Here is a 143241-nt window from a genome sequence, read left to right as displayed (position 1 = left end):
TAGTTTTTGCTTTCCTCAGGGAGCCTTCTTTAATCAGGAGAGAGACCACATCCACGTAGATGTGTAGACAAAATAAATGCATTGTAACTTTGACGGAGGAGTCTGGTTCCTTGGTGGAAATGGGGATTAGGATAGGCTTCTTGTAGCAGGGGGAGGGCTTGAGCTAAGTCCTGAAGGAGACTAGGGATTCTTAGATGTGGAGGCAAGAAGGGAAAGATGTTCCAGGCATGGGGACAGACTATGTGAGAGAGGCCAGCGTAGCTGGAAAGTGAGGTCTGAAGGGAATAATAGGTGTTACGGTTGGAAAGATCGAATGGATCCACTTGGAAATGTCTTTAAATGACAAACCAGAGTTTATATTTGATCTTGGGGAAGGAGCTACTGTAGTGAATTGAGCAGGGGAGTGACAGGGTCAGATCTGTGCATTAGGAACATGACAGCTGTGGAAGGTGTATGTACTGGAGAGGGGAGAACTTTGAGTAGGACTGTTGTAATAGTCCAGGTGAGAGATTAGGGACTGAATGAACGTTTTGGCTGAGTGAATGCAGAGAGAACTTTAGTGGGAGTTGAATTGACAAATTCGAGTTAACAGTTTAGGTTTGCAATGTGAAGAGAGAGCAAGGAGTGGAAGGAAATAGGGAAGTTTAGAAGAGGGATGAGTTTGGGGAGAAGAGAATGAATTCTGTGCCTGGCAGTAATAGATGCTGGACTAGAGCTCAAGAGAAAGACTAAGGATGGATACTTAGATCTGGAGTCACCTGAATATAAAGGATAACTGAATCCATTAAGCCCATGGAAGTGGATGAGGTAATTTAGATAGAGTGTAGTTAGTCAAAGAACCAAAGAGGGCCTAGGGCAGAGCCTTTGGGGTTACCTAATATGTGGTGTTGGACAGAAATGCAGCAAAAGAGACAGATGAAGGGGCTGGACAAATAGGAGAACCAAGGGAACAGCGGTACAATCTCCAGGAAATTAGAGTGGTCAATAGTCTTACGTGCTGCAGAGATGCCCAGAAAGATAGGGATTAAGTGAAGGCCTTCAGATTCAAAAGTCATTGATCATTTTGGAGAAAGTAATTTAGTGACATGCTCAGAGCCAGATGGCAAGAGAGAAGTGAGAGCAGAGGGAGGACAGCATAGAGGCTTCTTCTAGGCAATCCTCTGGCAAAGGGAAGAGAAGTATAAGGGGTAGCTTTAGGGCTTGGTAAGGTCAAAAGAAGGAGTGTCAACAGAGACAGGCAACCTGTACACATTTGCGGGAAGAATAGGATGATTGTTTTGACATCTGTGGGTAAATAGATCCAAAAGAGGGACAAACTAGATACAGACCTACTAATTAGTTTATTAGACTATCCAGAAGAGAAAAAGAATCCTGGAGGTTTTAGCTGGGGGGGAGGGGGGAGGGGACAGAAAAATGAAATGTATTCCCTCCTCACCTTTTTCTCAGAATGTTTTCCCTAAGGCTCAGCTCAAATACCACCTTCAAACCTTTCTTGAGCTCCTTAGTTGCTAAATCTTTTTGTGTATATATACAGAGTTAATCTATAAACTCTTTGAGGGTCAGTCAGTCAGTCAACATTTATTAAGCACCCTCAGGCAAAAGACAGTCCCTAACCTCAGAGTCAGACAGGAAAGATAATGTGCAAACAAGCCATGTACTGGATGAATTGGAAAGAATCAGCAGAGGAAAGATGCTGAGAGTAAGAGGGATCTGGAAGGGCTTCTTATAGAATGGGAGATTTTAGTTTGGAAGCTAGGAGGTGGAGATGAAGAGGAAAAACATTCTAGGCATGGGGAAGAGCTAGTGAAAATGCCCAGAGTTGGGAGATAGAGTGTCTTGTTTGAGGGACAGCTGGGGAACAGCCACTGACCTACAGAGTGTATGGTGGTGAGAAGACGGAAAGAGAAGGGAGAAGCCAATCAGAATTTTATATTTGTTCCTGGAAGTAAGAGGGAGCTACCAGAGGTTTGTGATTGAATGGAGGTTTAGGTCAGTACATTTAGGAAGAAAATTTTGGTAGCTGAGTGAAGTCAAGAGAGCCTTTAGGCATAGCCTAGGTGTGAGGTAATGAGGGCCTGTACCAGTGGGGTGACTGTTAGAGGAGAGCAGGGTAGTAGGGAAGCAGCCAGGAGACTGGGAGAGATTGAAGATGAGTGAGAGAATAGGAATGATAGAGGAGAAGAGGCAATCAGCTGGGGCAAATGGGATGAACCAGTTGTGCTAGTAGAAGGATTGGCCTTGGCAAGGAGAAGGACCACCTTATCATGTGCGACAGTGGCAGAAGATACCTCTGGACGGTATGAGATGAAGAGAGAACTCTCAGCAAATGGCCTCAGTTTTTTCAGGAAAATAAAAGACCAGGTTCTCAACTGAAAGGGTAGGGAAACTAGAAAGTTTGAGGAGAGTTGAAGCTGTTTAGAAGAGAGGAATCAGACCAGGGGTTTCATCTATCTACAGTGTTCCTGGTGAGGAGCTTATTTCTTCTTCAGAGCAGATCTGCCTGCTCTTTTTTGACTTTTGTTTTTGTGTCCCCTCTGCGTGGCACCATTTTAGGCACTCAGTACATTTGTATTGTTTGATTGACAATTGATTAGATATAGGTGGTAAATTGTGCTCAAGGATGATTTTGAGATTGTCTATTTGGATGCCTTTGAGGCTGGTGGTACCCTTAGCTGAAACAGGGCAGTTAGGAGGAGGGGGAGTATTGAGAAGATAATGATCTTGTGGAGGTGCTGATGGCATAGTTGTCTAACTGTCAGTTTACCCTTTATTTGGTATAGATTGAATTCCATCATTTGGGATCCTAATGATTTTCTTCTGCCCTATCTAGCCAATGCTATAAGGAAGGGATGAATTTTTACTTTTTTTTATTTTTTTTATTTAGTATTTGAGACTTTTATCCAAACCTTTTGGGGTTTAAAGAAAGAACTGGAACAGGTGTTTTTGTTGTTGGGGTTTTTTTGGTAGTGATGAATTCCTGTGCTAACCAAACAGATGTTTAAGTTCAGAACTGAATAGTGCAATGGAAAGGAGAGTGCTGTGTTTGAAGTGAGAAGGACCTCAGCTAGTTTTTTTAGCTCCAATGCTTCCTACCAGTGGGGCTTGGGGCAAGTCATTTGATTTCTCTGGACCAGGCTGCTCACTTGTAGCAAGAGGAGGTGAGACTACCTGGCCACCAAGGGTCCCACACAGCTCTACTTCTGTAATTGAATGCATAGTCAGCTCCTCATTGGGAGGGGGGGGGGGGGGATCAGACTAGGGATTTCATCCCTGTACAGAGCTCCTGGTGAGGAGGAATACTTCTTGTTCAGGCCAGATCTGTACCGCTGTGATTTGTAAGTCTTAGAGTCAGCTTCTTAATCTGAGAGCTATGAACTTGTTCCTTGGGATATTTTGATGACAATATTTCAATAAAATTGGTTTCCTTTGTCATCCTCTGGGTTTGATGAACTTTATGCCTTTAAAAACATTGTTCTGGAAAAGGGTTCATAGGCTTCTCCTGCTCTGAAGCAAACTTCTAATCCATTGGGTCACCACCACACTCATTGAAGAGAAGCAGCAGGACCAACAGGGCTTCCCTAATGATGAGATTGTTTACTGACATGGTGGAATCTGTTGGTACCAGAATATCTCTTCAGTCATCTCAGATGTTTTTTAGTCTTGAAGATTTGCCAGTCTTATTTTCCTATTAAACTTGGGGAGGTATTACAATAATAATAATAATATTTTACATTTGTATAGCACCTTTTACTCTTTAAAACACTTTCACATATGTTATCTTTGCTAGACAGGGCGGGTCTTGTCTCCATTTTACAAATGAGGAAATTGAGTCTCAGAGAAAACTCAGAAAAGATTGTGGTTTGTCTGAGGATACCTACTTATGTGAGGCAGACCCTGTGTACCAGAATCAAAAGCTTTTTTAAGTATCATGACACTTGATTTGAGTCGAGTAGAAAAGCAAGCTCAGTTCTAATGGCTCCAGTTACTAAGGCACAGTTATGTAGAGGTGTAGAGGGAAGAGGCACTCCATCATCCCAGGATTAATCTGCAGAACCATCTGTGCATAGGAGCAGGGTAATAAGGTGGGAGCTGCTGCTTAGTGACTAATAAAGGCAATTAAGACTGCAGCCCCTTGCTGTGGAAGCATCTTTTTTGACTCATTTATCAGAAAGAAGGGAATTTGTTATGCTTTTCCCATTTTATTGAATACTAAACGTGTCCTGCACATTCCTTGTGCCTGATTCTCCTGTGGCATCTGATGTGTGCTTGCATTTGAACTGTCTCTGTTATTTCTGTAGTTTTCTTTGGTAGTTTTGTTTTCTTTAGTAGTCTTTCTAAGAGAGGAAACATGGCCAGAGGATGGACCTCACAGTCAGGAAGACCTGGCTTCAGGCTCAGCTTCTATCACCTGCTGTCTGTGACCTTGGGACAAGGTGCTGCCTTCTCAGGCAGAAGGAATTTTCTCCTTAGATCACAGGTCAGAGCCCTTTCTCTTCAGCTCTCCCATCTATTTTACTACCATTATTAGGATAGGATGTTTCTTAGAACCTTTTTTCATGCTGATCATGTTCTTTAAAAAAATTAACGCATTTCCCAATATATTCCTCTTCCCCTTCCCAAGGAATAAATAAGAAATTAGAAGGGGGGGGGGGGGCAGAAAAACAGATGTACATATTTTAAAAAATCTTAAATTACGTACCATGTTCCACATCCATATCATGCAAAATTGGGGGAAAGGTTTACATATGTTCCTTCTTTGGGACTACCTTTGGCAATAGAAAGGGTTTTAGATTTGAAGTCAGAAGACCTCAGTTTGAATCTTGGTTTAGATACTTAGAACCTTTGTGATTTTGGATAAATAATATTTAACTTAACTTCCTAGATCTCAGTTCCTCATCCATAAAATGAAGGAGATCTGACCTCCCTTCAAAGTCTAAATCTGTTATTCTGTAATAATGTCTTGTGTGTCAATTTACATAGTTTAGAATATAGACTTTAGGTTAATAAGGTTTCATTGTCATTTTTTTTAAACCCATACCTTCCATCTTGGAGTCAATACTATGTTTTGGCTCCAAGGCAGAAGAGAGGTAAGGGCTAGGCCATGGGGGTTAAGTGAATTGCCCAAGGTCACACAGCTGGGAAGTGTCTGAGGCTAGATTTGAACCTAGGACCTCCCATCTCTAGGCCTGGCTCTCAATTCACTGAGCTACCCTGCTGCCCCCTCATTGTCATTTTTTAAAAGGTTTCATACTTGTTAAATATTTATACAAACGGTTTTACCATCTCATTGCTTCCATAAAACTTAGTGGAGATCAGACACCTTTACTGTTATGATTTTATTTTGGAAACTAAACATTCCAAATAAAGAGAAGTCAGTTATTTAATGAATAAAGATTGAGTCAGACAAAAAGACATTTTTCAAAGATAAGGGTTTAAAGTTACATCCTCTGTAGGTGCTATGATAACATCCTCCCCTTCTTGGATGGGCTTATGTCTGGTATTTCTATTATATTTTAAAATGTTCTGTACTGTTAAGGATATAATTAAGGAACTATGAGGGAAAGTTATACTCCTCCTAGGCTACTTAATGGAAGTAGAGAGATTTGGTAACCTAAGCTAGTGAGTCCAACACTTAGTTCAGTGCCTGGCATATAGACCTTAATAAATGTTTATTGATTGAATGACATAGTTTTTATCATTAAATTAATGTTATTTCAGTACTACACATGAATCAAGAATTAGAGGGATCTTTTAGACAAAGAGAAACCCACTGGGCAACCCAGACAGGAACATATGCTCCAGAATGTCAGCTGGGAGAAACCTTAAAGAGGTCTTTTAATCCAGCCGTTTGAAACAAAGGAAATCTTTTGCTTTCTTCACCAGCCAGATGCCATCAAGATCGCATGGCCCCTAGAGAGAGGCCCAGAGGAGCGCCAGGTTAAGACAATAAACATTCCTGGTATACAGCCCACCTACAAATAATATGATGTAGAGAAACAAAACTGACAGTTAAAAGAGATGAGTGTGAAAGAATCGTGAGAATAATATGCAAAGTGATTATAGCGTAATGTTAAAAACAACACTAAGATATAATTCAGATGAAATGCAATGACCAGTATTGAAGAGAAATGACAGAATCATAGTATTTTAGACTTGAAAGGGGCTTTAAAAGCTATGTTGGGTAGTTTATACCAGAGCAAGAAGTATCACAGTGACAAGTGGTTATCTCCTGCCTGCCTCCTATCTTGCTTAGAGACTCCAAGTAAGAGGAATTGGGAAGTCTTTCTTTAAGCCATGATTTGCCTTTTTGCCTTTTCTCCTCGCTGATCCTAGTTCATCTTTCTGAGTCCTTGTCTGTCCCCAATTGATAGTGAAACCAAGGTCCTCCCTCTCAGGAGAGAGGTGGTGCACCACCATACATTCAGAATATTTCATACACTTAGCTTGATTCACTTGGTCTTACTTCTTTGTTTTTCTTCCAAAAGTGGTACTTAGATAAGAGGCATTATAAAACCCTTAGGAAGGGCTGTAAGGTCAGTGAGGGGTAAATTGAAACCTAGGAAAAGAATCTTGGGGCCTCAGAGAAGACAATGCCTTTTTTTTTTTAAATAAGGCTTGAAGGACCAGAGCAGCACAGAAGATCCAGGAGAGAGAGGGAGCCTGGGGATCCTCCCCTCAGAGATCAGTCAGATCATATTAGTAGGGACCTGAAGGCATTGGAGATCTCAGCCTTTTGGTCATGTTGTCTTGGTGTTTATAATTCCAGTCTGCTTCCAGTTAGAGGGAAGTGATGCTGATTGACATTTATCCAGCCCTTTTGCATTTGGGGGCAAAAATGACAAGACCTAGGAGTGGTCATTGTTGGATGTGCCATGGAAAGGCTGGTTCCACTCTTCAAGAAAGCAGCCAGGAATATGTGAAGACAGCAGTTAGGATGGAACAGCCCCTCTGGTCCCAGAGATCCCTCCAAGAGGCCTGTAGTCTAAGGAGGCCCAAACCAGCAAGGCTTCAGGCTGTACCAGGATTGTTGGAGGAGGGCTTTTTGTAGTGGCAAAAGCTGGGAAACAAATGGATCTTCATCAGTGGGTTTATGACTAAAGTGAGTGATCTAACAATATATAACATTTTAACAGTGATGTAACATAATATGCGGCATGTGAAGAGTTCAGAGGAGCTGTGAAAACTCCCTAAAGGAAAGCAAACCAGGAAGTCCATTCCCAGTGGGCAGGGAAAACCTAAGGTGTTCTTAGATCTGTGGGGTTGTTTGAAAACTCTGTGCAGTTAACATGCGTTTTATTTTCTCTTTGTCCTTCTCCCCTCCCCACTGAAGAAAAAAGGAAAACAGAACCCTCTTAATAAATATGCGCAGTCAAGCCAAACCCATTGCCACCTTGCCCTTGTCCCAAGATATCTGCCACCTCTCTGCCAGGCTCTGGGGAGCCTGTGTCATTGGTGCAAAGCCTCTGAGATCTTGGTCTTTTTTTTGCATTGGTCAGAGCCTTTCAGAGGCTTTTGTCTTTACACTGTTATTATTGTATAATAGATTGTGCTCATTTTACTCTATCAGTTATAAAAGTTTCTCAGAAACTCAATGCACTAATTGCATCCTGTTATATTCAGGCATCTATGTAATTACAGTGATCAAGTTTGGTCCTGAAGAAAAGGTGAGAAAATGCACGTCTTGCAGAGCTGAGGAACCAAGGCTGAAAAATCAATTAGCAAGTGTTTCCAAGCAGTCCCTGCTTGCTGTAAGCTCAAATTCATATGGGGAAAAGAAATACATATAAAAATATGTACAGCATAAAGTTAATAAATACAAATATGCACAAAGTATTTCAATGTAAGGTAATTTGGGAGAGGAGAATCAGGAGAGATGGTGCAGAAAAGATGGTCCCTGAGCTGCATTTTAAGGAAAAGAAGGACTCTAAGGGAAAGCGATGAGGGTGGGGGATGACCAGTACTAAGGTTCAGAGAATAGAGCTGGACTGTTACTTGTGAGGAACAGAGATGGCCAGTTTGACTGGATCGCCACACACCACGTTCTGAAATCGGACATGTGGACATCCTGTACACTGAAGCTCCAAAGACAGGTTGGACCTAAGTTATAAACACAGAGTTATAATAGCTAAACCAAGAGCCCAGATATAAAAGGAAGCTGCTGCAATTGGTTGAATAAGGGAGTGGTACAGATAAGCATTTAAGATAAAAGCACTTTGGCCTCCCCCTGTGAGATAGATAGTAATGGAGAAAGCCTTGAGGACTGTTGCATATGCTGTCAGACTCTGTTGATGGGTTAGTTAATTGCTTCAGAAAATGGCTTCTCAGGGAGGGAAGAAGAATGTATTTGGAAAACAAAATATAGCAATAGAATTATTGTAAAGACAACTATGAAATTTTCTTTTAGAAATGACTTAAATTTAAAAAAAAATTACCCCTCTCCATAACCTCTTCTCATTCTTTTCTAAGTTTTTGATGCTGTTATCTTTTCTATTTAGTTTGAGGATCCATTTTGCATTTATGGAACACAGTATGAGATGTTGGTCTGAGCCTCCTTTTTGCTTTCTAGTCTTCAGCAGTTCTTGCTACAGCCCTTAACCCAGTATAGTAGCTTGAGTTCTGGGTTTTATCATGCCCCGGGGTACTGGCTACTGTTTCTTCCTTGCCTAGTTCTGTTCTCACTGTTTTACTTTTCTGCTTTTTTAACTATTGTCACAAAGTTTTGTTGACTACTGCTTTAGAATACAATTTGATGTGTGGCAATGCTTGTATTTTATTCTTTGCTTCTATTTGTATCCCAGTTGCTTAGTACAGTTCTTGTATAATAATGCTGCCCCCTTCATTCATACTTTTTATCAGATTTTTGTTCTTCCAAATTAATTTTATTTTGCCTGAGTTTCCCCTTCATAATTGCTTGGTATAGCATTAAAGCTCTGCACATTGACTTAGATACTATCATTTGTATTATATTGATGTGGCCCAATCATGAGCCATGAATGTTTCCAATCATTTATCTTCCTTTATTGCTTTGAAGAGTGATTTAAAAGTTGTATTTATAAAAATGTGTTGTATGTGTTGGTAGGTTAAAAACTCAGATATTTATGCATTTTGTAATTATTTTGGATGGAATTTCTCTTACTGTTTCATTCTGCCTCTTTCAGTTTAGAAGGGAAGCCAGTATTTTCCTAGGTACCAAGTATATTAAGGACCTTGATTATTTCAGGACTGATATCTGGGGAAAATCACTAGAATTGAGAAGGCTAGAAAAAGAATTCAGGAGGTAAAATCTAGATATCTTTTTTTTTTTTAATAAACTCTTACCTTCTGTCTTAGAATCAATAATGGGTATTGCGTCTAAGACTGAAGAGTGGTAAAGGCTTAGGCAATAGGGGTTAAGTGACTTGCCCAGGGTCACAGAGCTAGGAAGTATCTGATTTCAGATTTGAACCCAGGACCTCCCATCTCTGGGCCTGACTTTCAATCCACTGAGCCACAGAGCTGCCCCCCAGATGTCCTTTTTGCCAAAGGCATTTTCTCCCATTATGGGAAGGATGGGAAAAGGTGGCTGCTACATGGTTATAGAGAAAGTTTTTTATTTTTTAATTTTAATAATAGCAGCTAGTATTTATATAGTGCCTGCTTTAAATGTTAAGTGCTATGCTGAGCACCTTACAGATATCTCTTTTGAACTTCATAACAACCTTAGGAGATAAGTAATATTAATCTCATTTTGCAGTTGAGGAAAATGAGGCATACAGAAGTTAAATAACTTGCCACAGTCCACATATCCTAATAATTATCTTGAGATCAAATTTGAACTCAAATCTTCTTGATTCCAGGCCCAGTTCTCCAACCACTGTGGTACTACCGAGATGACTTTTAAAGAAGTTATATGCAGTAATGCATTCATTGAACAGAGATGATGAAAAAAGTAGATGACTAGCAATGAAACTGACCAATGGAAAGCCACAGTAATTACCAGATCAGAGCAGGAATCTGTAAAGTAAGTTTACAGCTAAATCTCAGGTATAGGGAACTCACTTAGGAGACACAAGAGGATAGAGATAAATGGACGTTTCTCTGAATCAAACATCTCAGTTGTGGGATGCTATAAATATCAGGGCCAGGGCTTTAATTAGTCAATATTTTTGTAAATAGTCAGGAATAGGAAGCATACAGTAACCAGGCACCAGACCTTTATTGAACCCCTACTATGTGCTAGGTATTAAAGACAAAAATGAAAGTCCTGCTCTCAGAGAGCCTACATTCTAAATGAGGCAATATATATGTGTGTGTATGTATGTATGTATGTGTGTGTGTGCGCATGAGTGCATATGTTTGTATGTATGTATATAGAGATACAAATATATGTAACATAGATGTGTATTTATGTATGATGAAATAAGTACAAAGTCATTTGTTGAGAGAGATCAGGAAAAGCTTCATACTGTAAGGAATTAAAATTAAAGGTTTGATTAAATATTTGATAATTTCAAGATAATACTGTGGTTGCTGATTTTAAAATATTATAGCTCAAGCCAAAAATGACTTTTAGAAGTTTTATTTACATAAAGGTAGAAGGAATGAAAGTAGAGAAGTATAAAAAGAGGGTAGAGAAGATGTCTAGCCTATCACCCTAAATGTTGTTTTGGTCCCTGGGTCAGTCTGGGAGGGCTTGTTAATCCTCAGCAGGAGGACTGGTGAATTAAACAGGAGTTCCACCCACATAGCCTCCTCCAAGAGGGGAAGGCCTCTAGGACTAATCTCTCCAGGAGCAGTCTTAGCAGAAGCAGTCCAAGAGCCAAAGACCCAAGTCATAGCTTCAAGTTAAAGTCCCAGTCAAAGATCCTCCAAGCCCAAAATTCCGCTCAAAGACTCCTTTGGACAGGAAGTTCAGGACTTTTATAGTCCTTTTTTCTACATCATTTCCTTTTCTTTCCTCCACTTTATGGGAGCCAATTACAATCTTTAAATTTGCTTAGCACTACCCAGGGAGTGGTCAGTTGCTTCTGGAGTTGTCATCCACTTTAGTAAGTGATTTGTGACCTCCCCTACTTCATGTTAACTAGGGGTGTTTTCAGTTTTTGTTGAAAAATAGGCAAGGGGAGAGTTATTTTCACAATACAGAAAGTGCCCCTTGAGCTGAGCTTGAAGGAAACCAGCAATTCTAAGAAGTCCTCTCTCTCTCAGCAGATGACACTAATCTTTTTCAAGTACTAAACTAGGCCACAGGATAAGCTAGGAGATCTCTTAGGAAGCTGCTCTCTCTGTCAAGTAATACGCTGAAGAGAAATAATCCAGACCAGGGTTAAGGGAACCATTGGAGGGAGGGAGTACTTGGAGTGATGAGGTCACAAGTATACTGCAGTAGAATATAACCCCTATTTTTAAGATGATCATTTTACACATGGACTTCAATCCCTGCACTTCTAGCTATGTAACCTTGGTGGGATACATCCTGCAGCATTGCTGCATCTCAGTTTCCAATCTGTCATGATAGCATGAAAACTTCATTATATTATTATATATGATGGAATCAAATGAGAGAATGGCTACAAATTAATGTATAGATTAGAGAGTAATACACAAATGTCAGGTATGACTGTTATTTGATTCATTCAGGCATTTATTAAGTACCTAATATATGTGAGACATGGTTGTTCAGTGCTGGAATTACAAAGACAAAACCAAAATTAAGCCCTGCCTTCAAAGTTTTTTGGGGAAGATATAGTGGAAGAGGAAATAACCTAAACTATTTAAATATAAAATTTATTAACAGGTTCATTGTGTGCATCTAAAATTATGATGAATAATTTCTCTTTTTTTTTTTTAAACCCTTTCCTTCCATCTTGGAACCAATACTGTATTGGTTCCAAGACAGAACAGTGGTAAGGGCTAGGCAATGGGGGTTGTGGCTTGCCCGGGGTCACACAGCTGGGAAGTGTCTGAGGCCAGATTTGAACCTAAGACTTCCCATCTCTAGGCCTGACTCTCAATCTACTGAGCTACCCCCAATTTTCTAATTTTTGATTAGCCAGATTAAAGTAGCAGTGTCTGACTCAAAGTTGAAATCAGAAGGTCTTGGCAAACAGCTTGGCTAGGATGGGATGAGAGATAATGAGTGATGATGCTTATTTGGAGATTTTGAGCCTGAGAGACTGGGAAAAGTAGGAGGTGGGGGACAGGGTTTACAAAGAAAAGATAATGAGTTCTGATTTGGATATGTCAAGTTTAAAAAGATGTGACGTTGGAGGTCTGCAAGGAGTTTGGGGCAGGATACGTAGATTTGAGGATTATAAGCATAGAGAATCATAAGCATAATACACTTGGGATCACCGTGTGTATTATAGAGGAAGAAGAGAAGAGGACTCAGACTGAACCCTGAGGGATACTTACTATTTAAGGGTGTGGTCTGGAGCCACACCTTGTAAATGAGACCAAGACAGAGAGATCAGATGGGTAGGAAGAGAACCAAGAGAGAGGAGTGTCTGGATAACCTAGAAAGAAAGTATCCAGGAGGAGAGAGTAAGCCACTAAGGCTGCAGAGAAGCCAAAGAGAATGAGGATTGAAAAAAGGCTACTGGACTTGGCCACTAAAAGTTCATTGGTCACTTTGGAAAGAGCCATTTTGGTCAGAAGCCAAATCATAAGGGGTTGGGGGAGAGAGTGAGAGGAGAGAATGGGGCGCCACCCTATTGGTCTTCCTGAGACACTAGGAGATAGTCACCAACTAGCTTCTAGGCTTTAGTTTTATCTTTTGTAAAACATGAGCATTAGACTTGATTAACTCTGTCTGCTTCTTGTGTTAATTTTGTGACTTGTCCCACAAAAGCATCATACTCATGTTTTTAATCATCATAATTTCCTGTTAACAAAGATAGTTCCTGCTTTCTAACCATCTCCTCCCCATAGGAAACTTGGGTTGATGATTTTTTTTTGTCCTCCAATAGGTGAGTGATCCAGTAGTTGAGTGTCACCTGTTAGGGCTCTGGCAGCCAAGCTACTGCCCCACTGTCTCCTCCCCAGACCCCTTCAGATGCCTATTTCCGCTAACCTCCCTTTCTAGAACCCTGTTTATTAATAACTGATGCTGTGTTTTGGAGCCTGGGAGTGGTTTGGGCCTTTCTCCTGTGTTTGGCTCTGCATCTGGTGCAGAGCAAGAATGGAATAAAACAGTTTATATGTCTATCTAATGGCACACTTCATCAGAAACTCTGTCATCTCTGACTTGTCATTCACTCTATATATCCCTTTTATGGCAAATTTTACAATCTCTCTCTTATACGGTCAAGACTCCACTCACCCTTGTACAAGCTCTTACTTATTCCTTCTACTTGGATTACTGCAGCCACCTTTGGATTGGTCTTGGCCTGTCAACAAGCTAGTCCTGAGGAGCAGATATGACTCCACTCCTACCAACCCCCCCCCCCCCCCCCCCAATATTCTAGGGATCTTAATTTACAACCTTCAGGATCAGATATAAAAGCCTTTAATTGGCATTTAAAACCCCTCACAAATTGGCCCCTTCTTAACTTTCCAGTTACTCACGTACTTTAATCCCCTCCATATACTCTGTGGTCCAGTGACCAATCCTCAAACAAGACACTTCACCTCTGACCCAGGCATTTTCAAAGCCTGTCCCTAGTGCCTGGGATGAGCTACCTCCTCACATCTGACTCCTAACATCCCTGTGTTCTGTAAGACTCAGTTTAAACCTCACCTTCTTCAAGAGATCTTTCCTGCCCCTGCCCTTTCCTCTCCATTCCCTGTGCATTATCTCCCCTTACTTTCTATTTATTGTGATTCTTGCCTTGGCCTCAATGGGTAGGAGGGGTAGAGGGAAGAAGAGAATTGGAATAGAAAATAAAAATAAAATTGAATTTTAAAAAAGATTACTTCCCATTTATATACTATTATCTTGAATGTCCAGAGTTATTTGCATATTTTCTTCCCATTTGAATGAAAACTCCTTAAAAGCAGGGAGGTTTTGCTTTTCCTTGTATCCCCAGACCTTAGCAGAGGGCCTAACACATAGTAAATGCTTCAGAAATATTTGCTGAATGTGGTGACCCAGGACAATCCAGAGGAACTTATTATGAGAAAAAATGCTATCCACATCCAGAGAAAGAACTATGGAAACAAATGCAGAAGAAAAACATATGATTGAATGCATAGTTTGATAGGGATATGATTGGGGTTTTGATGTTAAAAGATCTCTCTATTGCAAATATGAATAAAATGGAAATAGGTTTTGAACATGATACATGTATAACCCAGTGGTCAGTGTTGGAAGGGGGAAGAAAGAGCGGGGGGGGGGGGGGGGTTGGATCATGAATCATGTAACTGTGAAAATTTTTAAATAAAAAAAGGGAAAAAGAAATTGCTGCCTGTCTGCCATTTAGCTCTACTCCTAGAAAGGGTCATCTAGGTTCTCATTCTCACTTCTTACTGGCAGTATGGCTTCTGACCCTGCCCCATGAACGAAATTGTTTTCTTCAAGGTTCCAAATAACCCTCTCAGCCAGTAAATCCAGTGGACTTTTTCTGTCTTTGTTTTATTTCAAAGCATCTAACATCTATTAGGCATTTGCTGTATTCCAGATGCTGGGCTAAGCACTGGGGTTGGACAGAAGGCCAAAAAACTGGGTCTGCTCTCAAGGAGCTCACAAATGGGGGAGCCAACATGCCAGCAACTATGTATAAATAAGCTAAAGACAGAATTAGTTGGAGATAATCAACAGAGAATGCCCTAGCATTAAGAGAGAGATTGGGAAAGGCTTCTTGTAGAAGATGGGATTTTATTTTATTTTTAAAAATACTTTTCCATATTTCCATGATTCATTTTCTTTCCCTCCCTTCTTCTCTCCCCCCACCCAGAACTGACAAGCAATTCCACTGGGTTATACAAATGTTATCACTTGATATTTATTTCCATATTATTCATTTTTGCAGTAGAATGATCTTTTAAAACCAAAACCCCAATCATATACCCATGTAAATGAGTGATAAATCATGTTTTTCTTCTGTGTTTCTACTCCCACAGTTCTTTCTCTCAATGTGGATAGCATCCTTTCTCATGAGTCCCTCAGGATTGTCCTGGATGATAGAAGGTGGGGTTTTAACTGATACTTGAGGGAAGCCAAAAGGTGGAGATGAGAAAGGATAGAATTCTAGGCATGGGAGAGGAACAATGAAAATTGTCAATCAGGAGATAGGAGTTTCCTGGAGGCCAGGGTCACTGGTCCAAGAGTGTGAATTTTAGATTTTCTTCGCCCTGATTAGTTTTTAAAATTCTAACAAACAGGAATGTAAACACCCCTACTTAAGGATTAAGTGTTGAGGAGGTATGGCCTATGACAGACATGTGCTAGCAAGTGACAAATAAGAAACAACTGGCAGACTCCTGGGCTGTCCTGAGTCAAGCTTAAGCTACCATTGGTACATGTGAGATGCAGGAAGTGATGTAAAAAAAAAGTCTATATATTCGTGTCACTTCCTCTTGCCCAGCTCTTTGGTGGGGGAGCCCTGAGCTCTGGGTCTTTGTGCTGGGTGGTGTTTTTGCGTTTTTGGTGTGGGTCAGGTGAGGCGTCTTCCCTGAACTCCTAGAGTTTAGGCGGATTTTCCTTTTTTCTTCCTTTACCTCCTAAAAGCACTATCCTCTTAGAAGGCCCCTCATCTCAGAATAGACCTAGTGGCTGGAAGCCAAGCTAGTTTTTATCTTTTGAGGAGGCCTTGTGCCTGAGTTCTCTGAACTCCCCTTGGTCTAGGCTAGGCCCAAGAAATCTTACACCTCTTTCCCTCTCTCTTCTTCTTAATTCTTTCTCTCTATAGTAATTAAACCACCATGAAATTCCCAAACTGACTTGAGTATTTTTATTGGGATTTGAATTAATCCCTGGTGACCATTAGTATAATATATTAGTCAAAAACCCCAAAATTTACCCCTTACAAGAGTATGTGGTAGGAAGTAATGTATGAGAAGACTGGGAAGGTAGGGAGGGACCATGAAGTTTCCTCATTTGTAAAATGGGGATAACAATAGCATGGATCATGTTTAGGCTTTTTGAGGTCAGGGGAGACTTGGGCATGTTTATAGGGGGTGAGAAGCAATTAGTAAACAGGGACAGATTGAAGATTATTCCAAGAGTGGGAATGATAAAGGAGGTTGTCTGCTCGAAGAGACAGGGTGTAATGGGATCACTTGTACATAGAAAGGGGTTTGCCTTGGTGAGAATTAACCACCTCTTCATGTGTGAGGAAGGTCTGGAAAGGTAGGTATAGGGGATGGTATCTGAGTGATATGAGAGAGGAGGAGGGAGAAAGAATAAATGCTCAATAATCTCAGTTTTTTCAGTGAAATATGAGATGTGGTTCTTAGCTAAAAGAGTGGGGGAAAGGAAACATGGAAGGATTGAGAAGAGATGGGAAAGTCTAAAAAAGCTGGGGTGAATTGAGACAGTGAGTCAATTTAAGGAAGTGTAAAAGAATTGCCTTGCTACAGTGAAAGCCCAGTTGAGATTGTGTAACAGAAATTTATAGTGGATCCAGGCTGCACTTTTGTCATTTGCTCCAGCTTCATTCTGTAGAGGGTATGTAGGAACAAAGATAGGGTGGTGGGAGTAATCCAGAGCTGAGACTTGCAAAGGGGAGAGACAGGGAAGAAGACAGTGTAGACTTCAACTGGTCCCCAAGGGGGTCAAGATGAATAGAAAGAGAATGTAGGCAATGTAGAGATGATAGCCTGGGAAAGAACCAAGACATGGAGAAATTTGAACTTGTAGTGAGAGCCAGCTGGATGATTCAGTGCAATATAGCCCTGGACCTGAGGTCAAGAAGACCAGAATTTTTTATCTAGTCTCAAAGTCTGTGACCCTAGGCAAATTATTTATCTCTTTCTCTCTTAGTTTCCTCATCTGTAAAATGGGGATAATAATAGACATTACCACCCAGGTAAAGACAAAATGAGATAATACTACAAACTTGAAGCACTTGATAAATACTAGCTATTAAAGGTCACAAGCCAGCAGAATGGATGGAATGACAACAGATTGTAATTAGATTAGAGAATTTAAAAGTTCATGACCTTGGAAGTGGAACACATATGTTATTGTGTATTATTGAGAGATCAAGGTATGAGGATCTTTGTGGAGTTGAGGTAGGGTAGAGGAGTAGGCCATGTGAAATGAGAGGTTATGATGTGTGTGTGTGTGGGGGGCGGTTATTTTGTGTGTCTAAGTCTCTTAGTATGAAGAAAAGTTATAGAGTGATGGTTTGAGAGGGAGAGCACCTGGAAATGGTGATGAGGAACAAGGAGTTTTATAGCTCCATGACCAGTGAGTAAGTTGGAGCAACCAATGCTGGAAAGTGTGGCAAGGGAATTTGTGTCATCAGGAAGGCTCCAAAGCTCAGTGAGTGCAGGAAAGGAAAAAGGTTCAGTTTGTTATTTAAGGACAAACATTCAGGAAAGAGGAGGGAGCTTTAATGGGGCATTTGGGGGCTGGAGTTGAGGAAGCAAAGGAGGCAGGGTAGAAAAGAGAGCAGAATTTGAACCATGACAAGTAGGGAATTCAGAATCATTGGAATGACAGGAAAGAGGATATTATTCACTGAAAAATGAGTAGTAAAAGGTGGGGAGAGGTACCTTGGCAAAGGGAAACGTAGGTATGTAAGTAAAGTGACATCCGAGTCAGGCTGGGCCATTCCATGTCACTCTCACCTCACCGGCAAAGTTCTCTTTATATCTAAAGAGTTTCATTCTTGAGAGCTTCCTATCCCACTTGATCTACCTTCCGCTATAAAATTTTTATATTGTGAAATCTTACTTATACTCTCTCTGAACCCTTTGAAATCTGCCCTACTAAAAGTCGGTGTGTATTCCAGGCTAAGCCCAACTTTCTCCTCCTTTGATATCACAGATTCCAAAATGGAGGGATTATTTCCCTTTTCACTTAGCCCAAGGTTCTCATCATTTCTCCTTTTGCAACCAGAAGCGATTTGAGAAACATCACAAGCCTGTCACAGAAACATGATATATTAGTAATGGGGGATACAGTAATGATCTGGGTGTCTGCTAGAGCTCTTTCTCTTTTAGAGCAAGTTACAATAATCCCAATTTCTCTTAATGATGCTCTTATCTTTTAGAAGGTAGAGGACCCAGCTTGATTCATTTCAGTTCTCTCACCAACAAAAACACATTGTTTCTGTTCTACCAATATTTATATTCATTTACACACTCACTACCAAAAGGAAGAGGCTTCTCTCTTTTTCCTTTTTGAATTTCCTCAGGAGTAAATTTTCTTAGTATAAACAATGTCATTCTCCTCTCCTCTCCCCTTTTTTCACTTATCCTGTTCCTTTTGTCTTAGATATATTTTTCCAAGTCCATATTCTAAATTTTAGTCTCTGTGATACCTGTGAAATGATCTTTGTTCTCTTTCCTCGAGCATCTCTAGTTTACCTTTTTTGGCCTTCTAAATACAGAGCTAGAGCCAGTGGTTTTATTAAATGCTGATTCCTTTTTAAAATTTTGTTTCTCCTATGAGTTTCTGAGTATCACTACTCATTCTTTTTCCTGTATTGTGGATACCGTCTGTGATCCTTTAACATTCTTTTGGCAAGATATACACGTTTATATGCAAATGCATTCCTACTAGCCCATTTTATAAATGTTTATCCATCCCAGGTTTATTATATCTTTTCTGTATTTTAAGCTGTGATTCAGACATCCAAATCCCATTCCCAGACATCTTCTTAACCAATTGTTTAATTCCCAAACCCTTTTGTATGTAAACGATTCCCTCTTATTTTATCTTTATTACTCTCTCATACACACACTAATTATACTTTTTTTATTTATTGGTGTTTCTGAAAATAAGAATGGATTTTCTGTTGATGGACTTTGAGATGCTATGGGTTTAAAATCAGAGTCAGAACTGAGTTTGAGAAGAACAAATAGAAATCCTTAAGGGTTGGGAAGAAGCCTAGGAAAAGACTTTTTTAAAAAATATAAATAGGACTTTAGCAGGTATCAGATGTTTTAAAAGTAGTGTTCTCTTTTAAAACTAGTTACAATTCCGGAGGGGTGGGGGGAGGGGGTGCCAAATGTAAAATCATTTTGACGACTCTAGATAGTAAGTTAAAGTTGCTCACTTCATGAACTTAAGGCTCAGTGCCTTATTTTCCAAATTCTAACTTCCTAGGCTGGCTAAGCAAGCAAAAATCTGACTTTTTTTGAGAGAGAACATAGTGCAATAGAAATCAGTGCTGAGCTTTTAGGCAGGTGATAATTTGATTTGTTGCATCTTAAACTTATTAATTGTGGGTTCCTAGACAAGTTACCTTACTTCACTGAACCTGTTTCCTTGTCTTTAAAATGGAGATAATATCTATAGCATTCCAGAATAAGAGAATCTGAATTGGGAGAGGATTCTCAGAAGCCCTCTACATAACTAGACAGTTTACATCTTGTATAACGTGCTCATCCAGACCTTGCTTGAAGATTTTGTTGTAAAGATAAAATTAGGTAAAATAATAACTAACATTTCTGTAGAACCAGTGTGAAAATACATTCATGAAATTTCTCCTGTGTACCAGACACCATCCTAATGAGAATTGAGGATACAAAGAATAATAATAAATAGTCTCTGCTCATAGTCTACTAGGAGAAAACACCATCTAATGGTTTTATAATAGCTATGAGCAAATAGCCTATTTGTAGGATAACTTGAAATTAATCAACAGAGGGAAGTTACTAGCATTAAGGGGGTTGGGAGCGGTTTCTTCTAAAAGATGAGATTTTACCTGATACTTGAAGTAAACCAAGAGGCAGAAAATGAGAAGGGAGAGAGTTCCAGTGAAAGTGCCTATAGTCAGGAGATGGAATAGTTCGTTGAGGGAACAGCCAAAGGCCAGTGTGACTGGAGTACAGAGTGCTTTGGGGATGGGGCGGTGATAGGAGTAAGAAGACTGGAAAGTTAGGAGGAACCAGGTTATGAAGGTCTTTGAAAGCCAAACAAGATTTTATATGTTATCTCGGAGAGATGGGGAGCAGCTGGAGTTTAGTGAGCCGTGGAGGGTGACTTCGGCAGACCAGTGCTCAAGAGGAAGATCACTTTGTTAGCCAAGTGGAGGTTATACTAGAGTGGGGGGAGACTTGAGGCAGGAACGTGAGCCAGCAAAGTATTGGCACAGTCCGTGTGTGAGGTGGTAAGGACCTATCAGGCTGTTGGCAGAGTTGCCAAGTTGACAGGATTTGTCAATTGATTAAAAAGGGGAGATGAGAGAGAGTAAAGAATCAAGGTCGGCATCTAAGTTGCAAGCCTGAGTGTGTGGGAGAATGGTGGTACCTTGGATAGCAGTGGGGAGGTTAGAAAGAGAGGACAGTTTGTGGGGGGACAGTCAGTCTGGGGCATGTCAAGTTTAAGTTGGCCTTCTTAATTCTAAATAGCCATGGAAGTTGAAGATGCAACACTAGAGGTTACAAGAGAAGTTAGGGTTGGATAAATAAATTTGGGAATTATTTGCATATAAGTGATAATTGAAACATTGGGATCTGATCAAATCAAGGGAAGAGGAAAAGGGCCCAGGACAGAACTTTGAGAGATAGCCATGGTTAAGAGGCATGAGCTGGATGAAGATCTAGCAACAGATACTGAGAAAGAGTGATCAGATAGGTAGGAGCAGAACCAGGAGAGAACAGTTTCTCTAAGAAGCTACAAAGAATGGGGGCAGCTGGGTGGCTCAGTGGATTGAGAGCCAAGGCCAGAGAAGGGAGGTCCCGGGTTCAATCAGAAACTTCCTAGCTGGGTGACCCTGGGCAAGACCCTTAACCCCCATTGCCTAGCCCTTACCACTCTTCTGCCTTAGAGCCAATACACAGAACAGTTTGGGTAAGGGTTAAAAAAAGATACAAAGAGGAAAATATTAAGGAGAAAAGGGTAACCAATAGTGTCAAAGGCTACAGAAATGTCAAGAAAATTGAAGATTGAGGAAAGGTCATTAGATTTGGCAATTAAGTGATCATCAGTAACTTTGGAAAGCAGTTTCAGTTGAATGATGAAGTCAGAAGCCAAATCTCAGAGTTAAGAGAATGAGAGGAGAAGTAGAGGCCTCAGTCGTAGACAGCCTTCTTGAGGAAGTTAGACAGAAAAGGGAGAAGAGGTAGGATAATTGCAGGCAGAGAGGGATGATGGATGGATATGGATCAAGTGAGAATTCTGTGAGGACTGGGAAGCCATGAGCATGATGGGAAACAGCCAGGAGACAGGAAGAAGTTGAAGATGGGATGATGAGGGACAAAGACAGGTTGTTGTAAAGGATTATTTTAAGTAGGATTTGCTTTTGCCTAAGAGATAGGGCCATGTGAGATAGTAGCAGAAGCCATCTTAGTGATGGGAGGTAAGGAAGAGATGAAAGGGAATTCTCAGAATGGCATCAATTTTTTTTTTCCAGTAAAATGTGAGGCCAGGTTCTCCTCTGAGAGTTAGGGGGTAAAGGGAGGCAATGGAAGGGATAAAAAGGAGATTTGGGTGTTTTATGTAAATATAAATATATGTATATATTCTCTTTTGATTCTCATCATAGACTTGTGAAGTAGATGTAATTATCATCTTTTAACAGATTAAGAAACTGTGGCTGAATCCATTGCTGGCACTTTAAGTGTAAAATATAAGAAGAAAAAAGACTACAAAATTTAAGTGCTTCATTTGTAATAGCAAACAGTTGGAGAGTGGCCAAATAATTTATGGAGTATTAGTGAAATGGGATATTTTGAGGCTGGGAATTAATGTTTTAAAATACAAAAAAATAAAATAAAATTTAAAGTGTTTTTTAAAAAGAGGATTGGCTTACTCCTGGCCATTATACCCAAAGACATGTACAAAAGGTTATTAATACAGAAGTGAACTATAAAATGTTTAATCAGCAATCTTACAGAATACTTTACGTTCCAAAAAGGTTTAAGTGTCCGTCTGCTAGCAGATTGTAATAGTAGTGAAATTACTGGATTTTGTTTTAAATTGTTCTGTTATTATATACTCTTAGTATTTTAATGTTTAGCATTTCTGTTGTGTCTAGGAAATAAATCTCTATCCCGAAAGTAAAAAATAAAATACAAAATTATTTTAATGTTTTAGGCATATTTATGAATATTTTAAAACTAGGATTTATATGTTTATCTAAAACATCTTTTACCATTTGTCTAGGTGAAGATGGAGCTGGAAAAACAAGCTTGATAGGGAGAATCCAAGGAAGACCAGAGGAATGCAAGAAAGGGAGAGGTGCTGAGTATTTGTACTTGAGCGTTCATGATGAGGACAGAGATGGTGAGTAGCAGCAGTCATACATGCCTATTAGAGTGATAGAGATCCACATTGTATTCAGTCTTCTCCTTTGGGAAACTTCAAGAGAATTCTGTTCTTTAAATATTCAAGTACACTGACTGCAGTCTTTCTTTAGAAAGGACCATAACTTTCTGGTTTCCTTTGACAGTCCTTTCTTTTTTCAGCTCAGATACTATTTAAAACTGAGCCGTGACCTGTTCTCTTTACCTTCTCTGGTCACGTATCTACTCTCTGCTACCAGCCCTGACTTAAAACAAATTCTCATCACTTTAGTGATCACGTGTGTGTGTGTGTGTGTGTGTGTGTGTGTGTGTGTGTGTGTGTGTGTGTCCAGATGTGTATACCATTAGTGTTTTGTGATTGGGAAAGATGGAGCTGAGGCAGTCAGATAGCCGGGGTGCCTAGCATCTGGCCCTTTTCAGAAAGGTCAACTTGTCAGTAATCTCATTGCTTAACGAATAAAGATTTTCTTTTACCTGTGATTCTGCCTCTCTCAGAGAATACAAAGAATGTTTAAAAAGAATGAGATAATTTTATAAAGTTTGTGTATTTCCTAACTTTTTAGGAATAACTTCTAAAGTATAACCAACATCTGTCTTTCGCTTTGATACAGATCAAACAAGATGTAATGTGTGGATTTTAGATGGAGACCTATATCACAAAGGACTCCTTAAATTTGCAATGGAAGCCAACTCTCTGAGAGACACTTTAGTTATTCTGGTTGTTGACATGTCAAAGCCTTGGACTGCTTTGGATTCTTTACAAAAATGGGCAAGTGTTGTGAGAGAACATATTGATAAGCTCAAAATTCCTCCTGAGGAAATGAAAGAAATGGAACAGAAATGTAAGTATTCTAGAACTACTAATGTAGATTGTAATTCTATGTACATTTATGCTGGCGTTTAAAGTTTAATCAGTTCTATTTGAAAACTGATTATCAAATTCCTGGTATACTTATTCTTATGAATAATTATTTAAATAAGGACTTTGTTTCATTATCCTAGGAAAATAAGCCCTCTCTTCCTGATTTCAAGGTGAAGGACTGTCGATTTGCCGATGTGCCTTCATGTGCTAAGATCATAAACTATAACTAAGGTTGTAATTCAGATTTAAATGATAATCATTGAGACCTCTATGTTTCAAGCTTAGCACATGTATTTGTTAATTTCCCAAGAATTTAATTTTAAATCCTCAACTCCATAATTACCAAATTTTATTGTTCGGTAACAGTTTAAAATTGTTTTTAATCATAGAATCACAATCACAGAACAAACCTCTAGAGATCACCTGATCCAACTCCCTTATTTTAGAGATAGTGAAGCTCAGGCCTACAGAAGTGATGGTCACCCAGCCATGCCAGGCTGCCTCTGCTGGTGGCAGGGTCTCTAGGACTGTGCCTGCTGTGTACCACTCCATTCATTCAGATGTGTCCTAGGATTTTTCAGCTAACTATAGTCACTTCATTTTATAAGCTCACTTCTATAATCTGTTACATTAATTCTTGAGGGACAATCTCAGTTATCCTAGACATTATGATTAACAAGAAACTCCCTCTTTATTCATGGGTTTGGTGGTGCAGGTGTTACTTTGATTGCTTTTTCTCTTAATCTTTTGGGCTGTAAAAGTAAGCAGGAAGAGATTGGATGGTTGTGCCTATAATACTAATTTTCTGTCCTGTATTTAGCTCCATGACTAAGTTTGTGCAGCAGGGTGGGATCAACTTCATCAGGATGAGAGAAAAGGAGATGGTAGCCCAGAACATGGAAGAACCATTAACCTTGCATATCTCTTGTCCCACATCTCTTTACAAGCTTCAAAATTCCTTTAACATTTGTTTGGGCTAATAAGGTCATTGTTAAAAATGTAAAGGCTTCCTAAGAGTTTTAAGCCTCATTACAAGTTATTATGAACAGCTTTAAATCAGATCAATACCAAACTTTGCTACACTCTAATAAATATAGTCACTCATTTATCTGACAAAGCTTTTCTCAGAATAAGATGACAGGGTAAGTAATATGTGTAGAATTTATTTGCATTTTGTGGGGCAGAAGGGGGTGATGTTTTACCACATTCGAGAAGCTCACCACTATCCTCTGCTGCATTGGGGCAGGAGAGAGAGAAGAGCAGCAAGCCTGGTGGAATTCATCCATTATGTGCCAGGTCTGGTACCATATGGGGGAAAAGGGAAGAAAGAGCCAAAGATAGACCTTTTCTATTTTTTCCCCATAGGGTTTTAGCAGCAACTGATTTTTTTTTTTAAACCCTACCTTCCATCTTATAATCAATACTGTGTATTGGTTCCAAGGCAGAAGAGTGGGAAGGGCTAGGCAATGGGGGTCACGTGACTTGCCCAGGGTCACACAAGCAACTGTTTTCTTAAAATCTTTTACTGATGTCCTTCTCTCTGCTAACACTGTCATTTCCCATCGACTCCTCTCTTTCCTCTGTTATCAAAGTTGTATAAGCAGTATAAGCAGTTGTAAGCAGTCTTTCATAGGGATTCACTGTATCCAAGGGAATCCTGTTATCTCTGCTCTACTTTTTACATTAAAATGCTCTCTTTTTGGTACTTGTTAAAATCAGAATAAAAAATAAAAAATAAACAAAAGCAAGTAAGTATAGTCAAGTAAAACAAATCCACACATCAGCCCTGTTGAGCAGCTGGCTATTTACCAGTGAAAATCACTGAGGCTGACTGTTCATGACTTAATTAAGATATTGGAACTAGTTTGGAGTCCTGAAGACTTCAACTGGATTTTTGATGGAGCTTCTACAGTTTAACTCATTGGCTCCCCTGCCAAACTTCATTGTAAGGAGGCGGGAAAGGGAGAAGACTGAGCAGCTCTTCCCCCTTTGTCTTCTCCTTTCTTTATTAGAATGATAAACTATTTCCAGAATTTGCCTTTTCTCAAGGAAATGAGGTTGTAATCAAGGATAACTGGGAACTAGATTTAATTAAAGACAATTTAATTGGTAAGCCTACTGTTTTTTAATTGAATTTAATTTTAGGTTTTATTTCACTGTAGTCTTTTATAGTAAGAATATATGACTGTATAAGAGAGAGGAAAAGAATATATTTTCCCTTGCCAAAAAGAATATGTGCTTTTCTCCTAGTTTTCTTCACCTCATAATCTTAAGCTGTTTTTGCTTCCCATGGAAAAAAACAATGGCTCAAACTCATATAGAGCTTCATGTTTGCAGAGTGATTTTCTTTAAATTAATCTTGTGAGTCAGACAGTACACTTAAGAGTATGAGAAGGGGGCAGCTGGGTGGCTCAATGGATTGAGAGTCAGGCCTAGTGACGGGAGGTCCTAGGTTCAAATCTGGCCTCAGACACTTCCCAGCTGTATGACCCTGGGCAAGTCACTTGACCCCCATTGCCTAGCCCTTACCCCTCTTCAGCCTTGGAGCCAATACACAGTATTGACTCCAAGATGGAAGGTAAGGGTTTAAAAAAAAAAAAGAGTATGAGAAAATAGGGTCAGAAAGATTGGGGCATTTACTCCTAGAATTATAGCTGGTAAAGGGAAGAACCAAGACTTGAGCCATCCGTTGTGCCCATCATAGGCAAGGAATCTCTTTTAGGATGAGTCTTAAATATATACAGTCAGTGCTTTAATCAGTTCTTCTAAGATAAATACACAAATATTTTGCTATTATTAAAATTGATATAGGCTCTTTCTCTGAAAGTGCTTATTTTTGTGCATCTTCTATTATCTCGTGAAAGTATAGTTTAGAAAAAGTATAACTTTAAAGTCGTATTTATAATTACTATAGAAAACAGCCTGGTGTAGTAGATAGAGACTTTGAAGCTAGGAAGAACTGGGTTCAGTCCCACCATCAACTAATATAATAATAATAATCCTACAGCTAGCACTTACACAATACTTTAGGATTTGCTAAGTACTTTCTGTGTTATCTCATTTGATCCTCGCAATAGCCTGGTGAGCAGCATGCTCTTATTCTGTCCATTTATAAGTAAAGAAGTTAAAGCTGAGAGAGGTACTAAACCTTGCCCAGGTATTCATGAGTAGATTGCAGCTTAGGGCTCTCTACTGTCCAAAATGATAAATTACAGAGAAGGTAACAGTCTACATTGGTAGAGGTGCTTAGTCTTCCCTGAGGATTTCCTCTCATGATGAAATTATCACAAGTCCTACAGCCCAGCTCCAATCCTTTTCCCTGTTTTAATTCTAGAGACAAAGCAGTCCCTGAACCCTGGTCCCCTCCTCACTTTTCCAGTTGGATGTCGTACTAGCCATCGTAAAAATAAATGTTGATATTATCTTTATTAAGTCATCTCTTCTATGAAGTGTATTTTAGAAAGTTAACAAATGTACCGGACCCTTCATAGGACTGAATAATATTATTATGTAGGAAACATAATTAGATGGTAATACTAAGAAAAACCTACCTGTCAAAATTGTGACTTGAACTGTGTTATTATTTGCTTTTCAGTGATTAGAGATTTCCAAGAATATGTAGAGCCAGGAGAAGATTTCCCAGCATCTCCACAGAGAAGAAGTACATTACAGGAAGACAAAGATGATAGTGTCATGTTACCTCTGGGTGCAGACACGCTCACATATAACTTAGGCGTCCCAGTGCTTGTAGTTTGCACAAAGGTTGGTGTTCATGTCAGGGCTAGTGAGGGATAGAGGATTCTTTTGCTTTGTTGGGGTTGTGCTTTTTGAGTATGAGCCTGACCTTATCTGACAAGTATTATAGGCTAGTAGGAAAACATTTCTCAAAACTGATTGATATATAATATAACATTAATCCTAGTTAATTTTATTTTAAAAGAATGTAATTTCAAGAAGAAATTTATCACTGGGAATCATTTCTGTCTTTACTTATTTTTGTAGCCAGTACCATTATCCTATCCTAGAGTGGCATAAGTGTTAAGAAGACTATACCTGTTTTTATTTTTGTTCAATAAAAATGAGCGAGAGTAAAACCTCATAAATTTAGAGCCTAGGGGGCAGCTGGGTGGCTCCGTGGATTGAGAGTTAGGCCTAGTGATGGGAGGTCCTAGGTTCAAATCTGGCCTCAGATATTTCCCAGCTGTGTGACCCTGGGCAAGTCACTTGACCCCCCATTGCCTAGCCCTTACCCCTCTTCAGCCTTGGAGCCAATACACAGTATTGACTCTAAGATGGAAGCTAAGGGTTTAAAAAAATTTTTTAGAGTCTAGTTTTTTTTTTACAATTTATGCAAATTTAGACATAACTGGATTACAATTCCCTTGTGCACTAATTTTGAGATAGGAATTTGATAAAGGAGTGATGATGTAAATAAAATTTCAGGGCATGGAGCAAATATTGCACCTGCATTAAAGAACAAATTTAAAGCATCTTAGCAGCCTTCATTGCACTCAGGTGTATTGTTTCTAAGTGATGATTCATTTAAAAAGAGGTCTGATGGACTTCTGATAAACAACACTTACTTAGCTGAGTTCACTTATTTATTGCATTAAAGAAATAAAGCTACATTTACTTTTTGAAAAATATATATTTGAAATTTCCTTCTTTCTGCTAATCTAGGTTTATGAACTTTTGTTTGAATATCAATGATAGTATGTTTAAGAATTTCAAGTCAGTGCTTTCCATTTTTAACAGAAAGACAAAAGCAAATAGCTTTGGTCTTAGGAAATTTAATTTATCATCTCAGTCATTTTTATTTCAGCCTTTTAAAATTCCATTACTAGGAAAGGTGACAAAATACTGAACTATGAGTACCAAAAGGAATAAGAATTTCTAAATGATCTTAAAAATTGCTTTTCTCTCTTTGAAGTTCTTCATAGTGTTTTTCTATGTATCTTTTTTTTTTAAGCATCCTTCAGTTTTTCCCCTACTTGTTTTTGTTAGTCTCAGTAAGCAAGCATTTCCATATTTTCCCCATGCTATGCATAGCCCTGGAAATTTTGTCCTCACTGGGTCTTATTTTCCCGTAGAATTAGTATTATAACTGGGAGTGTTACAGAGCACATACAGGCATGAAATGAATAGTGGACTCCTGGGTTTTTAGATTTTGAAGAGACCTCAAGAAAGCATCTTCCTCAAAAAATGGAAGCTGAGAACTATGGGAGGATATTCCGGACTAGCTTGTGGCAAAGTTGAGTCTAGAACCCCACTTTGGGACTTCTTTTCATTGTACCACATTGCTGGTACAATCCAAGCTGTGGATAGTATATCTTTAATCATTCAAAATTATGATAATGTTCTCGAAATACTTTTAAAATGAATAAAATGGCTATAAGGTATGTAACCAACTGTAAACTTTATAGCATATAAATTGAAATTTGATCTAAAATGAATAATGTCATAAAAACAAAAATTTAATAGTATTGCCCATCACTTCTGGGAAAAATTTGAATGGCTTGGGTTTCTTTTAAAAGGCTGTAATGAGAATTATGATTTAATCCCTTCTTTTTCCCTTGATAAACTTCTTTTCAGCAAGTCGAAGCATTCAGAATCATTTTATTGTTCTTAGAGCCATGATTTTCAGAAGTGACCTGTAGTTTCTCTTTGGCCATTAGTTGGCATGCCTGTTCTTCAGCAAACCATTGATTTTAAAAGGTGCAGAAAACTGAAACATGGAGGTCAATAATTAAGCAAAGTCATTAAAAGTCTGGCCAATTTTGAAGGGCAGTTTTGAAGGTGATTCTAGAGTGATTCTAGAGATTTCTTGTGGAAAAGTTAAGTTAGCCAATTAAATTTCGGTACCCTCTTCTAAAACCTTTATAGAGTATTTAACAGATTAAAACTTCCCCTGACGTGTTTTCCCCAACAACTTATTTTACCCCATTTGGCTCTGGGGCTTACAATTGAACCATAGGTCCATGAAACCTAGCACCATACGAGACTGTCTCGGTCATAGGATGATAACCTAGGATCACAGTTTTAGAGTATAATTCAGAAGCCATCTACTGAGGACATGACTGAAGAACCCTAAAGTGAAATGGCTTGGCCAGGCTCACACAGGGAAGGAATTATAGAACTTTAATTTGAAGGGCCATTGACTCCAAAGCCTCTACTTTTCCCTTCTTAATAATAGCTCTAAAGTCTTTACATTTTAGATGTAGTAGATGTCTTCATAGTAAACTAAAAACCTAAATGAGTTAAGAGGTAGCAGATTATCCTGACACTTGGCAGGCATAAAGGAACAAAATTACTTCCAGCACTGGCACAAGAAGTGCTGAGACCAGGCCAACCCTGGAAACTCATCTTATGTGCTTTATGCTTGATGAATAAAGCTTCTTGACACCCATGAAGGACTGATGATGGGCCCAAACAAATATTTGGGGAAGAATTTTGAAAATGTTTTCATAGAAACACTTCTTGAAAATGGAAGGTAACAGGGAAAATATTTTTTTTCCTTCTTTGTGTGTATATTCCTTACATCTTTTCACCACTCCTCTCTGCCTTCATAGGCTATCTTTACTTTCTCTGACCAATAATTCATTGTCTCTTGGTCATCTTCTTAGTGATAAGCCTTTCCAGTCTCTAGACGTTGATGAAGCATTAGCATAGTGGAGGAAGCTCATCTCTAAAATTATTTTAAGCAAACATTTATTTTGACACCTTTCCAGTAATACAGTTTATTAAATTAGGTTTATGTTTTATTTTTAAGTGAATTTTAATCTTTTTTACAATTGTTTTCAGTTATTATTCTTGTATTGTTATTTAATACATCTTTTCAGCAGTTTCATAATTATTTTAACTCAACAGTGTGATGCCATTAGTGTATTGGAAAAAGAACATGATTACAAAGACGAACACTTTGACTTTATTCAATCACATATCCGGAAGTTTTGTTTACAGTGTATCCTTTTAAAATCTGGGATTGTTTAATGATTGTACATGCACATTAATATTTGTATTTGCTTTATAGAGGGAAAGGAATTAAGTTAATAGAATTTCCCAACATTATAAACTTTGAGGAAAAAGAAGCTCATTTAATCATCTTATTTGTTATCTAATCAGCAGACCATCCATGACTTTTATCTCTCCTATCTTGCCATCATACTACTCATTTGGTTCTCTGGAAGAGGTAATATTCCCACTATTCAGTATACTGGTTAAAAATATAGAGATTGAAGCTTTGAAGATAGGAAGTCAGGTAACAGGTACTTAATTAGTGCCTGCCATGTCCATGGCACTGGTTGAGTACTATCAGGGATTAAAAGACGTATATGGCATCAAGTTGAAAGCATTGTCTTCAGAGCACTTACAGTCTACTTGGAGTATAAAACATACACATTAAAATGTAGCATATAGAAAGAGCCAAATGAGTGATGCCAACTAAAGCAGATTCCATTCATCCTGATGACCTCAGGGTTCTGTGCTTCACCACTAGTCAACAATATTAATTCTGAATTCAGTGGCCTTATTCCCATGTCACTAGTTACGCTTTAGAATCTAGAGCTCTGCACTAACTAAAATGGACTTAAAAAATTTTTTTAACCTTTATCGTCTGTCTTAGAATTGATACTAAGTATTGATTCTTAGGCAGAAATGCAGTAAGAGCTTGGCCATTGGGATTAAGTGGCTTGCCTAGCATCACACAGCTAACAAGCATCTTTGGTCAGATTCAAACCCAAGTCTTCCTAACACAGGCCTGGCTTTCTATCTACTTGAGCTACTTAGCTGGCCCGAATACAGACCATTTTTAATCTAGTGTATATTTTTTTTATCCCTTTTGGAAACTAAGTATTGTATTGAATATATCAGTTTTAAGAGATGGGAGAATGGGTTTTTATTCTAATGTTTTATTTTCAAAAGTCCAATTATTTGTTCAGGGTGAAAGAGCTGTCTGAGCTGGTGACCATGGGAAGTGGATAACACAGAGAGAAAAAGAGAATCTCAAGCACAGGGATAGTTACTTTTTGTGACTAGATTGCCAGAAACTCCTCAGTTGTAGCTTTGGAACCCTCATAGGGCTGCCCTTGTGTGATTGGATCGTGGGAGCTATATGAACCCTGAGGAAGAGTGAGGAACACAGAGAGATAGGGAGAGAGGAAGAGGTCATCAGAATTCTGGCTCAGTATGCTGATGGTATTCCTCTTCCCTTTTTTCAATCCTGTCCTATTCCTTGTGCCTGTTAATTTGCCTCCTATCCCTGTAGCAAAAAATACCATGGATTAGATTCCACGACAGACACTTATTATGTGAATATTATCGGTTGAATAGGAGAAAAGGGGAAGATGGTGTTCTGTGAGGTCATTTGTCCTCTGAAAGTCATGTGACAATTTAGGAACTCGTGTTCTTCTTCCCCCTTCCTTCCCCTTAGAAAAATTAACCACAACTACATCCCTGAGTGTGTACATGAGAAACGTGAATATAGAATGGAAGCTAGGAGGTTTGGTCTTGCCTCACCCTTCACCTCTTGCTAATTAATTTAGAAGACTCCAAATCCCATTAGATGGATAGTGTTCGAAGGATAGGTGCGTGAATGTTGAAAGTGAATGAGGTCAACCTCTGGGATAAGATTTTCCTCAATATTGAAGAAATTTATTTTAAAATAATGTTTCCTTCCTGTGCCCCCATGTTGCTGCTTCTACTGACTTTACTATTACTTTGGGGCTTGAGAAGAAACAAAGCATTTTAAAATACATGTTGCATCTATTTTATATGTCTTTAGTAGAGACTTCAGAAATCTTCAAGAATAGAAACAATTAGTAGAAAATTAAGGACATTATTGACTTTGGGTGCTCATAGGCCAGGTCCTTTGCCCAAACACACTGGTGAGTTTACAGTCTGCTCAGAAATTTCCTTAACACATTTATTTAGATGGTGCAGCACTTATTTACACTTCAGTAAAGGAAAATAAAAATATAGATTTAGTATATAAGTACATTGTTCAGAAATTATACGGATTCCCTTTTAAGATTCCTGCTGTTGTTGTGGAAAAAGATGCAGTATTTATGTAAGTATCTCCTAGATGGAAGGTGCTTTGCTATTTTTGTTTCAAAGATGAAGATATATTGATAGGGTCGTGTTAAAGACCATGGTGGAGAAAATGCAGAGACGGGGCAGGGCCTGCGGGGATTGGGGGGGGGGGGGGCAGGGTGGAGACCAACAGGACTTTGTATTAAGCATGTTAAAAACCTGTTGTTCAAGAAAGAGAATTTCCATTCCCTGCAGCTGCCTCTTGACTTCCGCTGCTTTCCATCTATCTAATTATACAATATCAAAGACTTTTGACTTATTTATATATAACATATGTGAATATTATTTGTATTAAAGTTAGGGATTGATCATGTGATTTCATTGGTATTGATATCTCTGGGGTAAGTAAATTCCTTCTACCAAATTTGGTCAGCACCCTCTGCTACTTGGAGTTAGAGGGAATTGCTTAGATTCCAGAGAGGGGAAGTGAATTGGCTGGGTGGGGTCCCCATGGCAATTGGTAAGCCCTCCATCCTTCACACCACACGGCCTCTCTTGGTTTTTATGTTGCCGGCTGTGTAAGAGGAATCTTGTGAGCCGCTGTTCCTGATGTGTACCTAGAAATGTTGTGATTTAGGATAATTGGATATTTCAGAATAAATAACTTTGAGGGTTTTAAAAATCCATTCAAGGGGGGGGGAGCTTTATTGCTTTGAAGTAGTTAAAAATATGGATCTGAATGAAATCAAAGAAGTCCAGGGGTCTGAAATACATCTGTATTATTACTCAGAATGATCACGTCTTATGTGAAGACATCTTCTGTCAGGGAAACTCTAATCCCTTTAGGAAGTGTCCCCTGTAACAGTGGTCTTGGATATTAAAGAGAGCCTCAAGTTGAATAGTCAGGCCCATGGCAGTGCACCCCAGTAGATTCCTTCTCTGTTGTGGCATTGGGTTGAAGAAGGGGATACTCGTATTGATGGTGAAGAATTCATGTAGACATAATGTTTATTTCTAGTCCAGCAGGATGGGATAATGATAAGAAAATAGGAATTTTACATGAAAATTTTCAAACGTTAAAAGCAGAAGATAGTTTTGAAGATATTATAACCAAACCACCTGTCCGAAAGGTAATTTGATTTTATTGTTTGTCTTTCTTGTGGAAATAGCCTCAAAATGAATGTATTGGTGTTTTGCACTAAGAAATGGGACTATAATCCCTATAGGAGTTTGCTTGCTTATAAGGAAAGACCTTTTCTTTTTTTGTAGCTCTGGCTAATTGTAATTACGACAAGAGTGATTTTAGCTAAAATTTAGCTATTAAATTTAGCTTTTCAATATTTTTGCTTTTAACCAGTATTTGCTAGCAAATGTGTGCACATATTTACTTTCTTACCGTAGTGGGAGAATAATGCGGGGATTATGTGTCACTATTGAAAATGGAGAGTTTCTTAAGCTTTTATATCATTTCCTGCCCAGAGAAATATTGAGAAATTTTCATCCTCCATCTCTCCACTCCCACTTTGAAGAATTAGTTGTTCATTTAGATCCTAGGATCAGATCTAATGCTCAAAGAGACCTTAAAAGTTACCTTGTCCCCATCCCTTCTTTTTTACTGATGAGGGAAGTAAGGCCTGGAGAGGTTAAAGATTTGCTTAGGGTCACACAAGCAGAAAACTGCTGAGCCTGGATTTGAACCCAGGTCCCAAATCTAGAATTTTCCCTACTGAGCCCACATAGATTTTATAAGCAATTCATTGATTAGGTAGGCAAACCTGATATGTATAACAATAATAGATAATTCTTTGGGGTCTTGAAATTTCTTTAATAAGGTTTCTTAAATAAGTGTTTATTGAGCATTAGGTAGTCCCCGTGGACCCATCCATAGCTCTTACCAGTAGGTTACAAGGTTCTTTTAGGGAAGAAACTGGTTCTGGGTTGGGAGAGAGAAACATGTCCCCTCTGTGGCCTCACTGCATTAATCAGTAGCGAATGTGACTCTGAAGCCAGGGTTGACAAAACAGGGAATTTGCTGCCTGCATTTTGTCTGAGCCGACCTTAGAACATGGAAAATTGAAAGAAATGAGGAAGGGCATGGAACCATCATGGTTTCAAACCAGATGGCCTTTTGCCTGATCCTTGTAGCTCTGGGATTCTGTGGTTCATGAAAACAAAACAGAACAAACAAAAACCTGACATTTGTTCACAGGCCTCAGTTAAAGTCTGTTTTAATGCTTGAGAGGGCAACAGTGATGGATTGGTCATGCTCACCAGGATCTGAATGTCTCCCAGGAGAATATAAATACTTTAGGAGCAGGGACTATTTCCATGTAATTTTTTGGGTCTTGGTTTCAATTTTTGGTGTTTTACATACTAGGCATCTAGAAATATGTCTTGGACCAACTCACAATGTTTATTAAATTCCCACATAATATATAGCAAATGGTTTGGGAAGTGAAGGAGAACATAAGCAGCATACATGATATGTGAAATTACTTAAAATCAATCATGTCAAACGTGTGATGATTTAAAATCCCAAGAAAGTGACTTCTGGGTAAGAAAACCAACTTATTGATTAGGCTAGCAATAGCCAATAAATTAATTGATCGGTAATCTCTCTCAGTGCTTAGAGACCCTGAAGTTCCCGCAGTGTGGATCATTACATACAGTTTATTCATCCCCTGGGCCTAGATATCCCAAAACATCTCTTATTGGTGAATAGCCAGTGAAAGGGTGGTCCATCACTCTCTCAAATCCTTCTCTTAATTCCTTGGCTGATGATGGGGGAAAAATCACATGCTTTTTCTCAGGTCCTTAGTGCCTAGAAAGGGAAAGCAGGTCCTTCCTGGTTAGGAGTGACTTTGTCCAGTGGTTCTTAGTTGGACAGAAACACCTGTCCTAAACTAGTTCCTGTTTGCCAAAACAGGATAGAACCATTAATCTCACTTTTCTCTCTGTTACCCTACAATGGAAGATATTCTAGGGTGAAACAGTCCTTGAATTTCCTAGGAACAAAGGAATGAGTAGTACAGAGGGCTGAGGAACAGATCTCAGCCTCAGTTCAAACCTAGAAAAAGAAATAATTCCTCGCACTCAAATGGAAACAGAGTCTGCTAAACTGGATATAAGGATCCTTCTGGACCACATATTGATTCAGAAAAACCACATAATAACCTTATGTTGTCCTGTATTTTTATGTATTGTTGTTAAACATTTCCCAATTCTATTTTCATCATGTTCCTGCTCTGACCCTTATTGTGAGCCACTTGTTTGACGCGTCTGCTTAAAATCATGTAGAGCCCCAGGCAAGCATTTGCAGGTCTTTAGAGTATGTAGTAAAGAAGTGGTAAAGGAACCTGTGCTAAAGAAAGTGAATGAATTGGAGGAGATTGGATGACCAGGTCAAGAGATGTGGGACTCCTAGACGAGGGCCAGACAGAGCCAGGGAGTAGGACCTGGGCCATGGGAGACTGAAGATGCTTAGCTCCTTTTTTATAATATACAGCTTGTGGTTTGCCAAAGGATTGGAACCCAGAACCTCCGTCTCCAGGTCTGGCTCTGTATCTACTGAGCTGCCTAGCTGCCCCTGCAGGCAACTCTTTAAAACATCTTTTTTAGACTGAAACTAAGATCTTTGGAGCTATATGTCCAGGCATCTCCTATCTCATCAGAGCCCCCAACCTGACTCCCCTGGAATGAGACAGATTGGAAGGTTAAATCTTTGTCAGTCTGTGCAATAGAAAAACAAGATTGACTTTGGGTGAGAGAACACCCGTGTTCTGGCACAATTTCTGGTTTTTCCTCATCAATAGCATAATCTTTTGAGCTCACTGAAACTGTTCTTTTTCAGTTTGTTCACGAGAAGGAGATTGTAGCAGAAGATGACCAAGTGTTTCTTATGAAGCAGCAGGTCAGTATACTCCCTTTGGAGGTGGATTTGGGAGTTAATATATAAGCCCATTCTCTTAACAAGATTTTTTAAAAAGTTGAAGCAAAAGTCATGATTGAAATTCTGTATGTCTAAACTAGTTGTTTTTATTTTTCAGTCCCAGTTAGCAAAGCAACCACCCACAGCAGCTGGACGGCCAGTGGTTAGTATTGTGGATTTTTATAAATTTTAGGGGGAAAGCAGGAATATATATTATTTTGGCATTTTTTCCCAATTGCATATATCACATAGGTGTATATCTAGAACTGAAAACTTGGTCTTTTATGCCATTTCAAGAAATAATTTAAAATCTGAAAGCATTTATAGGCTATCTACAACTTAGGATGAAGTTGTATTCCAAATATCATTTAAACTGATTGTTTAGAATTCTTTTCCCATAGAAGCAATAGTGGTTTAAGTTTCCCGACATTATATGTGAGGAGGAAGTGTATGGAGCTTTAGGAAGACTGGGGTTAAGTCTGGCCCCTGATACATATTGTATGACCCCAGACAGGTCACTTAACTTCTCTGTACCCCAGGCAACTCCCTAAGGCTAGAGCTTGCAGAAATCTGCAGACCTGCATCGGGGAAGAGAAGGTCCTTGCAGGGAGCCCCCTGCTTTTGTGAAAAAAATCCCAGTACAGCCCTGTATATACCAAGGATGCTCGAGCACCCATCATCCATGTGTAACTGCATATATATGGGAGCTGCAGTCCAAGAACAGTAACCCCCTACCCATCCAGTGTGGGAACTGCTTCCTTCCCACCATTCAGGACTCCTCAGAACTGAGATCAAGGGCCCAGGGCTGGGACAAGATGATAGTGAGAGAGAATGTTCTTCTCATAAGTTTCTTCAGAGTAGCAGCCACTTGGTATTTACCTAGCACCAGCACAGGACTACCCTCAGTATGTGCTTGTAAATATTGGCTAGTTTCGATTCACCTTTGAGGCAAGCAACCAGCTGGTCATAAAATGAGGACATGGCAGTTCGTTGAACTGGAAACCCAGCACCCTGTTTTTTGTGGGGCTTCTTTTCCTTCCACTTTTAATAGACCAGGGGTTAAACCAGATCACCGTAGGAAGTTTCCAACTAAAAAATGTTTATTAAAATAAAACTTCATTAAATAAAATTTGGGTTAGGTTAAAGTTTATATATAAAACTGAAAAAAAATTGCCAGTCAAATTGAACAAGGTAATAAAAGGAAATACTTAGTCTGTTTAATAAAATAAAATTTCTTATACTTTACAAGTGCCATCTACATACAATTAAATATAAAATTATAAAATGACAAACTATTGTTATTTGTTAAAACATTCTTAACTATTCTTACTGCCAAAGCTCAGTAGTCTTGGTTGTGATCTTGCATGTACTTAAAACTACAAATGGGTTTCCTAGGATCATAGGCTTAAGAGTTAGGAAAAGCCCAAGAGACCATTTAGTTCAAGGCCTTCATTTTACAGATGAGGAAACTCAGGCACAGAAAGCTAAGTGTCTTGCACAAGGTCATCTAGGTAGTGACAAGAAGACCAGTTTGAAGCTTGGCTCTGCTCCTTCCCATCTCTGTAACCCCAGGCTACATCCAGGTCCATACTTGGGATCCCAATTATAGTGTGCAGAGGGGTCCAGGCTCCAGATGTTCCCAAATGTGGCCCTCCCAGGGCAGAATTGTTCATGGGCAGCTTTTTGGAAGATGTAACAGTAGAATAGACGCTGTAGTCGAACCAGTGGCCGTTTTGTGGGATATAATGTCTTTGGTGCTGAAAGCTTCAGCTTTGTCGGTAAACTTCCTCAATCCTCCTGTTACTGTCTTGGCACAGGATTCCTCTCCACGAGTTCCTGGTGGTTCCCCTCGAACACCTAATAGAGCAGTGTCATCCAATGTGGCCAGCGTGTCGCCCATCCCTGCTGGGTCCAAAAAAATTGACCCAAATATGAAAGGTATCAAAGGCTTTTAGCCCCTTTTCAGCACATGAATCATATTGCTTTAATTGGTTGGTTATTACATTTGCTACAGTTGCTAGAAGATGAATTATTTACACAGGATTAACTTGAGATAAAAATGAATGTGCGCAAATTCTCAAAACCAAGGCTCATTTGGGTTAATAACTCAAAGCTCCTCAATTAAAGTGGTCGTTTTTGTATCAGTGCCCTTCTAGACCCTTAGTACCAAAAGGCAAGGAGTTTACATCTGAATTGTTTCTCCTCCCAAGATGCTCAGTACCCAGGCCAGAAAAGGCCCTTCCTGTGTGTTTTTTGTTTTAGATTGAGTTTACCTAATATTACTTTCCATATAGGGAAGAATACAGAAGCTTTGTTAATAAAAATGTTTGTTTTCATATAGCTGGTGCTACAAGTGAAGGGGTACTCGCTAATTTCTTCAATAGCTTGCTGAGTAAAAAAACAGGCTCCCCTGGGGGCCCTGGCGTTGGTAGCAGCAGCCCTGGAGGTGGTGGGGGCAGTGGCGGCGGCGGCAGTTTACCATCGTCGGCAAAAAAGTCAGGTATGGCGGACTCTGGTAAATAATTGACTTTTCATGTGTGTTAATTATTATTTATTTTTACAAAACCAGGTTTTAAACTTTTTATAGGGGAGAAGCTGAGGCACAGTAAGCTTATGATTTAATGGGAGAATTAGAACCAAAATCCAATGTTCCTCACTTGTAAAATACTTTCTAATTTTGGAGAGAGAAGATCTCTGTGATCTTCCCAAGTACCCTAGGAAATAGTTACCTTGGAAGCCATAGAACTTGTGCTCCTTAATCCTCAGACTGGGCTAATTTTATGTTACCTGGACCACAGCCTTTCTGAAGCTATATGTTGGGGAGGTTACATGAAGCAATTGAAGGAGCTCCATGAAGATTGATTCCATCTTTGTATTGCAAATAAATCCTTTGTAGAAGGATTTCTTTAACTTGGAAAACTTGGAAAAGGATGTTCTTTAACTTGGAAAAAGTAATCCAAAATGAAGTGTACAGTTTGAAAGACCATAGACATGTTTTTGTTTAAAAAGGATCCATTGCCCCCTAGTGGTATTTTCTGAAGAATTATGCTCCGCTGGGAACTTGGGTCATTATGAAACATAGCAAAGGATTAAATGAGCCAAAAAAAACTTTCCTAGCACCCTACTGCATTATCCCTACTGTATTATCAGGTTAATCCTGGAAGTCATCCTCTGCCTGAGAGGTCCAGGGCCCTTGGAGTCATCCCCTGGCTGAAGGACACGAAAGAGAACAGGTCAGGCCAAGCTAGCAGAGAGTCTCTCCTAGAAACATTCAAACCTGGATCCCCTCAGCAATTCAGACCTAAAGTCCTTTAGTCCTAAAGCCTCTACTACCCTGTGTCTCCAGTTTTTAGCCTCAGGTTAGCAAGTACAGGCACACGTGTGAAGTCAAGTCGTATTAGGCAAAATTAAATCAACTTGGTTCCTTGGTGATGTAGAACCATCTATTCTTTTAAAATCAAATTGGAACCTAATCAGCTTAAGGAAATAGGATGTGGAGATTTAGAAAATGCTCGTATGTTTTACATAATTCTATTGCTTATCACTTTTACAATCTCAGAATGGGGTACGATAAGGATTGGAGTAGTCTTGAAAATGATGGAGTGAACTGTGTGTTAGATGAGTTGAAGTCCCTGAAGTGTGCTTGCTATTGGATTCTAGAAATATGAACATTTTTGCTTATATGACTCAAAACGTAGGTTTGGATTTTGAGTAGTTACCCACATTGTCTTTTTGAACGGTACTATTTATCAGTTAGCTGTATTTGGTACTTGGTGCCATTTTTTTATCTATCATCCCAGAGGATGTTCTGTAAAAGCACCAACTAGAAGCTGACTTGATAAACCCATTTTACATGGATCAGCAACTTTTGAGGTGCTTCTGCTAATAGATCCTAAAATTTTAAATATGTGAGTCTCTGTTGACTCTCCCACTGCCCATTATAATGGCGGCCTCTTGAGGGTAAGAGTAGCTGCCTTTCTATTCCTGATGCCTTGTCCAGAACCTTCCACATCGGAGCCCTTAAAAACTCATGTTTGAATGTAAAACCAGTTGGCATAAAGACTGGCCCCAGATAATGATCAGTGGGTGTCTTTAGGCACCTGCCACCATCTTGTTACAAAGACTAAACCTACTTCCTCTGGAAGTTTCACCCGGGGTTATCCCCCTCCACAATAGCAGCTGAGTCCTTGTGGTGTTTAAAAATTAAGTTGCAAATGAAGATAGTCACATTCTTTGGACGTGGAAAAGGGACTAGAAAAAAGATTTTTGTAAAGTTCTTCAGTTCTTGATCTTCAGATTTTTGCATGTAGATCTCAGTGAGAAAGTAAAGTACATGGAGTTGGGGGACACCACAGGTTCAATGCAGCCTCTGTCACTTACTAGCTATGGGACCCCCAGGCTACTCTAAGGCTGCTCTACTCATCGTAGGGGCGTTGCCAGAGTTCTCACAGTGGTGAAACCATTGATTGTGGGAATGTGGCAGGGGGAGATGGCTCATGATTTGATGGTTAGAGCAGAGTATAGAATATATAACCGATTATAAAAGCTGTCGGCCAGTTTTTCACAGGTTTGCTCTTTGCTACTCTTCAAAGAGGCAATTGGGATGACCCTTAGGAAACAGACAAAGGCTTTCAAATTTGGTGGGGTTAATCCCCTGGGTAGATGATCCATTCCTAGAGTGTTTTGTATTGCTTAGGAATGAGTATTCTCACTTTGCGATACTGCTATATTGACTTGGTCCTAGATGCTGCTGACAAGTCATATGAAATACAGAACTCAAACTTTGGGGGATTTGTATTTAGGGATTACTTCCATGCAGGCAGTTTTAAGTTTGGCATCTATTTAGTAGGCAAGACCTTTTTTAACTGAGTACTTTGCAGAATTTACTGTGTAAGACACTATTTTAAGCTTAGTTGGTGCATAGGTTTCTATTAGGAATATTAATGAGTACTTTTTCTTGTAAATTTACCTCTCTTTTTTTGGTTTGTTTTTCTGTAGGCCAGAAACCTGTCTTGACAGATGTTCAGGCAGAATTGGACAGAATTTCACGAAAACCTGATATGGTTTCCCCCACATCACCAACGTCCCCAACAGAAGGAGAAGCATCTTGAAGATACCAAATAAAGCCATTTATTCAGTTTTCTGAGATAATGTAAACTTGCCTCTGCCTTTTCCTTCAAAAGTGGAATTAGGGAGCTGAAACATTTTTTTCAGAAGGATAAAATTGCTGTCTTTTTTGTTGCCCAATCTTACAAAAAGGGACCTGTACAAATGGAAAATTAAACTAGACTATGTTGGACTCCTGTGTGCATTGCCACTTTGCATAAGGAAGTAATTTTGAGATTTTGAAAACTCAAAATAATTTCTAAAACTGCAATTTGTCCATTTGATCTTATTCTAACCACCATTTGGGGTTTGTTTTTGTTTTGCTTTGTTTTTTAATTGGGAGGGTTTGGGTGGTAAGCAATATGCAACTGGGCACCAGACTGACTCCGAAATCCCTGCCTGTTTTAGCGTTAGGGTTGTTAAGATGGTTAAGATGGTAAATGAATTAATCTGTTAGTTTTCTTGGAAGACCGATATCATTCGTTCACTCTTGTGCACCAACATGAATGAATTCAGATTTGTTTACTGCCATGTGTGGAATGTGCTCACAAAGCTCCTGGATCTCATTTGGACCACTAAGTTCTATCGAAAGTTGTGGGGCAGCGTCATCTCCCAAGTAGATGGATGATCTAGAGAAATGTTGACCAAGTTTTATCTAATTAACTAGCAGAACAAGACAGCCCACTGCCTGATTGTAATAAAGAAAAATGCAGAGGTTATCAAAATGAAAAGAAAAACAATTTACATATTTGTTTCTCTGGCCCAGCCTTAATACTTACTTTATGTTTTCCATATTACCATGATGGTTTTAATTATCAGTCTTTTAAACTGTAATCAGTTAATAAAGTATTTATTCTCTGCATTCAGATCTAAATAATTCTTTGCATTCTCTTTGTGTAAATTTCTATTTATTAGTTAAAAGATAAGGTTGACTAGTATTTTGACATGTTTGACTCAGTAGGAGCATCCCTATATTTCTCTTCTCTTCATCCAAATTTTCCCAAGACAAAACCATTTAAATTTACTGTCAACTTCCTTGATTGTGTATACCAAGGAACAGTGTATGGTTTGTTTGCTTTTGATGAGCTCAGTTCCTCAAGGATGGAAAATTTCCACACCCCAGAACCTTCTGTCAACATTCAGCCTCAGAGATTATTTAACGGGAAAGGCTGCTTTTTAACACTTGGTCAATATGCTCATGGTGACCTACTCCCTTCCTGATCAACACGTGTCATTTCCCCAACATTTTAATTTTGGTCCCCAGTTATTGTTTTTCAGGAGCCGGGATTTTAGAGCCTACTTGTAATACCATTAAATCAGAAGACCTTTTCATTGATCAGTTGGCAAATACAGTCATGGTATTATACCAACTTAAGCCAAGTCAGGTGATTGTTTTCAAAATTATTTGTTTTTCCTTTAAATGAGATCACAATTTTTAAAGCTTAAAAAATATCCTCTATATTCCTAAGATATTCTTTAGAAGACCCTGAAGCATTAAAGGAAAATCATAAAAAAGCAAAGTCATCTTTCAAGCGATCTTTCAAAATCAATTTAGTCATAGAAAAAGCATGTTGGTTTCCTGTACCTCTAATTGAACATAAATACCGAAGGCATGGTGAGAAGAGAAGCTGTCTAGCTTCCTACATAAAGGAGGATTTGGGGTGAAAAGGATGTTCCTTCACACTGAAAAGTCAGTTTGAAAAAACTTAATTTTCCTAAAATATGCTTGACTAAGTAAAACATACCATTGACAAAAGAATTCAGTACAGTAAGTGGTTATGCAAATATATTGTAATGATATCAATAGAGGACACCATGGAATAAATGGGAAGACCAATAAAATTGATGCCCAGTCTGTGTCTCTGAGTACCTGGAATATCTGTTTCTATGTGTGCGTGCACAGAATAATGAGTTGTTTCCAAGCTGGCATGGAAATGTACCAGAAAGCTCTTGATCTGAATCCATTTGTTGTACTGACTGGCATCACTCACTGGTGCTAGATTCTCTAGAGCAGAGATATCAGACACTGCTCCAACCAGGTTAAAATGTAATTGGGAAAACATAATAAAATGAATAAAAACACATAGAGCATAGTTAATGTTAATATGTGGTTTTCTAAATATGCGTCCTGAAGTTTAGTTACCCTATTTTTATTTGAATTTGACACCACCGTTCTAGAAGGTTCAGGTGTCACTAATCCCAGCTCCTTACCTTTTCGCAGGTCTGGATGCTAGGATTATTTTTGATTTGATTAAAGGAAGAGAATTTATTTATGAACATCTCAACTGGTCAAACTTCAGATATCACATTTTTGAGGCCCTTTGTGAGACTGGACAAATAATGCAAATGTTAAAGCCGTGCCCATTACATGTTTCTTTTTTGACTTTTACAGTCAAATGCTTTGAGTTTTTTAAATTATTGAAATGACAAAATGCCCTATTTTGAATTCTTCCATAGAGTTGTCATCTCATTTAAGATGTTACTTTTTTTCAGAAATTCTTTATATAAGAGATTGAGTCCTCTATCCAAGAACTATTTCTTTCTATCTATTTGCCTTAATTTAAAGAAATGTGAGACGGGTTAAAAATATAAAGAGAATCTTGTCTTAAACCTCTCACTTAGTCATCCTTTTAGTACCAAAAATGTCATAGCATGAATACTCAAAGGCAAATGGTCACAAGCCCCTTATTCATGTTTGCAAATGTGTGATATGCAAAATATTTTTAAGAGTCACTCATTTGCCAAATTTTAAACCAAATAGCAAAATCAGCAGTTTGTTTTTCTTCAAGGCCACCTTCCATTGGAGGGTACCAGTAATATGACAAGAAGACAGGAGTCATAAAGACAGGCCTCAGCATGTTAATGTCTAATCTTGAAAATAAAGATTTTCCCCAACAATAATTTTGGTCACAGCCCAAAGTTTTATTGACATTTAAAAGAAAGATACCTCAAAATTAAAATGGAAATGATACTAGACATTGCAAGTGAGTGTCAACTGGTGAATTTTAATTTTTTTCAATGAAATTATTTACCTAAAATACATACGCTGCCACTAAAGGTTCTTCTTGGTGTCTAATCCTAGTATGATAGTTTTCTTGTAATATAAAATGGCAATATTTTTGAAGTTCCTAAAAAATTAATATTCACCTTAGTTACTAACTTTTAGAAAAATCACCCTAAACAGTGACCTGATCCAAAATTAATATGAGCCAATTAAGGATATTTTAAAATATTCCAGTCCTTGAAAAAATTGAAGCAAATCAAAAAAGTTTGTTTTGTTTTACCTTTGGAGGATGATAATCTTTTCCCTTTACTCTCAGTTTTCTATAATAAGTGATCGATACTATTGAACAAGGAGGAGAACTGGTAAGTGAAAAGGCATCGTCACTTGTGTAAAAAGTAATCTAAGGGTTCAAGTGTATGTTGAAAAGGCTTTTAGTATATTATTATAAAATTAACATGAATAAATATACATCCTCGATCCAGTGATTTCACTGATGGAGGTGCTTCCTCCAAGACTGCACATCATAACCACGTTGTGCTTTTTCTTCATGTGAGAGACTTAACTGTGTCTTCCCTTAAATCCCCCATAACTGTTTCACCCAGTAACTTGGAGGTTTTTCTCTAGCACTCTTAACATTGTAAGGATAGTGCTACGGCACAGAGGCTTGTCACTTGTTAAGCCCATGTTTATCCATCTTTGACAAATCTATAGTCCACCATCTCTCTGCTAGAAGGTATTTTTCACAGTCCGCTGAAGTCATGATTGGTCATTGCACTGGACAAGGTTTCAATTCTTTTCTATGTTGTTTTCCTTTACATTTTTTAAATGTAGTTTTAGGTGAATTTATACTCACTCTATCTCTTTAAATTGAACTTTTTATTTTAACAAAATGTTTTTCTCCTTTCTGCCCGCACACAGTAGGAGAGGGGGAAAGCCTTTGTACCATAGACAATCTAGCAAAAGTAATTCCCACGTGGACCCCATCCAAAAAGTCTGCCTTAGTTTGTACCCTGAGCTGTCGCCTCAGTCGGGAGATGAGCAGTAGTTATCGTTGGTCCTCTGGAATCGTGGTTGGCCGTTCCATTGATCACAGTTCTCAAGGCTTTAGAAGTTGTTTTTCTCTACAATGTTGTATAAATTGTTCTCCTGGCTCTGTTGACTTCATTCTGCACCAGTTCACACACATCTTCCCAGAAACTTCACTGTCATTTCTTGTAGCACCATAGAATTCCATCCCCTCCATATACCATAATGGGCCATTTGGGCTGCTTCCATTGGAAACCACCTGTTCATGTCAGAGGAGCCCCTACTTACTAGGGAATAGCAAAGGTTCAGCAGCTTCTCTTTCTTTCCTAACTGCATTGCTTTTGTTCATACTGCCAGTTCTTCATTGATAATAGGCTGCCATGTATTCATGTCCACTATGTGTGTGCTCTGTTGCCCTTTGGGTGGAACACAACGTAAAATCTTTCATTCATTGTGGTGTTCCATGACTTTTAGCCTTAAGAAATCATTGTACAACTACTGATAATTAAAAAAAGATCCAGGGACAGCTGGGTGGCTCAGTGGATTGAGAGCCAGGCACTAGAGATAGGAGGTTCTGGATTCAAATCTGCCCTCAGACACCTCCCAGCTGTGTGACCCTGGGCAAGTCACTTCACCCTTTGCCTAGCCCTTACCACTCCTCTGCCTTGGAGCCAATTCACACTATTGATTCCAAGATGGAAGGTAAGGGTTAAAAAAAAAAATCCATCCAAGCCCATCAATCCCCATATCTCCAGTGGTTCAATTTTGGGGTCTAACCATTCCAGCCTCTAGGCTGTAGAGTTCCCCTTTCCACCCAGCTGCGTATCCTAATCTGACAGTCATTCTTCATCTACTTGTTTTGTTAATCTGAGGATTAGTCATGGCATACTTGAAAGAATCTAATATAATTTCCCCTTTAAGGTAGCCTGGTATGATGGATTGAGGGCTGGCCTCGAATTAGGGAGACTTTGATTCAGATTTTGTTTATGATCCTCAATGACGGTGACCTTGGGAAAGTCACTTAACCAGCTGAGATCTCCAGGGAAGGGGCTGAGGAGTCTGGGTAGTTTCTTCACCTGGAAATTCTCTGTACTAAAAAAATCAGATCCAGTCCCTGTTAGTGTGAGAAACCTTTTACTGCTGGGACCCTTGTGATTACTGCACTGTGCTTTGGGCAATTACATGCTTTAAAAAAAGAATAAGCAAATACAGGCTATGACTATCATCTGTGAAAGCTCTGTTCTCAAAACTTCATCAAGGATGCCTTTTTTTTTAAATCCTTACCTTCTGTCTTGGAATTAATACTATGTATTGGTTCCAAGGCAGAAATCTACTGAGCCACCCAGCTACCCTGCCCCCCCCCCCCAGGATGCCTTTAATGTCCATATAGATTATTTCCATAAAGATATTAAATCAGGAAACTTAAGAACATAAAATGTATTATAATGGATATTTCCCAGTTACCATTAAAAATGGCAAATGATTTTTTCCCAAGCATTTAGCATACTATTATTAGCTTGAGAATTACCCCCAAAGGTGCGTCTCCTCTGGACGAGCCCTCTGAATGCATGGTAACTTCTGCTTGCTTTTATCCTCTTAGTGGTTTCCGTTTCTTTATGTATATGGTACCAGACCTGATCGCTGTGTGGGTTTGTCTTGCTTACCTACTTCGTTCCCTTGGCAGCAGTGTGCTGAGATTTTTTAAAAGGGACCGTGATGTCGAATCCAAATGCGGCTCCACTGACTGATGGAGAAAAGGGAGATCTTCCTCTTCTCTAATTCAGCCCCTCATCCTCCCATCTCCTCCGATCCATCTTCCTGACCCCTGCAACACTCAGCATCCTTAGGTCATCGCATACAAATTTCCAGTTAGTATTTTCTATGTCATTTCTTTTGGCATTCAAGACCCTCCGTCATCTGCCCCTAAGCTTACCAATCTTCCTTCATCCTTACTCTAAACACAGACTTTCTCCGCCAAACTGTTCCCGGTGCCCTGTGGTTTTCTGCTTTCATGCCTTTTGCTCTCAGCGCACAGTAGGTACTTAGTAGCTTTTCTAAATGAAGGGATGTAGAACTACTTGGATGACTGTAAAAAGGTGCTCAAAGCGTCCTTTGGGCATTCTTACTGACACAAGCTCTTACTTCTTGGGTACTTTTTGGTTTGAAAAGTATGTTTCCAATGTAGCCTCGGAGGATGTAGGGGCTGCTGCTGTAGAGCCCCAGCGACCCTGGAGAGTCTAGCCCCTTCCCTTCATCCACTCCATCTCTGGAGATCAATCAGCTGCCCGAGACAGGGAATGGTTGGCCCACTTTTTGGATGAGGAGCAATTCAATGATCCCTCAGGTCCATGTGGTTTCCTTCCCTGCACTTTTAGGTATTTTAAAACAAAAGGCGGATTGCGGGGTAAAATCCCTCAGCACGCCAAGTTAGGACAATCCCCCACATTTTGTCCGCCATTTTGCTCTCAGTCTTCAACGTTTCTCTCTCTCTAGCTGTTCCCCAACCTCTTTAGGGTTGAACAAAATTCAGGTTGCCATGGGAAGAAGTGTTCCAAGCACGTTAGGGTGCGGGCGAATGGACAAGGACAGGGAGAGAAGGTGGAGCTTTAGCAGAGCTTTTCCGGGAACTTTCTTCCCTCCGAGAAGGGACAAGTAAAACTGGTGGCTTCAGCTTGAGTCTTCTGGTGTGTGTCCCCCTGCGCACTCTTCTTTTTTCATGGCTTCTATTTCCCATCACCCCAGTGCTACTGATTCTTTCCGGCTCAGCTGGTTATTCCTGAAGAGGGCGGTGGAGTGACCCCATGGCAGCGGCTCCCATTTCCTTTCCTTTGGTCTCTTTGGAGAATTCTAGGGTGTGACTCAATTGCACCTTCTGAGGTCAAAGACCACCCATAGCCCTGGGGATTACAGGTAAATGTTTAACAACTGGCTGGGAGGAAATGCATTAATTTAATCTGAATTATTAACTTCTTCTCCATTACTGAAGTCTAGCCAATCAACAAAACAATAAGTCAATTAGGGGGTGGGAAAATTCTACTATCCTCTCTAGAGCAAATAGCCTGGGCTTTAGCACGGCCCTCAGTCCGGGATCCTTCTCTGGGCGAAGAGGGGAATCCTTGGCTGGCAATATATGCTTGGGTGAACTACAAATTTCAAGCTGCCAGACTGTTCTGAACCTCCTCCTGTTAGGAATGGCAGTGACGCTGTGCGGCTGTGACACTCCATTTTACAGCTGAGCCCATGGAGGCCCAGTTAAAGCCAAACCAGCACTCCAGCCTCCACATCCTCTCCAGGACTACAGTAGCTTCTGAGTGGCTTTGCCTGCTTTCTCCAGTTGCTGGTTGCCTCCCCCAACCCTCTAGACTGGACTCAGATTTGAATTCATGAAGTTGAGCCTTCCTGACTGCAGTCCCAGCACCACTCCACTGCCTTCGAGCATATAGTTGGCATTTAATAAATGCTGTTGATGGATTGATTCTCTTCCACCATTGAAATTCTGTGATTTAGTGAAGGCTGAAGGCCTTTCTTTTCCTACAGGAACAGTCATTGGTCCTTTGGATAACGCTTTCCAAAGCTAAAAAGAGGAAAAATCCAGCCCCTGTCCTGAGCCGCCACAGGGCTGCCCATTTTTCACATTCCTAGGTGCCACCTTTTGGCAGTCTGTGCCAACTACAACTTCCGTGGCTGTCTTCTCTGGGAAGGTTCCCGCCACAATTCTTTATCAATGATCAAACAATGGGGCCTTAGGTTCCTTTGCTGAACCCAGAATTTCAAAGGGACTGCATTTCCTGTCCTTTGGGGATGACATCTGTTTAGGGCAGTAGGATGGGATCTGAACTGAGTGAGAATTGGAAAAGATCTCAAAGGAAACCCAAGTCAATTTCCCTCAATTTATAGATAAGAAACTGAGGCCTGAAAGAAGTAAAATGCAGGAGGCAGTTGGGTGGCTCAGTGGATGGAGAGCCAGCCCTGGAAATGGGAGGTCCTGGGTTCAAATTTGAGTTCAGACACTTCCCAGCTGTGTGACCCTGGGCAAGTCACTTAACCCCTATTGCCTATTTCTTGCCATGCTTCTGCCTTCAAACCAACACACAGTATTGATTCTAAGATAGAAGGTAAAAGTTTTTACTTAAAAAAAAAAAGAAGTGAAATACCTTGGCTAAGGTCACAAATAGAGGACATGAAAAGTGGAATTTGAACCCAGGGTTCCTCTCATTCCAGATCTGACACCATTCTGTCCTTGAATTGCTGAAGGAAATTCAGGATGTAGAGCTAGTGACAAGGTATCAAACTGAGTGAGTCTGTGGTGATCTATTATTAACTACTGCTAAGGGTTGCCTCTGATCTCTCCTTTCTCTCCAGGCTCTGATAAATTGTTTTAAAAGAACAAACCAACCAACCCTTACTTTCCATTTTAGAATCAATATCATGTATTAGTTCCAAGGCAAAAGAGTGGAAAGCACAACTAGACAGTGGGAGTTAAGTGACTTGCCCAAGATCACACAGCTAGAAAGTATCTGAAGCCACATTTGAACTCAGGGCCTCTAGTCTCTGGACCTGGCTCTCTATCCATTGAGCCATGTAGATACCCCCTCTGATAAATTATTAATTTTCAGCAAGGCCAACCACTCTACATTTGCCTTGGAATTCATCCCTTGCCTCTTCTCCAGCAGATTGCACCCTCAGTCTTCTCCCCACCTCTCACAAATCTTCAGTTTCTTCCTTCTTGCTCAATCCTTCCCTACTGCCTTTAAAAATGCCCAAATCTTCCTTCTATTAGACACTATCATTCCCTCAGGCTATCCCCAGGTCTCTCTTCCCTTTTTCAAAAAGCTAAATATACCCATTAACTCTATTGACCTCAGTTTCCTCATCTGTCAAATAAGCTGGAGAAGGAAATGGCAAATAACTCTAGTATCTTAGCCCAGAAAACCCCTAATGGGGTTATGAAGAATTAGACACCACTGAAAAAATGCCATCAATAAAAATGCAGACGATTCAGATTTCTATACTCAGCCCCCTATAGCGTCTTTCCCCTTACTGGACACCAATAGTGAAGGAGACAAACCAAGAGCTGAGGGAGATCCACCAAGAGCAGCTGAAGAGAATGAAAAGCCAACTGAGACCTTCTGAAGGCATTACCAGTTTCCATTCCACAATGGCGGCTAATCAGAGGCTGTGGTTCAGTATATGGTCCCAACTACAGCATTATACACATTATAAATAGATCCATCTCTATCTCTCATTGCTTCCCAATCTCTCCAAAGTACCTCCAGTCCATATCATCATGGTTCTCTTGGAAGCAAGTTCCCTGTATTTGCATCAGTCAAGCATGCTTGTGTCATCTTGTGCATAAGCCCTGTTAGCTTACCAGATTTCATTCATTCATTCATTCATTCATTCATTCATTCATTCATTCACTTACTTATATTCAAGCAGTCTATCCAAAGAACTAGCAGCTTGGCATTCTAAAGAACTCTGAGAGGCAGAAAGCTGAGAATGAGAAGGATCAGCTGGATAGGACAAACCAGGAGTAAACAGTGTCATGGAAGCCAGGGGGTGTCAAAAATGATGAAGACTGAGAAAAGTGCATCCTATTTACATAGATAAGAGGAAGTTGGGATCCTTGGGGAAAGAGTGGGAGTGTGAGGCATCAATTGCCAAATCAGAAGGAACTGGGAAATAAGTGAGTGGGGGCAAAATTACAAACTATCATTTCTTAAAAAAATTTTAAAAGATATTTTATTTTCCCAATACATGTACATAACAGTTTTTAAACGGTTTCCCAAAATTATAAGGCCCAAATTGTCTCCCTTTCCTTCCCTTCCTAGAGATGGTAAGCAATTTGATCTGGTTATATAAGCATTTTTATGCAAAATATATTTCCAGATTGGTCCTTGTGGTTAAAAGATAATCGTAAAAACCAAATTTAAAATACAAATCCAAAGTGAAAAATCGGCTGCTTTGATCTCTATTCTGACTCCACCAGTTCTTTCCCTGGAGGTGGACAGCATTCTGTCTGTTTGTAAAGGACTAGTGCCTCCTCTTCCACAGAGCCCAATGAATAAGATTTCAAAGCACCTTATTAGATTTTGAGCTCTACCTTTGTAAACTCCCGAGAGTCAAAGATCTGTATTTTATTTGCTGGATTTTAGTTGTATTTTATTTGCTGAATGCTTGTTTTTGTATCCACAGAGCTTACACATAGTTCTTCACTCAATATAGTCATTTGATTAATATCTGCGGGTTTGAATAGAATAGAAGAAAAGGGAAGGGATCAGAACGCTAAGAGAAAGTATGTTCCTTCTCAGTCTCAGTTTGCCTATCTGTAAGATGGGACATTTGGACTGGAAGTTCTCCAAGGTCCTTTCTGGCGCTCTTCTTAGATAGGGGGATCCCCTTAAAAGATGGATGGGATACGGTAGGGGGACAGGAAAGGAGAGGCAAAGGGGTGACAGGAGGGACTTTCATAGGGTTTCTCCGTCCGGATTCACTTCCAACTGATTCCCTTAAGGGAACTTCGGAAGCTTCACATTCCAACACTCCAGGACAGCCTCCGGCCAGGACCCTACTCCCCGCAAGGTGGGAGGGGAGGGGGTTGCTAAGGATCTGTGGGCCGGGCCCCGGGGGCAGGCTGGGGGCGGGGCTTGAGCGAGGAGGCGGAGCCTTAGGCCAGCGCCCAGGGAAAGGGTGGGGGATGGGCGTGGCCTGAATGCTTGGGCGTGGTCTGTGGGCCACGGGATGGGAGAGGACTGGGGTTCCGAGGCCTGTGGGGCATTGGGGCAGTAAGGGTAAGGAGTGGGCGGGCTCTCCAGGGAGTCAGGTGATGAGGGGAGAAGCGAGAGGATGGAGCGCTGTGGGATGGGAGAGGAATAGGGGTCTCCGGCATTGGCAGAGGAGGGGATAGAGAGAAGGGAAAGGGGCTGGGCCTTCAAATTATGGGAAAGGGACACGCCCCTGGACAGACCGGGGCGTGGTCAAGGGGCGTGTCTTCAGATAGGGTGGGCCTTTAGGACGGGTGGGTGGGACCCGCCCTCCCGGAAGTGACGTGTGCCCCTCTTCCAGTCTTCGTTGGCGCGAGTCAGGTCTTGGTTCACATCTGCGGCTCTCCCTCTTCTCTTTGGCCGAGAAGCTCCGGCTCCTCCAACTCGGGCTCGCAGCTTCTTCATCGTCCCACCTCGTCCTCGACCGCTCCCTCCGTCCTTGCCGCTGCCGCCGCCGGCATGGATAACAGGGAGGTGTACAGATCCACCACAGAGGCGCAACCGGGCCCTACAAGCGGCCTCAACTGCTCCTTGGCCCGGCCCAGTCGGATCCGGGGCCCCCTCAAGCTGGCTGAGCTGGTGAGCCGCCGCTCCCCATCTCCCCACTACGGCCCCTCTCCGCTTCCTCTTAGGGCCTCCTCCCACCCCCAGCCTGCTTGCCGTTTCTTTCCTCTCCTCCGCCTCCACCGTCCTCCTCTGCTTCCTGGAGAACCCCACCTAGATTCACTCCCACCCCCGCCGCGAGGGCCTTTTAAGGAAGTGACCCACTCCCCAACACCTCACCCCCCTCGCTTGCGCCTAGAAGGAAGTGTCAGGCTTCGGAAGAGACTTGGGGGGGAAGTAGGATCCGAGGAGCGTAGGTTCGACCTGGAGGGAGCTTCTGGGGGTCTCTAGGCCAACTCCTTCATCTTAGAGGCGGGGAAAGGGTCAGAGGGCCGCAGGGAACCTTGAGGCATCCGAAGCCCAGGCTCTGAACACTCCATTAGGCCGAGGAAGCCCTTTTACATCCGTGAAAAGGGGGTGGATTCGATCGCCTTCGAGCAGTTTCCCGGGTCTGTGGTGGGGAATGGGGCCTCTGAGCCTCCTTGTACCTGGCCAAGAACTGGCTCGTTTCCCCCCCTCTGGTCCTCCAGCCCCTGGCTTGTCTTGGGAGCTGAGCAGGCGTTCCCTCCTTCACTGTGGGGTGAGAAGGCGCCCACACTACACTTGTTGACCCAAGAGCTGAAGATCCGGTTGGGTATGTTGAAGAAGGGCCAGGATGAAGGAGAGTTGGGTTATTTCCCCTCCCTTTAGCCCACCTCACTCGATCGAGTAGGTGTGTCCTGACACTAGAAAACTTCCTAGGAACTTGGGGCTTTTCCCTAGCTCCCATTTTCTGCCTCTCTTGTCTGTGAGGGCGTTTTTCTTCCTTCATCGTAAATGGGATGATACCACACGTCCCAGATTCTAGGAATCTGACATTTTAACTAGTGTCTTTTTAATTGTGTAATTGTTGATTTGTAGTCTTTGGACCTCAAAACTTCATCAAACTTTATAACAATAACTGACATTTATATAAAGCTCTAAAGTTTCCGTTTAATCCACAGTGAATTTTGAGCTTTGAAAACTTCCTGCTCGGTGATGTTGGCCCTCCAGATTTCAGTATTTGGATCTTTGAGGAAATTTCGGCTCAGAATTTGCCCATAGTTACACAGCTAGTTTGTATCTGACTTTGAATGGGTGAGATTTTAATTCAGATTCCATCTCGCAGATCTAAAGATTAATGCAGGAATTGGGACCATACATTTAAAAATGAAATAGTTCTTTTCAAGAAGATCTTTTATGAAAAACAGCTTGTGCCTAGATGGGTGTGTTTGTTATGTATCCATAGGGAAGGGCTGGCAGCTGGGTATATCAGGAAAGGCCTCATGTAAGAAGGGGCACTTGAGTCAAGCTTTGAAAGAGGCCCTTAGGGTTGGATTTCAGATGTAGAGAAGGTAAGGAGAGAGAACCATCTAGGCTTGGGCCTGTGGTTGTTTTGTTTAGAGGTAATGAATGAGAAGGAATTACTTTATAAAAACTCTGGATAGATAGACTAGAGCCAGGTGGTGAATGCTAAGTAGGAGTTGGTATTTGATCTTCAAAGCAATAGGAAGCCATTAGAGCTTCTTGAGCCTGGGAGTGAAGATCAGATGCATATGTAAGATAACTTGAAAAGGGAAGAGAGGGGGCAGCCAGATGACTCAGTGGATTGGGAGCCAGGCCTGGAGACAGGAGGTCCTGGGTTCAAATTTGGACTTAAAACACTTCCTAGCTATGTTACCCTGGGCACGTGACTTGACCCCCATTGCCTAGCCCCTACCACTCTACTGCCTTGGAACCAATACACAGTATTGATCCTAAGACTGATGGTTAGGGTTTAAATGGGGTGGGGTGAGGAGAGAAGAAAGGAAGTTAGGAGACTAGTAACATTTTGTAGTGGAAGTGGAGGGAGGGTTGAGGAGGGCTTGAATCTAGGCAAACTTTTTACTAGAGATGGGAGTGCCCGGCCTCAGCCTCCCTCCACCCCCACCCCCCTCAGATCGAATGCCCACCCCTTAGCTCACACAGGGGAGGGAGAAAGCACTCTTATTGGGCTTCTAGGCAGAGAGGTGGGTGATGTAAAAAATTGTTGTCAGGCATGGTGGAGAGGAGGAAGGGAGCAGCTCTGAGTCCCTGTGCCTTTCTAGTAAGGAACTGAGGGGGAAGAGCGGCCAAGTGCCCACAGAGTGCTTGCTCTACATGCTATCTTTGGCACCTGTGCCATAAGTTCACCATCATTGGCCTAGATCCTCTAGATTTGAAACCTACTTTTTAATTTCTTATCTTCTTGCCTAATTGAATTCATGTCCTCTTTTTAAATAACACCCTCCTTCTGATTGCTTCAGAAGTGGAGAACAAAACTATTTCATATTAATTGATTTACAAACCAAACAACTGAGGCTTTGTCATCTTTAAAAACCAGACATAACCAGCAATTTTTGATAGTCATTTACCTTTTTTGGCCCTGTTTTGGTTTTGAAATAGTTGTCTACATTTCCTTTATGGGTGCCAACAGGAGCTAGGCTAGAATTTTTCAGGTCTCTCCCTCTTGCTCTCTCAAGTAAAAAACATAGTTGCTCTTAACTTTGGAAGGATGTAATTTGTTTCACTTTCTTTTTTCTCATATAATTTGTGTGTGTGATTTTGCTTTGTCCTTGGTGTTTTTATAACATTATATCATTTTCTCTAAGTAAGAATTGTAAGAGAACCACAGAAGTCTCGGCTGTGTTACATTTATTTATAAAGGAATGGAATCTGTGAGACCTGACCTGACAAATCCGTAGCACTGCAGAGTTTACCCAGAGAAGATTGGACTCCTAACATGGATTAGAAGATGAATGTTTCATGTTCACCTGGAATTAAATCTAGCATGGCTCTCGCTTTTCATCTTGGGGCTGTTCCAGTTACTGATGACATTTCAAAAAGTTTGATGTCTGGTTTGTCTGTCTGCTTAACTACCAAATATTTTTTCTCTGCCTGGTGAACAGCCCTTATACAAGAATTTTAAAAAGGGGGTGGGGAAAGCAATCTAGCAAAAATTTGCCAAGAGGTCACCTCAGGCTGTTAGTATGTTCCACATTCGCATCTACATCCAGATTTGTGCCTCTGCAAAGAGAGGGCCTCTGCTCCAAAACACTTATGTGCTGTTTGTGGGTGCTTTGCTTACCTTCCCTGAGCTCACTGAGCTCTGTTCTCCCCAGTTCTAAGTCCATGACCCTCTTTTTCTATGTCAGTGGCTACTAATAGGGCAAGTATATGGTGTTGAGGACCAGGGAGTCAGGAAGTTTTGAGTTCAAATCCAGCCTTAGGCCATAACTGTGTGACCATGGGCAAGTCATTTTACCCTTGCTTCAGTTTCCTCATCTGTCAAATGGGGATAATAATAGAACCTACCTCCTAGAGAGGTAAAGCTCAAATGAAATATTTGTAAAGTGCTCTCTAAACCTTAAAGAGAGAGCTTCTAGAAGTTCTTGGTGGTTTAGTAATTTCAGTCATGTCTTGCTTAATACCCCATTTGGGGTTTTCTTGACAAAGATACTGAAGTGGTTTGCCATTTCCTTTTCTAACTCTAGAAGTTGAGGAAACTGAGGCCAAAAGGGTTGAGTGGCTTGCTCATGGTCACACAGCTAATAAGGGTCTGAGGCTTGATTTGAACTCTTGAACTTTTCTGATTCCAGGCCCAGCATTCTCTCTACTGTACCATCTGGCTGCCTCATGTAAATTCTAGGTATTACTAATTATTAGTAGTATAGATACAGAGAGCTGAAGGCTTGAAAACAAGTCAGTAAGCAAAGAAGGGGAAAGAAGAGTTCGGCAGGTGCGATGATCCCCAAGGCAAGCTAGAAAGTGGCAGCCTGCCTCTTGGCCCTTTTCCCCTGGAATGGCGCCTCATAGGCCACCTCTCATAGGCAGCTCTTTCCTCACGAGATTGGGTCTCCAAATGTAATCAGCCTCTGCAACATCAATTTCAGTCAATTAGTTTGGCCCAGAGACGTCGGCCGGGCAGATATGGGACTTCTTAAGAGGAGGTTTGGGTTTGGGTTTGGTGGAGGAGAGAGGGCACTTGCAGTCGGATTTGCAGCCTACTTGGTAGAAGCCAATGAATGAGTTATAGTGCATTGAGCCCCAGATCTATGATGCACTTGTCAACAGACTCCGCATTGTGATTATGGTGTCAGTTGAGTGTCCTGGTGTTTGCACACTGCTGTCATTGTGGTGACTGCCCAGCTAAGCTGCTTGCTCTAGGATTCTCCAGTGATATCACTTTATTAACTGAGAAGCAATGCTGCTATTCTTCTTCTTTTTTAACCCTAATTTTTTGCCAGGCAAAAGGAGTTAAGTGACTTGCCCTGGGTCACACAGCTAGAAAGTGTCAGAGGTCCGATTAGGCCTGGCTCTATCCACTGAGCCACTTAGCTTCTTCTGATCCAATGCTGCTGTTATTCAATGCCAAGAAACAAGTAAATTAGACTTTTTAACAAGAGCTTAATATTAAATAGTTGTCTTATTACTCCTGCTGTTTTTACTTGAGAATGGGCTTACCCCAATGTGAAGTACTATATTTAATGTTAGTGACACTGCCTTATATTTTAATAACTGGGACAAATAGGTTTTGAGGAGATGGTTAGCATGGTCATTGGCATTTAGGGATGGTGACCATATATTGAACCCCTCTTCTTCTGGCCGAAAACATTTACTTTATTTTACTTCATGGATCGTAGTTTTAGAAATGCAAGTTAGATGAGATCGTCACCTGTTTCCCCCTTCCCTCAGTTGCCTTGCTCTTTGCTCACTAGGAATCTTTTCCAAACCCTCTTATGTACCTGCAACTGGTCTGTTGCTCTGATCCACCTTTCAAACTACTGCTGGGGCACTTGTCCAACACTTGGACTGTGATTGGCTTTTCTTTACTCCCATCTTTCAGAGTTCCCATCGCCAACAGACTACAGGACAAATTTGAGAGCCTGGCATTCAGGGCCTACTTTGGTTTACTTGCAGCCCACTTCCTTTATATACTCTTGCTTCTGGCCAACTGGACTATTCTTGCATCAGTCATCAGGATTCTACTATCTGTGCAGGTGATCCCAGATTTGTCTCCTAACCCTTATCTCAAACTGGGGGGCCCACAGCATGGCAAACTCGGCAAGTCCAAAACAGAACTTGGAGCTTTCCTCCTCAGGCCCTCTATTTCTTGTCAAGGCCACTCAGTGGCCAGGGTGGTTTTTCTGATAGACCCAAGTTCTCTTTCCTATCTTTCTGGTCTTTGTAGTTGTTGCTCCCTTCTATGAACCTTTGACGCCAGCTTTAATATCCAACTTGCAATTCCATTTCCTGTCTCTGGGCCCCACCCCTCTCCAGCTCCTAGTTTCCCTGGTTTCCTTCCAGGCTCTGTTCACATCTCACCTTCAAGAGACTTTTCCTGTTCACCCCGTCCCAAATTGCTAGTGCCTTCCCCTGCTGCCCTACCCTTCCTGCCATCTGTTCTGTATGTATCTGGGGGCAAAGACTGTTTGTCTTTCTTCTTGTCCCCCGGGGCTTAGCGTAGAGCTTGTCATCTACTTTCCCTGTCTTTGGGCTTTTGGCCACCAGTGGGTACCAGATGGCAAGTGCAGGCTCCCATCTTCATCTATGAAAGTTCTTTCAAGAACCAGTTTTTACAAACCAAACCAAGATTAGAAGGAAATCAACAAACTTGGAAAATATTTTTATAGCGGATTTCTCTGATAAAGATCTCTTTTCCCAAATAAATAGAGAACAGAGTAAAATTTATAAGAATATAAGTCATTCCTCAATTGATAAATGGTCAAAGGATATTCAGATGAAGAAATCAAAGCTCTCAATATTCAAGGCTCAGTTTAGTTTCCATCTCTTCCATGAACTTTTCCTGGCCTCACTTCCCTTTTCTCTCTGACATTGGGATGTGGCTAAGGATTTCTCATAGTGCTTTGCCCTGACCTCTCTTGTGCCTTGGGCCTAGTCATTTGGGTGTATACCTCTTCCTCCCATTGGAGAAGTAGAATTTGTGTCATGTCTGGCATTTGTCCCTTGCGACTATAAAGATCATAAAAAAGAATTTTAATCAGATGGCTTTTAGACTGTAGTAGAACAAGCATTGGGCTAGAAGGAGCTCTGATTGTGGCTCTGCTGCTAGCAAAGTTGTTTTTGTTGCTTTCAAGCACCAGGCTGGGAGGCTACTAGAGTTGTTCTCTTGAAGGTCATTAGTGATGACCTAATTTCTGGGGAAATGCCCTGGTCTTAAGAGGAACTTCATAAGCGTGGATTCAGTTGGGGAATGTTGGGCAAAAGCTCTTGACCTTTCTTGGCCTCAGTTCTTCATTTGTAAAATGGAGGCTGAACTAGATAAAATTTCTTAAGATCCCTCTTAGCTTAAAAAAATAATTTAACAAACCCATTCTTAGAATTATAGAGCTAGGCCCTTACAAATAAAGGTAATAAAATGTTCATATTTATAGAGTACCTAGAGACTGGCATATTATATCATTTGATGCTTACATCAACATTAGGAGGTGGGTGCTACTAGCATCATTTTCCAGAAGGGCACTGAGACTCAAAAGTGGCTGCCCAGAGCCAACCAGTTAGTAAGGAAGGCAGAATTTGAATGCATATCATCCTGATACTTAGTCTACTGTCTTGTCCCCAAAATTTATTGTTAATTGGAACCTGTGTTCTAGTCTTTAAAAGTATTTTATTTAAAATGTTTTTTACAAAGTTGATATGGAATTTCAATGTTTTTATATCTCATTCATTTAATTTCTGAATCTATCTCTTCCCTTTCCCAGTTAACCAAACTTTGTGACAGAACTTTTTAAAAATTGGAAGTTCAGCCAAAGCCAGCCAGCCCCTAGACTAAGGCCTCCACTGTCTTCAGTAAAGTAAGGGGGGCAAAGACATTTCCAACTCTTCTCCATCTTCTGGCTTGAACATTATTTAACCCAGTTTTAACATAGAAATCTCACAGGAATTGAATTGGGAGAAAGTAGGTGTTTGAGTGTTTGTGCATGTGAGCTTGTGCCCATGACTGACACAACTTGTATCAGTCTTAAAAAAGGAGGGGCAGAGATGGTCTCATTATTTCATTGTATTCCCAGGTGATTCCAGGGAGCCACACTGGAAGCTGGTTGTGGAGATGCCTGATTTCTTTGTTGGCATGTAATCACCAGTTTTTGTTGCTATCAAGCACCAGGCTGGGAGGCCACTTGAGTTGTTCTCTTGAAGGTCATTAGTGATGGTCTATTTTCTGGGAAAATGCCCTGATCTTTCCTTTCAGCAAGGCCTTTTGGATCTTTTTTAGCTTGTTTTTCTTTTTGTAACTTTTTGTTTCTCCTTGCTTTCCCACTATCTCTCCCCTGGCACTTTCTCCCAGAGAACCATCTTTTAGAAGGAAGAAGAAAGAGAAGCCTTTGTGAAACTATCCCACCTCCCAAAGAGCCAGTGAGCTTTGTGCATTCACTGCCTTTGGTTTCAATCATTTGTTGTTTCCATTTAGATTATTAAAGCCACTGTGTGTATTTTTTTTTATTGGTTCAGATTACTCTACTTTGTACCAGTTCATGGAAGTCTTTCCACTTTTCTCTATATTCTGAGGGCATAGTATTGCATTGTTGTACATCACCATTTGCTTAACCATTCCCTAGTCAATGGCCATATACTGTGTTTCCAGTTCTTCATTGCCCCTAAAAAAGAACAGAGGGCTACTATAAATATTGGTGTATGTGTACCCTTTATTTATTGTTGACCTTTTTGGGTTACGTACCTAGCAATGGAACCTTTGGGCCAAAGAGTATTTGTTTGCATCAGATTTCTGGGATATTTGAAGCTATTGACTATTCAGTCTTCTTGGAAATTGTTTCATTTTTGGTTCTAGAACAGTGATGGCAAACCTATGGCATGGGTGCCAAAGATGGGACTTGGGTGGAGTCGCTTCCCTTCCCCTCTCCATCTTCTGATGACATTTTTTACATCCCTTGCCCTTCTGCCCAGCAACCAACAGTAGTGCACAGGGGTAAGGTGGGTGGCTCACAGGCAGCAGAGCCGGAGGGGAGCTGAGCATTCAGGCCACTCCCTTCCCCCTCTCTACATTCACTGAGGATGTTTTTCACCTTGCCTGCTCCTGTCCAGCAGCCCAATGGGAGTGCTTTCTCCCTCCTGTGTGGGGTAAGGGTGGGGGCAGGGCTCACTCCACACTCAATGGGGGGAAGGGGCATGGAACTTTGGGGATGGGCCCCAGCACTCATCTCTAAAAGGTTCACCATCACTGTTCTAGAAGTTCCTCTCTCATTAACTTTTCCTTCTTTGGCCCTTTGGCTAACTCTTCCCATTCCTTAATTGACTATGTTTCCTGCAAGCCTTTTGTTCTCTAGTTGGTTCTATATGAGATCTGTTCTCCTTTTCCTCTGATGACTTCCTGTGGCTACTGATGTCATATTCTGAAACCTTCATCTCTTTTTGAACCTCCCAGCTTTTTAGACCCATATTTTTTTCTCTGGTACTTCCACTTGGATCCTTTTTTCAACATATGTTTATTCCAGATACTGCACAAAGTGCTATGGGACACATGATGATGGGATGGGATACAAATCTGTGTTCTGGGAACTTTAAATCTCCTGGGGAACATAGGGGTATACTGTCAACTTAAATTTCAGTATCCAAAACAAATGTAATTTTCCCCCTATTTTTAGTTTTGCCTGTGAAACCACCATTTTAACAATTTTCTAGGTAAGAAACCTTGGAACTATTTTGGATATTCCAAAAAGATAGTTTTAAAGGGAAGGACCTAGATGAATGGGAAAATGAAAAAAGCCCAACTAGGAACTTCCCAGGGCCAGTTTATTGAGGGTAGGAAAATGATAAATAAGGTCCTAAATATACACAACTCTAACTCTTCCCACCAATCTATGCTCCCCCTTTCAGGGTTTGCTCTTCTGGTTTTCTCAAGCCCTTCCTATTCACTCCCTGATCTAGACCCCAAAAAGCTCTCTGACTACTTATATACTATAGATTGTCTTTAAAAAGACTCACAGATATACCGAGTCCTTACCCAAAGCCTGGAGTTGGCTTCCCAGGTAAAATCAAAGTCCCAGGTGAGAAAACCCTTGGGTTTACCTTAAACAAGCTGTTTCTCACAGGTTGATCTCTGTACTTCAGGGAAAGGCAGGTCTACCCAGGAATTTCCTAATCTTTCCACAAGATTAGTCTTTTCCTAGTGGATGCCAGAACAAAGATCCTCCTTACCAGCTCAGAGCCAGCTCAGGAGAGACCATTAAACCCATTAAACTCCCAACAGACTCCTCCCCTTCCAGAATCTTCTTCCAGGGTTTGTTCTAAATTCTCTCCCTTTCCTCTTAAAGACAATCTTTACTTTTTCTCTATCCCTTATCACTTATCCTATGTAACTTTTCCCAGGTCCTGTTATTCATTATTTTAAAAATATCTTGGGATTCCCTTTCTCACTCCATTTTTCCTAGCTGCACTCAGTTCAGATCTTTGATGCCTCCCTATGAAATGACTTCTGATTAGTTCCAAGTAGCTGAACTCTCTTAAGGATCTCCTTCCAGTCTATTTTCTGCCTGGCTATTCGTCAGGCCTTTCATAGTCATCCTGTTCTGGACCCTACTTTATCAGTGCCTTCCCAAAATGTTTCCAGAACTCCAGTAGTTTCAGAAGAAGTAACAACTGAGTTGAGGCTTACAAGGGCCTGAGGTTTGGGCTTAATTATGTATGTAGCAGGAAACCAGCTGACACTCAGGAATCCTCTGTGAAGAGACTGTTGGATGACACTGGAGCCAAAACAGAACAAAGTGTAACACTGGACTAAATTGAGGAAGATGATTGACTGAGCAACATCCTCTGACATGCCGTCAGCTAAGCCTTAGAGGGGTTCAAATTCAGCCTGAGACAGTTCTTAACTCCGTGTAACTCTACTCTGGGTAATCTTCATCTGCCTCAGTTTCTTCAGTAGCCTTATAGGGATAATAATAGCTCATGCTTCCCAGGGTTTTTCTAATGTAATAATATTTGTAAAGCCCTTAGCCCATGTTCCTGGCACATAGTAGGCACTTACTGAATGCTTGTTTCCTTTCTGCTTTCTGTACCGCTTTGATCATATGGAGTGCATAGATTGACCCCATATCTGGGGTGAACTTTTCCATGGCTGTTGTTCTACTCTTCCCCATTTCCAGCGGGCAGCACCATAAGATTGATGTCAATTCCAGAGTTTGGAAGGTGGAGGATTCTTGAGAGAGAAACTGAAAGTAAATCTAGGCCCTCTTCCCTCTCACTGCATCCTGTCACACCCAGAGTACAAACATCTCTCCATCCAAGTGACTACTTCTCCAGACCACATTTCAGCTACGTTGTGCCATTAAATTGTCTACAGAAGCCCTACTTGAGGCACAGGTGGTAGTCTGGGTTCTCAAGCAGTCTCCGGAGAGGCCAGCTGGCAGGTTTTACTACAAAGTGGAGCCCTTCCAAGTATGGTCCCCCCCAGCCACACTCTTTTGAGGGCTGTGTCTTACTGGTCACCAGGTGATGAACTATTTTTAGTCACTGGAAAGAGATAAGAGTTGTAATTTGCATTTGTTGGGAGTAGCTCTATTGTTGAAACCAGCTTTTTGAAGTATGAATTTATGGACTAACTTGGAAATTATTTCAGTTTAAAAAACTGTTAACCAGTTTCAGACAACTTGAGTCAGGGATCAGCTTTTGTAAGGCATTGGGAAGTTCATAAATTGGGAAGTTCTCATATCTATGCAAATTATAGGCCCTCCAGTTCAGGCTTATCTAAATGAATTGATCATTTTTACCTGGAGAATTCTCTAGTTAGCCAAATCCAGACCCACCCTTCCCAACCTAGTTTTTTGTGCAGAAATTTCCAGCCTCCTGCTACCCTGAGGCTAAGCTATGCAGTCTGTTGGGTTCTTTGATTTTTAGTCATATGGTATAGATAATGCCTTCCCTGGGACCCCTTAATGAAAGATATCACCAGCTTTTCTTTCTACTCCTAGGATGCTTATATCCCTTCTTTGTTATTCACTTTTCCTCCCTACTTTATGCAGGAATATGTGAATAGGCCTGGTTTTGGATCTTTCCTTTTCATCTTTTGTTTAGATCATTTTAATCTCTTTCTCTTTAGATAAAATCCCTGTGGATCCCTACTAGTCCTGCTCCCATTCAGTTCTTTCAAAAACATTTAAACTGTCCATAATTAGCTCTGAATGCCTGGCTTCACTTTTCTTTAAATGCAAGCCCAGCTATTTTGTAAGGCTGTGCTTCCTGGAAAGGTAGTGAAAGAAATAAGCTATAAAGAAGTCTGGGGTCCTATTTGTGGGGGGCCGAGAATCTTAGGGCCATGAAGTGTTGCTTCTGCTCTTTATGGTAGAGCTAGGAACAAAAGGTAAAGTATGCCAGCTTACGGAATGTCAACATTTTTCTAAGGTCCCTTGGCCTACTGGGTCATCAGGGTTTTTGAAGGCTTCTGTCCTTTTTCCCTAAGGCATCTCTATGCATATGACTCACAAATCCACCTGGCAATCAAACATTAAATTACAAAAGAAATCCTCTCTGCCTTCCTGGAACTTAAATTCTATTGGGAGAAGATAACATGTACACCAGACAGCTTACACAAGGTCTTTTGTCGGGAGGGAGCTGCAAGTAGCTAGAGGATCACAAAATGGTTTATGGTTTACATCCTTCATTTCTCCCCTGAGCCCTGTGCCTAGATAACCAACTGCTTGCTAGACCACATTTCTACCTCTTCTGTAGATGAGTCAAACTCCAAAACATGGATCTCACTTCCAAACTTCCTTGTCTCTGCTGAGGGTGCTAATCTGCTTCCTGGCATCCAGGTTCACAACCTCAGAATCATTCTTGACCCTCTCTACCCGCCTCCCCCCCTCCTAATATCTCCTCAGTTGCCAAGACTTGGCTTCTTGGTGGCCCAGTGGACCGAGCACTGGGGCCAAAAACACTTTTTAGCTTTGTGATCTTAAGTTGTTTTCTGGGGTTTTTGTGTTTATTGATACTATCCAGGAGTTTCTAAAATGATCTTTTGTCATTTTTTATGGCTCAGTAGTCTGTGACATTTACATTACACAATGATGAGCACCACTCTATATTTTAATCCTGTCCCTTTTTTCCTCGCCTTTTAACCCCTCTCTTCAAAATCATGAAATTTGTTTTGCTTGGGACTGTTCCTCCCTGGTATTTTCCTCCCTCTTACTCCTTTTCCCACCCTGCTTATTTCCTTGTTGAGTTCAGCATATCTTATCCCTCACCACAGTGTGTGTACATGTGTATTTATTCCTCCTTTGTATCCGTTTCAGATAAAAGGCTCCTTTGCATGTTCCCCCCACTTTAGAGTCCCCCATCTGTTTGTGTCCTCTTAGGAGAAACAGCATGATGTAAACCCCCTCCCCCCATTTCTCCTTTCTACACTCACACATTCTTTTTACCCTCCCTTCTCTTGAGCCCTCAGAACAGAACCAGTCCATCCCCATGCCATCTGTTTTCCTTCTGTTGCTCTCTCTGCCTTTTAAAGACATTAGAAGTCTGAAGGGACACTTTGCTTTGCCACTTTGGGATGTTAGGGCTGCGTGTATCTCCATACAGCCCCTTTGAATTGTTCTTCTTTACCTTTCCAGGTTTCTCTTGGCTCTTGTGTTGGTGTTTGAAGGTTTCTGTGCATCAGGAATCCTTGAAAAACCATTCAGGCTTCCCATAAAGATCATTTTTTCTCTCTGTAGGATTGTACTCAGCTTTGCAAGACAAGTTGTTCTTGGTTGTAACTTAATGTATCTTATCTTGCCTTTTGGAATGTTGAATCCAAGAGCTGTCCTTTATAGGAGAAGCTACCAGGTCTTATGTGATCTGAACAGTGATTTCTTGGACACTCAGACTGTTTCACTTTGTATCATTTCAGGTTTTTTTCCCCTTTGACATGAAAGTCCTGGATTTGGCTGTGATATTCCTGAGGTTTCCTTTTGAGGTTTCTTTTAGGGATCATCAATAGATTCCCTTCACCTTTCCCTGAAATTCTAATTGGTTGGGCACTTTTCATTTATGATTTCTTGAAGCCTAGTGTCCAGGCTTTTTTTTGAATCAGATTTTCAGGGAGCCCAGTGATTCTTAAGTTATCTCTTGCTTTCCAGGTTCTCAAACTGACTGACTCCCTGTACACAACATTCCTTCTTCTGCTTCTGGGTCCTCTCCACTTGGAATGCCCACCTTTCTTATTTTGACTTCATAGAATCTCTAATTTCCTTCGCAAGCTGTTGGTGTTCTCTTGTGAAATTTCTTGGTCATGATTGGTCCATAGCTATGTCATGGGCTTCCCTCAGCTGTTTGAGGGTGGAGACTGGTAGGTTTCTGTTTGTTTTTTGCTTTGGTTTGCTGGCCCAGGAAGGAGAGGGTGGTATTATTTAAATTGTATTTGAGGAGGAGCCCAGTTTTTTTCTTTTGAACTATTGTCATTCATAATGAATATGATGTAAGATAGAAAGGGGTTTCCCCTGGTGAAGACTGGGGACTGAGCTGGGTGGGGGAAATTCACATTCACACCGAACACTAATGATCATAGCAGAATTTTTTTTTTCATTTTACAGTGGAATGGGGAAGAAAAACTGCTTGGTACAGAGAAAAGAATCTGATATTAGGCGTTAGGTGTTTTAATTCAGTAGTCAGGTTTTGAAACTTGAGATAGATAACACTGGAATTACAGTCACTGAAGAGTAAAAGAAGCACATTTACAAAACTTTCTGCAGTTTGTGATGTAAGGGAAGTGATGGGCAAGTCCAGAGAAGACTCAAGGTGGGATTTGGAAGAGGGAAACCCCCTGAAGCAGGTGGCTTTTTGTTTGTTTTCTATTCCAGGCAACCTAGGACACCTCTGCTAAGCTCATCTAAGTTCTGAACTAGTTTAGGAGACCTAGTTTGTACCTGCAAATGGGAGGAATTGAGTACTGGATGAGCTCCTGGAAGGCCAGGACCTTAGTATGTATGGTCATTGTTTAGCACTGTGCCTAGCACATAGTAGGCACTTACCTTGGGGGTGTCCTGATGATTATGGGCTTTGTTTTTCCCCTCATAAATGCATTCTTTTGTGTTGCCAGGACCTTTGCATTTGGGATCACTTGTAGGAGCCAGAAAAATCTTTGAAGAGGTCAAGTGAAATTTTTCCTTAAGCTCCTTTCAGGCAGTGCTTGTGCCAGCGCCACATAAATGTGACCCGTGTCACCTTCTGTTCTGCTGAGCATGGTGTTCCCTGAATCGGTCTTTTGGATAATTGAGGGCACTGCAGCCCTTGGGCTTTAAATAAAAGTCTTGGTTTCCCAACAATTCAGCTCTTTTCATTGTCTCCTCCCCCATTTTGCAGGGGCTGTCTCTGGTGGCTTTTGTCTGTGAAGAGGTCGTGCCCCGCTGCACGCGGTGTTCAGGCCTCTACTTTTTCGAGTTCGTCAGTTGCAGCGCCTTCCTCCTGAGCCTCCTGTTGGTGGTCGTCTTCTGTACCTGTTTGTTTGACAAAATGGACAAAGACAAAGTGGCTAAGGCGGTGAGAGCTCTTGGGTCATCTTGGGGCCTGCACAGAGGGACAACCTGGCAAAGATGGTTCCCTAATTAGGGGGTCTTTGTGGTTTGATTAATAAGGGACGTTTAGCAGTGAGCCAGACAGTCACTAGATATTGTTCCAAAACAGTTATCCCTTACTAACATTTCCTCTGCTGGGAAGAATGCTAGGAGGAAGATATACTTTGAGGGCAGCCTAGGGTTTAAGATGAAAAAGAAAGCAATAGATGTTAAGACAGGGCTTGTACTCATTCATATTTTTATATTAAGCTACTAAATTCAGAAGGAAATTAGAATTATTGCCTTCAGGACTTTTATAGGAGTTTGTGGGTCCTGTAGAAACCTGGCTGTATTCTGTATGTGGCTGACACTTTAAAGACATTCCCTAAAAAGGAACCTTCCTTAAACGTGGAGTCCCAGAATTCCTCCTCAATGGATTGGAATGTTTTAAGTTGTCTAAATAGTTCTGGTCCATCGGCCTTCAGAATTGGGATCCTTTGGGATCCTTTGAGGCCATGTTTTTGGAAAGGAGAAAGTCACAGCACCACCCTAGGACACGGCACTCACCACTTTGGGAAGGACAACCTAGGTCATATGAAAAGGTAAGATGGCGGCCCTCTCGGAAGAAAAGGTGTTTGATAGGCTTTGTTTTCGGTGTCTCTGCCAAGAAGTCTTGCTTAGAGATGCAGCTCTGGATAATACACTTGACAGGGGGATTTGGCATCTTAGATGTTGGCTTAGATACTAGCTGTCCCTGCCAGGGTCTAAATGAGCAAAGGGAGAAAAGCTGGTTCAAGTTGATGGGCAGTGCTGGGGCCTCTTCCTAGGCTAGAGGGTGCAGCAGCAAAGCCTGGAGGTTTTTTGGGCTGCAGCTCACCCTTAAGCAGATTAATGCAGCTAGATAGCTGATGCTTTGCCCCAAAAGTTACTTTTTTGAAGCCAGAGTAAATAGTGCACAGGAAGATTGAATTTCCTCTTGAACAGAATTGTATGTTTTAGATGTTAGGCCATTGGGGAGTTACTTTGGAAAACGAAGTATTAAAAGGAAAAGGTGGTTTATTAAAGGTGGGAGATCAGCAGATTTGAAAGCATACTCTAGCTGGGTAAATGGATGAAATAGACACAGATAATCTGGAATTTCTGTTTTAGCATATTTGAAGACAGCATACTGCATTAGTCAAAATAGAGGTGGTTCCTCACCCAGTCTGGCTTGAATTAAAAAAAAAAAACACCACCACCCAGTACAGTTAAATTTTTTTTTTTAAACAAGGGGGATTAAGTGAATTGCCCAGGGTTACACAGCTAGAAACTGTTTGAGGCCAGATTTGAACCCAGGACCTCATGTGTCTAGGCCTGGTTTAATTGCATTTTTTATTAAGAAAATAACCAAAATGATGGGGCTTGGCAAAGATGTTTTAAATGAAGAGAGAATTTTTTATAAGGTCATTAAATTTGGAAGAAGTCTTGTAACCTGTTCATTTTACAGAACAGGAAAGTAAAGACCACAAAGTCAAGTTGTTTTCTCAAATCACAAGGGTGATTATTATACTTAGTTTCAAAATTAGAACTCACATCCTTGGATTTGGAATCCAGTGGATCATTTTTCAGTGATCTCCCCCCACCCTCCCACCCACATACATATATATATGTGTGTGTGTGTGTTTTTTTCCTTTCAGAGATTTCATGGTAGAGAGGTGGCTGTAGTTGAGTCAATGTAATACCATAGCAGAAATGAGTGAAGAGCTCATGAAAACTCATGAATAGAATCATTTCAGTGATTCCAAAAGACAGCCCATCAAACTGTCTCATGTGATCTTGGGAGTGTAGACCACCCAAGAGTTTCGTATGTTGAGTTTATCATCTACTTGGGAAAAAAGACTGGCTGCATGTAATAGAGTCTTGGATTCCTGCACCATCTTTTTCTGTTCTACTTCATCTATGGAAATGCCTATGTGGTTGGTATTTATTAAATCTAGAATAAGAATAATTTTTATAAAGATTGCTGATCTTCCAAAAGGTGCTGGGCACCCATGGGTGGGTGATAATTCCCCTTTGCCTGGAGCTACTTTATCTTCCTACCTGGAGAGAAGTATGGCAAGAAGGCGAGTCTCTATTGAATAAAACTGATCTAAAAACTGAGTAAGGCTAAGTACGGAGAGCCTGAAGACTGAATCATTCTTTGCAAAGAGGAAACACTTGCTCCACTCTGTGGGGCTGGTTTCTTGTTAAAGACAAATATTCAACTTGAGTTTTCAAAATGTTCACCTTGGTCCCTTTCCCTTTTGCTGTGAACTTCCAGGACCTCTTTATCACTTTGATAACTGGAATTGCACTTTTGATAGCATCAATAGTCTTTTTTCACACCACTGATCGGACCAAACCTGAAATTGCTGCAATTGTAAGTATATGTATTTTCTCCCTTGTATTCTTGTCTCACAATGAACTCATATCCTAATTATTTTGGTTTTAATTTAGAAGTAGAAGGAATTAAAACAATTCTTAGGAGTCATTTGGCCCAACTACCTGTCAATAAATCTGAGGGAAGTAGATGAATATTTCAAGAAATTCAAATTGCCCAGATGAACAGAAAAGGAAATAGAGTACTTATTTTAGAAGTTATTTCATCTCCTGAATTCCTACAACTAGCTTTTTAAACCATCTAGTAACAGATTGAAAGGACAGTCCATCCTTTGCCTTTCTTTCCTGGACTGTGTGATGACCCACATAGAGTTTAGGGACATGCTGAGCCAGATCCTGCTGTTCTGCTTGGGATGGTGGCCTGTTTCCTCTGGTTTTGAGGGCTGTCAAAAACAGGCCTCATGGAGGTGGTTTGGTCATTTCGTTTTTCTCTTCTCCCATTGAATCCTTTGCATCCTTGAGGTCTTGTTGCTGCCTGGCTCCTCCTCAGCCAATTTGCCTTCTTTGCCCCCATTCCCAAGCACTGCTGGGGGCTGGGTGGATCCTTTCCTCCAACAGCCCCCCCCCCCATCCTCCCCCCAGTGATTTGCTGACCCACTGCTCTTAAATTCTCTGCTATCTTCAAACTCCCTCCTCCCTCTTAGCAGAAAACTCTGCCTTCCTGCTCTGGCTGCTATCAATCTCAATTTTCTCTCCCCTCAAAACTTCTTCAAACCTGATCCATCCTTTTGCTCCCAGAAGAAGAGGCAGCTCTCTGTCTACCCTGAACATCACAGCTTCTATGTCTTGCTCCATCGTGAGTTTTTTTAATAATCCAAATGAAACTACTTGACCAGTATAACTAGGGGCTGAAGGAATACCAACGTGGGAGGGGCTCGTTATTTTATCTGGTTTTGGAGACAGTTTTGAGTAAAGAGCTGGCAGGGAAAGATTGTTTTCCTTTCATGACAAAGACTAGGTTGACAAGCCTGAAAATTCAAGCCACCTCTTCACTGACTGCAAATGTTTGGATGCACCGAGCCCAAAAGGCCTGCAGCACTTTACTGTCTGTTTTCCTGGTTTCATTTTCTGTTCTGTATAAAATTCTGGTTGTTAGACTTTATCTTTTTTTTTTTTGAACCTGACCTTCTATCTTAGAATCAGTACTGTGTATTGGTTCCAAGGCAGAAGAGCGATAAAGTCTAGGTAATGGGGTTAAGTGACTTGCCCAGAGTCACAAAGCTGGGAAGTATCTGGGGTCAGATTTGAACCTAGAACCTCCTGTCTCTGGGTCTGGCTCTCAACTCACTGAGCCACCCTGCTGCCCCCTAGACTTTCCTTTGTTACTTATTATTGGAATTTGGGGCACAGAAATAAACTGAATTGCTCATGCTCTCACTCAGACAAGGAGGCTAGGTCTTTTTCCATAGTTTAACCTGAGATTTATTTGTTTACATTTTCCCAAGAAAACACATTTTGATTTTTGACACTTCTCACGGAATAAATAGGTTGAATTTCTTGCCCTCCATTCTTTCATTCCCTCTCACCTAGTTCCTAAGTGAAAGGTATAACAGCAGGGAAATTTGAAAGTGAAGAATTTTTGTGAATAACCTGGTTTGAGAGAATTTAATATTTCTAGAAGATTGCCCCAGGAACCTCATGTAGTTGGTGTCTTTATGTTCCAGTGTCATTGTGGAGTGAAAATTCACTCTAAATCAGGTGTTCATCACTTACTGAAGAGCTTGTGGATAGATTTCAGGGGTTTAATAGCTTAGGGAGGGGAAAAAATTTCTCTCTTTTTACTGTAAAACTCACTGAAATTTAATATTTCCTTCTCCTAAAATGGATCCATAGACCTGATTCAGCAGGGTCCCTGATATTAAAAAAAAAGGTAATGAGTATCTTTGAATTGAAGTTCTAAACAGGGACATTTTTTTATTCTTGGATCTTCTTTTCTTTTCAAAGCACAACCTTGGGGGCCCTCAAAGATCTCTCTTTGCAGTCTGTTTCTTGCTTAGCTCTTTGTGTCCTCCTCAAGAGCCCTGCTTGGGGTCCTGAAAAGCCAGAGGTGATCCTGGCAGTGACAAGACAATTTTCAATGTGAAATAAAAACAGTCTGGTGTTTTGTTTACAGAAGTAATGAATTGCTGTGTTTGTTCGGGTGGTTCATTAGTGCAGGGGGGAGGACACTGGACAGAAAATCAGGAAGACACCAGTTCACGTTCTTTGTTGGCAACTTGCCAGCTTTATGAGCCTTGGCAAGTCTTATGACTTCTGGCCTTAGTTTCCTTACCTGTAGAATGAGATGAAAATATCCTCCACCTCTGATGGTTGTTATGAAGGTTAAATGAGATAATCATGAGGCACTTTGCAGGTTTCAAAGTGTTCTGTAAGTGCTATTATTTTGTAGTTCTTAGTCATCATTGAGGCATCTGACTGGATTCAAATTAACTTTCTCTCTTTACTTTCTAGGTATTTGGAATTTTAGCAAGCATTATGTTCTTAATCGATTTTGTTGTGCTGATGGTCGAAAAATATCTGAAGTCCAAGACAAGGAAATCTGAAAACGCCAAAGCATCAGAAGTTACCAAGCCACTGAATGCTTAGGCAAATGGCTAGAGGAGGCAGGGACAAGAGGGCCAAGAAGCCACGGAGGAAGTGCTTATAAACGATGGCGTTTTACTCTACTCTCTGTAGATTAGCTTCTTTTGTCCACTCACTTCTGGGGAGTTTGGGGTTGGGGAGGCTGAGGAGACATCCAGTTTAGCTAGCACTTTCACCAAAGGGCTGTCCACATTGCCTTCTTTCCAACTACTACTAAAGTGTGTGCCTTAATGAAGACATTTTGTTTTTACTATTTTTTCTTTAAAATCATCAAGTGATGAATGTTTCTATAAGACCACGACAGGACCCTTGTCTAGGTTGGCTTCCAGATAGCATTGTGGGTTTTTATAAATGGGATGAAATGTTCTTATTGTCACTTGAGCTTGTGGAATTAATTTGCTTACTTGAAATTTTGGGGGAGATTTAAAAAAAAGAAAAACTAACCTACAAATTGAATGACTAAATTGTATCTTAATTGAATAATATTATTTAACATATTTAAAAAGGAAAAAGTTTCAACTTTATAGATCCAAGAGTCTCACCTCTTCTCATTGAGTATCAATCTTGGTGTGATTGTCGCTCAGCCATGAAGCAAAATAGTCATTCTTCTCCACCCCACTACCTTGGAGGGTCTTTGGCTAATCTGCTGTAAATGATTTTCTGATTGATGCTAGGTTTGTATGCATAGTTTTAAATACAGTGACAACCCCTAGTCCATAATATAGTTTGGATGTCTTAATTACATAGCAAGTAGGACACTGGCTCCCAGATCGTTACTTGTTGACTTGGGAAATGAAAATGTGGGTAGAAATCGGGAGAAGGAAGAGCATTTCTCACTTGTATGCAAGAAGAGACATTTGCTGCCTCTTCCCTTGATGTCAGAAAGGGGGTGCTCACTGTTACCTGGAAAGCTGCAGTTGTGATATAATATTTTAGGGTTGGCATTGTTGGGCTCCCAGGTGCGCCATCCAGCCACTGTTCTTTGCCTTCTTTGAGTGTCTGCCTCATTCGCTTGTTTGTATTGAACACAATGTTCCCAATCTTTCCTGACTACTGAAAATCTTGATTTTGAAAGTTGTTGGGATGTGCAAACTGGAGCAGGGAACTTTGGATGTCCCCTTTGGAGGGACATTCCAGGTGAAGAAACTCCCTCCAGCAAAGCTGCCATTCCTCTGGTCCTAGAGAACTGCCTAGAGGACAGAGTCTAAGTGATTGACCTAGAGTCACACAGCTGTTGTGTCAGAGACAGGACTTGAACTCGAGCCTCCCTAGTTTGAGGCTAGCTTTCACCATGGCTTCCTTTTTGGGCACAAATACTGTGTTGTTTCTAACCTGATAGAATAGAGGACCAAGTGTCTATGGGTGTGTGGGTGAGGGGGGAGGCTGGGGAAGAATATACTGTTTTGCTAGCCCTTCTCAAGGGATGGACCAGGCAGTCTGTTTTCTTCTTCCTGCTGGGCTGCCTTCTCTCCACCAGTGAGTATAGGATAAAACTTCCCTTGTTTAGAACATGGGTCCAAGACTCTCATTCTGACTAGGTATTCTCTACCTTGTTTGAGTTATAGATGGTGCATTTTGAGCAGAAGATTGTATTGTGCTATGAGACAGGGCAATGCGCCTATGAAATATCCTGGAACATCCATAATACTGCTTGTTGTAATGACTTTCCATTCAATTTAATCTTGAATATAAAAATGGATTTTTCTTAATTCTTATAGATTACTTTGTGGCCTCTGTATCAGTGCTAGAATGAGTTTAGCCTTTACTACTGATGACTCAGCTCCTCACTGTTGCCTTAGGAATTGGTATTTCGCTGTGAAAAAGAGGTGAAGGAACCTGCAGTGTTCTGCCTGCTCATGTGTCTGCCCCGCCCAGTCACAGTCTTCATCCCACCCCATCCCCACACACACCTGTTTGCTCCTCCATGGACTTTCGGTCCTGGGCTCGGTGCTGCCTGTTCTTTCCCAAAGTTTCCTAACTGATGGATGGCCCACTGAGATCAAAGCACCCTAAGCCTTATTTCTCGGGCATCTTCGGTCCCGTCAAGACAGAGGTTGTTTGGTCACCAGATGAGACGTGGCTTTTGAGCAGCATAAAGCTGGGAACTGAAACTGAAAATGGGACCTGATCAGACCAGTTTGGAAACTCCCTTTGGGATGTGTGAGAATGGAGACACATAGACATTTTGAGGCCAGGTTAGAAGTTAAATCGGCTCAAGCTTCCAAGTGTGCTTGAAAGTCCAGAGTGTGTGCACTGACCTCTGTTGTCTCTAGTAGAGAATTCCAAGCTCTTTAAGCTTGAGAATGTGGTTTCTTCTGAGGGAGATCAAGTAACTGGACTGTGGACTGTCTATACTAACTCAGTGTTCTAGGTCTTGGCAGAACTCTTGTTGGCAACTTTATCTTTGAAACATCTAGTTGTGGCTTGTTTAGTAACATAATTTATCTCTTTAGGAAAGGAATGGGGGAGTGGGAGGTTTAGGAATCTCTCTTTTGCACTTTTAAGCTTAAACCACTACTTTCCTGATGACTTTGTGTTCCCTGAGATATCTGGGTTTGGCTGTTCTATGAGGTTGAGGCCACAGGTATGCAGATGAAATGGACTTCATTTTCATCTTCATTGACTTGAGTGGTCAGAATTGTTTCTTTTACAAATTTATGGATTGGACCCTTTATTTGTAAATCTTACAAAATTCCAAGCTGCTATATATTGAAGAAATAGTTAATGGGGGGAAAAGCTATCTTAAAAAACTATCAGAGATTCAGAGCAAAATTAGAAACTTGAATATTAATGTCCTTTAATGAAAAATCTATTAAAAGGCTCTTTTACGTTGTTAAATTTTCAACTTTTGCTGATGTAATTAATTCTCTTTGCTTTCTGTTTAATTTTAATTTTCATTGGTTCTTCAGAAATCATAGAGAGAAATTTTTTTTAATATGAAAGGGTTCATAGTTGAATATGTTGTTTGTATTTGGGTATGTCTCTTTTAATGTTATTTGCAACCTGCCTTTTGTATATATGTTACTTTTTAAACCTGTGGCCTTTTTATCTGCCTTGTTTTTGTGGTGCTTTTTATAAAACAAATGGTAAAATTTTGTAATCCTGTTTTTGAATAAATTCATTTTACTAAACTCGTCATAGATATTCAGTGTCTCATTTTCCAGAGAAGATGAAGTCATCACTCAGGACCTTTGGTTTGAATCAGCATTTCTGAGCCCCCTACCCAGAGCACTGGGTTGGACATCATGGGAGAGCACTGACTCCGCCATCCTAAGACCTTTCCATTGTCCTGGGAACACAAGGAAACATATGAGCACTTTTAAGAAGTCACATGAAAAATGCAAATGAACAATAGCTCATTGAACTCATTTCAGAAATCCAGGTTCTCTTGCCTTTGTGTTGGCCAAGTTCTAGAGGCTCAGTAGGTTCATTCTTTCAGGGAGCTCTCACGTTCTGAGGGAGAAGGCACAACTAGCTAATGGCTAAGGGCCCCAAATCTAGGCTCTGAAGTGTCAGTATTTGGGTGGGTTTGGCATGGCAGGAAGTTGCTAAATTCTTTCCTCCCGGCTGATAAGAAGACAACAGAGCCTGTGGAACTTGCCAGAACTCTGTAGAACACTGACATTCTCCAGAGTTTGTACTGGGATGCTCTCCACTTTAGAAAAGAGTGAAGGCTGGCACATCCCTGGATTCTTTTTTTTTTCCAACGTAAGATTAAAGTTATTTTTTATTTTTGCTCTTTGCCCTCCCTGTAAATATATTTGGCCCAGTTTTCTTGAGCGTTATCTCATGATTGTACAGACTGTGACAGATCGTGTATGTGTATGTATATATGTATAGAGTGGTTTGCCATTTCCTTCTGCAGTTCATTTGATAGATGACGAAGCTGAGGCAGGCAGGGTGAGACGACTTGCCCAGGGCTGGATTTGAAGGGAGGAAGTGGAGTCTTTCTGACTGGCGGCCCAGTCCTTTATCCACTGAGCCCCTTAGCTGCCCTATGCATGTGTGTATGCAGACATACACGTGTATATATTTAGCTAAAATTAAACTCTTCAATTTTGCATTTATAAAATCAATATCCCCAATACAAAAAGCCCCAAACAACCCAAGTGTCGCACGAAGAAACAGCAAGTCACAAGCGCTCGCGTTTATTAAACACACGGGTTCCAAGAAGGGCAAACAACCGCCTGGGCTCTCGAAGGCTCCCGATCTAGTGGGGGACGCCACGCGCAAACATCTCAGTACGAATGCAGTCTATGGAGTAAATGAGGACTCGGCCCAGAGGCAAAACGGGAAGAAGGCCCGCAGAAGTTGGCATTAGAGTTGAGACTAGACAGAAGCCAGGAAATGCCGATGGGGAGGCATCCTGGAGGAGGTGCAGGTGGGGGCCAGGAGACCCGTGAAGCTGGATGATGAGTATGTAAAGGGGGGCAATAAGGTGTAATCAGACTGGAAAGGTAGGAAGGGCCAAGCTGTAAAGGGCTTCAGACACCGAATGGGGATCCTGAAGGTAACAGGAAGTTTAAGGGGGCTAAAAGACGGGGAAATCTGTTATTGGAAAGAGAGTCTGTCTGAAGAAAGAGAGGCCCAACCCCTGCATGGCTCCACTGTGCTAAAAAACAATTCGGATTTCTGAAGGAAAATTGCTAAATGGTACCCTTTGACCCACAGGTTCCAATAGCTCTTCCCTTCCAGCCGCAGTGACAAAAGACCCCTAGGTACAGAGCTGCATGGCCTCGGTGACTAGAAGCTGAAAATAAAATGGTGAGAGGACAGAACAAACTAAGGCCCGGGAATGGAAGAGGCAATCAACTAAAACCACAGGCAGCCTGTAGCTCTCCCAGAGGGTACCCTCTGGGGAGATGCCTTACTTCTCTGACTGCCCCACTATATACTACAGGAACTTCTGGACTGATGCTTCCTTTCCTCAGCCCTCATGAGCCGTGTTAGCTGTGTGGGCCACTCTCAGCAGACGGCATTAGCCTCTCACTGCAGTCTTTCTGGAGCGGCCCTGCGCCCCTTACTAGTCCCTGAAGCTCTAAGCAAACAGTGGCCGACTCTTGCTCTTCCAAACAGGATCTTGCATTCTGATCTCAGTTTTTGACAACTCCCAGACATTGGGATTGGCTCTTCCCCAGGGCCCTGGAGTGGTCCACACTCTTTGGTGCTCCCATATCTGGGTGTAGGTCCCTGTGCCCTTGAGTCTCATGGCAGCATCTCTCCTACAGGGTCGGTCATCAATATCCTGTTGGTTTAGGTGAATTTCGGGGATCTTTTCCGCTTCTGGATGGTGTGTGCAGATCACCCCACTTTTCCTAGTCGTCCAAGATTCCTCTTGAGTTATTCAGATTACTCAGGACTTCTCAGGTCATCATCTATGGATGGGTACCGGAGGTCCACACATCTTCAGAATTTCATTTGCTACCATGGCTCAACTCTCACCCTGCAATCTCTCAATCCTTGGAGCTTTCCACCCTGGAACTTCCTGGCTTTCTTCTCTGATTGCTCAGTTCCTCCTGGGAGCCTCCATTTGGGGGGACAGGCCCAGGCCAGCCACACTTTGCTCCCCTCCCAGCTGTTCTTCTGATTGTACCCATGTTCTCACTCGGCTGTCTCCCTGCCTTTTTCAGCTCCCTTCTATTGTTTCATCTTGACCCATTAGAATGTAAGTGCTGGGACAGCTGGGTGACTCAGTGGCTAGAGAGCCAGGCCTAGAGCTGGGAGGTCTTGGGTTCAAATCAGACCTCAGATACTTCTTAGCTGTTTGACCCTGGACAAGCCACTTAACCCCAGTGCCTTCCCCCATTACCCTTTAGTTCCATCTTTATTTACAAGGAAGGACAGAGTACATATAGGTAAGACCATCCCTAATAACAAAGGCAAATGTATAATGTATAAAATGTATAAATTTAAATCAGAAAATCTCAGCTCCTCATCAATAACCCAACCCTAACTGAGCCAACACTGGCAGCTCCTGCCTCTTTCTAAAGGCATGTCAGGAGCTCTTGAATTCTCAAGGGCAGGTTTCTAACCTGCCTGATAGAGAGGAAAGTGAACCCTCACTCATGAATGTTAGGGGAACCTCAGGTTCTCAGCTCACTTTCACAAGTGTCTCTCCCAGAATCTGCTTGCTCCCACCCCTCCAGCTGAGCCCCACCGCTCTTCTGCCTTGGAACTGATCCTTCGTATAGATTTGAAGGCAGAAGCAAGGATTAAAAAAAAACCGTAAGCTCCTTGAGGGCAGGAACCCCTCTCCAACGCAGTGTCCAGCACACAGTAACAAATGCTTATTCTCTACTGGCCACTGGCACACAGTGAAGAGGGAAACACTCGTACGCCCCTTCTTCTCCCTACAAATTCTACTGACCCTTCCATGAAAAAACATTCACCTAAATTAGAGATTGTCGCATCCAGAAGACCTTACATGAATTATCAGTGTGTGATTCGTGCCAGCAGACGCCTCTGCCGTGAGAGACATCCTTCTGTATTACCCTGATGCCTGCATATCCCCTCCCTGGCTAGCTAGCAGTCTAGTGCCTCGGCTGACTTGCTGCTACCTCTGAAGAAGCCTCTGTCTCTCTCTCGGTCCTCTGGGGACTGGAGCTATATTTGAGGGCAGAGCGCCAAGTTCTGGATCCAGACTGATGACCCCCTGAGAGAGATTTGGGATGTCTGCTGCCCCGCAGCTATTTCCAGAGCTCATTGATTTCCAGAATAACCTGGCCCGAGCTCAGACAAGGGTTGAATCTCCCGGCAGAGATGGGACTGACTGGGGCTCCAGTTTCTGTCTGGCCAAGGGATGACGGGGACTCGTGTCCACCAGACAGATTTAGTGACAGTGTGGAAAATGCCCCGGATATGAGAGGACAAAACTTAGGTTAAAATGGACCTTTCTCATTGCCTGGCAGGCTTAGATAAGTTCTTCTGCTTTTCCTTCATCTCCCAGTGTGGGAGGGCTGAGTATCTGCCCGGAGTGTGCTCAAAGTTCAGAAAATACAAGCCACTTGGGGACGGATCCTTCCTTCACTGGAGTCTCTGAAGACTTCCTCCCAGAACTTCCACTTTGAAGAAGAATCCAGGCTAGTTAGCCTGTTGGCTTTGCTGCTGACCCTCTGGACTTTGCTGCCGTGTGCAGCTTGGGTCAGTAGGTGGCACTGTAAAAATTAAATTGATATCTAATAATAAATTATCTTTTAGGAGGTTTATTAAGGATCATTAGAATCAAGGAATAAAGAGGGTACAAAATAAAAGCCACATGCCCATGGCTGGTTAGCCATTTCAGCCATCCCCACCTTACTACCATACTTGCAACAGTGCAAAGGAAGAGAGAGAGCATGCAGGAGAGATTATAGGGAATTCTGGGAAATACTAAGGACTTCTGGTTAATGAAGTCTAGGGTTCAAAATTACCAGTTAGATGCTAGGTGGTACAGTGGATAGAGTACTGGGTCTGGAAGGAACAAGAAGACCAGAGTTCAACTCCAGCCTCAAGACACTTACTATGTGACCCTGGGCAAGTCATTTAACCCTGTTTGCCCTTATTTCCTCATCTGTAAAATGAGCTGGAGAAGGAAATGGTAAAACCTTCCAGCATTTTTGCTGAGAAAATCCCAAATGGGATCATGAAGAGTCATACAACAGAAAAATGATTGAACAACAAAACACCAAGACTAAAATGGGAAGTCAGCCCAGGAGGATTAAGTTCTTGAAAATGAATTTCTGAAGGCAGAAGCAAAATTCCAACAAAGAGGGGGAGGAGGAGAACGTTAAGAGATGGATGTGTGTGTACAAGTAACCATCTTAGATTTCTGAAATTGTGTTAAAAGAAGTGGCTGTTGGGTATAGTTTAGGAATTTTTTTTAACCCCTTACCTTCCATCTTGGAATCAATACTGTGTATTGGTTCCAAGGCAGAAGAGTGGGAAGGGCTAGGCAATGGGGGTCAAGTGACTTGCCCAGGGTCACACAGCTGGGAAGTATCTGAGACCAGATTTGAACTCAGGACCTGAACTCTCTGGGCCTGGCTCTCCATCCACCGAGTGAGCCACGCAGCTGCCCCCTAGTTTGGCCATTTTTAACCTGGGCTAGATCCATGCTTTTCACAAGGGTCAGCGGATAGGCTTCAGAGGTATCTGTGAGCTTGAATGTAAAAAAAAAAATACATTTTAATTTTCACCAGTCAATTGAAATTTAGCCTTTCCTTTCATTATGAAGGCATGTAACAAGCCACAGTTATTAGGCTTCCCCAGATGGCCAAAGGAATCCATAATACAAAGAGGGTTAAGAATCTCCTGCTTGAGGATGACTTCAAAAACCCTGGAAAGACCTCCAAGAACTGATGCAAAGCGAAGTGAGCAGAACCAGGAGAACATGTCACACAGTAACAGCAATATTTTATGATAGATTTTCCACTCCAGGACCAGGACTTGGGACAAAGGATGCCGAACGCCTCCAGAGAGCTGCTGGAATGCAGGTCAAAGCAGATGCTTTTCATTGTAGTTCGTCTGTGTTTTTACTTGGGGGTTTGGTTTTATACGAATCTTCTCTCACAACATGGTCAGCACGGAAGTGTTTTGCATGATCCTACATGTCTAACCCAGATCAAATTGCTCACCATCTCTGGGAGGGGGAAAGGAGGGGAGGAAGGAAAACAATTTGGAGCTTAGCATTTTGGAAAAGGCATGTTAAAAATGATTAGTACATGTCATTGGGAAAATACACTCTCTGTAAAATCCCCTGCTTATAATATGGAAATCTGCTTTGTCTGGCTTTCCAGGAGAATGGGCATCTTATGGCTTGCCTTCTTTATGAATAGGGGAGTGCTGGAGGGAAGGGAAGACGTTGGAACTCAAAAAAAGAATGTTAAGATTAAAAAATAAAACTAAAAAGAGAACCAAGACCTGGGATGAAGTCTCACCTCCGCCACATCCTGGCTCTGAGGCTCTGGGCCAGTCACTTGACTTGTCAGTGCCCCAGGGCCATAGTGTGGGCCATAGTGAAGACCCAGATGAACCAGCTGTCGAGGAAAGCTAAGGACAATGAAAAAGGATTTGTGAGATGGATACCCGGAGGGGATTCATGGCAAAGCAACTTGGTTGAAGAAATTGGTGATGATGAGGCTACCAAAGAGAAGCCCCGATTCTGTGGGACATAAAGGACTGGCCTTAAGAGTCAAGAAGATCTGAGTTCAAATTCTGCCTCAGACACTTACTAGCTGTGTGACTCTGGACTAGTCACTTAACCCATTTGCCCCAATTGCTTTGTCTTTACTACTCAACTGATCCTTAGCATCTCTCCTAAGACAGAAGGTAAGGATTTTCCTAAAGGATGTTAGTGAAGATAGGGTGACGTCATGCTCACACAGTCCTAGTGCACCTAGTGCAAATTTTGATCTGGCTGTTATTAGCAGGTATGGCCTTTGCCACTATGATGCCATCAGGTGGTGAGCTGCAGTGAGGCCCTTTGGCCACAAGAGGGAGAGCAACTCCCACCGCTCCAGTACCAAGGGAGGTGGGTTTGGGGCCAGCCTGTCGCAGGGATGTTCAGTGATGCTCAGGGTCTGGCCCTGCTCCTCTGGGGTTTCATTTTGGTCAGAAAAACCCTGCAGTGCTCACAGTGCGCAGGGATTAGTCAGAAGGCCTGCAGCTGCCTCTCCCTGATCTGAGTTCCATCTCACCCTGCTAACCTTGCCCCTGCTTCCCCCATGGGGGCTGCCTCAGCCCCTTCGGGTTTAAGGGGAGCTGGGCTGCCTAGATTTGGAGTCAGGGGTCCTGGATTCAAATCGGAGCTCCACCACAGTCACCTTTGTCAGGTGAACTGATGTTTCTGAGCCTTAATCGCCTTCTCCTTAAAAGAAATAGATGGGATGAAGCAGTCTTTAGGGGCCCTTCCAGCTCCCAATCACTGGCCCTGCTTAGAACTGGGGGCAAAAATCCAGTGACAGGAGCCAGTGGTCAGGTCTGTTTATCTCGCTTCATCCTCACATAGATGCTATTATTAGATTCACTTTGTAGATGAGGAAACTGAGGCTGAGAAATTTTAAGCCATGTGTTCAGGGTGCCATGGCTAGTAAGTATGGGCCTTTCTAGTATCAAATCTATCGGTCTATCCACTTAAGAGAATGCTTCCTGATCCCGGAAGGCTTTCCAGAGCCTGCTGGGCGGCCACTCGTGTGTCCGGTGTCCTGCTCGAGGCCTCTGGGTGGCTTCCTTTCTGTCCCTGCAGTTAGTGGTGAGGGGTTCGGTTTAGCTTAATGAGGCTGAAGAAGGGCAGATCAGCCTTTGTTGTGGCAGTGAAGATGGGACACACACGCCTCCCCACTTGAGACTTTGTTCTGCCACTGATGTGCAAGTGGGGCGTGGGAAAGAGCGTCGGCTTTGACATCCGGAGGCTCAGGCTGCGAATCCTGGACCCGCCACTTGCTCCTTGTGCGATCTCACCCTCAGCTCCCCGGGCCATCTGGAAAACGAGGAGGTGGACGCCGTTACTCCTTTTTAAAATGTTTTCATTTAAAATTTTAGTCGTTTCTGGGCTTTATTCCTTTTTGTAAGTGGCTAATCTTGTAAAACCCAAACCCCAAATGATACCCCCAAATAAACAAGCGATGATCATGTTTTCACCTGCATTTCCACTCCAACAGTCCTTGCTCAGGAGGTGGAGAGCATTCTTTGTCATCATCGGACTCGGTTACTTCTAAAGGTCCCTCCAAACTCTAAATTTATGATTCTTTGACAAAATCAAAAGAATTCAGTTGGCAGGAACCTAGGAGGCCAAGTCCCCGTTGAACAAGACACTCACTGGGTGTGCCTCCCCAGAAGCCATTTGATATCTCTGAGCCTCAGTTTCCAGCTTGCAGTCCACTCTGACCCCTGAATCTTCATTCCATAAGATTAGCTTTACCATCCTCCTTTTTCTCCCCCAGCCCCTCTCTTATTGAACCTCAGGTTCTACTTCTAGCAAGGGATGGGGGTAACCTTTGAAATCTCTTTAATAACTCTACGATCCCATCTGCCGAATAGACTGATGATTATAAAGAAAGTCTTTGGAGAACAGAGAAAAGAAAAAAAAAAGCTACAAGGGCTCCACCGAACAGCTTCCTGCCAGAAGTAAGGCTGGTAAGAAAAACACCTGCTGGGAGTCCTACCCTCGGCCCCCAAGGACACTCCCCAGCCCACCCCACCCCAGGCACCCACAGCTAACTGAGGGGGAGGAGGGAGCAAATAGTAACAGGGACTCTCTTGATGGGGTCATCTGGCTCTCAGAATTTTGAGACAGGCTAGGGGAATACCCTTGGCCTGACAGCACCCACCCACCCCTACTTCAGAGTATCACCGAGAAGCTGAAAGTGCCTTCCTCTTGCTGGGCTCGGAGGCGGAAGGTTTGGGCCCCCAAATGAGTAGGTGGCACTTACGAGAGGATTAGGACAGCAAGGGGTTAACTGTGGGACTTGAGCGAACCCCACTTGTGAGTCAATTCTGAAGCCAACTCGGTTCTCGTGAGAAAGATTTAGTCACTGATAGACAACTTCCTTGTATTGTTTGAACGGAGCCCTGTGTGGCTAGGAAAGGGAGCCCCTTCCCCAAGGACCCAAGAAATGCTGACCAGAAGCCCCGCCTGGGCTTCAGAAGGATGGAAGGAGATCCTTCCTTCATGACTGCGTCTCAAGTATCCCAGAGGTCTTCCCTGAAAACTGGCCCAACCCAACCATCCATTACCGTGTCCATGTTCCTTTGGGTGTTTTCAGATGCTGGGGGGTGGGGGGTTTGGGACACCTCTTTTTCTGGATTCAGGGAAGTGTACCTGTATGTTCTCCCCCTTCCCAACATGGAAAGTCCCCAGAGTAACTTACTGTACTGTTTCCTTTGAATGAATTGGTCTTCTTTGGTTCATTGTTTCTAATGTGTAAAGGGGTCTCCCCCTGGCTTTGGGGTCCAGCACTAACCCAAGGAAGGGCCTTGGTCCCAATTTGTTAGGTTCTTGGCGTGCACCAACCGCTTACTACATCAAGCTGCTCAGAAGAGCAAGTCCTTCCATTTTGGGGTCTCCACCAGCTTGTTACAGGCAAGAGTTACTCAGATGGGCCATTGGGGGGTCTCTGAGTGGGACGGCAAGGGGTGGGGTGGGGAGAGGCTGGGGGTTAAAGGCAGGGAATCCTACTCATGTTCTCAGAGGTCACTCATCCAATGACTCCCACCTGACCAAGATTCTCTTGTAATGAACCCAGCAAGACCAGCCCCCTCCAGGGGAGCTCAGTGAGTCGGTCAGTCAAGATAGATATTAGCATCTGCTGCATGGCAGACCCATTCCTTTAGCACTAGGGCTACAAAGCAAGACAAGGAGCCTTGAGGAGCTCCTGGGCTAATGGGGAAAACCAGTACTTCCTGTCATTTCCCCCCTTTACATCAAGCCTAAATTTGCCTCTGCATTTGTAAATCACCACCGACCTTCAGGGCCAAACAAAACAAGTGCAATCATAGAATGTTAGAGCGAGAATGGACTTTAGTAACTTAGTCTGGGGCAGCGAGTGGCGGAGTGGATGGAGAGCCACAGGCGTCATAGTCAGCGAAGTCCATACCCGATGCTGGAGCTCGGGGCCCAACTGCTTTCTTCTTCCCTTCCCACCTCTCCTGCCTCCTCTCTTCCAGTGAGTGCCTGGCCAACCCTTCTGGGCTCTGGGGCTCCTCAGCCCAGATCCTCATGCCCAGCCTGGCGGGGGACAGCCCCCAAGAGGATGTGGTGTCCTTCCACATGGAAGCAAAGGCTCCCCAGAGCACCCCGATCCCCTCCATTGGGACCCTCCTGCAGGACACCATCTGAGGCCTCGAGGCTGGCCATGACCCTGGAGGTCATGCTGTAGAAACGGCCTGTTTGGGGGCCTGGTGAGGGAGCCGGACGCTCCCGGGTCTCTGAAGCACTGACGTGGCTCACTTAGGTGGCATCTCAGCAAGGGAGGTGCTCCAGGCTGACAGGGATTACTGTCTGTGGGCACAGTGTCCAGTTCATTCCATGGGTTGTTGGACTGGGTCGCCCAGAGGACGCCAGAAGCAGCTGCTCTCCTCGGGAGAGAACGCCTGCCTGTTGCTGCAGAAGGTGGGCTCCGTCCCCCCTGGGCTTCTACATCAGCAAGTTCAGGCCTTTCCCTCGAGCTTCAGGGACTCATCGGAGTGCTGGCTGAGCAGGCTCGACTTGGGGGATCTCGGGGCAGGGTGGGGGGTCCTGGAGCAGGCTGGGACCATAGCCAGGTGATCAGAAGGGATGGGGACTTTCAGACAGGGGGCTCAACAGAAATGCAAATACGAATGTGGGCTTGAAAATAGGGAAAAGGACCTTCTCCCCAGACCTTCTATGGTCCATGTGCCGGCAATTTCAGGTCTGAAGGAACATTTTCCAAGTGCAGCTCTCTCTTCCTATCCACCAACTTCCTTTTTTAAACCCTGATCTTCCGCCTTAGAATCGATACTGTGTATGGGTTGCAAGGCAGAAGAGTGGTAAGGGCTGGGCAATGGGGGTCAAGTGACTCATCCAGGGTCACCCAGCGAGGAAGGGGCTGAGGCTAGATTTGAATTCAAGACCTCCCATCTACTTGCTTTTAAAAAGTCCCCTGCAGATTCTTTTTTTTTTTCCCTGCAGGCAGTGAGGGAGGGGAAAGGAAGGCATGGAACCCCTGGGGGCATGAAGGCCACCAGGATAGCAGCAGCCTCCTCCCAGGACCAGATGAGCCTAGATTGGGTCCAGGTATTGTCTGCAATAAAGTTGAATGCTTCCATTCTCTCAGTGTTCCTTGGGGTGTGGCTACCTGCCTTCTTGGTCTCCTATCCCACCCACCCCAACTTTACTACAAACTCCTTCAGAGAAAGATCTGGGACCAATTTCTCACAGACCTTCCACAACCAGCTCAGGGCCTTGCAGTCAGTCAGTGGGCATTTATTACTCACTTACTCACTGCTAGGCTGGAGCATTGAGGGATACAGGAAGGAGAGGACCAAGTGCTCCTTTCACTAGATAGGATCAAGGAAGGCTTCAAGGAAGAGGTGTTTGTGTCATCATCCTTGGAGTGTACATGATCCATCTTGCCCTGGTTCTCCCCTGGAGGCAGCTAGGTGGTCCAGTGAGTAGAGTGCTGATCTTGCAGACAGGAAGACCTGAGCTCAAATCCAGCATCATACTTACTGGCTGTGTGGTCTTGGGCAAGTCACATAACCTCAGTTTCCTCAACTATAAGATGGAGATAGTACTAGCACCCACCTCCCAAGGTTGTTGTAAGGATCAAATAAGGTTGAAGAGTGCTTAGCACATAGTAGGTTAATGCTTGGCTGCTGGAGGAAGAGGGCTACGTCATTCGTCATTCATCTGGCATTGCCTCCCCGTGAGCAGCACGTATGTCAAAGATGTGGCGTCTGTCCCCATGAGAGCTGCCATCCCCATTTAGTCAGGGGACCCCGAGAGCAATTGTGGCTGGAACACTTGTGACTTCACGGCCCCCCGGCACCTGTAGCTTCTGTAGGCTGCTCATGGGATCACTGGTCAGAGTTCTCTGAGGCACTTTGCTCCAGCCCCTCATTTTATGGAGGTGGAGCCTGAGCCCCAGAGCTGGGAGCAAGGAAAGGAGGGAGGAAGTAGTAGAGTGGCTGGGATTTGAACCTTGATCTTCAGTGGGCTAGTCTGGTGCTGCTCCCAGAGTTACTGGCCGTATTGCTGGAGGGCTCATTGAATCCAGAGTTTGAGAGGGAGGGGACCCTCCGTGGCCACCTGGTCCAAACTCTCCCTGAAGGACCTCCTGCTATCATCACATGCCCAACAAATGGTCGCCAGCCTCTACTTGGAGACCTCCAAAGGGGGTGTACTGGGTGAAGTGCTGAATGGGAATCAGGAAGAGAGGAGTTCAAATTTGACCTGAGACTCTTAGCTGAGCCACGAGATATTTCAGCCTCATTTTCCTCATCTAATAAAATAAGGATGATACCATTTTCCTCATGAGGTCATTTGGGGCCAACAGAGCCCCTAAGCCAATGGCTCTGCAGATTTTGAAGCCCTCTGTAAATGTTAGTGAAAATATAATGGAACCCACTGTGGACGTCAGCCATAAACCCAGACCAAGCCCACGGAGTCCCCTCTGAGAATTGTGTCTCCTCCACCGAGGCGGTGTAAGAAAGAATTCTTCCCAAGTTACCCAAGCGCAGGCTTTACTTCTCTTGGTTTGTGGTAGCCAGGGGCAAGGATGCCAAAATGAGGCAGGGGGTCGCTTCCCCGTGTGCACAGTGCTTATCGGGACTTTTAGCAAGTCTGGATTTACAAAAGCAGATAAATTAGGGATGGGGAGGGGGCGCTTGTTTTACAAAAGGGTTTCAGTCCGGAGGGAACTGAGGACAGAAATAGACAAAGACTTGTTTTCAGAGCACCCCCAGCCTAAGAAACGGAGACCCGGGAGGGACCTGAAGAGGTTTCACACACAGAAGAAGGCAAAGGGCTGCATGAAGCCGTTTTCCTGCCCGTCCCATCCTGTCCCATTCCACACCCAAGCAGAGGCAGGGCTGTTGCTAGGGAAACGGGAGTAAGTCTTGGGAATGCTGAGATGACCTGGAAGCCCATCTTCTGGACAGAACTCCAGGAAGGGGCTGGGAGAGTTCTCAGGAGGTCTCTCCATCCTTTGGGGGCAGTCTTTTGGCACCAAGAACTCTGCTTCAAAAGCCTTCCTTCATCTCACTGACAACAGGTGGCCCTTCCGGTTGGCCCCCCTCAGCCACATTTCCCCTTGGGCCCCACGTGGACTCTTCCTGCCAGGGAGGAGGCATTTCGAGTGATGCCATCACACAGCTGCAGCTGGGGAGGAAGATGGAGGGTCAGGTCAGAGGGCTGTCAACTGGTGGCACCAACAACATCATCAGTGGAGGGAGAGTCTGTACCAGTGACAGCCCAGCTCCATAAAAGATTGCAGTGCTAATATTCTTTCTGTGCTACAGAGAGGCAATGGAATTTGGAGAAAAGAAGGCTGAGCCAAAGGATCTCGGGTTTTCCAAGCCCCAACTATAACCCCTACCAGCTATGGACAAGTCACCAAACTGCTCTGAACCGAAGTCTACTCTTCCGGAAAATGGGGATGTTCTTTCTTTAACTCTCCACCTCATAGAAATGTGCTTTGGGATCTCCGGGAGCTGATGCAGAAGTGGGAGAACATCGTGCACCTTAACAGCAATCTTGTATGATGATCAACTGCGAAAACTGGGCTGCTCTAGCGATGCAATGGTCTGGGACAAGCCTGGAAGCCTTACGCTGGGGGATGCTCCCCACCGTTGGAGTTGGATGGAGAGGGATCAAAGCACTCTCTCTCCCATCAGCGGATTTCTCGTGTCATTTGGGGGGTTTGGTTGGTCTGAGTGCTCTTACCACCAGGCCCAACATGGAAGTGGGGTTTGCATAATAATAAAAATTTAAAAAAGGAAAGTGCTTTTGTAAACTGGAAAGAGCCCTGGAAGCTCTTTATTATCGTCCTTGCTATGGATCCTCCCCTCTCGCCCCTAATCCCTGCGCCCTGAAGTTTAGGGACAGGAGGGGAGATGCTGCTCACTGTGCTGAGGTGGGGACGATGGGTGTGAAGGACTGCATATGCCGTCAAGCTTACTTTTTCTGAACTATTTTTGTCTTCTTTTACTTTGCTGCAGAGGAGGGAGGGAAGGGATATCTTTGTTAATGAGAGTGATGTAAAAAACAGAATCAATGAACATTTAGGAGGAAGATGGAAAGAATGACAGAGTCTAAATGATCTTCGACTCTCTTGAAATTTGGGGGAGCACTTTCCTGGGACCCCTGGCCAGCCTCTAGCTCACGGAAAGAAACAATGTCCACCCACAGGACCTCTTGGAGGAGGAAAGAGGCCAAGCCAGAGGGCAGCGATAAAGTTACTCCAGTCTTTCCTCCAATGCACAGCTCAGAATACTTTGGGGCTCACCCTGAGCCTGAGGGCCAGCGGCTCCTCCTGTAGCCTAATTCTTTCTGGCCCATTTCTTCCTAAAGGGATGAGCTAGCTGCCCTCACTGTCAGGAGAAGACTCACATTTTTGGCAGATTCTTCTGGACCAACAAGTGGGCACTCACTCACCTGTAGCCTGGGTTATACATGAAATCTTGTAGGAGAACCAGATACTCGCCATGCATAGGAAAGTAGCCAGGAACCCAAAGACCTGTGCACAAGAAGAAAAAGAGAGGGCGAAGCCATTCAGCCCCAGTTTGCATGCCAAATGGCCCAACAATGGCTCCTAGGCTTCTCTGGCCCAAAGCTGCCTTTATCACCCAAAGGATAGATACCACCTTTCCCCGGTCAAAAGCTCCAGAGGCAAAGCCTGCCTCTATCACTTAGTGTGAAGCGATGTTGGGCAAACTTCAACTTGCTGGCCTCAGTTTCCTTGACTGTAAAATGGGAAACTTGGAGTAGATGGTCTGTGAAGTCCCTTAATGTTCTAAATGTAGGAACTTGTGTGTGTGTGTACATGTGTGTACACACATTTATTTAAAACCCTTACCTTCAATCTTAGAATCAATACTGTGAATTGGTTCCAAGGTAGAAGAGTGGTAAGGGCTAGGCAATGGGGGTCAAGTGACTTGCCCAGGGTCACCCAGCTAAGAAGTTTGCTTCTGTATTCTCAACTGTAAAATGGGGGTGATAACAGACCTACTTCGCAGGGTTTTTGTGAGGCTCAAATGAGAGAAGATTTCTAAAACACTGCCTGGCACACAGTAGGTCCTATAAATGCTTATTCCCTTTTTCCTTCTTAAGTGAACCTCTAGGATTGGGAGCCCTGGGTTCATTCTTGGAAAGGGAAGTTTCCTGTCATAACAGCAGACCTTCTGTGTGTTGGTGCACAGTAGGTCCTTTGTTTATTATCTAGCTTAACCAAAAGAGGAGTAGTAAAGAGAATGCTGGACTTGAAGACAAATAATGTGGGGCTTGAGTTCTGGCTCTGATTCCTCCTAGCTGCGTGATTTTGGCTATGTCAATTCTCTTTTCTTTGTGCTGATTTCCTTGTTTATCCAGTGAAGGGGCTGGATGCCATGATCCCTTCCAGCTCTCACCTTTGGTGATTTGATGGATGAGGAAATGAATGAATGGAAGGATGCTTATACCACTCCCCAATGCCCTTAGCCCTTAGGGTCCACTGAAGGGGGGCCAGAAGATCCCAGGGCCCAGCAGACTGGGGCTTCTCTGGGATGGAGGATGTGGGTAAGTGCTTAGCATCTCAGCCCCCTGGGTTGTTCTGTTTCCTCCTGACCTGGAATTATATTGAAATAGAGCTCTGAAGGTGACCCAGTGTAAGGCAGAGAGGCCAGACAAACGTTGGGGGTGTCCAGCTGGCTGGGATCTTTGTCTGGAGGAGGCAATGAATGCTGGGGCTGGCGATCTCCTGGTCCACTCAGTGCCTTCAGTTTTATCAATGAGGCAGCTGAGGCCCAGAGGAGCTCATTAAATGATGTTAGATTAAAATTCTCTGGAGACATAATATTAATGTATAATTATTTATTAGCAGAAGCTGGAGTAAGAGAGAGCCTAACTAATCTGTTCTCCAGTCGCTAGCCCAAAGAGGCTGTGCAGGGAGAGTCTCCAGCCCCATAGGGAGAGCTGCTCCCTCCTACCCTGTCTCTTAAAGGCCAGGTGAGGTCATTCCTCCCGAGTCTCTCTGGCTGGGCAGACCTGACCTCAGCCCGGGTCAGAACCCAGGCTTCTGGAGGCCAGGAGTCCTCTGGTGTCCTCCCACAGCATGCGTGCTTGCCCAGTCAAAGGACCACCAGAAGGAGTAAGGGCTACAATTCACACTAAATTCAGACAGTGGCAAGTTTAGGTCCACAGATCAGATTAAGTAACAAAATGTTTGGCAGACCTTAAAGTGTTTTATTAATGGGAGGCTGGCCCAGGGCAGGGGCCCGTCCTGACCAGCTGGGCACTGTCCAACAGCTGCCCTGGCCAGCAGAGCTGGGGGGGGGGGTAGTGGGAGTGGGGGCCTGGCTCTTCCTCATTCCTCTGGTTCTTATTGACTGTCCTACAATCCCACATTATGGATGTTTCTCTTCTGGAGTTGTCTGCATAATGAGCTCACTGTAAGCTGGAGTCTTCTCCAATTGTTCACATCTCGGCATCATTCTGTCCTACTCATCTACTCATCGTTGCCTGGCTCTGGTCTAGCCCAGCTAAGAGAGGAGGCCCTCACAAGCTGGGACAATAATGCTATGGGCAATAATGATGACAAAAGATTTTATACAGAACACTGTGGGTCTATGATCTAATTTGTTCCTCACAATAATCTGGTAAAACAGGTACTATGATGACTTTACATTGTACAAATAAGGAAACTGAGGATAGAAAAGGGTCAGTGACTTGCCTAAGGTCACACAGCTAGTGTCTAAGACAGGATTTGAACTCAGAGCCACCTAGATGCCTCTTGCTTTACATAAGACTTTCCCAAAGGTACAGTGCTTATGACAGCACCAAGACCCTCGATGTGTTTTGTGTCCCATACAGAGCTTAGTACGTCTGAAAGACAGGGTGGGCATGTAGGCTGCTAAATGAAGTCTGGATGATCTGGCTTCAAAGCCCAACTTGGTACCACCCGTGTGATGTGACCCTGAGCCCAAACCTCAGTTTCCTTTTCCATAAAATAAGACAGTTGGATTAGAGTGTCTCTAGGAAGGGATTGGACTAGATAGCCTCTGAGATCCCTTTCAGCTCTGTATCTATGCTCCTATTATCCAAAGGAAGGGAGGAAATTCAGGCTGTGCCAGGCTAAGAAATGAGGAGAATGTCTGCGTTTTGGGACACTCGTCCAAGAGAAGGCTCCTCACCGCTCCAGCCACAAGGCCATCTGTGCCATGACTCTTGGATGCTGCCACGATGGATGCAATCAGAAGAAGGATGGTACCAATTAAGTAATGGAGAAGCTCCTGGAGGGGAGAAAGAGGCAGAGGGGTGGGTAAACTGGCCTCAGAGGGAGAGTGTGTCCCTAGGGTGTTGCTCATGGGACAGCAGGGGTTGGGTGGAATACATATGACATCGAAAACCAAGAGAAGGAATCATCCACTGACTCTAGGACAACCCTATTTAGGAACAACAAGAAATCAGCCAGGAGGGAGATGCCTCAAGCCAGGAGCAAAGGCAGAAAATCCAGGGGAGGAAAGAAAGAGGGACAGAATAGAAACTCAACTCGACAAGCTTCATTGTCCACTTTGTTCTTTGGGAGATGATTCTGGCTTTGCAGATCATTACAAATGATCCTCCTGCCCTTCCCTGCCCCCAGGTGGCTAAACTGTTCAAGGAAGGCTTTCGCTTTATTCCCAGGGAAAGCAACCCTGGGTCTTGTGCTTTTAGAAGACATTCCTGGATGAACAAAGCTCTTGAAGAAGGCTAGGCAGGCCCCTAATTCTTGCTCACGTCCACAATGAGCCTGCCGAGTCCATTGGCAGCCCAGCATGCTGACACAGGGAGAAGTTCAAGGTTCTCTGGCACACTGTCTTGTCAAGGTTAAAATTTCTACTTACTTCTTCATCTGTAAAATGGGGATGAGAGCGGCAGCTATCTCTTGGAGTTACCTTAGGGGTCAGTGAATACAATAGATGAACTTTAGGAATAACTTAGAAGATGGGACAATGGGGTTTTCTCACTCCTAGGCTCAGCTAGGATTCTTCTCACTTGGTCTCCCTTGAATCTGCACTAAATCCCAGAAATAGAAAGGGCCTCAGGAGCCCCTGTTCAGTCTGGCTCTTAGCAAGAGCCCCTTCTACATTAGATCTGAGCAGCCTTTGCTGGAAGACCTTCCAGGCCATTCTGGAACAGCTCCAACTGTCACGGGAGTCTTCCCTTGAGTCCAGTTTAAGTGTTTCTTATAACTCCCACACTGTCTGAGGTCCCACAGAATATGTCTAATCCCTTGTCCTTGAAGTAACTCTTCAAACATCTGAATCTCAGGAGATCCCTCACGCCCCTCACCACTGCCTCTGTTGGGCAAGATTTCTCTGCACTAAGTTAAAACCCCCAGAGTTCCTTTCAAATAGAATTCCAAACATGGCTTAGTGGATAGTGCTGAACTCCACTGCTGGACGATCTTGCTTTTAATCCCACCTCAGACAATGACTAATTGTAGGACTCTGAGAAAGTCACTTAACTACTCTTAAACCTGAGTTTCCTCATCTCTAAAATGGGAATAATAACAGCAGGGATCTCATCTTATAGGGTGACTACTGGAGGACCAAACACAATAACAGATACAACGCACTGTACAAGTCTGATGGGAGTTCTGATGCTTCATCATTCTATCTTGGAATCTGGAGGTCCTTACCCTGCTGGCTCGCCTCTCCAGCCACCCACCAATGTAGGAAGTGCCCAGAACGGGCCATCCTAGTCCAAGAATGGCTTTCTTCCATATCCCAGTGGGTAGCTTCAAAGGGCCATTAAGGGGCATGTTGACTGCCTTTGCCGAGTCCACTAAGGAGCAAGTTTCCTCTTTAATGCGTGGGCTTAGCCCATTGGGCTTCCCGTTCTAAAAGTACTTCCTTTTCATGAAGTCCTGGGCTGTAACTACAGACTGTGTCGAAAATATATTTGATCATAACAGAACATAGCTCAGTCCTTTCTCTTCTTCCTCCTTCCTTGTAACCAGACACTCCAAGAAGACACAATGGAGGGTGGCATGAAACAGGGACTGACTGGCAGGGAGAAACAGGAACCTCAAGGAAACAAAGGTCTGAGGAGAGGGCAGAAAATATAGGAAAACAAGGAAGAGATGAAGCTGGAAGGGAAAAGGCGCGAAAGGCCTTCCAAGGGACTCAGAACAGAGCTAATGAGAAACTGAAGGGCCAGGGCGTGTGCCTGGCGCTTGTCCTCTGACATCCTTATTCCCCATCCCCCCTCCCTCCATTCTGTACTCCTGCACATGCGTCACACAGACAGCAGGGAAGCCAGAAGGAGCTCACTGCTTGGTGCTACATGGAAGGACTGTTCTCAAGATCAGCAGAAATCAATCCTCAGTAAACACTTATTAAACATCTATTATGAGCCAGACAGTGTGCAGAATACGGGGATGCCCAGAGGAAGAATGAAACAGTTTACAACAGCTCAGCAACACTGTTTGCTCCCAGGCAAGAGTCACCAGCATCAATGAATTATAGTATCTATTTCACTCTTAAGTGAAATAGATTCAGCAATCAATTTCCAACCTTGAGTCAAGCCCCTGCAAGCCCCAGAGTCTGTCCCTGAGGACCCTGCTCAGAGCCAGGCTCAATACATGCTTGTGATTGACTTTTATTTAGGGAATTTGGGAGAAGCTTTGCTCAGGGGCATCCTTGAACTAGGCCTGGGAAATATTGTGCTAGCATCTCTTTAGGAGAGAGACAGAGGAGGGCTGAGCTAGCCAGACCCTGGGCTGCTTTTTTCACGTTTAAATGTTTTCCTTTGTTTCTGGCTTTTGCCCCTAACATTGTTAAAGTTAAAAAAAGGTAGCAACAACTGTTTGTCTCCATCTGTTCTTGTATAGCCAAGATATATTATAAAATTAGCTTAGTACAATGCAGGGCAGAGTAGGCACTTAAATGCTTTCTTTTTAAACCCTTAATCTTCTGCCTTGGAATAGATACTAAGCATTGATTCCAGGGCAGAAGAGAGACAAGGGCTAGGCAATGGGGGTTAAGTGACTTGCCCAGGGTCACACAGCTAGGAAGTGTCTGAGGTTTGAACCTAGGGCTCTCCATCCACTGAGCCCTTTCATAAATGCTTACTGCCTAACAATTCATGGCACAAGGAGAGTATTAGAAATGAGCTTCTTCATCACTCCCTTCTCTCTTCCCTCCCCCCAAGCCTCAGCCTGTTTTGAAGCCCTAAAGGGTGGAGCCTGGGACACCAGCCATGAGATCTCCCTTTAATCAGGAAGAGGCAATCACTGGCAATGGGTAATCAGGACCGTGGGCACCCAATTAAGAGGGAAATGCGACCACCTGGGGAGATGATGAGCTCACCTCCTTCCCTCCCATCCCAGCTACCAAGCAGAGCCCCCCAGGCCGACTGAGCCGGCCAGCCTGCTTACCGCCAATGGCCAGCTGATGCAGGTGAGCACTCTGTAGATGGAGAAAAGGTGGACCAGGTAGAAGACCAGAATCATCAGCAGGTCACACATGGTGACCACTTCAAAGTAGCTGTAGGCACTGTAGTCGGTCCACACGGAGTTCTTCACGCAGAGGAAGGCAATCAGGAGGGAGATCTGCAAACAGAGAGATGCAGAGATGGGAGAGATCTCTCCCCGAGGGAGCTGCCCGCACTTAATCCTGGTGCAGTGGAGAGACCTCTGGGCTTGGGGTCAGGAATCCTGAGCTTCCGACCTGCCCCCTACACTCATCACCGGTGGGGACCCCCCCCTCCAAGGAGGCTCTTTACTCACACCACCTTCCTCAACAAGCTTGTTAAATATCTGCTAGCCTGAGACAAAGGGAAAAACAAAAGAGCCGGAGCCTGTCTCAGAGTCCACATTCTATGGACCGTAGTTTAGGATCACTGAGAAAGGGGGTTCTTAATCAGGGGCACAGACTGCCCCCAAGGGGTCTGTGGATAGACTTCAGGGAGTCTGGGAATTTGGATGGGGAAAAAAAGGACCAGAAGTCCTTTTCGCTAACCTAACTGGAATTTGGCATTTCCTTGAATGATTTAAAAGCAGGGCAGCTAGGTAGCAGTGTGTGGGTAAAGTGCCAGGCCTGGAGTCAGGAGGCCCTGGGTTCAAATGTGACCTCAGACACTTCCTAGCTGTGTGGCCCTGGGCAAGTCACTTAACCCAGTTTGCCTGGCCATCGCCTTTCTGTCTTAGAGTTGTTACTAGGACAGAAAGTTAAGGTTTAAGAAAAACAAGACAATATTCTGAGACCATGGGTCCACGGGCTTTATCAGGCTACTGAAGGGGACCATGACAGGAAAAAGGAACCCAGCTCTGGTGCACGTGACTGATGGGGAAAGGTATTTTCCAGAGTTCCTCATTTGGGGAAAATGAGGCCAGGCCAGGCGCCACAATGGGAGCCACACGGCCCTTTGGCCAGCCTGAGGAGCTCACACATGTGGACTTCAATGCCAAAACAAACCAGTGTTGATGCTGAGACTGAGCCCACCTCAATATTTGCCTATCTCCCACTGCTCTTGCTCAGGGGTGGGGGTGGGGGCCAAGCTCCACTTCTCACTTCCTCTCCAACCAACCAACCAAGCAGAACGAAATAGTGATTCACATCTTGGGGCTTTTCAAAACCCCAAGACAATGTTTCACTCCTTTGCAACAGGGTGAGCTCTGGATTTTGGCCATATGCCCATCTCTCAATCTGCTGGGGCCAGTCACTGAACTGCATGATGTGACCGGGCTCTGTGGCCTCCATCAGGCCTCTCCCATCTGTTCTGGGGTGACCCTCGAGGTCTTGTGGCTCAGTTCTGGGAGCTGAAGGTCCCGGGGTTTCTGCTCAGGCTGGAAAGAGATACCCAGCTTTGGAAGTGCTCAAAAGATCCCAGGATGTCCCCAAACAAGTGCAGAGACCTTCCCAACTTGGCTCAAAAAGGCTGGGGCAGCAGGATGTAGGGGAAACAGCCTCACCATTGAGGGCTTAGGTTGCCTTGGAGCTAGTGAGTTCCCTCACACTAAAGGTCTTCAAGTAGGGATGCTCTAGACAGGGTTCTTTTTCCTAGAAAATGGTAGCTGTGTCAAGGAAGCTCATGCCCTTCCCCTCCTGAGTAACTTTACCTGCCTACCAAACATTCCTGACATGCCACAGTATACTTCTGTATGTCAGTAATAGTTAAGGGTTGGGGCAGGACTGGGGGAGACTGACGAGAAGAGCAGGAGAGAACCATGAGGAGAAGAGAGAGCAGGCAGGTGAGGGGGACAAGGAAGGTGCATGCAGGCTAGGCACCACATTGTCTACCCTTCCAAATAAACTTTATAAAATATGGATCGGGTAGAAACATTAGTATTTTTAATGAAGACATAACTGCGCCAGAAATGTTGGTTTCTTCCTTCCTTTTTCCCATGGAAGTAGCACCAGTGGAGTTTCACTCTGAACCGATAAACCGTGAGATCATAGAATTACAGATTTGGACCTAGAAGGGCCCCTTAGCCCAGAGACTCTCAACCTGGGAGGCCATGAACTTAAAATCTTTTTTTTTTTAATCATTATAATTTCATATAATTGGTTTCCTCTAGAGTCGTCTGTGTTTTACTTTGCGCACATAAAAATGTGGGGTTTTGGAGGCTTTGCCAGACTGCCTGAGGGGTCCAGGATGTAACAAAGGTGGAGGACCCCGGGCCAACCCCCCCTCATTGGACAGATGAAGAACTGAGACCCAGAGAAGTTATGCTTCTTGGCCAGTGTTAGCCCAGCCAATCAGGCTCAGGGCCAGGACTCACAAACTGGTCTGCTGGCGTCCAGCCCAGGGAACCAGAAAGGACTTGCCTTTGTTGGAGGCGGTTTTCTTGGAGTAGCACGTTGTTCGCGGGGATGGTAAGAATGCCATGATCTGGGCTACTCCACAAGGTGGCCGGCACACTGTGATCCCCTGGACTCGGGCATGGTGGGCCCCCCTGTCTCTACTGCTAGGAGGAAAGGCCCCTCCAATGCCTCTCCCCCAGGGCCAAGAAGACCAGTAAAATTACCCAGCCTGCACCTTCATTAGAGAAGTTGTTCTTTTTCATGCTCTGTCTTTAAGGAGTCGAATACCATTAAGTGAGGTTACTAACCCCCAAGCCAAAAAGGGGTTCACTATAAATCCTGGCAATCCGGCAGGGGCTTCCCCAGAACTCATGGGCCAGACCCACCACACCCAGCACTGCACAAGGACTCATGCAAATCCATATATCCCCTGTGGCTGGGGTGGGGGCAGACATTCTTTTGGGTGTCAAACAACATTTATTAAGTATATCTGTTGCATGCAGAGAACTGCTCCTGAAGTAAGCCCTTCTAAAACTATTTCTATGACCCTGGATCAGTCACTTAACTTCTCCCAGTCTCCGTTTCCTCAGCTGAAAAATGGGGGTCTTCCAATTCAATAAAGGCCCTGTAGGTCAGGCATTGTGCTAGACACTGAGGACATAAATACAGAAGGAAGATAGCCCCTAGCCCTCAGGGAGGTTATATTCTACAGGGCTCTGAAGTTGGGGTCCATAGATTAGATTGTTAGATTTCAAGGGCCTCATGAATTTAGATGGGAAAAATTATATCTTTATTTTCTTTAACCTCTAACTCAATGAAAAGCCCTCACCTTCTATCTTGGAATCAATGCAATGTATTGGTTCCAAGGCAGAAGAGTGGTAAGGGCTAGGCAATGGGGGTTAAGTGACTTGTCCAGGGTCATACAGCTGGGAAGTGTCTGAGGCCAGATTTGAACGTAGGACCTCCCATCTCTAGGATTGGCTCTCAATCCACTGAGCCACCCAGCTGCCTCCACCCATCAATTATTTAAAAATATGATTCCTAAAAAGAGACGAGAGGCTTCCCCAGATAGTGAAAGGGAGTCCATGATACATATGTACATACTCCTGTACTAAGGGGAAAGAGCAAGTAATCAAACCCTACAAAAGATATACAAACCCCAAAATTGACATTTAAAAAATAGTCTATGATTTTGCTGCTCATGAACATGGTGTGTCCTGCTAATTCCATGTTGTTGTTCAGTTGTGTCTGTCTTCTCGAGCCTCCCATGGACCACAGCACGCCAGGCCCTTCTGGCTTCCACCATCTCCTAAAGTCTGGCCAACTTCATCTTCATTGCCTCTACCTCCATCCTCTGCCTCCCTTCTTTTGCTCTAATCTTTCCCGCCATCAGGGTCTTTTCCAGTTAGTCCCATCCTCCCATTATGTGGCCAAAGGATTTGAGCTTCAGCTTCAGTTATCTGCCCTTCCACTGAGCAGACCTGAATTCAGAGTTAACATTTAATTCCATCCCTGCTATATACAACTGTATTTTGGGGTGCGGGCTTGGGGGCACACCCATGATTTCGTCAGCACGGGAAACAGAACTTTCTAGTGTCATTGCAGATTGGAGAGAACCTGATAGAAATGCCAATCCATCTTAGAGGGTCACCTGGGAGCACTGAACAGGTCAGCAATTGACTTGTTCAATATTAGGGGGAGGTCTGGGACCCCAGTTTTCTGGACTCCAAGGCTGGTTCTGCCAGAATGGTACACTGGATGTGAATGGGGTTTGCATATTCTTACAACAAAACCAGATACCCCCCCCAACAAAGCAATATAAAATCAGTTGAAGATGGAGAACATGCTAATAATTGGGGGCAAGAGGGTGCTGTTTATCAGGAAAGGCCTAGTACAGTGATGGTGAATCTTTTAGAGACAGAGTGCCAGGCCCCACTCCCACCCCCTAGACCGAGTGCCATGCTGTCCTTCCACCAAACACCAAATGCCATACCCCAACACCCCTTATCCCAGACAGGGGAGGGAGGAAGCGCCCTCATTGGGCTGCTGGGCAGAAGGGTGGGTGATGTGAAAAAATGTCATCAAACATGGTGGAGAGAGGGAAGGGAGAAGTTCTGCCAGAGTCTCTCTGCCTTTCTAATAACAAACTCTGGGGTTGGGAAGGGTGGGAAGGGTGGCCCAAGTGACCACAGAGAGTGCTCTGCATGCCATCTTTGGCATCTGTGCCATAGGTTCTCCATCACTGGTCTAGCGTAATAGTTGGCCTCTGAGCTCAGAGGTGAAGAAAGCCCAGAAATCTCTGAGATGTTCTGGGCATAGGGGACAGCCAAGCATAAAGGGAGGAGACGAAAACAAGGGGTCAGCCTGACTGGGTCTTAAATCCCTTGTTGCCCTCTTGATCATATTAGCTCCCACTGAGGGTGCCTCCTGAAGTCTAGAAAGCACCATCCTCACAACCCCTTCAGGCAGGTGATGCAGATAAATAATGATGAACAAAGAAGCCAGTACAGAGAGAGGAAGCAGTTTTCCCAGAGTCACAAAGCTGGGCCAAGATTCCAACTCGGGTCCACTGACCCCCATCTAGTGTTCTTTTCACGATGTTATAGCGCTTCCTTGGGCAGCTGGTGGCACAGTGGATAAAGGGCCAGCCCTGGAGCCAGGAAGATTCATCTTCCAGAGCTCGAATCTTCTCAGACCCTTACTAGCTGTATAACTGTGGACAAGTCACTTAATCCCATTTGTCTGTTTCCTCATTTATAACATGAGCTGGAGAAGGAAATGGCAAACCTCTCCAATATTTTTGCCAAGAAATGGGGTCATGAAGAGTCAGCTACAACTGAAACAATAGAACAATGCAATGAAATGCATGCATGAACAGTGGAAAACTAGGGCAGGAATTCTGTCCTGAGGAGGATATAAGACTTAAAGCTAAGGCGAATCACAATACCTAGAGAGTAGAGTAGAGAGCTGACCGTAGAGTCAGGAAATCCTGGGTTAAGCCGTGTGTGTGGCCCTGAGCAAGTCACTTAACCAGTGTTCTAGGCACTCTCCAAAACTGCACTGGAAGAGAAGCTGGCAGAATTCCCTACACTGATGACAGCACAGGTATCCAACGGCATAAATAACTCAAAAAAGAAACAAACAAAACCAACCTGTCCCAAACTCAACAGTTCCCCATTAGTCTCCCCCTTCTGGCTTCCTTCCCAGAAACTAACATCCGTCTTTCTTTTTCTGTGAGAACTTGGGCAGAGCCAGCGGAAAGAACCCTCCTGGAGTGAGAGGTGAATCCAGGCAGGATTATCTGCTCTGCTTCCCTTGAACCAGGGAGAAAATCCAGGAGATGGCGATGCCAAGATCTCAGTTCCGAGGCTCTATCATTCTCGGTCCAGGACGTTCTACACTCCCATCCATGAGGGAAAAAACCCATCTGAAGAAGCCAAGTTTTAGAGTGAGGTTCGGGTCACGAAGTCGTAGGCAGAGCTAGACGGGGGTCTCCAAGGCCGCTCACCCATCTGTCCACCAATAAATCCAGGGCTGTGTTAGGATCAGTGAGTGAACCCTGAATCTAGTGGGGCCAGACCCATCATGCATCACTCTCTATGTCTCCTGGGAAGGATAATCAAGTTCACATGCCTTTCCTGAAAGGGCATGGCCATCCCTTGTCCTGTGACTTTACTTATCATCATCCTTGGGACTTCCCAGACCAAAGCACCCTTTTGTATCTGGAGACAATTGATGATATATTGCCTAATTTGGAGTCCCAAAGACCTGAGTTCTAATCCTGCCTCATATACTTGCTCACTGTGTGACTCTGGACAAGTCACCTCTCCTAGCCTCAGTTTGCTCATTTGTAAAATGGAGATAAGAATAGCACCTACCTCCCAGGGCTGTTATATAAAGTCTTTTACAAAACTTAAGGGCTGTATTTGTAATCATTGTCATTATTTGTAGCTCCACTTATTTCTGAGCAAAATGTCTTACATAGGTAAAGTATGGCTTCATTCTTTTACTCAATACAGCATTTACTTATGAAGCACCCCTTACGGACACCACTGTGCCAGGGGCTGGGGATACAAAGTCAGAAACAAAACAATAAGATAAAAATAGGGTTATTTGGGGAGATACTAGCATGTAGGAGTGGGTGTGAGGGGATCACGAAAGGCTTCACAAGGAAAAAGATGGCATTGTTGGAATTTGAACCCAAGACCCGTGCCTCCAGAAGCAAAACTCTCGCATTATAAATGCAGCCTCCCCAGTGAACCCTACAATTGGAAGACCGATGCTGCCACTGATCACCTATGGGGCCTTCGATGAGTCCTCAGTTTCCCCATCTGTAAAATGAGGGGGTTGAACTCAGTGGCTTCAGAGGTCCCTTCCAGCTCTACGTCTAGCCTAGGGCCTCGCTTCTAAGTCGGGCAGTGTTCTGAAAATCACAGGAAGAGATGCTGGCATTTGTGTTGTTCTGTGATGAATGGGGATGCCAGCTCTCTGGCCGACTCCAGCGTAAGTGGCCAAGAAACCAGGTTAATGGGCTTCCTCTAAGCCCATCCTTTAAAGCCTTCGCCAAGTCCTGAATACTCCCAATGTGCTCCTTTCTAGCTGAAGATGGCACCAGATGCCTTTGGTTCAGGAAGCCAGGAAAGAAGAACAATGAGATCACTGGACGCGGCTCTCTCTCTGCATCCTGGCCTCAGGATCGAATGTCTGCAGGAGAGGCAGCTGGGTGGAACTGAGGGAGGAGGGCAGGGGGCTCAGATGAAGCCTTCACAGGCTTTTGGGGAGAGCCCAGGGAGGAAAGAACAAGGCCCTCTTGTTCACATCAAGGGGCCGTTTACAAGCTGGTCAAGCGCATTTGTAAATGGACTCGGGCCAATTGGTGAGGTCACTCCGGCTCGCTTGCTCGGGGACGACAAGTGTGGTATGTTCTCACATTGAACTGAATTCTGTATTGCACGTACGTCCAGGGGCAGGGGGTCCTGGGATCTTAGACCTAGCATGGGGAGGGGAGTCCAACACCCTCATTTTACAGATGAGGAAACCGAGGCGCAAGAAAAATTCGTAGCACCCTAGATTCAAAGCTAGAAGGGACTTCAGGGGCCAGACCGTCCAACTCCTTCACTATACACAGAGGAAAATGAAGACTTCAAGATATTTGTAGACTCTTGGATTTAAACATGAAGGAACTCCAGGGTCCATCCCGTCCTATTCCTTCATTTTACAGATGAGGAAATTGAGGGGCAGAGAAGTAAATTGACTCATCTAAGGTCACACAAGTAATAAATGGGAAAACTGGGATTTCGATCCAACTCTTTTAGAGCCAGTCTTCCCCGCTCTGTATCAGGGCTGTCTCCTCAAGGACCCAGCTTTCCTTGGAACCAGGAAGACATGAGTTCAAATCCCATTTCTGATGCTTAGAACCTTTGGGATCAAAAGCAAGTTTTTTTGCTACTCCAAACCTCAGTTTTTTCACCTGTCAAATGGGGATAATAACAACATTGACCTCACTAGGTTGCTGTGGGGCTCCAAGGAGACCACATATGGGAAGCACTCCACAAACTGGACAATGCTTTGATAAATGTCAGCCACGCTTCACATCCTCTTAAGAGCCCTTCCCAACCCAATACAATGGCAGTGGGTCCAATGGAAGTGGGCTTGAGAGTCAGCGCTGGTCTGAATCCTACTGACCAGCTGTGGGACCATTGACACAGGTGTGCACCTCAGTTTTCTCCCCTGTGAAATGGGAAGACTCCACCCTGATGTGGTTGTTGTGAGGTCAGTGCTCTACTGAGGGGAAGTTCTCATCTGAGAAACCCTCTGATGCTTTCAAAAAGCTGTGGGGAAACTTCAAGCCCATTTCGAATTTCCCCACAGTCCTATTGTATATTTGCTTATTCACGTATTCCTCAAGCAACATAGATCTGGGCCTCATCTGTAAAATGGGCAGGCTCCAACTAAATGGCCTTTCCCGTTGTAAATCCATAATCCCAAGCTCAAAGAACCCTCCAGCTCCAGAATCTGCCCAGTGCTAGGACTCTCCCCCTCCTAATTCATTTTAGACTTCTTCTGTTTGGCCTCAGAGGGAAAGCTGAAAGGAAGCCAATTCAGCTAGATGTCAGGAAAAATCTTGAGGCTGGTGCCACAGAAGGTAGAGCACTTGGCCTGGAATCAGAAAGATCTGGGTTCAAATCTCACCTCGGATATTTACTCGCTATGCTGTGTGACCTTGGGCAAGTCACTTAACCTGTCTACCACAGTTTCCTGAACTAGAAAATGGAGATGATAACAGCACCTGCCTCACAGGGTTGTTGGGAAGGTCAAATGAGACAATGTTTATGAAAATGCACAGGACAGTGCCTGGCACAGAGCAGATGCCAAATGAGCATTTGCTCCCTTCCCCACTAATGATGGGAGCTCTCCCAAAGTGGGATGGATCACCCCAAGACGCCGAGGGTTCCCCTTACATGGAGGTCTTGGTAACCGCCGGCTGACCACTACTTGAATGTGTTATAGTGGGGGTTCATTTTGGGTTTGGGGTACAAGGGTTGGACTAGAGGGTCCCCCAACTCTGATTCTGTGAATAACAGTGGTGCCATGTTGGTAGGGAAGTCGATTCAGTCATGCAAACAAATATATTATCAATGTAGCCAGTGCATTCTTCCACTGGCCAGTCATTAGTAACAGTGAGGTAGAGCAGGGGATAGAGTGGTAGACCCAGAAGACCCAAGTTCAGATCCTGCCTCAGACACTTACTAGCTGTGTAATCATGGGCAAAGTCACTTAACCATTGCCTGCCTCAGTTTCCCCATCTGTAAAATGGGGAGAATAACAATCCTTTCTGAGGCCCCTTCCAGCTCTGATATTGGGGAGTGGAGCAGGGGAGACTAATGTGTGCCTTTATGCAAGACGGAGAAGCTACAAAAGTCTGCTCAGGTGAACTCCAGCCCTGTAAATTAGGTCTTCTCAGGTGCTTCTAGAAATAATTAGGGGAAGAAAAAGGGAAAACCCACTTTAAGAGCAAAAAGCAGCTCAGGCTTATCTAATCTAATGCCCTCATTTCTCACACATATGGAGACGGCTAGACCCCAAGGTCACAAAGCCAATCTGGAGGCCAGAATTAGAACCCCGACCTCCAAACTCCCAGGCCTCCCTCCCCTGTCATACTCCCCTTTGTAGATGGAATAACTGATTTTTTAAAAAGTCAGTGATGAAAGACAAAACTATTTACAATCAAATTGGAAGGCTGAGGCAGTTAGGAAGCTCAGTGGATAGAGTACCAGGCCTGGAGGCAGGAGGTGCTGGGTTCAAATCTAATTCTAAACGTAGGTTCTTAGGGCTGGAGTAGGCAAGCATCAGAGGACCCAAGTTCAAAACCAATCTCTGACACTAACTGCCTATATGCCTTCACTCAGCCTCCTTGGGTGAGCCTCAGTTTTCTCTTCTGTAAAGAGAAGAGGTTGGACCAGTAAGCTCTATGGTCCCTTCCAGCCCTGAGGCTACAGTTTCTATGGTCCAGTGAAGATCACAGACTGTTTTCTTTGTTTCCTTTCTGTTCTTTGGCCCCTCCTGCCATCTTGATTTCCAAATGGCTTTATTGGACTTGATTTCTCCTAGAAGGTCTCTGAAAACACGGCCACTCAAAGATCATAGAGAGGAGCAGATGCCAAAGAAATGAGGAGAAAGGGCCCCAGGTACCATGGCACAGTGGGCAGGGTGTTAAGCTCGAGCTTGGGATAGAGCTGTCCCCAGCAGCTGCGTGACCCTGGACAATTCATTTTGTCTCATCTCTGAGAATGATGCCTTCAGTATCTACCCCATACAGGGGTTGTGGGGATTAAATGACCTAATTTATGTAGTATTACAGAAATAGCAGCTATTCCTATTATTATTATTTTGGAGTCAAAGGATGTGGGTTCAAATCTTGGCTCTTATTAGCTATGGGAATTAGGCAAGTCCTGTTAAAGGGCTTAGGTTCTCACTGCAAAACAGGGAAGAGGGGAAAAAGATATTGGCTTTGGAGACCTTAGGCAAGTCATCTCAAATCTCTGGGCCTCAGTTTCTTCTTCATCTCTCAATTGAAAGGGAACTCCAAGGTCCCCTCCATGATCTTATGTGAGAAGGGATGAGAAAAAGTACCGCTTTTCCATCTTTGTAGAAGTAGGGAATTATGGGTAGAAGTGATATGTTGGCTAAGCTGCTTCTCCCCCCCCCCCCCCTTTCCTCTTTATTCTTTGTTCCAAGGGACACTTCTTTGCAGGGATATATTTAGAAATAAGTGATACACGAAAAATCTCTATCAGATTGCTTACCATCTCAGGAAGGGGGAGGGAGGGATCAAGGGAGGGCATGCAGGAAGGTCAGAAGAAGGGAAAGAATTTGGAACTCAAAATTTTAAAGAAATGTTAACAATTGTTTTTACATGTAATGGGGAACATATTTTTATTTTATTTATTTATCTATTTATTTTTAGGCAATGGGGGTCAAGTGACTTGCCCAGGGTCACACAGCTGAGAAGTGTCTGAGGTCGGATTTGAACCTAGGACCTCCCGTCTCTAGGCATGACTCTCAATCCACTGAGCTACCCAGCTGCCCCCTGGAACATATTATTTTTTAAAAAGAAATACAGTTTTTTGGTCCAGCTTTCAGTCCTAGGAGCTATCTATGATCTAGGCATGATTCCCCTTCTCCCCTCCGCCCTAACACTCACAGCCTGGTTTTCCCAATAACCCGCTTCTCCTTACCACCACCAGAAATATCACCGAAGAGGGAAATGATGACATTACAAGAGAAAGGGAGCATGTGCAGTTACAGCAAGGGGCTCCCTGCCCTTGATGTGACTCTCCTCCCTACTTTTTTAGAGCAGACATAGTTTTAATTCAGCACTACTCCTTGGTTTCCCATTAAACGATCTTCTTACATCCATCCATGCATCTGTCCATCCTTCTTATCATCCATCATCTGTCCTTTCATCCATCCTTCCATCCATCCTCCATCCATCTGCCCGTCCGTCTATCTGTTTGTCCATCCATCCATCCTTCACCCACCCACCATTTCCCTTCTGTTTTCTGGCTTCCCTTCCATTTTTTGCCTTAATTTTTCAAGGTGTTCATGCTTTGCAGGCAGCAAGAAAGGAACCACGAGATGGGGAAAGACAAGACTCAAAAAGGGGGATGATAGTGCTAGAGAAGAAGGGAGGGGTAGGATCCAGGGCACATAAGAAGCGGTTGGCCCTGGTAAGGAGAAGGGCCACCTTTTCATCAGAGACTGTAATGGGGGGCGACGAGAGAAGGAAGGGCCTTGCTCTTCTCACTGAAATATGAAGTGAGGTCTTTGGAAAGGGTGAGGGAGCTCTGCTAGGCTGTTTTATTTTCGTCATTTCTCCTTTTCTTTATTTCTGAACTACGGGTTTTCGAGAAGCTCCAAGGACTGATACAGATCTAAGGGTGACTCCGGCAAGCCTGAGGAATGATGGGAAAGAGTTGGGGGGGGGAGACCTAGGAGAGAGGGAAAGCAATTTCTTAGGACGAGTTGTTTGTATGTTGGGCAGGGACGGTGCCCTCTATAGATTCTGTTTCTCAACAGAGCCTGTTAATGGGTGTCCGGGACACTGTTCAAACACTTTAAGAGAGCCCCAGCTGTCCGGGGCATGAACAAAGAGCTAATTTGGGCAGCCAGCCTCACATCCTGAGCCGCTCCTCTGAATTCTTGCTTCCTTTTCTTTTGCCAAGTCACTAAGATGAGCACACAGATGTGTGGCGCCCTGTCCCAATGGGGTCAGCAGCCATGGAAGCCGTGAGGAAAATCGACTCCAGAGCTGAGAAACCTCCCCTGGTTGTAGCTGAACATTCATGAATCAAGCACAATTTGACCTACTCCAAAAACCCAATAGGGTCCCACCCAGCCTTTTAGAAAATTCTGAGGCCAAAGGGACACACACCAGACATATAACCACTCACAGCCATGTTTAAGAAATGTGTTTTTATTAGAGCATGGTCAGGACGTAGCCCTAAAGCTACTAGGGACCTTAGAAGCCATCTAGTCCAATTTTCTCTTTTTACAGATGGAGAAACCAAGGTTCATGGGGAGAATGTGTGACACAGATATTGAATGTCAGAGGAAGGATTTGAATCCATATCCTTTGACTTTCCAAAGTCAGTCTTCTGTTCTTTGTGCCACACTATTCTCTCTCTACTCTCTCTCTCTCTCTCTCTCTCTCTCTCTCTCTCTCTCTCTCTCTCTCTCTCTCTCTCTCTTTCTCTCTGTCTGTTTCTCCCTTCTACCTTAGAATCAATACTGTGAACTGTTTGCAAATCAGAAGAGAGAGAAGGCCTGGTTATAGAGTTAAGTAACTTGCCCAGGAAGTGTCTGAGGCCAGATTTGAACCCAAGACCTCCTGTCTCTAGACCTGCCTCTCAATCTATCCAGCCACCTAGCTGCCCCCACACGATTATCTTTTGTTTTTACATCTTCACTTCCTAACAGATGCCGCCCATTCCCCAAACCAGAAAGGCAGCCTCTCAAAAAAAGAATAAAAACAGGGAAAAGGCATCACACCCTAGGCCATTGGTGTAAAGAATGGGGGCGGGCAGGGCCTCAACTCCAGGCCATATGAGTAGGGGAGCCCACATTTTGGGGGCCTCCTCTTTCTTAGCATTTGAGATCTGTCACAGTGGCCCTCTGGGCTGAGCACCAGGAACCACACTGTGAAGGGGGGAGCTCGGATTAGGGAGGGAGAAAAGAGTGAAAACCACCCCTGGCTGGCCTGATGCTGCCCTATGCTGACCATCAGTGAGGAGCAAAGAGAGCTGGCCCTAGAGGCTCAAGTCTTGGGTTGGCAGGAACTCCAACTCACCCATTACCACCTGGGTGATCACCGCCTGGGCCTTGGTTTCCTCCTCTATAAAATAAAAGAATTAGACTAAGTGGCATCTGAGGTCCTTTCCATTTCCAGATCATAACAACAAGCATTCCTATCACACTTCAGGGTTAACAAAGCACTTTTACAAATATCATGTCATTTGATCCTCCTAATAACGCCAGGAGGAAGGTGCTGTTATCCAACTTTACAGATGAGGAAACTGAGGCACACAGTGGTTAAGTGACTTGCCCAGAGTCACATAGTTGAGGCTGAGTTTGAGTCAAGTGTTCCCGCCTCCAAGCTCCAGTGCTCTGTCCACTGTACCATCCAGCTGCCTAGAGTGAGATTGAATGCATCTGCTTGTGACAAAAAAAATGCTTTTCTTCAGACATTCCTGGATGGCTTTTTCAGAGGCCCAAGTCATCCAAATCATCTAAGAAAGCCCCCATCAATCCTAAGAAAGACAAACAAACCCAGGGAGGTGGAATGGCTAATTAAGTCTTCTTATGGTGATTACTTTTAGGTAGAACGAATGGAGGATAGAAGAGTTTTATCAGTATTTACAGTTGTCTTAAAAACTGTGTGACTCTCAGCTGGAGAGCTCAGTGGCTTTGGAGTTAGGAAAATTCAAAATTCCCACAAACTCTTTCCAGCTGCATGACCCTGGACAAGTCAATGTGCCTGCCTTAATTTCCTCATCTGTAAAATGGAGAGAATAACAGCACCCACCTCCAGAGCTAATGAGGATCAAACAAATTATACCTGTAAAGTGCTTTGAAGACTTGAAGGTATCATATAAATATGAGACAAGAGGCAGTGTGGTATAGTGGATAGGAACCGAAGACCTAGGCTCAAGCCTCATCTCTGACACATATAGGCTCTGTGACCCTGGATGAGTCTTTTTACTTCTGAGTCTTCTAGGGGATGCCAAGTCCCAGAGAACCCGAGAAGCCCAGCCCTCTGTATCTCTATAAACGTGAGGTACCATCATTATTATCTTGGTGGGTATTCCTTTCCCGGCTTAAAATGACAGCCTCTTTATTCCTCTTTTCTTCCTATGTGATTCTTTTAAACAACCCGAAGACCTTCTGGTTTTTGAAGACTTTGTGCATAATAACAGCACAGGAGGCTATCTATATTTTCTTAACAATCATTTTTTGCTGATTATGTTATATTCCTATATAACATATAATATTAGTATATTATGATATTTTTGTACACATCCTTGCTGCTCTCTGTATTTTTCTTTCTTCTTTTCTCAGAGAGTATTCATACTTCATAACAAGGAAAAGAAAGAGAGAAGCGCAGGAAAGGAGGGAGAAATGGAGAAAGGAAGAAGAAAAAGAAAGAGAAAGAAAGGAGGAAAGAAAAGGAAGGGAGAAAGAAAGAAAAGGAAAGAAGGGAAAGAAAAGAAAAGAAAGTGAGAAAAAGAAAAGGAAAGAAAAAAGGAAGGAAGGAAGATAAAGAAAAGGAGGAAGAAAGGAAGAAAGAAGGGAGGGAGGGAGGGAAGGAGGAAGAAAGAAAAAAATTCATTAAACTTGATGAAGACATTGAAAAAATTGGACATGTGTAACGCCTTATATCCAGGTATGGGGGGAGGGGTTTCCTTGTATCTCTGGGGCTGTTCATGTCTCCTTTGCTCTTGCTACATGTCTGGCCCACTTCCTTTTCTATCACACACCAGCCTTGAGGATGTCTTTGGTGCCATTTCCTGTGTGTAAGTTCTCACTTAGTCCACTTACATTCTGTGTTTCTCCAGAGCCTTGGGAGTAACACACAATTTCCGTTCTGTAGATTCACAGTCTAGTATTCCTAGCCATGCTATCTTATTGGTCTTAGATGGTGTCTGAAGTGCAAGGGCTACAAGGCTGAGTGACGGACGGCCTCAGTGCAGCATGGGTACCCACGGCAGGTCTCGAGACTTGGAGAAAAGCCCCCAGTATATTAGTGGTCCTTGAGGAGAGGACTTATGGGGTCGATTGGATGAGAAAAAATGGAAGGACTGATCTGAACCCCTGGAGGGGAGCTTTTATCCGTCTCATAGCCACGGCGCGGAAAGATTGAAAGGTACGACCTACTTCACATCAGGTCTTGGGAATGGAGCCTCCCATTAACCATTATTTCAGTGGGGAAGGAACCATTTAGCATCTTCCAGAATGAAAGGTCTGCTTCGAGGGTAAAGAGCCGAGGTCTAAATGTAAGCTCTTCCTGTGATTACTGAGTTATTCCAGAACCAAGTGTGGCCCAGAGTTCGCACAGATGATGCCCATTTCTACACGGCTAACCACTCTCACATGGTGTCGTGGTGCTCCATTTTTCCAAGTCAAAAACAGCTCCAAGTTAGCCTAGGAAGCATTGAAGGCATGATAGTGGTCCTAGGGAAGAAACTGGGATGAGGATTTGGAGAATGACCAGCCTTGATTATCCATCCTTTCCCCACAAAAGAAAACGAATCTGCTGTCCTCACTTGGGCAGGATGGTCTCTTGTGTGCCCTGGCAGCCTCCACTGCCATTCCTTGCCCGCCACCTGTTCTCCCCCAGACACATGTCTGGACTCTAGGAGTGGAGGCCAGGGCCATCATGGCACAAGACAAGCCCGACCACTCTCTTTGTATTCTCTCTTGGGTATGTGCTTGCTTCATGATTGGAGAGAGAAACACTATCTGGGGGGCTTCTTCCTTTTTTATCTCAGTGGGGGGAAATGAAAAGAAATGACTTATTTGTCTCAGTACTGACTCAGTGGCACAGAATTAAGCATTTATTATGTGCTTCCTATGGGTCAGGCACTGTGCTAAGTGTCGGGGTTACAAATACAAGAAGAAAGCCAGTCCCTGAGGGTAATGGGGAAAGACCACTAAGGTACCAAAGGGAGCTAAAAAGAGATGGGGATGTTCTAAATTGACTAAATAAAAATTTCAAAATAAAATAAAATAAAATTCAAAAGATAAAAATAAAAAGGGATGGAGGTGAGGCGGGGGAAGGTACCTGCATGTGATGTCAAAAAAAGAGAGAAGTACTTGTGTGCCTGGACTCTGAGGCAAGGGTCCAAGGCCAAGAGCAAAAATGCAGGGTGAGTAACTGAGCAGTAATAAGGAGCAGTTCCCTCCTTTTTATTGTCATGTACTGCATTTTCCCAGTTAGAATCAAACAGAGCTCGTCTCAAATACTACAATGGAGTTGTATGATCTCATCAATTTGGGAATTGTTGCATCTAATACGAACCCACAGTGGCGGCTCTAACCAAACCCCTACATGAACCAATTAACCTGGGTTGGGTATGCCTGTTAGCAGCAGAATCAAGTCCTTGAATCTCCCATTAAAAGACAATGTATACAGTCACTCCTAACTTTATAATTTATAACTCAATTTCTCCTTCTAGATGTTGGGGTCCTAGGACCAGACCTGTGATAATCAACCATAAATCAAGGAATCTGGGAGAGAGTTGAAAGCATGATGGATCACCTCCTTGTTGGCTCTTCACCAACTGGAGAGGTCTTGGGAAATCTAGGGGAGGACTGTGTTTTCTTCAAGGCTCTGCTCAAGAGCTATCTGCTTCATGAAGCTTTTCCTTCAGACTGTGGTTACTGAGAGAAGCAGTTGACCAAATTAGTTTGTATTGACCAGTCAATTAAGAAATTAATTTAATACCCAGAACTCTGCCTCAGTGTTATTTTATCGTTATAGCTGAAGAGGAAAGAGTTTTAGATAAAGCACCTTAGAGAATATGATAGAGATTTAAATTAGAACAGAATTAAGATTGCTGTGCAGCAGTGAGGACCCAGCTGAGATTAGGAAACAAATTTCTAGTGGAGCCAGCTGGCACTTAGGAGATTTTTTCTAGCAATATTCAACAGCCTGGAATTGAATTAGGAGGCCAAGATGGTAGACAGTGGGAATAATACTGAGATGGGATTCAGTGAGGGAAAGACTAGTGAGAGAACAAGGGATCAAGGAATTCTGAACAGAGCTCCTTCCCAGCCTCTCATTCTGCCACCCTGCCAGCAAGAAAGCTTGTCATCAAGAATTTACTAAGTACCTACTACATGCCAAACACTATGCTAAATGCTTTGGACATACAGGCAGAAATGAGAATCTCTGTGCTCAAAGTGCTTACATTCTACTGAGGAAGACAATGTGAATATGAGGGTATAGGGAATACATTTGCAAAATGAGCATGGAGCTAAGTGGTACAGTGGATAGAATGTCAGGCTTGGAGTCAGGAAGATCTGAGTTCAAATCTGGCCTCAAACACTTATTAGCTGTGTGACTCTGGGCAAGTCACTTAAACCTACTTGTTCATTTCCGAATCTTGGCCAAGAAAATCTTAAATGGTGTCATGAAGAGTCTGAAACAACTGGACCACAATAACAAATACAAAATGAATACAAAATAGTTTGGGGAGGGAAGTCCAATAGCAGTTGGGAGGCTCAGGAAAGGCAGCTCTTGAGCAGGGTCTTGAAGAAAACAGGAAGTTACACTCAGATATCCAAGAGTTATTCTTAAAGCAAAGGCTGGATAATCCCCCATCCCGACCTTGCTTCGGGAATGCTAAAGAAAGGAATTTGGACATGGGCTGATCTAGGTCCCTGCAACCCTGCCATTCTATGATTCTCAGTTTGATAGCAATGTATCTGAGGAGCTGGGTTTGGGGTTTATCTCTGATGATATCCTGTGACTTCTGCCATTCTGACCCTTTTGACTTCTAAGAAATTTTGTTGAGTGATTTCCTGAAATATAGTTGTCAGTCTCTTCCTTTGCATGTGTGTATAAGTATGTGAGAATGAGTATGTGTGTGTGTTCTCAGAACTCAGACTCTTTCTCTCAGCTCAGTCTCTAGGCGATATATCACCTTTACATGTGATGTTCACACAACCTTTCCCAGAGGAGTGGTCTTTGTTTTGCTGCTTCCTCATCTGCCTACAGGTCTTCCATTCAGGGACTTGGCTTCTCTTAGCTCCCATGCCTTTGTTCCCATTTCCCCCAGTTCTCTGAGAAGAACTGAGAAGTATTGGCTTCTCTCAATTGATTATGTTCTGTCTTTACTGATGCAAGATAGTTCTTTACCTAAAGCCAGTCCTTTCTTTTCCTTTTAATTGTTTATTATTCACTCTGATCTATTCTGGCTTTATCCCTTGAGCTGTCATAGAAGTCACTGAGTTATTTCTTTTCTCTCTGGCAAGTTTGAGATCTTTTAATCCATGTCTTCATGGTATTGAGGGGTTCTTTGGTACTTATTCATTTCCTTGTTTTTTCCTTGGCTGTTATCTGAGAGACTGTTCTCATTTGAGGCCTTTTGTTTGTTCCCTTTATTTTGTCATCTTCCCTTTTTTTGTTGAATTATTTGGGTGCTATTTTTTTATCTAATTTTTTATCTAAACAGAGTGAGAGAGAAGGCTCTCACTCCGCCCTCTTGCTAGAACTCCAGGTTCAATGCTTATCGCCTTCCTTCATTCTCCCTATATTTGAGCCACAGTGAATTATTACCTATCCTTTTCTCCAATCGATATCCCATATACCCCCACGTCTGTCTGTGCCCAGAAGCATATTTTCTCTTCAACTTTGCTTCTCAGGATTTTTTCTCCATTCCTTCAAAGGTCAGTTCAGATGCTCCCTGTAGACTTCCAGATGGCTTCCCCACCACGTTTTTTGTGTTTTCCTCTTCCTCAAATTATATAACTTAAATGTACATATCTTTGACTGTTAAGAGTAAAAAAATCAGCCTCCTGGAGGGTAGGAATCATTTCCTTTCGGTCCCTCAAAACCAGGCCAAGTGTTCTGCAGAATGAACCGTTAGTGCCTATTTGTGGAGTTGAATTCAGAAGGTCCTCAGGCCAACTACTGAAGTGGTCATGCCACCTCCCATCCTTGACATATAACCTTAGCCTGAACCCAATCACTGATAGACAGTCCCCTGTGATATGAAGGATCCTGCTCCATTGAAGGATGATTATTACTGGTAGAAAATTTTTCATTATATGGAATGGAAATGTACCTCCCATGACTTCCACCACTGTTCCATGTTCCGCCCCCAGGAATGACAAGAGCTAATTTTGCTCCCTCTTTCACATGACAGGCTTTTCTTTATATTTTTCAAACTCTCACCTTCCATCTTAGAACCAATACTATATATTGGCTCTAAGGCAGAAGAGAGGTAAGGGCTAGGCAAAAGGGGTTAAGCAACTTGCCCAGGGTCACACGGCTTTGACAGGCTTTTCAAAGATCCAAGAACCGTCTCCCTAAACCCATTCTTCTCTAGGCTAAACATCCCCATTTCCTTCGGTCATTTCTCACAAATATCCTCATCCAAGTTCAGCTAGCTATGCATGAATCTGCCTCAGGAGGGAATCATTCAACTGACATCCTCCATATTATCCAAAAGGCTATCATACAGATCACAGAAGGGCAGTGTTCGAAGGGAATGTGGAGGCCACCGAACCAAAGCATGAAAAAAATCTGTCCGATGGCAAGCTGAAATGAAGACACACAATGTCTACAGAATTCCCCTCCTCTAACCAACTAGTAACTTTTGTAAAAACGAAAGGCTTCAAAAGGAAGACTGTAAAATATGCAAGACCACATGAAAACGTGCTCCAAATTGCTAGTAGTGAGAGAAATGCAAATTCATACAGTGCTGAGGTTTTGTCTCAGCCTACAAATTGGCAAAAACAGAAGAAGAAAAACAAGAACCATCGATTTTGAAGGCACACACTAGTACATTGTTAGTGGAGCTATAAATTGGGGCAACCATTCTAGACATTAATGTGTAGTTCTGTAAGAAAATTGACTGAGCTGTTCACATCCCTTGACCCAGACATCTCATTACCTGACTTCTAAGGAGTCAAAGAAAGAAACAAAGGGTCAAAATGTTCATTGGAATACTTTTTGTAGTAGCAAAAAACTGCCTACAGAGCAGGAAATGGCTGAACAAGCTATGGTCTGTAAATGTAACTGAATATTATTATGTAATGAGAAATGATACTTTCTTTCATGACATGAGTAATATGGAAATATGTATTACAGGAAAGTATGAGTATAATCTATATCCCCCCCTGGGAGTGGGGGGGAGGGAGAAAATCTGAATTTTAAAATGTCAAAAAACAACTGTTAAAATGTGTTTCTGTGTATAACTGAAAAATTAAAAAAAAAAACTTTAAGTGACAAATAAAAGGGATTCAGAGAAACACAGGAAGATTTTGTAAGAATTGAGCCATATAGTGGGAGAAACAGGATTAGAAAATATTCACAATAATTGCAATAATATGAGGGCAGCTGTGTGGCTCAGTGGATTGAGAGTCAGGCCTGGAGACAGGAAGTCCTAGGTTCAAATCTGACCTCAGACACTTCCCAGCTGTGTGACCCTGGGCAAGTCACTTGACCCCCATTGCCTAGCCCTTACCGCTCTTCTGCCTTGGAGCCAATACAGTATTGAATCTAAGATGGAAGGTAAGGGTTTAAAAAATAATAATTGCAATAATGTGAATGAAAAGATGACTAAAACTCAAGCTGAACTGTTTCCCTTCTTTCTGAATAACTAAAATACTCCTAAAGAAGAGATAATGAAACAGACTTCCATCCCTGGCTCCCTGGACTCTGAGAGGTGAGCCATATCTTGCTGGAATCAGGGCTCCATGTCCCTTTCTGGCACACCCTTATGTGTTGACTTCCCCTAGTAGTAAGGGCTGTCTGATGTCTCTATTTCTCTCCCCACTGCTAAGCAGCTCAGTGCCAGCCATTTAGGTAGTACTGTAATAAATGTTCTAACCTCTCAACAGGGAGGTGGTAGCCTACTACAGCAGAATGGTATATACAGGAGTCCGATGAAAGTTACATCTGTTTTTGTTTTTTAACCCTGACCTTCCATATTAGAATCAATACTGTGTCTTGGTTCCAAGGCAGAAGAGTGGTAAGGGTGAGGCACTGGGGGTCAAGTGACTTGCCCAGGGTCACACAGCTGGGAAGTGTCTGAGGTCAGATTTGAACCCAGGACCTCCCGTCTCTAGTCTTGGCTTTCTATCCACTGAGCTACCTAACTGTCCCTACATCTGTTCTTTAAACTTTTTTCTTTGTTCTAAGAGGGGGGTCCAATTAAGGGGTAGACATTCCAAAAATGACTGCAATGCAAGAATAAGAAGCATCATTAAAGCTTATTTTTTAAACCAACCAGTAAATGCTGCAAGAAAAAGCAGCCAAATAAAAAAGGAATGAGATTAACTGGACTTTTGATCTGAGTAAACCATCCGTGTCCTTTATTGGCCAACGTGTGCTTAAATAACAGTTTCTTCCCAATCCATCTCAGCTTAGCGAGGGATGTTCATGCAGGGAGCTCTGGACACAATTGAAGCTCCTCTCTCAGCATCGGGGCAGCCTAACGCTTTGGCCACACTTCTAGAAAGCTGGTTTGGGATGAGCCTGGGCGCCAGACTGAAGCGAGGGCCAGGAGGCAAAGGTTTGCCGAGCAGCAAGAAAAAATGCTCCTCGATTTTTAAGAATGGCAAAACTTGGACGGACCAAAGCGGGGGTGCTGCGTGCCACCCATCAAAACCAGGCTGATGTTTCTGTGACCCAGGCTTAAACACACCATCCCCGGGGCAGGTACAGAAATACCCCAAAGGGATTGTTACTGGGATGGAATGGCTTTCATCAGAAGGCATCAGGGGTGATGGAAAGGGCTGGACTGGAGTCCGAGGAGGGAACATACTGCCTGGGTGACCTTGGACAAGTCATGTAACCTCTGTTAATTCTGTTTCCTTATTTGCAAAATGAAGGCATAGAACTAGATGGCCTCTGAGGTCCCTTCAAGGCTAGGATCTCTTTTCCTGATGTTTTCTTATACATTCTTGCGTGTGTGTTCACTGTATCTCCTGTCTTGTATAGACTTTTATACATGTGCATATATTGTACTCCTCCCACCAAGATTAGGTGCTTGAGGGCAAAGATTGTTTCACTTTTGACTTTGTATCTCCAGGGCCTGGCACAAAGTCAGTGCTTAGATTTGGAAAGTGCCTTATAAATACTTTTCTCATTGGATCCTCTCAACAAGTTTGAGAGGTGGGTACTATTATTACCTCCATTTTACAGTTGAAGAAATAAACACAAAGGTGAAGTGACTTGCCCAGGGTCACACAACTAGTAAATGTCTGAGTTTGGATTTGAACTCGGGTCTTTCTGACTCCAGACCCAGCACTCCATCCCTTCTACCGTCTCTCTGCCTATACTAGCTCCTGGGGAGTATACATTTTTAAATGATAGCACCCTGCCCACAAGGAGTTTATATTCTACTAAATTAATTCTTCCCTGGAGTTCCTTCCTGTTGGGGGGGTGGGGTATAAAAATGTCCAGGTCACTGTCTCCTCCATACCTATGATTCTTTGCTGGTTCTCTACCTAGGAATCTGATTAAATTTTGGAAAACAAAAAGTGTTACCATCTCCTCTTCTCATAGAAGGTTGCCCTGCTGCCCCCTCACCCCCCAAGGAATAAATACAGCACAAAGGATCACAGATTTGGGGCTGGACAGGACTGCATTTTACAGAGTAGGGAAGTAGGGTCCAGGAAATCATTTGTCCAAGGCTGGGATTTGAACTCAGGTTCTCTGACGCCAAATCAGCACATTCCACTGTGCTACATACCCTGCCTCCATGCTTTGCTCTCCAAGGTGCCTTGTGGGAAGCAGAAAGCCTGCCTTGCTCTCCTTGCTGCCCTTCATCCCATTGTCCCCAGGGAGGCAAGACAGGTTTTCTGGGGACAGCTGGCAGCACAGACACATCTCAGAGGCCCCCCTTCCCTTTTTCCTTGTTTTCTCCCCATGCCAAGAGTCCCTATTATCATACCTTGTACTGGGGAAGTGGCAGTGGGGTTTGGGGTATAGCAAAAGCTGCTCTTAATCAGGGCAGACCTGGGCTTAACAGGGGAGCCGCCGGTGATGGGGTGCCCTGCTCTCTGCCCCCCATGCAGAGTAAAGTCCTCTCAGAAGCCCCCCTGCCCCTTCTAAAGGTCACCAGGTAAGCCCAGGGCTTCTGGACTGCGGGCTCTCACAGCATGCCATCCCATCCCATCTCGCTGCTACTCAGCCTGCCAAGTCACACCCTGCCTCTGGCTGCTGCTCAAACATGATACCCGGACCTGGACAAAGGAGCCTTTCAGCCGCCCCTGAAGCGCAGGTCTCCCCCCATCCCCCTACCAGAGCCATGGTGGGTGGGTGGGTGGGGGAGGCTCTGAAAGGCCAGTGAACAACAAAGATCAGTGATTAATAGAGTCTCTTCAAGCTAACCTGGCCAGGAACAAGCCAGAAGACCAAGAATAGGAGAGCATGCTGGGCTTAAGAGTAAGTGAAGGTTTGGGTTCGAATTTAACCTCTGGTGTTTCCTAGTTGTGCACCTGACCAGCGCCTCTGCTCTCTCTTCAGTGCAAATCTTAGAAGGGACTATATCAATGTCACCCAATCATAGGGATGTGCAATCCACTGTGCTGGGTTTGAATCCTGCCTCTGCTATGACTAAGTAGGAAGTTTAAAAGTGCTATAATAAATGTCAACTATTATTATTGTTATTAAAGGATCAGTAGAAGTTGCCTCAGAGGTAAGCCTCAAGTCTCAGAAGGCCAGGGCTCAGGGTTCAAATCCCACCTCTACCACTTCCTTTCCATGTGACACTGGGCAATCAGTTAACATTTCTGGGCCTCAGAAGGAGGTAACTAGACTAGATGAACTCTCATGTCTCTTCCCATCCTAGATCTAGGGCCTCTTATCCCGTGTATTCAAGAAGAGGCTTTGTAAATGTTTAAAAACGGGAGTCAGAAGCCATCCACCCTCCCCTCTGTGGGTCTCAGTTTCCTCATCTAAAGTCCCACCCAACACGAAATCCTCTAAACTGTGGATAAACCAAACTTAGGATAATCTCACTTATGGGTTTGGACCTTCTTCCCAAAAAGGCATTATAAGAATTACTCATTTAACTCAATTCTACGAACATTTATTCAAGGCGCCTCCTTGTGGAAGGCACCGAGCAGGTGCCAAAAAGGTATTAAAGCTAGCGATTTCCACCTAAATTTCACAATCAATTGAGTATTTATCAAGCACCTCTGATGTGCCAGCCCTGATCTAGACAGAGTGTGGGGTATAAATACCAAGAACACAGCCACTCTGCCCTCCAGGAACTTGCCTTCTGTTGGGGGAGGGCTGTTTGTGTGTTTGAAACCCTTACCTTCCATCTTGGAATTTATATGAAGTATTAGTACCAAGGCAGAAGAGGGGCAAGAGCCAGGCAACGGAGGTTAAGTGACTTGCCCAGGGACACAGAGCTAGGAAATGTTTGAGGCCTGATTTGAACCCAGGACCTCCCACCTCCAGGTCTGGCTTTCTATCTACTGAGCCACTTAACTGTCCTGAGATAAGAAACTTTAATATACTATAATATTATTTATGACATGCTATAATTATATATAGCATAAAGGTGTAGTTTATAGACTCCATTATCTTCTCATAATCACAACATTCTCATATTATTATAATATCTAATAGTATAGCATATTCAAACTAATGCGCTAACTTGTACTTAAAAACAAATTCAGGCTATTATGTTTATACTATCCCATTACGTACTATAATTACGTAGACTCTTTGCAGTATATGTGATCGGCTCTTCTACACTATCCCAGAAGTGTGAAGTTCTCAGCCCAAGGGCCAGGAAACTCTCGAGAACAGCCGCAATGCAATTAAAGTGTAAACGGGCGTGTTTAACGCGAGGAATAAAAACATAACCCCGACTAGATCATGTTCAGTCGTGGTTGTAGGAGGCACTATGTGGCCTCCCAAGCCCTGTTTCTATTGTCTGACACTGTATCTACCATGTCTTTCTTGTGAGTTCAGTTGTGTCTGATTCCTTGTGGCCCCATTTGGCAGAGATACTAGTTTGCCATTTTCTTCTCCAGATCATTTGTCAGATGAGGAATCTGAGGCCAATAAGTTAAGTGACATGCCCAGGGTCACACAGCTAGCACGTGTATAAGGCCAGATTTGAACTCACAAAGAAGAGTCTTCCTGAGTCTAACTAAGCCTAAGTGACTGAACTTTTGCCTGCCTCAGTTTCTCTATCTGCAAAACAAGAGGAACTATAGTGCTTATGGCCAGCATGGTTGAAGTGCTAGATAAATAAACTCTATCCATTGTACCACCTTGCTGCCCTCTTGCTCTACTATACCATGACATGGCCGTAATAGTCTATTCCAGAACACAATGGGAAGCGTAATCAGAATAAATATATAGGGATTTCAGTGGGGGGACCATGGAAGGGCCAGTGTAGTCCTAGAGCTGAAGGCAAAGGGGGCTCTAGGAGGGGAGGGGAGGAGTGAGGACCTTCCAGCCTTGGGGGGTGGCCAGGACAAAGGCTCAGATGGAAGGCTTCATTCACGGAATAGAGATGGCCAGTTGGACTCCTTGTGGAGCTCAGGAGGAGCTAGCTCAGGGGCTAGAGGGGTTGGGGCATCTTCCTTCCTCGGCTGACTTCTCCCTGAGGTGATAAACAGGGAAATGATCACCAGGAGAATAGTGGGAAGAAGTAATTAGCCAGGGACCAAAACTGAGACCGTCCTTTAGCCAAGGGGGCCCCAAGATATGAGGCCTGAACCCCGATTTGGCTCGCCCATCTGCCATCAGCAGCCTGCCCCTGAGGGCAGAGCCGGGGAGATTTCCCATCTTCTTCTCCCTTCTACTTCTCTGGGAGCCCCAGTTGAAACCCCAGGGAGGGCTGCCCTACTTCAGGCAAACTCAACACAGGAAATCTTCAGTAAGGAAGCAAATTCATTTGGGAGACTATTTGCAGCTTTTACCAGAAGACACCCAAAACGGACCAGATTTCCGACTGGAAAGAAGCTTCATCTTCACCCAGTTCAACTCCCTCATGCTGCAAATGAGGAAACTGAGCCCCCTTTCCCCCATGCTCAGGGCAATAAACCCAGAGCCTGTCTCTAAAAGAGCCGGGGCTCATAGATGCCAAGATCCTTGACACATTTAAACCCAAACTGGGCACGGTGGCCCAGGCCAGGAATCGCGACATGGTGGATTCGTTGCATTCAGAGAGTTCTAAATCACAGTGGGGCTGAGCTGAAGCTGCCAGTCAGGGTCCGAGTTAAGACCTGTACCAGAGTGGCGAGACCTTGGCATTAGAGAAGCACCAGGCTGCCCAAGTAGGGGTGACCCAGGCTCCTATGCCTGAGGCTGGGCTCCTGAGAGGCTGCTGAATTTCCACGGCCTGGGCCAAATAGGGAGACCCAGCGTCAAAAAGCAAAACCAAGATGACCAATTTCTATTTGCAATTATAGATTCTTTCCATGACTTTGTAAGGAATGCACTGATCTTATAAAGTGAATTGCAGAAAGATCTGAATTCAGATCCTGCCTCAGACATGTACCCACTGTGTGACTGTGGGCAAGTTACTGAACTTTTGCCTGTCTCAGTTTCCCCATCTGCAAAACAAGAAGAACAATGATGCTTACGGCCAGCATTGTTGAAGTGCTAGCTAAATATCAACTATATTAATAATTCTCTTCCTAGCAACCCTCCGGATGGCATCATTCTCTCCATTTTACAGATGGCTGCACCAGATGATGAACAGTTAAGCCACCTGCCTCTGGTCACACAGGCATCAGGTGTCAAATTCCAGTGGAATTTGAGCTTCGGTCCTCTGGCCGGTCCATCCACAGCTTCTCCACTATGCATTGTCCTTAGTGACACCAGAGCCTGCGTACCTTTCCTTAGACAGGAGGGGGACTATGGCTGGAGAACACTGCAGATATTGTCAGAGCTGGGTGATGGGCTAGTTTGTTAGCCAGTCAGCACCTACCTTCCTGGTGGTTACGCCACCAGCAACCACTCCTGATCAACTGCCATCATTCATTCATCTATCTGGATCTAGAGGCAAAAGCTGAAACTCGGGGCCTCTCAGAAAAAGTTTCCGAAATGGCTCCATGATGCTTTGTGTTCATTCCAAAATATCTAGCCATCCAGGGCAGGATGCTCAAGCATTATTTACATCTAGATCCAAACCCCAAAGGAGAAGGGATTTAACACAGCCTGCAATGGACATCTGGGTTAGGGCAGATGGTCTGCATAATGTGTGCATTTATTATACTCTTAATTTGCCCTTTCAAAGATAATAAGGTGGCAAAAGAAGGAAAAGTTCAACATCGTGAGTACAGAATAAGGTTAACGGAAGGAACATCAAGGGCTGAGAAGACCTTTCGAACCCAGACTGTCAAGGCTAAATGGGACACAAAGTCACAGCTAACAGGATCTTAGAGCATCTCTAGTTTAGCACACGTGTGCTCACACGCACACACACACACACACGCATGCATATGCCCCACATCCAATCCATGGAGCTCAACCAAATGAAACCTTAAAACAGCACTTTTTGGGGATCAGACTATAGCACACACACAGCAATGAGAAGAGTCCTGGCCCCGATCCAATCAGCAAGTGGTACGTATTGTTGCTTTGTGAAATCTGGTCATGGGCAACATTTACAACAAAATTATTATTCTCTTGGCTCCTGAAATTAAAAAATTAAAGCCCTCAGAATATCCAGAGCCAGTGCTGAATCCTTAATTTATTTTTACAGAATTGGAGAACGAGAGTCATTGGAGTCATCATTTTTGATTACTACAATCCCATATTAGAGCGATAAGAAAAATCAATTTCTGACCCATCGTTGTCTGACTAATCAAGATTTTTGGAATTCCTCTGATGCCTTTATCAGATACTCGGGAAGGAACCATCAGGTGCCTCCCAGATTCTGCCTCAGTAAGTCTCTCAAAAGACTCTGAGAATGGAGAAGGCAAGTGATAGAAACTGCCGCCATATATTCTCAGAGAACCCTCACTGAATGAATGTTTAATGAAGCAATCTCTCTCTCCGGTCCCAAGAGCCACACACTGATGGAGTCAGGAGAAAAAGCAACCTGCTTTCCCTCTCAGGCTAGGGTGGACTTTAAGAGGCTCCAGTGTGGGTCCTGGCTCGGACACTAATTCTCTATGTGACCTTAGGAAAATCCCTTTCCCCCTCCAGGCATCAAGGCTTCCTCATCAGTCAATAAAGGGGTTGGAAAAGACCCTGGGGTCCCTCCTAGCTCTGACATTCATTGGGACTACTATCATACCATAGATTTATAGTTATAAGAGACCTTTGAGAGGATCTAGTCCAATTCCTTATTCAGTGATGGTGAGCCTTTTAGAGACCTTAGAGACCAAGTGTCCAAATTACAACCCTCACATGGCACATGAGCCCCACCCACTCTTATCACAGACAGGGGAGGAAGTGTTCCCATTGGGCTGCTGAGCAGAGGGGTAGGTCATGTGAGAAATGTCCTCAGGCCCTGGGGAGAGGGGGCAGGGAGCAGCCCCCTCTCCCCCCAGCACACAGATTTGCCAACATAACCTTATTTGAAAGATGAGAAAACAGAGGCAGAGGTTAAATGATTTGCCCAGGGTCATACAGCTAGTAAATAACAGAAGTCATATGCAAACCCAGGTTTTTCCTGATTCCAAAGTGCTCAGATCCATTATACCCTTCTGCTCCTCAAATTTGGAAGGGGGCATTTCTGAGTATATTAAAGCACCAAAGATAAGGTATTTGCCAAAAATATGTGCCCTAAAGCTTCATGGAGGTTGAATGGGAAGAGCACAGAATTTGGAACTGATCCCAGGATCTGAGTTCAAATTCTGGTTCTCCTACTTCTCTAGGTTATCTTGGGCAAGATTCTTCCCCTCTTTGGGCCTCAGTTTCCTCATAAATAAAATGACAGAGTTGGACTAGATGACCTCTAAGGTCCCTTCCAGCCCTATATTCAAATCACTTTACTTTCCTAGACTTCAGTTTCCTCATTTCTAAAATGAGTAAGTTACTTAAATAGCCTTTAAGGTCCCTTCAAGCTCAGATCTATAATCTACCACCTTGAACTCTCCTCATTTCCCACTTCTTGAACTTTTTCCATCATATTATTATTAAATGCTATCACCATTACCAACACCATTATTATTCACACAGGAAAAACAAAGTGGATGAAAAAATGTATTATCCAGGCTATGACATCTAGTGAACAATCCTTAGAAAGCATGGTATTAAATGGAGAAAAAGTAGAAAATGATCTCATACATACTTGAATCAAGCAGACTTAGTTTTTTCTTTCTTCCTTGCATAATTTCCACAACCCTGGAAAATTGCCAGTGCTATCAATTTAAATGAAGACAAAAACACTCCTGAAGGTTGAGCCAACCCAATTCCTTGAGGCACGAAACCTTCCAGCTCTCTGCCACTCTTTTCCCAAGTGTTCAGGCCCCCCAGATCCAATCTTAATACCAAATGCGACTGCTGCTTTGTTATAAAGGGAGGTTGGAAGAATGAAGACAAGAGAAGAAGAATTTATGATTTCCAAGCAGATTTTCCAGGCTGAGTATATCTGAAGGCACTCACTACTAGCAGAAAATATTAATTTTTTTAAAGGCATTTTATTAAGGTGGGTGGTCCCCATCACTTAGCATGCAAGGCTCAGGGTCTATTGGCCCTAAGAAGACCAGCCTGGCCAGAGACTGCTTAGGTACACAAAAGCTTCAGAAAGGTCTGGGGACATCCACTCAATCTCCACCATGTGGCCTGGAGGCATATTTAATTGGGAAGGCCTTTTTGATCTTTTTTGTCTCTACTTAGCAAATGGAGAATTGCTCTCCACTGGTTTTTTCTTTCATGTCAAATTTGCCTCTGGATTTCCATTTTCTCTCAGTAGTCTAAGCCTGAAAAGTGCAGAAAAAGAAGAAATAGTTCTTGCTTTGAGTAAGCCCTTCAAAAGAAAGACTTTAAAATAAAAACAAAATATAAAATGTGATTGATTTTTCAAAATGACTGAGGGAGAGGGTGATGCCCATCTCCCTAAAAAATCATCCCTCAAATCAATCAATAAACACTTATTAAGTGCCTACTATGTGCCAGGTACATATGGACAGCAGGGTGGTACAGCGGATGTAGTGCTATGCCTTGATTGTGTAAGATGCCACTTGAGTTCAAATCTGGTCTTAGACATTTAGTAGCTAAGTGATCCTGGGTAAGTCATTTAATCTTGTTTGCCTCAGTTTCCCCATCTGTAAAATGAGCTGGAGAAGGAAATGTCAAACCACCCCAGCATCTTTGCCAAGAAAACCCTAAATGGGGTCACAGATAGTTAAGACACCCCTGAAAAATGACTTAACAACAGAGGGTTACAGTCACTGTACTATTTACAAAAAGACAATCCCTGCCCTCTAGGAGCTCACAATCTACTGGGGGAGGCAGCAATTGAACAAATATATGCAAAGCTGGCTGCACACAGGATAAACAGTAATGAGCAGCGGGCAGGCACTGGAATTCAGAGGGGCTGGGGAAGGCTTCTGGGAGAAGGTGGGATTTAAGCCAGAGTCAGTAGTCTGAACTGTGGAGGGAGAGCAGTGCAGTCCAGGGTTGGGGGGACAACCAGGGCCGAGAGACAGAGGCCAGCGTCACTAGATCAGAGAAGAAAAGCAGGAGAAAGGGTAGAGGGGAGCAGGAGCAGGTTATAAAGGGCTTTGAATGCCAAACAAAATGTTTTGTATTTGTTCCTAGATGCCATAGGGACCTACTGGGATTTACTGAGTGCAGGCAGGGAGGGGAGGAAGGTGATGTGTAGAATTTGGGAACCTCAGTCAAGTTAATCCAAGTGACTGATCTCCCAACCCTCTTTGCTAGTTGTATGTGCCCGCCCTCTTGTAAGGGGTGAAAATAGTATTAGCCAATCCAAACATAGGACAGCCCAAGTATGTGCCAACTGGAGCGTAGGAAAGGGGAGCACCACGTGCTTCGATCCCCTTTTAGTAGTCCATCTACTTGGACTGTAAACTTTGAAATAATGCTAACCTGTAACACCAGGGGCACCACAGTGGATAGAGTGCTGGGTCTGGAAGACTAATCTTCACGAGTTCAAATCTAAACTCAGACACTACTTGTAGGACCCTGGGCAAGTCACCTAACCCAGTTAACTCGAGTTTCTTCATCTGTATCTTTGCCAAGAAAACCCCAAATGGAAAGAACCTGTTTGTACAAAAATATTGATAGCTGCTCTTTGTGGTGGCAAAGAATTGGAAACGAAAGGGATGTTCCTCAATTAGGGAATGGCTGAACAAATTGTCATATATGATGGGGATGGAATACTATTGTGCTATCAGAAAAGGTGAGGAGGAGGATTTCAGAAAAAGCTGGAAAGATCTGTGGGAAATGACGCAGAGTGAAATAAGCAGAATCGGGAGAACGTTGTACACAGTAACAGCAATACTGTATGATTGATATGGGGGTACGGGCCTCCTCCAGACACCCCAAAATCCAAAGGGTATCCCAGGCCAGAGAGTACATAAAGAATTCCTTTTTGAGGGGAGGTGACTTTGAGCTGAGAGGAATATTCCCTCTGGCCTCTCCCCTCATTCTTTTTTTTTTTTAAGTCCTTACCTTCTGTCTTAGAGTCAATACTGTGTATTGGTTCCAAGGCAGAAGAGTGGTAAGGGTAGGCAATGGGGGTTAAGTGACTTGCCCAGGGTCACCCAGCTGGGAAGTATCTGAGGCCAGATTTGAACCCAGGACCTCCCATCTCTAGGTCTAGCTCTCAATCCACTGAGCCACCCAGCTGCCCCCTCTCCCCTCATTCTTGATGAAAACATATAGGAACCTCTTCTGTTTTGAGTTCAGATATCTAACCATCCCTTAAACTGGACAAGCTCACCCCCTTTTGACTTTGAGGCATAGGACATAAGCACATGACCCATCTTGGGTCCCAGAGTCCCCAAAACATCACTCCATCATCCCATCTCTAGTCACGTAGGCCCTGTTGTTAGGAGGGTTTTAAGTATCTCAAGCTCCATCTCCTCTGGGAGGCAGTATTCCACCTGCTCCTGCCTTCCCTGCCACTCACTCAACTCCATTACTTAAACTGCAATAAACGTAATCCATTTTTGTATTTTTTAAGCTCCAGGAATTACTGGAGCCGCGTCATTCGTGAAGCAGGCGCCCCTTCAGGCCCAGGTTTTCCTCACCAGCTCTCCCACATCATGATGATCATCTGTGAAAACTTGGCTTTCTTGAGTAAGGGGGTAATTTGTAGAGAAAACTTCTTTTAAAATTCCTATTAGTCCCTATTTAACAAAAACTGCTGGGAAATTTGGAAAACAACTGGCAGAACAATATGGCAGAAGCTAGGTATAGACCAATATCTCACACCCCATATCAAGGCAAAATCAAAATTGACAGATATAAAAGGTGATACTGTAAATAAATTAAGGGAACACAGAATAGTTTATCTGGCAGATCTTTGGAGAAGGGAAGAATTTATCTATGACCAAGCAAGAGATAAGGAGAGTATTAGAAGAGAAAATAAATAATTTTGATTATATTAAATTAAAAAGCTTCTGTACAAACAAAACCAATGTAACTGAGATTAGAAGGGAAACAACAAACCGGGGACAAGTTTTGTACCACATTTCTCTGATAAAGGTTTCATTTCTCACATTTATAAGAAAACAAGCCATTCCCCAATTGACAAATGGTCAAAGGATAGGAATAAAGGCAAGAAGAAATCAATGCCATCAGTAATCATATGAAAAATGTTCTACCTCCCTCTTGATTAGGGAAATGCAATTAAAACAATGCTGAGGTGCCATCTCACACCTACCAGATTGGTAAATGAAAGTGATAAATACTGGAGGAGATGTGGCAAAAATGGGACACTAATGCATTGCTGGTGGAGTTGTGAATTGATCCAACCATTCTGGGGACAATTTAGAACTATGCTCAAAGGGCTCTAAAACTGCACATACTCTTTGATCAGGTAACAACCCTACTAGGTCTGCATCCCAAAGAGATAATAAAAAGGGGAAAGGACCTACTTCTACAAAAATATTTATAGCAACTGTTTTTGTAGTAGCAAAGAATTGGAAATGGAGGAGATGTCCATCAACTGGGAAATGGCGGAATAAATCGTGGTATGTGTTCGTGATGGAATACAACTGTGCCACAAGAAGTGATGACTTGGATTATTTCAGGAAGGTGGAAAGATCTGCAGAAACCGACGCAGAGCAAAATAAAAGCAGAACCGGGAGAACATTATATACAGTAACAGCAATACTGGACAATGGCTACTCTCAGCAATGCAATGATCTGGAACAATCCTGAAAGACTAAGGACCTCCAGAGAAAGAACAAAGCATGCTATCTTTCCCATCAGTGTATTGATAGGATTTCATTAGGTATGAGTGTGCTCTTACAACAACGACCAATATAGAAATGTTTTGCACGACAAAAATAAAATAAAATAAAATAAATTCCTGTTAGCAATTTCAGATGGACTAGGCTACTGCCTATTAAATTATAAGTTTACTAACTGGAAGCTGTGGGCTCTAAAAATGGAGATGTCTGTAGTTTAAGGCCCTGGTAGGAAAGCTACCATTTGAGACTGTAAACCCAGATTTGATTTGATTGAAGTTTCTGCCCTCAAACAAAATTATGTGGTCTCATTCACAGTGAGCTGTACTTCTTCCACTAGAACACTCGTGGTAAGTTAGAACCGAATATGCGATACTTTTGATATTTGCCAGAAAGGAGACGTTCTCAGAAATTACATCTATCAGAATGAGCTAAAAGCTGATCTCAGAAATTTATTAGCTGTGGGATCTTCCGCAAGTCCCTTTACCTGTTTGCCAGTTTCCTCAAGTGTAAAATGGGATAATGAAGGCATTTATTTGCCAGGATTGTTGTGAGAATCATCTAATGCAATAATTATGAAGTGCACAACATAGCACCTGGCACATGCTAAAGCACTGTATAAATATTAGCTATTATTATTGTTAAATTGAATATAATTATCCTACCCTGGATTACTACACATTGGGTCTTAGATGCGATTAGTATAGAATGCCGAGGAACGATTTTTTATGGAAGATCATTTGAAAATGCATTCAACTGGATTGCTGTCATCTGGCTGCTGCTAAGTTTTGCTTGATGTTTTTGCAACATGAGAAAAAAATAATAATGCCCTGACCCGAGCTGTGCTAAGTATAAATTTGTTAGTGGAGGCAAATTCTCATGGAAATGCAGTTTAGTATTGAGTTTGATTTCAGGTATGATTGTCTGAACTTCTCTTAAGCCAATAATTCATCATTCATAAAGAATGTCATATAGTGCCCAAAGGGAGGGTAGCCTGAAAACTTCAGAAGGCAAAGGAGGAGTCCCTTGACTCAGTTTCCCATTATTTCCTTTCTGAACAAGAAATTTTCCTACCTGGCTAATTCCGAGCCTGGCTATCATATCCTGTAAATAACGTGGAACTTGGCTGATGAGTGGCCATTAACTATGATTCATGCCTAAAATCAATCAAAGCTAAGCCGGGTTTCCCCTGTCGTGACTTAGGTCAGGTGAGTGTCTTAGAGGGACAGTCTTGATATTGTCATAACTGTGTCCTTTTTTTCCTTTCATAGCAAATTTTTATTATCAGGGCAGGTAAATAGGGGCAGTTTTGTCATTGTAATATAAGATCGATTGATCATCACATTAATACTAAATATCTGAGTTACTGTTACAGGATGCAAGTATGAAAGATTTTACTGTTTAATCTGAATTTGTGGTCGACTCCGTATCCTGAGCAACTAAGTAAAAAAGTTCTTAGACTTGCCATCCTGTGTGTGTGTGTGGGTCCTCAAACAGAGGAATGGGATCAAGATGGAAAAGTGTTTTTAAAATTTTACTGGAATAGTAAATTTTGAGAAAACAACAAGATACAGGCATGCACGCGCGCACACACACACACACACACACACACACACACACACACACACACACACACAACTTTCAAAATGTTTCCAAAGATGCTTAGAAATGAGCTCCTAAAATATCTGGATGAAAGGCTTTAAATGTAAAATTTCGTTAGTAATTGTAAAGATTGTGTAAATCGCTTCTTTTTTTCCTCCCCAATTTGAAGTCTCTGCATGATAATTAGGAGATAAAAGTGTGGATTCCTCTCAAGAATAAGATTGTTTCCATAAGGTCTGAACAGGCTTTTACCATTTGACCTAATTCCTGAAAGACCAGCCTAATTAGATTTTGTCACATTTACTAAATTATGCCAAATCTTACCATCCGAGGGACTTACGAGCATTATCTAGAGAATCTCAGCCAGTGCCCAGGACCCTGGAGAGAGCTGAGAAAACACCGCCAGAGATCCTTCCTGATCCTTGGGCAGCTGTCCGATATAGGTGCACAGGAAGGACTTGGGGGCCCCCCCAAGAGCATGGATGCTGCCTAAAGCTACTGCTGTGTTGGGTTTCCTTACTCACCTCTTGTAACATTGTTATATTAATCGTGTGTGTGTGTGTGTGTGTGTGTGTGTGTGAGACCTGCTCCCTCTTCTGTAAGCTGCGGATGGTATTATTGCTGGTCCTGGTCTGCTCATGGTATTTATGTATCTTTTCTTGTGGAAGGAGGCTGGGATAAAAGGGGCCTGAGAGCAGATGCCCTACCATCTGAACACCTGCAGAGTGCCTATACTGAAATGCCAGAATCTATGGGCCAGAGATGTTTTGATGCATAGAGACAAACTGAGTCACTTTCCAGCGCTGCATGGCACAGTAAACATAGGATTACTCCATGGGGCAGCTTAGGGAGCATAGTAGATAGGACACCAGCCCTGGGGTTGGAAGGTCCTAGGTTCCAATCTGATTTCAGACATTTCCTAGCTGTGTGACCTTGGACAAGTCATTTAACCCTAATTTCCTAGTCCTGGCTGCTATTCTTTCTTAAAACAGAATCTGAGACAAAAGGTAAAGGTTAAAAAAAAAAGCCTTTGTGATTGACCTCAGGCCAGCAGAAGAAATAACCCTTAATTGACTTTTGGAACTAGCTGAACCAAGAAAGGACCCTTTGCCAATCAATAGTTTTTTGGTCCAATCAGTGGTTTGGGGTCCCAGGCTTATTCGACCCTGATAATAGGACTTAGTGTATTTGCTATTTGTGTTTTACACCCTGCTCTGCACCTTCAGGGTTGGGGCCACAGGAGAGATCCAGTATACTAGTCTGGCTGCACCCCTGGATGTGTGCACACACCCCTGGGGGAAAGAATGCCTCTGGTGGGCATGGGGGCAGACGTTCAAGATTTGGGATTATTCTTTCCTAATCAGTAACTTAATGACAGCACCAAAGCGTACTGCCATGGGCTGCAAGAATGAGTCTTCCTACTTATTCACTTCTAATTGGGGAAAGATCTGTAAGTGTTCTCAACACTCTCTTCCCTTACCCATAAGACATGCTGCCAGGCCACCAGTTCTGTGTTAGGAGCAAAATGGGCCAGAGGGCCGACAATGGGGGCTGCTGGGATGTAATTACACCCTGGCCCTGAGAAAGAATGTGACTAGGGGAAGAAAAAGCCTTTGGAGAGTTGTTCTCAAGCCAGGGGGCCAGGCACATAGCACAGCGTTGTTCAGGAGAGCACCACAGGGGCTCTAAAAGGGCATATTGCGACTCCCCTCCAATTGGACAGGCAGATCCAGGTGCTTTTTGTCCCCCAGCCCATATCCACTGAGCCTCCTAGCCTGCACAGTCATCTGAGTTTCTGCTACACGCCCATATTTGGCGAGTGAAACTGGTCACCCATGTTTGGGACCAGCTGCCTTCTGGGGCTCCTGAACCAAATAAACATGTTTGCGAGAATTTGTTAAAGAGACTTTAGGCGCAGTGGAAGACGCAGATAGAGAAGCCGGGCTTAAGGCTGCAGCCTTTTAGGTGGGCTCTAGAGTTCCTCTTGGCAAGGAGGAGAGGAATGTGCACTCTTGTAGGTCAGGAATGCGGCGTCTGGGTTCCGGACAACTTTGCTGATATGTTGTGTCAGCTTGGAATGCCTGGGACAAGTGTCAAGTGGAGGGGAGGGGACCCCGGCTCCACGGGAACGGCTGGCTTCTCGGCTCCCAGCCCTTTCACGGCTAACATATCAAATGGGGGGGGGGGGTTCTCTTGTGTGTCCTCATAGGGATTGTGGGCTGCTTACAGTGCCTCCTTTGGTGCAAGGAGCTGATTCCCAAGTCAGTTCCCAGATTACCCGCCACAGAGATTAGGATGAGACACTTGGGAATGGAGGAGTGACCTCAAGTTTGTTTACCACCAGAATTTAGCCACTGCGGCCAAGTTAATTCAAGGGAACCCATGATCTCTCATCCCCCTTTCTGCTAGTCATACATGCCTGCCCTCTTGTAAGGGGTGACTGAAGTACAAACCAATCCAAATGTAAGGCAGACACAGTATGTGCCAATCCAAGCATAGGAAAAGGCAGCTTGGATCCTCCTTTTAGAAATCTACATCTACTTGGATTGTTAACTACTCCCTTGCCTACAGACGGGAGGTCCTAGGTTTAAATCTGGCCTCAGACACTTCCCAGCTGTGTGACCCTGAGCAAGTCACTTAACCCCCACAACCTAGCCTTTACAACTCTTCTGTCTCGGAATCAATACACAGTATTGATTCCGAGACAGAAGGGTTTAAAAGTTCTATTTTTCTCTTTCTGGGTTTGCTTTATATCTAAGGCAAGGTCCAAAGGTTTTCTGTTTCAGCATCTATGCCAATCGACTTCAATTGATAAATGAATGCATTTAATTAAATTTAAATAAAAAACAAAAATGTAATTTAATTTTTAAAAATCATTAAGTACCTACCATGTGCCAGGCACTGTGCTAAATGCGGGGGTACCAAAAAAAGACAAAAGGCAATTCCTGCCCTTAAGAAGCGGCTAATCCAATGGGGGGGGGCATTCTAGACTTCAAGACTGAGAAAGGCTTCCTGTGCAAAATGGGATTTTAGCTGAGTCCTGAAGAAAGCCAGAGAAAGTCAAGATAGGAGGTGGGCTTGCCTTCACCCAATCTCCATTCCTGTCAAATCGGTGTATTTGCTGCTTCCTGACCCAGGCTATAACCCTTGCCTGGAATGCTCTCCCTCTTTACTCCTGCCTCATAGAATCCTGGATCCCTTCAAGCCTCAATGCGAAAGCCAAACCCCACAAGTCTTTGCAGTGCTCCCTTCAGCTCTGGAAAAACTCCTTTGTGTTTTGCCCTAGTAAAGTGCACTCCTTGAGGGCAGGGACTATTTGTACTGGGCTTTGTATCTCCTCGAGGGACCAGCGCCTACTTAATAAATAATTGCATTTAGATGAATTGTTCCTACTGTCTAGTGTAAAGTTGCATCTGCTAGTAGACTCTAAGCTTCCCAAGGGCAAAGACTATCAGAATGGTTCTCCAGTGGATAGAGCCACAAGTTCAAATAGCTGTGTGACTCTTGGAAAGTTGATTCATCTCGTTAAGCCTCAGTTTCCTCATCTGTAAAATGGCATGGTTGTTGACTTGTTGACCTCCAATATCCTTCCACTTTGCCATCTATGGTCTTGTGATCTCAGCGTCCCTAGTCTCAGGGTCTCAAAGAGAGTGGGGTCTTAGTAAAGCCTTCTATGCAGGGACATTGGAAATGAGCGAGCCATGATGGAACCCTGGGTTATTGAGATCCATCCTGGGCTAGGTATCTTGTCAGCAGAGAAGGCTTGAGGATCACTTCTGCTAGTAGTGCCTCTGGCGTAGAGAGTGGCCCTCCACATGCTTCTTTTATAGGAGATAGCTCCTACTCAGGGTGGTTGGTGCCAGAAGCACTTAGCAAGGGACGGGGCAAACACAGGACCTAGAAACCAGAGCTGTCTTGAGTCCAAGTGGGGTGAGCCCAGCTGCTGGACGAGAGTCAGAGCTGCAGAGGGCCTGAAGGAAGGTTGCCAGAGAGTGAGTGATGAGACAGGAAAGTCATTGAGCCAATATGGTGGAAGAGGGGGGAGAGAGGGAGAGAAACAGAGAAGGAGGGAGGGAAGGAAGGAGAGAGAGAAAACACTGAGAAAGCTGGCACTTGATGGGCAGTGGGTCAAACAGAGTCTCATCACACAGAGCTCTGGGCCAAGACAAGCCTAGCAGATGGTAGAGAGAAGGGAGACAGATGGAAGGAGAGTTGGTAGATGCCTGGGAAGATCTATTACTGAGAGGTTGGGTGGGGAGGAACTTTAGGAGATTAGTTAAGATGGGAGCACTGATCCACAAAGAGAAGCCGACAGGAAGTCTGGTGGCTGCATCCTGGAAACTGACACAGACCTGTGGTCTCTGGCTCGCATAAGAAGTGATGGACTAGCAGGAAGACTTACTTCTCTCTTTTAGAAATGCGCATGCAGGAAATTAACTTCTTCCACTGGATTACTGTCTGGTGGGGGATACAGAAAGGAAAGAGCAGCCAAAAGGGTGGATTAGCAGCTGCTGCCATCTCCAAATGGATTTCAGAGTTTCATATATTTAGAGATAGAAGTAACTGAGGAGGTTGTGGTTGTTGTTTGTTTGTTTTTTTTCAGTTCTGTCTGACTCTTCATGACTCCTGTTGGGGTTTTCCTGGCAGAGACACTGGAGTGTTTTGCCATTTCCTTCTCCAGCTCATTTTACAGATGAGGAAACTGAGGCCAACAGGGTTATGTGACTTTCCCAGGGTCACACAGTTAGTAAAGTGTCTGAGGCCAGATTTGAACTCAGGAAGAGGAGCCTTCCTGACCCCAGGTCTGGTGTTCTATCTACCTACTTGCCTCTTCCTCTTACATAGGAGGAAAGTGAGGTTTAAAGAGGTTAACCAACCACATAGGTATTGACAACAAAGGGATGAAGGAATGGGGAGAAAAGATTATGTAGCTCTCCCTCTGGGCCATGCTGGGGATACAAAGACAAAAGAGAGCTATCCAATTCCCTCAAAGAGTTTCCATTCTAATAGGGAGAGTTGAACATACTGCAGAATGTTATTCACTGCTTGAAGTAAAATTCCAGAGCTAGAAGACCCCAAAGGATCATCTAATCCCACCCTCTAACATTCTCTTCTGATTCTTTTGTTTATTTATGAAAATCCTTACCTTCTGTCTTAGAATCAATATTGTGTATTGGCTCCAAGGCAGAAGATTGATAGGGCTAGGCAATGGAGGTTAAGTGACTTGCCCAGGGTCACACAGCTGGGAAGTGTCTGAGGCCAAATTTGAACCCAGGACCTTCCATCTCTAGGCCTGGCTCTCAATCCACTGAGCTACCTAGCTGCCCCTCTTCTGATTCTTTTAGAGGTTTTTTTTCCCCCTAAAATTTGGATGGACACACATTTATAGCTCAGTCCATAAGTGTGTATTATTTGTTTACTATTAAGCACCTACTATGTGCAAAACACTCTGCTATGAGGTGAGGATACAAAAGATTAAAAACATGAAATACTCTCGGCCCTCGATTTCTACTGGATTTAAGTTTGAATTTCTCACAGACTTTGTAAAAGGAGAAGCATTTTGTTACCCACTGGTAAACATCTTAGGCAAAGGAGGAGGAGCAGGAGAGGGAATTCACAAGGAGCCACCAGTATTGGGGCTTCCCAGTCTTAAGGGGAACTGCTTAGTCTTCTCTGGCACTGTGAGAATTACAACAATGACATGGATGACTTGCTTCCTATTCCTCATACACCTTTTCCTGTTTCCCATCGCCATGCCTCCAAACAGGTGGTCCTCCATGCCTGGAATTTACTCACTCCTCAAATCTAGCTCCTAGTACTCTTAGTTCCTTTCAAGGTACAGGTGAAACAATACATCCTACAGGAAGTCTATCAGGAGCCTTCCAGTTGCTAGTGATCTTTCTGGAAATTACTAGATCTATTTCCTATTTAATTTTCTGTGTATGTATTGTTGTCCCCCAATAGAATGCGAGCCACTTGAGGTTGGAAGATTTATTTTGTCTCTGTATCCCGTAAGCCTGGCCCATAGTAGGAACATCACAGGTGCGTAATAAAAGCTTGTTGTGTGGATAGTAGTAGCCCACATTTTTGTATTGCTTGAATGATGATGGGACCCTTGCCTCTAGGAGATTTGGTTTGAGAATCAAGGCTAACGATAAGAGTGGTGACAGTGACTAAAATCATCTTGAGTGGATTCTGTGAGTGACTCTGCCACTGCTGAGGCCTTCAAGTGAGCCATTCTTCTCTTTTCCAGTCTTGCCAGCTTCCTGGATTTCCCTGAAATTGGGGGCCTTCATTCATAATTTCTACCCAAATTGCAGCTATGGGGAATCCTGTGGGTTTACTGTGAGTGTTCTAAAGAGGGAAACCCATAGGAGAAGATCCCAAGCTACTTAAGACTTAGAAAGTTCTATTTTGTGTCTTCTGAGCAACGGGAACTTTCTTTACCACCTGCAAATGGTCATAGAGAGCAATTAAGCATGAGACAGCCTGGATTGGGGGGCACACAAAGGTTGGAGCATTTTCCACCAGCTCAATCAGTCTCCATGTTGTTCCATCCTAGTTGAGGGGCAGTGCTTGGCTGATTCATGGCTGCTATTTCCAGGAGGAAGGTGTTTCTCCATATGCTGTTAACTAATTCATCTCAAAGCCTAGAATTATAGCATCCTTCCCAAACAACATGTATATGTCCCCATTCCAGATTTCTGAACATAGATTTAGGGCTAGAAATGATCTCAGAGTATAACTGATAGAAACTCTTCAATTCCCAAATGGGGGAAACGGAATCCCAGAGTTATCATTTTTCCAAAGTCATGTAGAGAGTAAAATGCAAAGTTGGGATTTGAACTTTGGTCTTCTGATTCCAAATCTGGTGCTCTTTCTCTTGTACCAGTAATCCTCTGGGGTTAATACCAGTTTCAAAAAACATAGGTTCTAAAGAAAGCTATGCTACCTTGTACCGAAGTCTCCATGTGGCCAATCCTACTCTGAGACTAAGGAATAGTTTTTATATTTTCATTTTAACTTCTGACCATGCCATTGTACGTGTGATTTCCAGTTAGCTTTCTTTTTCAGAAGCATTTGAAAGGTTTTTATTGATATCTTTTGTTGTGGCCTCACTTCCAGGAACTACCCTCCCCACCTCCATCAGGGAGCTCTCCTCTAGTAACAAGAAACCAAAAAGAAAGAAGAAAACAACTAGTTCAACCAAACTGATGACTGACTGAGAGTCTGACAGCTTCTGCAACAGGGACATCCGGTTTCACTCTCCATCATTCCTCTAAGATTCTGACCTAAATGAGCCTTTAGCACCGTTAGCACATGAAAGATCTCAGACTGTGAAATAAACAGGTCCTTAGTCACAATTTAACAAAAGCTGTTCAGCCCCTGTCTCTCTCCACCTCCAATCCCCTCACCTCCCATCCCACTCAGTCATTTGTTTCCATCATTTCAATGGCAAAAAAAAAACAGCTTAAGGTCAAGATGCACTTCCTTTTTAACTTTTTTCAACCCTCACCTTCTTAAAATCAATACTGTATATCGGTTCCAAGGCAGAAGAATGGTAAAGGCTAGGCAAAGAGGGTTAAGTGACCTGTCCAGGGTCACACAGCAAGAAAGTGTCTAAGGCCAAATTTGAATGCAGGATCTTCCATCTCTAAAGGGCAAGACTGAACCATCACCTTAAAGGAAAAGTGTCCTTGGAAGTTTTTATTTAAACTTCAGAAGCAATCTCAAATAGATGGGCCTGAAGGAGAAGAAGGAAAAAAAAAGAAAATAGCAGAGGAACCAAATGGAAAGGGGAGGTTTGGAAAAGATTAGATAAAAAAGAAGTATAGGGGCAAAGCATTCAATCAACAACTAAGAAGCCTTTATTAAGTACCTACTATGTGCCAAGCACTGTGCTGGGACTGGAGCTCTTGTGGAGCTTGCATTTGATCAGGTGATACAGCATTGGTGAGAGGTGGCCTCTTCAGACCAATTCACACTCACTATACAAGTATATTTAAAGGGAATAAGAGAACGCTTGTTGAATGAATTTTGAATACATGATAATACTAATAACTCACATTGCCCTTTAATACCAGAAACCCTTCTGGGTTCTGGACTTACCTCCTGGTGAAATCAACTCAAGTTAATTATTGAGGGTGTCCCTATCAGGCCTCAGAACTTCAGGCTAGCCTGCCCTACCTCTGTCTCTCTCCTAAGAAATAGTGTTGGGAGTTGGAGCCAGGTGGCTCCGTGGATAGATAAGCCAGGCCAGGAGATGGGGAGGTTCTGGGTTCAAAACTGACCTCAAACACTTCCTAGCTGCATGATCCTGGGTTGGAGTTAAGTGACTAATTGCCTAGTCCTTACTGTCTTTCTGCCTTGGAATTGCTATTTAGTATTAATTCTAAGACAGAAAATAAGGGTTAAAAAATAGTGGGAAAAGTAGTGTTTTGGAGTCAGAAGGCCTTGGTTCAGGTTCTACCTCTGACACTTGCTGTGTGGTCAAGGCAAGTCACTGAAGCTCTGAGCCTCCATTTATTTCCTCATCCAAATGGGCATCATTCAACTCAAAATGTATGAAATTGGTACTACCTGACCCTGAAAAGTTGTAGTGAGTAGGTAAGAACTTAAAATGTAAGCCATTAAGCTCCCAAAAGGGTGGCTACATGGTACAGTGGATAGAGTGTCTAACCTGGAGTAAGGAGGGCCTGAGTTCAAATCTGACCTCAGACACTAGCTCTGTGATTCTGGGCAAGTCATTTAACCCCGTTTGCCTCAGTTTCCTCCTCTATAAAATGAGCTGGAAAAGGAACTAGCAAACCACTCCAGCATCTTTGCCAAGAAAACCCCCAAAGGGTCAGGGAAGAGTCAGACCCAGCAGAAAACGACCAACTAGCCACACTGTCTGGGCCTGGGGGCCTCTCTGACCCTAACTCAGTCCCCCGAGTCCAACCTTTTTGGTTTTGAATGACTCACGTTGATTCTGAACCTTGAAATGCCTTAAGCTCTCATGAGTGTTGGGTCTGACAATCGGGACCCCAAGCTTCTGTCCTGTAAGCACCTCCCGGGGATGCTTATGTCCTGCTTTTATGCTCGCTGAAACCCTAGAACCCTCCATGGCTCCCAGGGGCCCCAAAGAGCCAGCCAGCCAGCTTTCACCTGACCTAGGCACTTGTTCTAGAGTGGGGGCCACAAGAATAACATCCCTCCAAGCAGTCCCCAGAGGAAGAGTGTGTATAAGGCTTGTGGACCGCCTGACTGGCAGCCTGCAAAGCTGCTAATAGGCCCCCAATAAGAGAAACTTAGCTCACAACAGTGCAGCAGCCCGCCATCGTTGGGAAGGGGGAGAGGCCCCTCCAGGTGAGTGACTGCTTTCCCTCGGGGAGGGTGGAGGTGCCCCGACAAACCCGGAGGAAAGGGAGGACCTAGGGTTTGAGGAGTCAGCCCCGAGGCTGGTGCCCCAAGGATTCCAGGTGGGGGCTGAAGAGTGTAGGATGGGGAGGAGAGGGGGAGAGGGAGGGAGAGGGGAAGAAGGGAGGGAGAGGGGGAGAGGGAGGGAGAGGGGGAGAGGGAGGGAGAGGGAGAGGGAGAGGGAGAGGGAGAGAGAGAGAGAGAGAGAGAGAGAGAGAGAGAGAGAGAGAGAGAGAGAGAGAGAGAGAGAGAGAGAGAGAGAGAGAGAGAGAGAGAGAGAGAGAGAGAGAGAGAGAGAGAGAGAGAGAGAGAGAGAGAGAGAGAAGCCGAGGGGGGAGAGTAGGGCGGCGCGGTGGAGAAAGGTGCGGGGGCGTCGGTGGAGAGGAGTCCCCAGTCCCCCGGCGTCCCTGGGCTCCCTCCCGGTCCGGGTGCCAACGTGGCCCCGAGGGGATGCTCCGGGTCCCGGGCCGCCGCTGGGAGGCGGGAGAAGCCCCCGCGGCCTGGCCTCCCTCCCTGCCCTCTCCTTACCATCTGCGCCACCTTGAGCAAGGCAGGGTAGGTGGCGGGATAGCCGCGGGCTAGTAACCCCTCGGAAGGACCCGGGCCCGCTGGGGGTGCGCCCGCCCCGACGAAGCCGCCGCCACCGCTGCTGCACGTGGTGCGAATGAGCCCCGGGCCGGGAGGCACGGTGCTCGCTCTGGGGGTTCGGGGGGTCCATCTTCCAGGCACTGCTGCGGCCCCGGCAGCCCGTCCGCCCGACTGCCTGTCGGGGGCGTCTGGACCTGACGAGCCACCCGGAGGAGGGACAGGGACCGGGGGGCCTGGTCCCGGCTCTGACCGCGCCCTGGAGCCCGTCGGGGCTGGAAACGGAGGCGGGGGAGCAAGGCGGGCCGGGGCCCCGCGTACGGTAGGCTTCTGGCCGCCCCTTCGGCCCCGGAGCCTGACGGGGGGCGGGGTTAGGGGAGGAAGAGCCCAGGCTGGCCGGGGCGGAACAGGATCCAGATGTGAACTAGGAGGGGGCAGGGTAGGGGGCGGGAGGAGCAGCTGGCACCGGGGGAGCCGCCGGCTGGCCTATCCCCAAGTGAACCCAAACCTCCGAACCCCCGCCATCTCGGGGAGAGTCCTGGAGGGAGGCAGGGAGAGGTGGGGCAGCGCAACGGACACCAGTGGCTTTGGGATCCCCGAGAGCTAGCCCAGGACCCAGCTTCAGAGACCAGGAAACGTGTGCCCTCTCGGGCCTTCTCCTTTGAGCCGAGGTGAGGTGGGCCCCCAGGCGGGCTCCGAATTCTTGGGGAGGGGGCCAGTTTCCTGCTCTTCCCGCCTCCCCGCCCTTTTTTTTACACTGGGGCCTTCAGCTGATTATTTGTCCTAACGGGGCCCTACGTGAAGCCACCGAAAAAGTCAGAAATGGGGCGGGGAAAGGGAAAGAGGCGGTGTCCACTTGGCAACCCCTCCCCCCATCATCCCAAGAGTGAGTGCCGGGCTGGATCTCCCGGGAAAATAGAAGACCCAAGGCAAAACTGTTCCCGTATGTAAAGTGCATGTTGGGAGCAGCAATTTTGGAGGTAGCAAAGCTCAAAGCTGGGGCCCATCAATTTGGGGTGGGAAAGGCTGGAAGGGTTGGACAAACTGTAATAGACCGTGCAGACCATCCATCTGGCGCTAGAAGAAATCTTGGAGTCCACTGATGGGTTCCGCTGGCATCCTTTTCCAGAAGAGGAAAATTGAGGATCCTAGAAATTCAGTGACTTGCCAAAGGTCACCGCAAGGGCCCAGTTGGGATTGTGAACTCGTGGCCATTCCACCCCAGATCTTGGGCTCTGGCCTCTCTATCATGCTTCCTCTCCAAATTAAGAACCCTTGATGTAAACAATAAGCTACAACCAAGGGAGAAGACAGCTGAACTCAGATGGAAGTCAATAACCAGGCTTGGTTTCCTGGAGAAGACTCCAGCCCTCATCTGTGAAGAGGTGGTGGCCTGGGTTGCAGAATGGTACATTCCATCAGTCTGGGTGATTCTGTTGGTGGTTTTTGCTCTTTACTTCTGATTGGGGAGTGTTCGGGGTTGGGATGGGGGTTGTAGTTTGCAAGGCTTAGAAGTACTTCTGTGCATGTTCTAAGCATCAATAAATCATTTACAAACCTCATCAGTAATTTCTTCAGGGTGAGGAGAGGACTTCAGACTGTATGAAACATTTCTAGGATGGACTTTTCCTCCAGGGCCTGTGACTTAGAAGTTTAGAGCATCTCAGGGGACACTAAGGGGTTAAATGACTTGACCAAGACCAAACAGCTAGCATATATCACATATCAGAGGCAGGATTCAAAATGGAGTTTTCCAGACACCAGACCCCTTTATCCACCAGCCCTGGGGTTCTCAAGCTTTTCCACTGTGGTGGAAACCTTTCAGTTTGAATGCCACTTGGACAAAACTCTTGTGATACAATCCTCAAGTTATTTTAATGTCCACTAATGAAAAACCATTGTTCATTTTTTTTTAATTGCAGGGGTTTTAGGGTTGCTTGAAGTATAATGTGAGAAACACCAAAATAAACCATGTTGCTTCTCTCCTATAATTCATAGATAGCATCAGAAAGTTGTCTGGTTTAATGAGTTGGTAGGTGACTTGTCCAGGGTCACACAAATTAGAGGTACGACAAACGCAGGTCTTGTTGGCTCAAAGGCTTGCCTTCTATTCATTATGCTACATCATCTCTGTAAAGCCAGCAGTAATTATGGGAATGCATGGAGGTGGATAACCATTGTGCTTTCCCCCATCATCACTCATAGTATTGTAATAAGAGTGGGCAATGGATGCAACAGGTATGATCTGCATGAGGAACCAGGCAGGACTAGATATATAACACAGTGTATGCCAGCAATGACAGTGGCAGCTAGGTGGTGCAGTGGATAGAACACTGGACTTCAAATCAGGACAACTCATCTTCAGGGGTTCAAATCTGGCCTCAAACACTTATTAGCTGAGTGACCCTGGACAAGTCACTTAATCCCGTTTGCCTCCATTTCTTCATCTGTAAAATGATCTGGAAAAGGAAATGGCAAACCACTCCAGTATCTCTGCCAAGAAAACCTCAAATGGGGTCATTGAAGAGTCAGCCAGGACCAAACAACAAAGGACAGCAGTTGGTTTTTTATTGGCTTCAGAGGGTCCTAGGCTGGGCTGCCAATCACTGGGGATTGTTCTGATCTTTTTAACATCAGCGTCCCACTGTGAGTCGTGGGTCAGCACAATCTCCAAGGCAGAAAAATTGAACACAAAACCTCTTTGTCTTAAAGGTCTTCATCCTCCACAGTCCCTTCCCCACTTGACAACATGTCAATGAAGAAGTTCACATTAGAGCTACCCTCAGTCATGTCGGGCCATTTCTGAGACGCTGTAGTTAAGCCCTCCGTGTCATCTGCATTCCCCAAAGCCACGGCCATGCTCTGTACAGAATGAGTCCTCGGTGATCCTTTCTGGCTTCTTCCTTTGGAGAATGACTCAGCTGGCACTTGTGATCTAG

At 43.6% G+C, this 143241-nt stretch overlaps 3 protein-coding genes across 5 annotated transcripts in view; 2 read left to right on the top strand and 1 right to left on the bottom strand.

The window, feature by feature from the left end:
• The window catches only part of DYNC1LI1 (dynein cytoplasmic 1 light intermediate chain 1), a 47294-nt gene extending 5159 nt beyond the window's left edge, over nt 1–42135 (top strand). Inside the window, exons 3-14 of one of the 2 annotated variants that reach the window (XR_008912503.1) lie at nt 22199–22318; nt 22950–23180; nt 26796–26962; nt 30068–30161; nt 32129–32264; nt 33246–33357; nt 36078–36137; nt 36274–36318; nt 37973–38093; nt 38497–38655; nt 39306–39388; nt 41154–42135. Coding sequence is in view for 1 of the 2 variants with exons in the window: in XM_001370079.4 (XP_001370116.1) it covers nt 22199–22318; nt 22950–23180; nt 26796–26962; nt 30068–30161; nt 32129–32264; nt 33246–33357; nt 36078–36137; nt 36274–36318; nt 37973–38093; nt 38497–38655; nt 41154–41266 (1358 nt within the window). In the remaining variant the exon portion in view is untranslated. The remainder of the gene's footprint in view (nt 1–22198; nt 22319–22949; nt 23181–26795; nt 26963–30067; nt 30162–32128; nt 32265–33245; nt 33358–36077; nt 36138–36273; nt 36319–37972; nt 38094–38496; nt 38656–39305; nt 39389–41153) is intronic. The other variant, XM_001370079.4, reaches the window with a different exon arrangement.
• Nucleotides 42136–51985: 9850 nt separating this feature from the next.
• CMTM6 (CKLF like MARVEL transmembrane domain containing 6) lies at nt 51986–75332 on the top strand. Of its 2 annotated transcripts, none has more exons than XM_007505223.2 (5): nt 51986–52082; nt 52424–52634; nt 67005–67181; nt 69495–69593; nt 72065–75332. In XM_007505223.2, exons 2-5 carry the CDS (start codon nt 52515–52517, stop codon nt 72197–72199), a joined length of 531 nt encoding a protein of 176 aa, XP_007505285.1. In that variant the 5' UTR covers nt 51986–52082; nt 52424–52514; the 3' UTR covers nt 72200–75332. The 2 variants fall into 2 exon arrangements, with proteins under 2 accessions (XP_007505285.1, XP_007505284.2); XM_007505222.3 differs by having other exon boundaries at nt 51989–52082; nt 52357–52634.
• Nucleotides 75333–87359: 12027 nt separating this feature from the next.
• CMTM7 (CKLF like MARVEL transmembrane domain containing 7) lies at nt 87360–140827 on the bottom strand. The gene is made up of 6 exons (XM_007505220.3): nt 140811–140827; nt 140246–140726; nt 95251–95424; nt 92021–92119; nt 89289–89370; nt 87360–88013 (listed from the first exon to the last, which is right to left on the bottom strand). The coding sequence occupies exons 1-6, from the start codon at nt 140825–140827 to the stop codon at nt 88000–88002; spliced, it is 867 nt and encodes a 288-aa protein (XP_007505282.2). The 3' UTR covers nt 87360–87999.
• Nucleotides 140828–143241: the final 2414 nt, after the last annotated feature.

Source organism: Monodelphis domestica, chromosome 5, assembly GCF_027887165.1.
Source record: "Monodelphis domestica isolate mMonDom1 chromosome 5, mMonDom1.pri, whole genome shotgun sequence".
In the NCBI taxonomy this organism is placed as follows: Eukaryota; Metazoa; Chordata; class Mammalia; order Didelphimorphia; family Didelphidae; genus Monodelphis; species Monodelphis domestica.
Note: the sequence above shows the minus strand (reverse complement) of the source record. Positions and strands in the feature narration are given on the sequence as shown.

Excerpts from the sequence above, each read along its gene's own strand:
- CMTM6 (XM_007505222.3), top strand. The coding sequence starts at position 52,004 with ATGCTTGGGCGTGGTCTGTGGGCCACGGGATGGGAGAGGACTGGGGTT. Across the intron at positions 52,083-52,356 it reads GGGGCATTGGGGCAGTAAGG|TCTTCGTTGGCGCGAGTCAG; the intron begins GTAAGGAGTGGG and ends CCCCTCTTCCAG. Across the intron at positions 67,182-69,494 it reads AAGACAAAGTGGCTAAGGCG|GACCTCTTTATCACTTTGAT; the intron begins GTGAGAGCTCTT and ends GTGAACTTCCAG.
- CMTM7 (XM_007505220.3), bottom strand. Across the intron at positions 95,425-140,245 it reads TGCTCAAGGTGGCGCAGATG|ATCTCCCTCCTGATTGCCTT; the intron begins GTAAGGAGAGGG and ends CTCTGTTTGCAG. Across the intron at positions 89,371-92,020 it reads ATGGCCTTGTGGCTGGAGCG|GTCTTTGGGTTCCTGGCTAC; the intron begins GTGAGGAGCCTT and ends TCTTGTGCACAG.